General features: G+C 36.9%; 3 protein-coding genes, 1 non-coding gene and 1 pseudogene across 6 annotated transcripts; 4 read left to right on the top strand and 1 right to left on the bottom strand.

Moving 5' to 3' along the window:
- The first annotated feature begins 17921 nt into the window (after positions 1 to 17921).
- Positions 17922 to 26022, top strand: LOC100726756 (granzyme A). Its single transcript, XM_003470250.3, has 5 exons — positions 17922 to 18080; positions 22252 to 22393; positions 23657 to 23798; positions 23974 to 24243; positions 25789 to 26022. Exons 1-5 carry the CDS (start codon positions 18011 to 18013, stop codon positions 25948 to 25950), a joined length of 786 nt encoding a protein of 261 aa, XP_003470298.1. The 5' UTR covers positions 17922 to 18010; the 3' UTR covers positions 25951 to 26022.
- Positions 26023 to 27110: 1088 nt separating this feature from the next.
- Cdc20b (cell division cycle 20B) lies at positions 27111 to 100307 on the bottom strand. Its single transcript, XM_063258146.1, has 12 exons — positions 99884 to 100307; positions 99550 to 99612; positions 81011 to 81239; positions 71472 to 71602; positions 67833 to 67926; positions 60313 to 60429; positions 52111 to 52307; positions 51534 to 51628; positions 49440 to 49665; positions 36978 to 37103; positions 36283 to 36400; positions 27111 to 32565 (listed from the first exon to the last, which is right to left on the bottom strand). The coding sequence occupies exons 1-12, from the start codon at positions 99944 to 99946 to the stop codon at positions 32447 to 32449; spliced, it is 1578 nt and encodes a 525-aa protein (XP_063114216.1). The 5' UTR covers positions 99947 to 100307; the 3' UTR covers positions 27111 to 32446.
- On the top strand, positions 89713 to 93355 carry Gpx8 (glutathione peroxidase 8 (putative)). 3 transcript variants are annotated; one of them, XM_063258144.1, is made up of 3 exons: positions 89737 to 89980; positions 90685 to 90946; positions 92762 to 93355. In XM_063258144.1, exons 1-3 carry the CDS (start codon positions 89930 to 89932, stop codon positions 92923 to 92925), a joined length of 477 nt encoding a protein of 158 aa, XP_063114214.1. In that variant the 5' UTR covers positions 89737 to 89929; the 3' UTR covers positions 92926 to 93355. The 3 variants fall into 3 exon arrangements, with proteins under 3 accessions (XP_063114215.1, XP_063114214.1, XP_003470318.1); XM_003470270.5 differs by having other exon boundaries at positions 89741 to 90133; XM_063258145.1 differs by lacking the exon at positions 90685 to 90946 and having other exon boundaries at positions 89713 to 90133.
- A 1803-nt stretch (positions 100308 to 102110) lies between the features above and the next one.
- On the top strand, positions 102111 to 104263 carry LOC100726205 (1-phosphatidylinositol 4,5-bisphosphate phosphodiesterase delta-4-like; annotated as a pseudogene).
- A 24404-nt stretch (positions 104264 to 128667) lies between these two features.
- On the top strand, positions 128668 to 128804 carry LOC111757001 (small nucleolar RNA SNORA2/SNORA34 family). Its single transcript, XR_002791387.1, has one exon. It is a non-coding gene; the product is annotated as a small nucleolar RNA SNORA2/SNORA34 family (small nucleolar RNA).
- The last annotated feature ends 15375 nt before the right edge of the window (positions 128805 to 144179 follow it).

Genomic DNA, 144179 nt, shown 5'->3' on the forward strand with positions numbered 1-144179 from the left:
TGCCAAACAGTTACAAACAACATAAATCTACACCCAGACATATAATAATTAAGATCTCAGACATACAGCATAAAAACAGAGTGCTAAAAGCTGTTAGAAAAAAGACACAACTCACCTATCAAGGAAAGTCCATTAGAATCAAAGCAAACTTTTCAGCACAAACCCTGAAGTCAAGATGAGCTTAGAATGAGGTATTTCAAGCCTTGAAAGAAAACAACTTTCAGCCCAGACTGTTGTACCCAGAAAAACTTTCATTCAAATTTAATGGAGAAACAAGATACTTCCATGACAAAGAACAACTGAAGAAATTCACGTCCACCAAACCAACCCTAGAAAGAGTATTGAAAGAAATACTAGACAGAGATAAAAATGACCACAATCCCCAGAACAACAACACAAAGAAACCACTAGATAGGACAAGCAACTAAACAAGAGGGGAAAGCAGAAAGCAAACAACTGGGATATAACTCAGCAAAGTCGAGCCAGTACATATCTACCAGTAATATCCATAAATGTAAATGGCCTCGATTCACCTATCAAAAGAAATAGGTTGACCGAATGGATCAAGAAATATGATCCCACAAGATGCTGTATATAAGAAACACATCTGACCCAAAAGGAAACTCGTAGATTAAAAGTCAAAGGATGGAAAACAGTATTCTGTGCAACAGGAACACAGAAAAAAGCAGGGGTAATTATTCTATTTGCAGACAATGTGAACTTCAAATCTAAAATGATTAAAAGAGATAAAGAAGGTAACTACATGCTCGTTAGTGGAAAAATTCAATAGGAAGAACTAATAATTATAAATATATATACACCAAATACAGAAGCACCCAACTATATAAGACAGACACTAATGGACATGAAAAACCAAATACACAAGAATGTAATTATAGCAGGGGACCTTAACAGCCCATTATCACAAAGAGATAGATCAACTCAACAAAGGTAAGCAAATAAAAATAGAACTGAATCATACCTGTGAGCAATTGGACTTAGTAGATGTTTACAGAGTCCACCCAACCACATCAGAATACACATTCTTCTCAGCTGCGCATGGGACATTCTCCAAAACAGACCATATGTTATCCCATAATACATTTTTTTTTTTGTCTTTTTCCTTTTTATCAGTACCGGGGATTGAACTCATAACTGCCTACTTGCAAGGCAGGCGCTTATGCCACTGAGCTAAATCCCCAGCCCCTCAAATACATTCTTAAGTAACTGCAAAGGTGTTGAATTTATGCCATGAGTAATATCTGACCATAGTACACTGAAACTGGAAATTAATTGCCAAAAAAAATTGCAAAACCGACATAAATACATGGAAATTAAATAAGAACCTTTTGAACAACGAGTTGGCTACAAATGAAATTAAAGAAGAATTAAAGCAATACTTAAAATTCAATGAAAATGCAGAACATACTGTAATCTATGGGATGCAATGAAAGTGATCCTAAGAGAAAAATATATAGCAATAAATTATCATATCAAAAGAACCAGAATGAGCATAAACAAACTAATGCTTCATTTCAAGCTTCTAGAAAAAGAAGAGTACATTAAACCCAAAGCTCCTAGAACAGAGGAAGTTGTAAAGATTCGAGCACAAATTGATGCATTTGAAACTAAAAAAAATACAAAGAATTAATGAATCAAAAAGCTGGTTTTTTGAGAGATTAAACAAAATGACAAACCTCTAGCTAACCTTATAAAGAAAAAGAAAGAAATGGGGATGGGGTTCCGCACCTTGGCCCGATTCACTGGTCCCCCAGGAAACCGCAGCCTGGCCCCCAGGCGAGGGAGAGAGTTCTGCCAGGCTCTGACAAGGTTCTTCGGCTCGACCCAACTCACTGGTCCTGGCAGGAAGCCATGGCCTGGCCCTCAGGCGAGGAAGTAAGAGTCTATGCTCTTGTTTTTAATCTATGTCTTTTTTAGATATGCTGAGCAATTATATTTCATTATAATTCACACAGTAAAGACTAAAAGGGGGGAAATTACTACAGATCCCATGGAAATTCAAAAGATCCTAAATACCTACTTTGAAAATCTCTACTCACATAAAGTGGAAAACACAGAGGAAATGAACAGATTTCTAGAAACATATGAACTACCAAAGCTCAACCAAGAAGATATAGCAATTTTGAATAACCCAATATCAGCTGTTGAAATTAAAAATATAATTAAAAACTTACCAACAATGAAAAGCCCAGATCCTAATGAATTCACAGCTGAATTCTACAAGAAATTTAGAGAAGATGTGATGCCAATACTCCTTAAACTGTTCAGTGAAATTGAAAAGGAAGCAATCCTCCCTAAATCATTCCTAGAGGCAAGTATTACTCTCATACCAAAACTAGAGAAATGAACTAATGAACATTGATGCAAAGATTCTCAATAAAATACTGGCAAATAGAATGCAGCAAATCATCAAGAAGATTATACATCATGACCAAGTGGGATGAATTCCAGGAATGCATGGATGGTTTAACATACATGAAACAATAAATGTAATACACCACATCAACAGGGCCAAAAAACAAAAACCACATGATCATCACAATAGATGCAGAAAAAGCTTTTGATAAAGTCCAACACATATTCATGATAAAAACCCTTCAGAAACTCAAAATACAAGGTGTCCAACTCTATCTTATAGAGGCCATGTATGACAAATCAACAGCCAACATTATACTAAATGGACAAAAATTCAAAGCTTTCACTTTAAAATCAGGAACAAGACAAGGATGTCCACTATCACCACTCCTATTCAATATAGTTCTGTAAATACTATCCAGGGCAATGAGACAAGAGAGAGGAATATAAGGAATAATGATAGGAAAGGAAGAGCTAAAATTATCACTATTTGCAGATGACATGATACTATATATAGAAGACACAAAAAACTCCATTAAAAGACTACAAGAGGTAATAAAAATATTCAAGAGTGTAGCTGGATACAAAGTCAATGCTCAAAAATCAATAACATTCCTGTACACAAACAAAAACACACTGAGAGAGAAATTATGGAAATATTGCCCTTCACAATAGCATCTAAAAAAATGAAATGAGAGAGAGAAACACACTGAGAGAGAAATTATGGAAATATTGCCCTTCACAATAGCATCTAAAAAAATGAAATACTTAGGAATCAACCTAAGAATGTAAAAGACCTATATGCTGAAAATTAAGTACACTTAAAAAGGAGATTGAAGAGGATATTAGAAAATGGAAAGGTATTCCTTGCTCTTGGCTAGGAAGAACCAAGATTATGAAAATGGCCATTCTCCTAAAACTGTTATACAGATTTAATACAACCCCAATCAAAATACCATTAACATACCTCACAGATCTAGAGAAAACACTCCTAAAATTCATTTGGAAACAGAAGAAACCTAGAATAGCAAAGTCAATTCTGCACAATAAAGACAAGGCAGGAGGCATCTCAATTCCTGACTTGAAATTATACTACAAAGCCTCTGTGATAAAATTGGCATGGTACTGGCAAAGAAATAGACCTGAGGGTCAGTGGAACAGATTATAAGATTCAGACACAACTACAAAGACTTTCGGCCACCTTATAATGAACAAAGGAGCCAAACATGTTCATTGGAAGAAAGATAGCCTTGGAAAAAATGGCTTTCCACATGCTGAACACTGAAAGTAGACCAATGCCTATCACCATGCACTAAAGTCAAAATGGATCAAAGTACTAAATATTAAAACAGAAACACTAAATCTACTGGAAGACAAGGTAGGTAGACATCTTGGAGACATAGGGATAGGCAGAGAATTCATGAATGAAACATAAACTGCACAGAAAATACTTCAAAGAATGAACACCTGGGATCTCATATTGTTAAAAAGTTTTTGTGCTTCAAAAGAAATCACCAACAAAGTGAAAAGAAAACCCACAGAATGGGAAAAAACTTTAGCCAGCAACACCTCAGACAAAGGACTTATATCCAGAACATATAAAAAATTCAAAAACATCAAGACCCGCAAATTCAAAGTCGCTCTCAAAAAATGGGCATCTGAGATGAACACATAGTTCTCAGATGAAGATCTACAAATGGCAAATAAATACATGAAGAAATGTTCACCATCACTGGTCATTCAGAAATGCAAATTAAAACAGCATTGAGATTTCATCTCACTCCAGAAAGAATGGCTGCCATCAAGAAATCAACTGATAACAAATGCTGGGGAGGCTTCGGGTAGAAAGGAACACTGCTCCACTGTTGGTGGGAGTGTACACTGGAAATGAGTATGGAGAATTTTCAGAAGACTAGGATTGGAAATTCCATTCAATCTAGCTATTCCCCTCCTGGGTATTTTGTCAGAAAAACTGAAAACATCATACCACAGTGATATATGTGCACCCATGTTCATAGCAGCATAATTTTTAATAGCTAAATCATGGAAACAACCAAGAGGCCCATCAACTGCAGAGTGGATGAAAAACATGGGGATGACTCACTTAAAATTTTTTATAATGGAAACTATTCACAAACAACAATATCAACTAGTAGAAAATATGATGGAATCTCTATTTTTGTAAGCTCTATATCAATGGAGGATATATCATTCAGTTTTCCTACCACTGGGACACAATACCTGATACTTAAAACATAAAAGAGGAGAAGTTTAATTTGGCTCGTGCTTTCACAGGATTTTGTCTGTGGTTGGCTGGCTCTCAGGCAAAAACTTCATGAAAGAAGGGTGTGGAGGAGCAGAGTTGCTTAGTTCATGGCAGCTGGGAAGCTGAGCAGAGTAACAGAACTGGGGAGGAACAGGCATGAAACATATATAGCTCCTTCATCTCCAACACAGACATGCGTTACTAATCCTCTAAATAACTCCTAAGCCAATCAAGTTGGTAATTACACATAAACAAGGATTCACTTTAAGGAGGACCATTGTTCAAATGGCATAAAAAGTAGAACAGAGGGGAAGGATTGCAGCTGATTTTTTTCAGAGAGCTTCAGCTAATCTCTTTAGAGACTGCCTGCTCTTCATCTTCACCTAGAGCATAATTTCCTGGCTTTCAGTGCAGATTTTTCAACATCTAGCACCAGCCTTTCTGCTTGCTGGTACAGATTATAGTTTCTAGTGCAGACCCTTAGACCTCCCAGGCAGACCCCTTGCTCTTCCCTTATGGATCCTTCGGCCTCCTGATGCAGGCTAGTATGGGACATTGCTGTGGGCTCCAGGAGATCAGATCCTTCTGATCTCTAGCAGGAGGACAGATCCTTTGGACTCTTCTACATTTCATTCTGTAGGCAGCCAATCTTGAAAATTTCTGAGTCCTGTATTAAATCTGATTCAAACATGTGCAGTCTTTTGAGGAGACATGCCCCAACCCTGCAAGCTCTGGTAAGCACTGACTAATACACATCATCACTCACTTCCTTCCCAGTGGCATCTGGGCTCCCTAATTCCATAGATAGTGTGCCATCTATATACTTATTTCGCTCACGAAACAGTCCATACATTATCCCAGTGGGTCTCACATTTTTTTACTTCTTCCCTCTTTAAGCCTAAATTTCTTCTTCTTTAAAACACACAAAAATGTCTCTTCATGTGGGTGATGAGACAACTCCAGATATTGAAACCTGTTATGTGTAAAGCATTTGACCCTAAAACCACTGTCTTGCTTAAAACATAGGGATAACTTGTCTAAAATGGACTGTACTTTCTTAAAGCAGAAACACAGCTGCAGAAGTGCTTTATCTCCACTGCCTTGAAGGCAAGGTTGCAAGAGCAAAGAATCAGGGAACCCCACTGAGAAGTCTTGACTTGCTCTACCTACAAATCTGTAGAGCTTTAAACCACACAAGTTCTTGGAGCTGAAACAACCTTTATCTATCACTAAGCAGAGTGGACAAGATCATTTTCTAGTTCCAAAACTGTAAATAAAATAGACTCTAACAGAGGACTTTCCAGAGACTTCAAAAGAAGTCTGAACATGTTACCACTGCATACATGCCCCTGAATGTGCTGGCTTGTGTGCCTGGATCACACACTCAGGCCTGCAGCCATTCTGCTCTCAATCCTCACATACACTGGCTCCACTCCCAACCCACCTGCCCTCATACACACATTCACACACTTGTGCGTTTCAACCCCCACGGGTACCCACACTCACCCACTAACACACACACTGAGTGATACAGAGGGAGCTCCTTTACATCCTGCAGATCTCAGCTGAAATGTCAGCTGCTCAGAAGTCTGTCCCAAGTACTCTCTAAAAGAAGTCCTGCCCTCGGATTCTCCACTCCAGCACCCTAATTTTTCCTCTGTGATACTTATGGTGATTTAGTTTCATATGTTTATGAAATTTCTTCCTTACTAGGTTCTATGATCCGTAGTAGCAACATAAAATTTATGTTATTCATCTTTGCTTTTTGTCCTTGGTATCTAGCATTAAATCAGATATCTAAGACAGACAATAAATATTTCTATAACTAATTAAAATAACTTCAACCATTTTATCCAACAGCCCATTCAGTACTATACTAGAAAAAATATAGTAAATTCAAGCACAAATGCATGTAACAATATGTATTATTACACTTTTGGAAAATACTGATATTCTGAGTTACAGAAATTTTTTCAAATGCTGTCACACTTCATTAAATGGTTTCCAAAATATGTATTTAGTAATACCACTAACATCTTATTTAAGTGTTAGAAAGCTGGCTAGCTCTGTATTACAGATATTTTTTCAAAAGGGAAAAAAAAGTCTCTCGATTGAAAACTTTAATATACAATAACAATAAATGACATTTATTTTCTTTAAAGTACCAAGCTCACATACTTCATATTTGAGAAATATCTGAATAGTCATACTTTATCAGAATTACTTCAAGTAAAAATAGTATTCCACATAAACATAGACCAGCTCACAACTCAAACAAGTGCCCTCGCGTTTTTCCTGAAGACAACCCTAGTACTTCAGAGGCCAGCCCAAGTGTTGTATGTATGCTTTGCATACTTCAACTCACATTATGAGAGATAGCTAGTGAGGGGTAAAGATTCTTGAAATCATAAAAATTATCAGCGCTACGCCAGGAACATTCTCGAATGAAAATGGCTTTTTTTTTTTTTTGCAGTGCCTGAATATGAACACAGTGGTAAGTAGTACAAGTTGGTGTGACTGCACTGACTTGTACTAACATACTAGAATTTTAACCATCATTGTTTTTGTACTATCAGCATGAATGTCAGCACATGGGTAAAAGGCAAACATCTTAGTATTATAATAAAAATAGTTTTAACCCCAGAGGTCCCTGAAAGTGTCTCCCGACCACCTATAAGTCCACAAATTGTACTTTGGGAACTCCTGGCTTGCAACAGCTCATTCATATTGAAATAAACTTAAAATTTTTCCCAAGAATATAAAAAAAAGTGGGAAACACAATTTTAATTCCATTTTTAATGGTCAAAACAGTATTGGGAAAGGTCATTAAAACAAAACAAATTAGTAGACTCAAAATTTTTGATTTCAAAGTTTTTACTGTCATAGTAGTGAAGACAGTGTAGTATTGGCATAAAGATAGACATATACATAAAATGTTATCAAACCAAGAGTAAACCTGAACATTTATGGTCAAAAGAGCCAAGGCAATTCCATGGGGGAGGAATTATCTTGACAAATAATGCTGGGACAAATGAATAGTCATATGTAAAAAAATGAAGTTAGATAGCTACCTTCACCATACACAAAAATTAACTCAACACACAAAAAAACTAACTGAAAAAATAGGCTTAAATATAAAAACAAAATAGAATCACATTCTATAGGAAATATAAGGCCTGGGATTTAGTTCAGCGGTATAACCCTGTGCCTGGCAAGCTCTAGGTTGTGAGTTCGATCCCCAATACCAAAATAAATAAATAAGGCAATGTAGGAGTAAATCTTTGCATTCTTTATTTTGTCAGTGATTTCTTAGACAAGATACTAAATGTACAAGTAATAAAGGATTGATGTAACCCCTCACCAAAATTTAAAATTTGTACTCTTTGCCAGGGATAAGCTCAGTAGCCCAGCATCTGCCTGGCAAGTTTGAGATCATAAGTTTGATTCCTGGAACAAAAAAAACAAAACAAAACAAACCAACAGAAAACATTTGGGGATTTAGCTCAGCAAAATAAGCGCCTGCCTTACAAGTGTCCTAAATTCAATCCCCTGTACCAATAAAAAGAAAAGGTAAAGCAAAGCCAGGGGGTTAGCTGAGGGGCTTGAGCGCGTGCTTGGCAAACGTGAAGTCATGAGTTTGATCCCCGTTACAAAAAAAAGAAGAAGAAGATAAAAATTCTACTCTTCAGACAATATCACCAAGAAAGAAGAAAACTCACAGAGTTACAGAAAATATTTGTAAATTATATATGTAACAGGAGACTTGTATCCAGAATATTTAAAAATTTATAAACCAATTCTAGAAGGACAAATAACTCAATTTAAAAGTAGATAGATATTTCACCAAAGATATATGAATGGGAATAAGCACATAAGAAGCTCAACATAATTAGTCATTAGAAAAACACAAATCAAAACCGCAATGAGATGCTATTTAACACCTACTAAATTACCAATTATTAAGAATATACAATATTAATATTGACAATAATTTAGAAAAACTTGCAGTCTTATAGGTGGGGATGTCAAATGATACAGCCACTTTGGAAAATGGTTTAGAAGTTATTCAAAATATTAAACATATAGTTACCATGTAATTACCAAGTTACTCAGTAATTTCACTTTTAGGTATACAGCCAGAGAAAAGAAAACAAAAGTTCACACAAAAACTTGTACAACAATCTTCACAGAAGGATATTAAAATAGCTAAAGAGCAGAAATAAACCAAATATTCATCAATTCACAAGTGCATAACTAAAATGTAACCAAAAAGAGCTTCTTTGTATTTGTGTTATGCCCAAGTTATATAACCAAAGTACCTGTAGCATCCTCATACCGTTATGTTTGCGACATTTTTCTGGGTGACCTTACTGATATGTTAACCATTGCTGCCCTCTGCAAATGACAGATGTTATCTAAAATTGAGTGCTAAAATAAGTTGATAAAGAGTTGTAAATTCCTGCGAGACTTCTCTGTCCTCTGCAAAGGGAAACAAAGGTCTTCCTCATTCCTTAGCAGATCAAGGATTTTTCTCATTTCCTGATCCATGCCCATAACCCCTGACTTTGTAAGTCGTGCATTGTACAAAAAGTCTGGAAAGTTTTGAGGGGGTCATACAGCTTTTGCAAACTCCAACTGCACTGGGTCACTGGGCCCAGGATAAAGTAAATCAGCGCTGCTTATTAAAAACATGTCTTGAGAGGAGGAGCTGGGCAGATCTGGGGTGCCCTCACTGGCCTCTCTGCGTGTCTGGAGGACTCTGGATTTCTGCGCCCAGACTGCTGGAGTTCCCTCAGGCTTCCAGGTGCAGTGAAGGAGAGAGGTGGGTTTAAGGCTTCCACATCAGCCTCCCCATTCCCGGCTTCATTTGGAGACCTGCTGAGCTCCCGATAGGTGGGCTGGCCCACACTACCAGCCTAGCCCAGCCTGTTTAGCTGCCGCGCCTGGCCACAGGTCTGCAGAGGAGGAGCTGGGCAGATCTGGGGTGCCCTCACTGGCCTCTCTGCGTGTCTGGAGGACTCTGGATTTCTGCGCCCAGACTGCTGGAGTTCCCTCAGGCTTCCAGGTGCAGTGAAGGAGAGAGGTGGGTTTAAGGCTTCCACATCAGCCTCCCCATTCCCGGCTTCATTTGGAGACCTGCTGAGCTCCCGATAGGTGGGCTGGCCCACACTACCAGCCTAGCCCAGCCTGTTTAGCTGCCGCGCCTGGCCACAGGTCTGCAGAGGAGGAGCTGGGCAGATCTGGGGTGCCCTCACTGGCCTCTCTGCGTGTCTGGAGGACTGTGGATATCTCTGCAACCAGGGAGGGTCCACAGGTTCCTGAAGCACTGCGGCCTGTGGTGAGTACCCTAACCCGGCTGCGATTGAAGAACTGTGGAGCTTCCAAGGGGCAGGTGGGCGCACAGTGTCCCTGAGGCCCAGCTTGTCTGGAACTGCGGAGTTCTGAGCAGGCAGAGGAGGGCCACTGGTTCTGTAGGCCTAATGGCTTGGAGTAGCGCGGCGCCAGAGTCCCAGTAGCTCCAAACATAGAAGGGGATTTTCAACAGATCCTGAGGAAGCTTTCAAGTAACACTTGAAACACAGAAATATAGGAAAATGACAAAACGAAAGACCAAATTACATCCTCAAACCTCCAGCCCATCTCAAGAAACCCTAGGAGCGATGTATATAGAAGAAAATATATCCCATCCACCTCATATATCGGACACAATAGCCACTGAAATTGACAAGCAACTCCAGGAAGCTTTAAAGAAATTCAAACTCGAAATAATCTCCCAGATAAAAGAAGAAATGATAAAAGAAATGAAAGAGATTCTAAATATATCTAAAGAAAACACAGATAAAAAATTGGAGGAACTAAACAAAAAGATAGAATCCCTAGACGAGCAATATAAGAAACAAACAGAATACATAATGCAGATGCACAGAGATATACAGGAAATAAAAAACTCCACTGAAAGTTGTAAAAACTGCCTTAATGAAAGTGAAGATAGAATTTCAGACCTTGAAGACAGGATTGCAGCTAGTGAACAGGAAAGGAAAGATCTTTTGAAAATAACAAGGAACCAGGAAACAACAATTCAACAACTGCAAGACGATGCAAAGAAAAATAACATAAGAATGATAGGGATTAATGAAAGAGAGGGAGACAACATGAAGGATGTCAGGAGGATATTTAGAGAAGTAATAGCTGAAAATTTCCCAAGCATGAGATCAGAAACTGACATCAGGATCAGTGAAGCATATAGAACTCCAAACAGTCATAACCAAAATAAAACTACACCCAGACATATAATAGTCACCATCCCAGAAATCCAACACAAGAATAGATTATTAAAAACTGTCAGAGAGAAAAGACAAATCACTTATAAAGGAAAACCTATCAGAATCACAGCAGACTTCTCAGCACAAACGATAAAGTCAAGAAGAGCATGGAGTGAAGTATTCCAGATCCTAAAGCAAAATGATTTCCAACCAAGACTGATATATCCTGCAAAACTATCATTCAAAATAGATGGTGCAATACGATACTTCCACGACAAAGAACAGCTGAAGAACTTCACTAACACCAAACCAACCCTGCAAAAAATATTGAAAGACAGTTTAGATACACAAAGGAAAAAACCACTAAGCAAAGCAAATAATTAAACAGAACCGAAAGATAAAGATGCAACAGCAGAGAGATAACATTCCTACAATTAACCAGAATTTAACAGTAATAACCATTAATGTAAATGGTCTCAATGCACCAATCAAAAGAAACAGACTAGCAGAATGGATCAAGAAACTAAATCCAACCATATGCTGTTTACAGGAAACCCATCTAACCCAGAAAGATACTCACAGACTGAAAGTCAAAGGATGGAAAACAATTCTTCATGCAGCAGGAATCCAAAAAAAGGCAGGAGTAGCCATTCTGTTTGCAGACAACGTGAACTTTAAACCAACAATGACCATAAAGGACAAAGGAGGTCACTACATACTCGTAAGGGGAAAACTCCAAGAGGAAGAGATATATCTTAAATATATACGCACCAAACTCCAGAGCACCCAGTTATATAAAACAATTATTAACAGAAATGAAAACTCAAATTATCAGTAACACAATTGTAACAGGAGACCTTAATACACCACTGACACCAAGGGACAGATCAACCAGACAGAAAATGAGCAAAGAAATAACAGAACTGAATCACACCTGTGAACAAATGGGTTTGATAGACATATACAGAATGTTCCACCCAACAACATCAGAATACACATTCTTCTCAGCAGTACATGGATCATTTTCTAAAATAGACCATATATTAGCTCACAGAACATATTTAAGCAAATGCAAAAGAATTGAAATCATCCCTTGCATATTATCGGATCATAGCGCTCTGAAATTAGAAATTAATGACAAAGGATACTGCAAAAATTCCGCAAACACATGGAAACTAAATAACACACTCTTGAGTAATCAGTGGGTCACAGAAGAAATTAAAGAAGAAATTAAACAATACCTAAAAGAAAATGAAAATGCAGATACAACTTACCGGAATATGTGGGATGCAATGAAAGCCGTTCTGAGAGGAAAATTTATTGCACTGAGTTCCCACATCAGGAAAACAGAACGAATACAAGTAAATAACTTGATGCTACACCTCAAACAGCTAGAAAAAGAAGAGCAAGTCAAGCCCAAAGCCAAAAGAAGAGAGGAAATTATAAGAATCAGAGCAGAAATCAATGCAATAGAGACTAAGAAAACAATCCAAAGAATCAACGAATCAAAGAGTTGGTTCTTTGAAAGAATAAATAAAATCGATAAGCCCCTAGCCAACCTTATTAAAAAAAGGAAAGAAAAAGCTCAAATTCATGCAATAAGAAATGAAAAAGGAGAAATCACTACAGACCCAATAGAAATACAGAGGATCATCAACACCTATTTCGAAAACCTCTACTCTCAAAAGTTTGATAACACAGAAGAAATAGACAGATTCTTAGAAGCATATGAAGTACCAAAGCTAGATCAAGAGGATATAGAACTGTTGAATAACCCAATCTCTGCTAATGAAATTGAGAATGTAATTGGGTCCTTGCCCACCAAGAAGAGCCCAGGCCCAGATGGATTCACTGCAGAATTCTACAAGAAATATAAAGAAGACCTAATGCCGACACTCCTCAAACTATTCAATGAAATTGAAAGGGAAGCAATCCTTCCTAAGTCATTCCTGGAAGCAAATATTACTCTAGTACCAAAACCTGAGAAAGACCCAACTATAAAAGAGAACTATAGACCGATCTCCCTAATGAACACAGATGCAAAAATCCTCAATAAAATATTGGCAAATAGGATCCAGCAAATCATCAAGAAGATTATACACCATGACCAGGTGGGATTCATCCCAGGAATGCAAGGATGGTTCAACATACGCAAATCAATAAATGTAATCCACCATATCAATAAAGCCAAAAATAAGAATCACATGATCATCTCTATAGATGCAGAAAAAGCCTTCGATAAGGTCCAACACTTATTCATGATAAGAACTTTACAGAAAATTGGAATAAATGGTCTTTACCTCAATATAATAAAGGCCATTTATGACAAACCAACAGCCAGCATCATACTAAATGGCCAAAAATTGAAAGCCTTTACTTTAAAATCGGGTACAAGACAAGGATGTCCTTTATCACCACTCCTATTTAATATAGTACTGGAAGTACTAGCCAGAGCAATTAGGCAAGAAAGAGAAATAAAAGGGGTAAAGATAGGAAAAGAAGAAGTTAAATTATCATTGTTTGCAGATGACATGATACTCTACATAGAAGACCCCCTAAACTCCATTGAAATACTCTTAGATACAATAAATAAATTCAGTAATGTGGCTGGATACAAAATCAATACTCAGAAATCAATAGCATTCCTATACACGAACAACAAAATTACAGAGAGGGAAATAAGAGAAACTGGACTATTCACATTAGCAAGCAAAAAAATGAAATATTTAGGAATTACTCTTACGAAAGAAGTGAAAGACTTATACAGTGAAAATTATAATACACTGAAAAAGGAAATTGAAGATGATCTCAGAAAATGGAAAGACATCCCTTGCTCATGGATAGGAAGAACAAACATTGTGAAAATGGCCATTCTCCCAAAACTGTTATACAGATTCAATGCAATCCCAATAGAAATACCATCAACATATCTTATACATCTAGAGAAATCACTCCTAAATTTCATCTGGAACCAGAAGAGACCTAGAATCGCAAAGGCAATTCTAAGCAGCAAAGACAAAGCAGGAGGCATCACAATCCCTGACTTGAAGTTATACTACAAAGCAACAGTAGTAAAATCAACATGGTATTGGAATCAAAACAGAGCTGAAGATCAGTGGAATAGATTAGAAGATACAACCACAACTACGAACACACTCAACCACCTTATTTTTGATAAAGGAGCCAAGCAGGTTCACTGGAAGAACGACAGTCTCTTTAATAAATGGTGCTGGAAAAACTGGCTCTCCATTTGCCGAAAACTAAAGCTAGACCCATGTCTATCACCATGTACTAAATTAAAATGTAAATGGGTCAAAGATCTAAATATTAAAACAGAAACACTAAATCTATTGGTAGACAAAATAGGTAGAAACCTTGGAGACATAGGAGTAGGTAAAGAATTCATGAACAGGACTCAAACCGCACAGGAAATAGTTCCCAGAATCAATAACTGGGACTACTTCTTATTAAAAAGTTTCTGCATGTCAAAAGAAATCTCCAGCATAGTGAAAAGAAAACCCACAAACTGGGAAAAGATTTTAGTGAACTCTCTCTCAGACAAGGGCCTCTTGTCTAAAACATACAAAGAATTAAAGAAACTCAGACCTCCGAAATTCAAAGATCCAATCCAAAAATGGGCATTTGAGATGAATATGCAATTCTCAGATGAAGAAATGCAAATGGCAAATAAATACATGAAAAAATGCTCATCATCATTGGTCATTAGAGAAATGCAAATTAAAACCACACTGAGATACCATCTCACTCCTGAAAGAATGGCCAGGATCAAGAAAACCGACAACAAATGCTGGAGAGGCTGTGGGGAAAAAGGAACTCTCCTGCACTGCTGGTGGGAGTGTAGACTGGTACAGCCTCTGTGGAGATCTGTCTGGAGATTTCTCAAAAAGTTGGGACTGGAAATCCCATTTATTCCAGCTATTCCACTTCTAGGCATATTCCCAGAAGAACTGAAAGCATCATACCACAGTGATATATGTGCACCTATGTTTATAGCAGCACAATTTGTAATCGCCAGATCTTGGAAACAACCCAAGTGCCCATCAACTGAGGAATGGATAAAAAAGTTGTGGTATTTCTATACAATGGAGTATTATTCAGCTATAAAGAAGGATCACATTGATATATTTATCAATAAATGGGCACAGCTTGAGACCATACTCATAAGTGAAATAAATCAATCTCGAGTGTGAATACCGAATAGTTTCCCTAATGTAAGTAATGATTCAAATATATAAAAATATGTGGTAATCATGATTCCCCATTAGGTGGCCTTGAAGCCTTATAAAGTTTTCACTCATTAATTAGAAAGGCTTTATTCTGGGCTTCTTGATATGAAAATATTTGAAGCTAGAGTATATGAAGTTTTACCCAAATATTTCAAGGAAAAAGACACTATGGTAACTACTATTAAGTCAGGTTATAAGGTGGTGAAGTACTAGGTTATTGAAACAGTCATGCTGTGACCTCTATTGTTATATTGTTATGCCCTGTTTTATCTCAATCTCCCCCTTATTGTTTCAAAAAAAATTATTTAGTCATTTCTTATGTTTGTCTTAATTAAAGAAAAAATTCAAAAAAATTAGGATATATAAATAGTAACTCTTTTCGATTTCCTATTAACTTGTTTTGAAGTCCTGTAGTACTCCCACGATCTTGTTCTGACTGATTAGACTCTGTTCCATTCTATATGATAGTATCAAGTTTGAAGACATAGGCAACTACTTTGAAGACAATAAGATTCACTAAGATACCCATTCTGGTTTGACTATTGTCTTCTTTGGAAGTCCTGTAATGTTTACAATGCCTAAGTTTTATTGGTCTTGTTCTCTACTATTTTGTCCAACTTTATAATATCTAATAAGATAGACAATTCTTTTTAAGGAAACAAGGGACAACGTTGATAACCATTGTTGATAAACTTGTACTCTGTTCTACACCATGTGCTACGTCTATCCTTGGTATTGACTGACAGCTTTGTTTTGCCATATTTGACTGTATTCTTCCCCCCCCCCAAAGAAAGTAATAAGCACTAAGGAGTAATAAAATCCAAGATGTGTAAATTTTGTTGTAAAAAAGAGAGGGAAAAAAAAAAAAAAGAAAAGGAGCTCTAACGGATATAACAGCAAGTGTGTTTGGGGGTGTTAAATAGCTGACTTTATCAATGTTTTTGGAACATTGAACACAGCTGTTTGCAGTCTCCCTGTTTGAATGTCCACCTTGTGTTCTTTGATACTGTGATTTGAGGAACTATTTTCAAGAAAATAGTGTGTAATCTACTAGCAGGTAATTTCTTACTGTTATGGTTTTTTGTTTTGTTTTGTTTTGTTTTGTTTTGTTTTGTAGTTCTGTATTGCGTGTACCCTTACGCCGCTTTGGTTTGTTTTGTGTTTTTCTCTTTTTCCTCTTAAATAAAAAAAAAAAAAAAAACATGTCTTGCCCCATTTTTGGACTCGAGGTTGGGGGTGGGGGTTCATTTTTGGACTACAAGAATACCCATATAATGGATAATTCTTTGACAATAAAAAGAAATAAAATACTGATAAAAGTTACAATATGTACAAAACTCAAAAACATTTTAAGTGAAAAAAATCAGTCACAAAAAGATTACATATTGTATGATCTCATTTATCTGAAACGTTCCAAATAGGCAAACCTATGGAGAAAAAAAGAAAACTTAGAAGTTGCCTAACTGGAGTGACAGTTAATGTTTACAAGCTCCTGAGGGTTGACTAAAATGTTCTAGAATTAAAAGGTAATGGCTATATTAAACTGTTAGGTTGTGCACTTTTGAATGGGTGAACTTTATGGCATACAAATTATATCTCAAAAGCTATTAAAAGTCAGTGTAAATATAGGAATAGCAGCCTCAGACACATTGAAACAATATTGTCAATGTTTACTTTCAGAATTTTTTGTAGGTGCTGTCAATTAAAATTTGAATTTTTTAAAAGTCTGCACTAAAATTATTCATCAAAACCATAAGCAGAGAATCCCACTGCTATTACTAAAAATGCCAAAACTGTGATGCCCTACTGAGATCTGCATAAAATAGGTCTCAGAACAGTTCCCTTCTAAAGTTATATGGTTTCTTAAAAAGTAACCACTAGTTCTGACAGCATGAGGGTGTTGATTTCTAAACAAGGAACTACAGAGTATGAAATCATCAAGGTGTTAACCATGGGAATAGTTGGTTCAAAACCAGACATCCTGACAAAATGCATGACCATATATATCACAATAAAGACCACATCCTGAACTCAAAAAACAGCTGAAGACATTTCTAATGGAAAGTTTGCTCCATTCTAATTCTCCAGGAACTAAGCTTCATTCTTCTTTTTTAGTGAGATATTCCCCAATACTGGAAAAATTAGTCATGTCTAATTCCCACTTTCCCTCTCAGTTACAGAAGGATACTTGCAGTATGTAGAGTTGTGCCATTAAACAATCAGGGGAAGCACAATAATAGGACTGAAGAGGTCAACAGCCCTGACCCACCAACACGTGTTCCCATACCACCCCAGGTTCCAAGCTCAATGGTGATAAACCATTCTCCACCAAGCAGGGAAGGAAAATAGAGGCAGCAGTTTTCATGCACCTAATTCTCTCCTGATCTCCATTTGCATTTGACTTACTCTTAAATAACCCAAGGAGCTAGCCAGAAAGGAACTTGAATGGTGACCAATTTTAGGATTTTTCTAAAAGCTTTGATATTTAAATCTTCGAAGAGCTACCATTCCTGGGTACCAAAAATATTGCTGCTGATAAAAAAAAGTTTTAACTGAGACATTTACAGTTTCTACTTGTGTACTGTATTCTGCTGGTAACAAAGTCCCCTTGGTCACACCAACCCTGCAGACTTACAATGCTCTCCCTTAACAAATGTAGGAAAACAAATATAAAGCATGCCCACTAGCCTTGAGTGACTACTTACTGCTCTAGTCTGTGTTTCACTCCCTACTGCAAAACTTTGAAATGAGCAAGACAAGCAAGGGGACCACATCCTTTGTACTCTTCTATATAAGGTGAGCAAATTGAGAGCCAAAAATTTACTTTCCTTTTGATTGATCTGCAGACACCAGCCATAATGAGGAGCTCCTATACATTTCTGGCATCTCCTCTCTCGACTGTCATTTTTCTTCTACTAATTCCTGAAGGTAAGACTGATTCTTGTTATTTTCATAATCACTAAGCAAAGTGAAGCCAACTTATAGCGACTGAGAACAGTACATTAATATTCAAAAAGAATTATCTTTACCACTTTCAAAATGTTTAGTAATCTTTTTTCAATTATCTTTCTGAATTCTTTATTTTAAAAGAAAAATCCTTCTTTCTTCTTTGCATTCTCTTTCCAAAAGACAACAGACCCATTAATGCTTATTGCTGCCAGTTTGTAAGTTGAAAATTACTAACATGAACAATGTAAACGTTAGCAAACAGCCAGGCATGATGGAGTGAACTTAGAAACTGCTGTCAGGAGCCTGACGCAGAAGGATAGCAAAGAGTTTAAGTACATCCTCGGCTACATAGTGAATTCACGGCCAGCCTGAACTACATAGCAAGACCTTGTCTCAAAAAATAAAAAATGAGCAAACAAACATACAAAATATTTGTGAATTGAGAAAACAAGTTACCTTTTAGGAAGGAATAGTTGTGCCTTAGCTTGTTTCCACTCACAGACGTTCATAATCTCAGGTTCATTTGCTCCTTTGACCAAACCAAGGGAGGCCTTTTTCTTAATAAAAAGGATTTGTTCAAAACTACCTCCAAAGAGATGAGAGGGGTCTGTTTACTTCAAATCACCACTTTATCATGCGCAGGTGTTAGGGTCTTTTATCACAAGGAAGAGGCACAGGTACAATGAACCAATATACATGTTCAGGCTTGTTCCACCCCTTGCCCAATCCAGACCTTTCCCTTCCCCGCCTAAGGAAATGAAGCTGGACTTTAACCTTCTGGTTACCAACCTCTGCAAATCCCATCCATCTGGGTCGAGGAGAGGTGTGGGTGATGGTTTGTGCTCTAGGTTTGAAGAAGCCTGGAGAAGCTACTTGTCCTAAAGGAAAAAGTACTAACATTTAAAGCTCCCTTTTACACTGCCAGTTACTAGTTCAGTCTTTCTTTCTGCAGAAATGCACAGATAGTGCATAAAAAAATTTTAAGACAAAACTGAATCAAACGCTGGAAATGAATCCAGATTGATTACAATTTTAGTAATGACCGTATTTCTCTAGCCTCTCCTTGGGATATATCCAGACATTGGCACAGTCCTCATATCAACTCTTTGGAAGAGCTATAGTATTTTCTACAGGTACTAAATAGTAACCAATATGTCTGATTTAGTATGACTTCTATCTGTAGAGGTTGAAATCCTATAACATTTGTAATGTTGTCACTGGAAAGGAAATAGTAGCTTCTGAGTGGTTCTAGATACTGTTTGAATAACTTGGTAGGAAGTCAGTATTACAATTGATCTGAAATAAAATCATCTGATAATTATGTAGGTAACCAATGATTTTCCGAGGGTCCATTAGCATTTGCAGATAAAAATGGTATGCAGAGCTTATAGAATAACACGAACGCCAGGAATTTCCAAAGAAGTTCTCTGCTTCATGTTTATAACAGCACAATTTGTAGTAACTAAATCTTGGAAATAACCCAAATGCCTATCAACTGCAGAATAAATAAAAAGATGTGGTATTTTTATACAATGGAGTAATACTGAGCTATAAAGAGGGAAAAACTGCAGACTTTTATAGGTAAATGAATGCAACTTGAAACCATACTCATAAGTAAAATAAATCAGACATGTATAAATGTATAAATATAACATGTATAAATATCATATTATCTCCCTAGTGTAAAAAAAAACAAATGAGTAAGTAAGATCCAAAATGTTCAATAGATATTGTGAAAATCAAAAGTAAAGAACAACTGGGGGGAAAGAGAGGGAAAGGAGAAATAAAGAAGGGAAAAGATTTCACATGTATATATAAGCTAGATAATTATACTACTAATCTGTGTTAGTTCATCCAAAAGAATGGTTTGTGCTTTCCTTGTCGGGTCAGTTTTTCATGCCTATATCTTGTAATCTGAGCAACTACTTTGAATGTAACAATACACAATATATTGTTAATCTCCAATGCTTTTTTGAAATTCTGTGTCATTTTTATTCTTTTTTCATTTTAAAATTTTAAAAAATGCAACAATATAATACCACTGAGATTAAAGATAGAAACTATATCAAAGGATTGGCGGGGGATTTAGCTCAGCAGCATAAGCACCTGCCTGGCAAGTGTGAGATTGTGAGTTCCATCCCGAGTACCACAAAAAAAAAAAAAAAAAGAAAGAAAAAGAAAAAAGAAAAGAAAAGAAATTGAAAAAGAAAAGAAACTGTATCAAAGGGAAGGTATGTTTTGGACATGGTTTGCATAAATTTGACAGTAATTTTACAATATTAAAATTAGAAGTAACTTCTATCCTTTCCATATTGTTAAATAAGCTTATAAATAATGCAAAACTATTAGTTTACACAGCTAGTTTTAATTAATACATCACTTATAAATTTCTGTCATTTAAGAAATTTTGACTATGCACTCAATATAAGTAGGATGTAATTTCTACCAGATTTTTCTATCTCTAGGGCTCTATTTTATATATTTATAAAGTAAATCATCATAGATTTATAATGATGTTAATAAAATACTTACAGCAGAAAAAAAAAAAAAAAAGAAGGAAACACTCTAATTTCCTTTGCACCTAAAACTAAAAAGAAAGTGTAAAGGAAAACAAGGTTACAGAACACTTGGGACTGAAGTGTTGAGTGTATTGGGGCTGGGGATTTAGCTCAGCAGCATAAGCACCTGCCTTGCAAGCAGACGCTCGTGACTTCGATCCCTGGTATTGATAAAAAAGAAAAAAGACAAAAAAAAACCAAAACAACAAAGAGTGAGTGTATTACAGCTCTAATCAGAAATTCTGATTAAATTTAAGTGTTAGGATAAGCAAATACCAAGTTTTAAAACCTCCTCACCCACTCCAACCCCTACCCCAGACACTTCTAAAAGTGGCTGACAGTAGATACAGACTTATTGCCGAAGCTGATATCTGTGCTTAACTAAATAAACATAGAACTCTACAAATGTTCTGTTGAGTTTATGATTTCTGCAGCCCAGAAAGTGCAAAAATGTACCTTTAGAATTATCTGTATATGACTCACCTTAGGAAAAGCTAAAAAATGTCTGACGTTTTTTGGTTTCTATAAATTCCTTGCCTTTTACTTCTAGAGCCTAGAATTTTGCTTTCCCACCTTTGCTGTAGAAACCACAGGCCTGTGGTCCTCCTCTTTCTCTTACTCTCACCCTCACCAATTCTTATGAAAATCTTGTCTCCATCATTGATAACTTATTATGAACTTGGCACTGAATTCACTGTAATTATGTAATAAGAAGCATTATAGTCTACCCAAAAAACCATGAATCTCAGCCTCCTAGCAGGAGAAATATTTTAAGAGAAGCCGAGAGCGTGTGCTATGGAAGGTGGCAAGTTGAGAGCCCATCACCAAGACACAAGGTCCTGTCAACCAGAAACAGTTTGTTTTGAGTTTAGGTCTCACTATTCTCTACCAACATAATGCTGGTTTATCATCAAGGAAACTTTACTAAGGCAGAACCCTCTACTTAGCTCTCCTTTCCCTTATCTTACTGCAAAGGCCTTAGATTAAACCATGTGGTTTGGTCTGGAAAGGAAAGGGAAGCCTTAGGTGTGACAGGTGTTACTCTCTCAAAGTCTCAGGAAGGATAGTGCAATTCAATAATGGAAAGTCTCTGTCACCAAAAGATTCATAGAGGGTCATAGCTAAAAGATGATAATGTCAGTTTGTATGTAGTACTTTTATAAAGTCTTAGGGTAAAAACATATTTCCAGACTTCCAAAATGCCCCTTTACTTTCCCATAGTAATTCTAAACCAGAAGGGTGTTGGCAGAACTCATGGTCATCAACATCTCCTGCAGCAGTTGCTGCTGATGTAGATCAACCTATGGCTCTGTGCCCTTTTCAAGTCCTGAAGCTGAGGTTCAAGGTTTGTGATAGATTTCCAGGCTGATGATCCTAAAACACAAATGGCATTTGGCCTGTTAGTGCAATAGCAGGGACATTTCAGTAGAGACAGGCTTTACAGTCAGATGTCAGCAGGTCTACACAGAGGAAAAGCAAAGGGTAACACTCTCATCTTTACTGTCTCTCCATATCTGACCTTAGAAACACAGTTTTACGAAGGGTTTTGCAGGTAGACTGATATAATTTACCTTTTCCTGATGAACAAACAGATGGCTGTGTAAGAATCATTGGAGGACGTGAAGTGGCTCCTCATTCAAGACCCTACATGGCCCTACTTGAACTTGACAAAGAAATCTGTGCTGGTGCTTTGATTGCAGAAAAATGGGTATTGACTGCAGCCCACTGTGACTGGTAAGTGTTTAAGTCTATTTTTTAAACAGTGTGTAAACATATTAAATATTTTCATATTACCTAAGTCTTTGGGAAATCTTTGGAAACTTGATTTAGACAAAGTGAAGTTAAATCTGTAAGTAATCAGAGCAATGAGGAAGCAGAAACTCCAGGCTCTTTCCCAAGACCATTCAGATACAGGTGTTGGAAATAGATTACCTTCCGCATGGAAAGGTCAACTTTCAGGGCTCCCTTGGGGGTCCGTGCCCAGAGATCAAGCAGAGAAAGTTTGTTTCCAGTGCCTGTATGTTTCTTGTGTCCTGTATGATTCCTTCAGCCATCTCTTACCCTCTATCAACTTTAGTACTTCCTTGAAACGTCTCCCCAGGCCTCTGAACCTGAACTGTCCAATATGACAGCCACATGTGGCTATGCAAATTTCATTAAAATTAAATTGAACTATAAAATTACTTCCTCAGTCACATACTGGCCACATTTCAAGGCCTTAGTAGCCACATATGATGAGTGTTTTTATATTGAACCACATAGATTTATAGAACATTTTATCATCAAATTATGCTCTACTAGAAACAAGAATTCAGATGAGTTATGAACATATATCAACTTCCCTGGTGAAGGCAATCATTATGTCCAGTCAATATATAGCAATAAGATATTTTTAAATTAAAAAATAAAATATGCTGTATTGAAAAGTACAGTTCTAATTTTGTAAGTGAAACTAGCTAGCATCAGCTGTATGATGGGAGAAGTCAATAAAACCATTAGTTTGACACAAAGCTTCAGATACACAACAACCTGCTCTTCCACACCCACCAGCTCCCTTCCACTCTTCCTCCATGAGCTAACACAGCATGAGGCCCTACTCAGAAGCCAAGCTGATGCCAGCACCATGTTCTTAGACTCTAAAATCATGATCCAAAGAAAATTTCTTTTCTTTGTAAAATACTCACTATCTGATATTTTGTTAAATATAAAATGTAAAACAGAGGATCATTTTCCTCTTTAAAGCATACATATTCTTTCAAGCCACAGAGTATCTCCACAAAAATCATATTTACAAATGATGAAGTGAAAATGACCAATTCATAATACACTCAGCTCCTAATCAAGAATAAACCCAGTGGGGCTGGGGATTTAGCTCAGCGGGATAAGCCCCTGCCTGGCAAGCAGGCAGTCGTGAGTTTGATTCCTGGTACCGATAAAAAGGAAAAACACACACACACAAAAGAATAAACCCAGTAAAAAGTGTTGTGTTTATTCCAGGAAAAAAACGGCCCAGGTTATTCTTGGGGCTCACTCAATAACCCAGAAGGAGCCAGAAAAGCAGATAATATCAATTAAGAAGGCATTTTCTCACCCATACTATGATCCGGGCACACATGAAAATGATCTTAAACTTCTTCAGGTATGTATCTTTGAGGTCTAGAGTCATAGAAACTCCTAAAATCTGACAACATGGAACCTCTACCCCTACTGAAACAAACTCATGTGAGTGGGTCCCTGTGGGTTGAACTAGAATTGAAGTTAAAATGTTAATATTTATTTCCTTCTATTAACTTTTTGTGCTTGTCTTCCAACAGCTGAACAAAAAAGCAAAAATTAACAAATATGTGAATATCCTAGAACTGCCTGGAAATGGGAATGATGTAACACCAGGAACTGTATGTCAGGTTGCAGGGTGGGGGGATACTTACAACGGGTCACCTGAGTCTGATATTCTAAGAGAAGTCAACGTCACCGTCATTGATAGAAAAATCTGCAATAATGCAAAGTACTACAATTTTGATCCTGTGATTGGACTCAATATGATTTGTGCCGGAAGCCGCCACGGTGGGAAAGACACATGTGATGTAAGTAAAATGAGGGCCCTCTTACTGGCCTAGATCCAGTAGAAAGCCATTTGTGATTTTGTCAAGGCATTTGCTGGTACAGTGTGTTAGTGACTTGAAGAAGTTTGGTAAAAACGCCAGTCAAATTAATATACTCAGTTTAAGTGAGTCGATAAAGATAAAAGTTCTTTATTAGTCCATGAGTCGATCCACTACATGTTGCTTTCACGTCAAACACCATAGAAGCAGTGTGGTTCTTATTTTTCATATTACCACACACAGATCTAAACTTAAGGATACTGCATATACAAAACTCAGGAGACCTAGAGCCATGCTTCCTCCAGGGAGTTCCGTTTCCTTTCCATCTGAGCGCACCCCAGAAGTTCTCTGCCATGCAACCTGGGCATATTTACAACATCTGTCTTTCTTAAGTCCATCTGAAGAATGTAGGCTAGGCTCTATGCTTTCCTAGACCTGAGCTCAGTCCCCAGAAGACACCTTCTAAACATGACCCTAATAAGGAAGCCTCCATCTTAGGGTCCCCTGAGAAGGGTGGAGGACAGAGCCCTGCTGAAAGACAAGAGTGGAAGAAACGCCTCACATATTTTGAAGTTGTGAATGCTTATAACTTCTCACCTTTTCCAAAGACCCTATAGTATCACCTCAAGCAAGTACAGTATGCATGGTTTGGGAATTACCAGAGATTGACAGATTTCTGTCCTTCACAGGAATTCTATCTTTCTTTCAGGACCCAGCCTAACCAAATCCCAGGCAAAGATGGCATTGTCTTTAGCACTCTCATTTTCTCTTCTTTACTTTCTCTTACCTACTCTTTCCCACATCCTCCATTTAGGTACTCAGGAACCTAGAATTTCTGATTGAGAAACCCACATGCAACATCCTAAAGCCAAGGCCACATCCCAACATACAAATCCTCCTGATACTAGCCACTCTCTACCATCAAAGCTTGACAATCCTTCTCCATTCTCTCAGAGGTCTCAAGTGGCTATTGATAAATTAAGCCCAATGGACTAATTCTACAGATGTAAGACCCTATAATAGGCAGGGGAAATGTGTTTGTTTAAGGAGGTCCCTGAGATATGATTCTTTATCTCATACATTCCTAAAACCAACTTGTCCTTAAAAGGGGTTACTTTGGTTTGTTTCTCCTGGATGATAATTACTTACTGGAAGAACCAATCTGCATTTGACTATTTTATCTCCTGCGTTTTTGAGTTTTTAAGAAACTTGAATTATTGAGATTTTTAAGAAAATGATGAACAGGGAGATTGCCTTTCTGGAAGCAGTGAGCCAATCTAAAAATTAGTACATAATATAAACAATACAAGTTTCATTTCAGTTTTCACTTGTGTATTAAAACCCAGTGAGCCAACTTTAAATACTAAAATATTTCTAAACATTTTGAGTTTTTTTAAGCACTAATCTTTGGCTAAGTCATGGTTGATCTTAGTTTCATATTAAACACTGTATAATTTCTTTCATTTTGCTAATGGTCATTTTTTTGAGAGGATTTCATCTCATGTCCACTCCTCTTCTTTTCCCCAGGGAGATTCTGGAAGCCCTTTGCTGTGTGAAGGTGTTTTCCGAGGGATCACTTCCTTTGGGGCCCCAGGGAAATGTGGAGACCCTAAAAAACCTGGTGTCTATATACTTCTCTCCAAAAAATATATCCACTGGATAAATAAGACTATAAAGAAGAAAATTTAGATAACTGTATTTCATTTCATTTGTTGTCATGTCTTAATCTCATCACAAATAAAAGCAATCTGTATCACTGTACCTCTTTCTGTCCACTAGTAATTATCAGCAGAAGGTAACCTACAAAATAAAGAATCAGATGCCAACTTTGTGAATAATGTAAGGGGGAGATTAGGGAAACAATATCATCAGTATCATCTGTGTGTCAACTGTCATGGGAATTTTCTCCTGAATTTCTCACTTCAGTGTCCCAAGGGGACCCAGCAGGAATGACACTAAGATCAGTTCTTTTTGATAACAAGCACAGTGAAGGGCTCAGCAGTCCCTCAGGAAAAAGACAGTCTGGAGCATTTGGGCAAAAAGCAAGTAAGTATGCCCTTGAAGCCATTGTTATACATCAATAACTGCTCTTTTTACTTATTTCCAATAAGTTGAGTCAATGGGAGAAAAAGAAACATATAACAACTTTCAGTATTTTTCAAAGGCACCAAGTGAGGAATAGAAATTTAAATTCTAGGGGATGTAAATGAAGTGTTTGACCAACCAAGAAAAGGAAACAACAGAAAGTCAGCCTTGTTTCTTAGGAGTCTACATTTAAGTCTTGGATTATCTACCTCATTTCTTGGTTTTCTTTTCCCTTGAGCTTCAGGGAGTCTAACCCACACAGGGGGTACAATGGCTGCCATTACACAGTAGGGAAGAAGTGCTGAATTGTGGAAAGTTTTCTTTGGAAAAAGTCCCATGATGCTTATTCAGTATTTTGCATTTTGTAGGTAGTTACCTTGGTTTCTTTTCTCTTGTTGCTGGGACAAGACACCCAACACCCAAAATGAAGGAAGGAAAGGATTTTTTAGCTCACTGTTTGTGGAGGTTTCAGTCCATAATCAGCTGGCTCCAAAGCAGGGGGCATGGCACTGGGAAAATACTTCAAGGTAACAGCCAGAACAAAAGGGGAAACAAGCCTCTTCTCCTCCTTTATATTGTACACAGGCCAACACTCCACTCCAGGGTGGGTGTAGCTCTCATAAAATCTCTGTGTCCTCCTCTTGCACAGGATGAGGATATTTACAAAGTAAGGATCCTGGCTCCCTGCTGAGTCTCTCAGTTAAACTTCTAAACTTCTCAAGTTGACACAGTATATCAACCATAACAATAGTCATTATCTCAGCAGCTGTTTAAAGTTTTTTTATTTTAAAGTGGATAAAACAAAACAATAAAACTGAACAAAACGAAACATTGAGGACAATATTGGATTTCAAGAATGAGACAAAAGGAAATTCCCCATAGTTGATATATTACACTGTGCTATCCTCCAAATAGATGCTCAGACTGCTGGTTTTAGATCTGCAAAGCCAATCAAACAATACAAGCATTGAGCTGGTTTTCACTTCAGATTCTATCATCTCAGCCCAGCAGCCATTTTAAGATGTGATCATGTGACACACTCAGAAATGGAACGACATGGAGTACTGGATATTACCTAATCATTTTGCTCATTCTCCAGACAAACATTTTCTTATACATCATACCAGCTAATTAAGATGGTCATGTTAAAACTATTAGCTTCCACTGGGTCATGGTAGAGGGTTCAGCTAGCAGGTGTAAGACCCTAGATTCAACCCTTGGCACCACAAAAAAAAAAAAAAAAAAAAAAAAAACTATTAACTTAAAAAAAAAAAAAGAGTGTGCCCTGTAAAATACATGACATTTGAAGTATTTAGGGACCCAAAGATTTCTCAGAAAATAATTCCTAGCATCAAAAACATTTTCTGAGATAAAAATAAGAGAATAACTTCTTGGCAAATTAATACTAATTTGTCAGGGAAGTCTTAATTCCTCTTTTACCATACCTCTTTATCCCACTTTTACCTCTTTATCCCACTTTTACCATAATTTATGAATTTTGAAGAGATAAAGGAGAGCATACACATTGTTTTTTATGTTTAATGATAAAGCAAATCAATCAATCAATATTACTTAGCTGGGACATACATAATAACATTCTCTTTTAAAGGAACAAAACAAAACAATACAATGGAACAAAACAGAGAGAACAATATTGGATTTCAAAAACAACACAGGAGGAAATCCTCCACAGTTGCTGTCTTGTGTATTGTTAATCTCTAAACAGATGTTCAAACTACCAGTCCCAGTCCTGCAGTCAATCAGTCAACATAAGCATTAAGTTGTTTTTGTACATCAGTTGTTATCATCCCAGTCATGTTGCTCCCAATCAGCCGGTTGCCTATGAGGTGGAGTGGGATCTTATCTCCCAGGCAAAATACCAGCTGGCTCATAGGAAGGCTGACCTCTTGGTTTTCTTGCTGGCTCACAGAAAGGGCCCGCTAACTTCTTGGTTCTCTTCCCAGCCCACATTACATAATAACATTTTAAGGAGCACCAAAATATCTAACCTATGCTTCCTTATCACCTCAATGGAATTGTCCAAGGAATAAATAAGCATACTAAGACTAAAGTAATCAATTATTCTCATAGAAATACAAGATTTAGAAAACATCTAGTATTACACATTAGTATCAAATAGCTAGTACAGACAAATGGCAAAACATCAAACCCAAGTAGCATCATTTTTAAATACTTCGTGGAGAGGCTAAGATTTATATAGACGTATAAATAAAGGGAAAAAGGAACAAGAATTCGAGGCTCGAGGAAAATCTCCTCAAAACATGCCAAGGGAGAAAATCAAAACATTTAGCCAAGAATTAATGTATATAATGAGTGTGAATTAGTATTAAACAGATAGAACAATAGACTGAGCAAATTTGAGTAGCCTTAACACAAATGATATTCTTGAAGATGTTGCAACACATCCAAGGTCACATGGTCTGTTTAATGTGGAGCTGTGAAATGAATAGGAGCCTCAACTTCATCTTGGATGAGGACTCCAGAGGCTGACGCCCAGGGGTTTAAGAAATAGATTCTCACTGAGGATTTATGAGCAGGAGACTGAAGGCGTTAACATAGTGCTTTCAGAAGTGTAACCTAGCAGTAGTGCGAAGACTCAAGCAGACTACAGATAAGAGAATTAATTAAAATTTGCAACAGACTGGCCATTATGCATCCAGACATGCCTAGATAAAATAAGGAGTAAATCGAGGAAGTACGGGGTACAGCACTCAGGAAGCATAATGTACAGAATAAGGATGAATCCATTAAGAGGGTGCAGTAGTTCAAATTTGCTCCCAAAGTTCATGTGTTAAAAACTTAATTTCCACTCAATAGTAGTGGAAGATAAAGATTAATCCCCCCAAAAAAATCCATGAGTGGATTAATGTAATTATCATGGAGTAGGTTAGTTATCATGAAAGCAGATTTGTTATTAAAAAAAAAAAGATTCCCTTTCACACTCTTTGACTCTTGTCCTAAAGCCTTCTGCCACATGATGGCATATCACAAAGGCCCCTACCAGATGTCAATATCATGCTTTTTGGACATCTCAGCCTCCAGAATCATGAGCTCTTAAATTTTTGTTTGTATCCTACCCAGTCTCAGCTGTTCCATTATAGAAGCAGAAAATAGACTAAGACAGAGGAGAACAGGAACCTACAGAATAGTTCATTTTAAGAGTAAAGAATAAGCATGCTTATAGAGCATATAGCATATAAGAGGACTTTAGTGAGTGTCTCTGAACTGAATGAGTTGTGTTTTCAACATACTGAGTTTAAGCTAAAGATAGTAAAGGGTCTGAAAAAGGAAATATCCAAAGACAGAAATATGAGGTTAGAAATTAGAAGAATCAAATGGGAAAGAAGTATTTAGAAATCTTTGCTATAGATGTTATTCTGATAAAACCATGAAAATGAATCCTTAGAAATAAAAACAGAGATCAGAACCCCTTCTTCCTGTGAGCAGCTAGTGTGGGCAGAGAGACACAACCAGAGGCACCCAGTGTGCCCACAGGCCACCAGTGGAAACCCTGGCTTCCTTTGGAGAATCAGACAAACATAGCCCTGTGTGCCTGCTACCATCAGGGGAATCACAGTGTAGACACACAGGTTGAGGAAACAAGTAGCCCCACCACCATGCAACCCTGGCATTTGTGAAGCCTCAGGGTAGCTGCTCAGGTCTGGAGGAGCCCACCCTATGTCCTGCTACCTCCAGGGTAACCTGGGTTCAGAGAAACCCAGGTGCCTGTTCCATACCCCTATACCACAAAGGGGCAGCCAACAATGGAAGTGACTGGGACTCCACAACCGGCTTAGTGGGACCAACTCAGGAAAATGTCAAGACAAAGGAATAAAAGGCAATCTCAGAACTCTAGCCCACACAGAACAAGTCTGGGAGATATAGTCATGATAGAAAATGGAAGTTGCACACCTGAAAACTTTAAGAGGATAGCAGTTGAAGAAAAAAAAAAACAACTTCATGAGACTGTAAAAATAATTACATCAGAAATAATGTCAGTTAAAAGAAGAAATCACAAACATAATGAAATATAATTGCTGAGCATATCTAAAAAAGACATAGATTAAAAACAAGAGCATAGAAAAATGTTTGAAACCTTGAATGAACAATATAGAAATGAATTACAGTGCATGAAATAAATTCAAAGACATATCCAGGAAATATAAAAGTCAATTGAAAGCTGACAAAACTGTTTGAAAGAGACTGAAAGTAGACTTTTACACCTTGAAGACAGAATCACAGATCACAATCATGAAAGGAAAGATCTCTTAAAAATAACAAGTAACTAGGAAATAACAATTGAATGGCTTCAAGACAATACAAAGAAAAATAATTTGAGTGATAGGTATCAGCAAAGAGGGTCAACACAAAGATATCAGCAGGGGTAAACACAAATGAAACAAAAGACTATTGACAGAAGTAATAGCAGAAAACTTCCCAAACATGAGAAAGGGATCCGGCATAAGATAAACGAGGCATATAGGACTCTATAGCCATAACCAAAATAAATATACACCCAGACATATAATAATCAAGATCCTAGAAATTCAGCACAAGAACAGAATATTAAAAGCTGTTAGAGAAAAAAATAGATCACCAATAAGGGAAAGCCAGTCAGAATCACTGCAGACTTGTCAACACAAACCATCAAGAAGAGTTTAAGTGTTTCAAATCTGAAAGAAAACAACTTGCAACCTAGATTGATGTACCTTTCAAAATTGGTGGAAAAATAAGATACTTCCATGATAAAGAACAACTGAAGGAATTCATGACCACCAAACCAACCCTAGAGCATGGTGAAAGATATTCTAGAGAGGGATAAAAGATAGCCATGGTGTCAGGAATGGTAGCATAGGAGGACAGCCAAACAAGACAGACAATTGAACAAAAGGGAAAAGTAGAGGGCAAATAGCAAGAGTATAGCATTGCAGAGATGAAATCAATGCATGCCCTTTGTAACTATTAATATAGATGGTCTCAGTTCACCAATTTAAAAAACACAGGGAGAGTAGATCAAGAAACAAGATCCATCAATGTACTGTATAAGAAACATATTTAATTGGAAAGGAAATTCATAGACTAAAAATCAAAAGAGAGAAAACAATTGTTCCACGTGACAGGTCAGAAAAAAGCAAGGGTAACTTGCTCATCAGCTGCAGAATGGATAAGAAAGACATGGTGTTTTCATACAATGGAAAGCTACCCAGGTATAAAGGAGGGTAATCTCAAGGCTCTTGTAGGTAAATGGATGCAGCTGGAGATCATACTCATAGGTCAAATGGGTTGGGCCCATATGGATAAACACCAAATTCTCTCTCTAGCATAGAAAACAGGAGTTAGTGGGCTCCAAAAAGCATAATAGACATTATGAAAGTGGTAGGGAAGGAAATGCCTAAAAAGAGAAAGTGGTAATCACTGTTAATTCTTATTATCCTGCTTTGAATTCTTGTATCATTTTCATCATTTTGTTAGGTTTGGTTTTATTCTGTCTTTCTTTGTTAGATTTTACTGTGTCTGATAGTACTGGCATCTGTTTTGAAGATAATGGGATATATTATCATAACAATTGTTGATTTCCCATTATCTTGTTTTGAAGTCCTGTAATGCTTTCATTCTTTTGTTTTGATTAGTTTTGTTCTGTTTTGTCTTGTTTGATTTTATTGTGTGATGGTATGAACAGCTATTTTGAAGAAAACGAGAGCTATTATGTTAGCCATTGCTGATTTCCTGTTGTCTTGTTTTGATGTCCTCTATTGCTTGCATAGTTTTGTTCTGATTTGCTTTATTCTGATTTTTTTGCTTTGTTTTATTCTCTTTAAAATAAATAAATAATAAAATAAAAAGAGAGCAGAAGGCAGAAGAGGAGGAGGTAGAGGAAAGAGGGAAAAAGAGGAAGTATATAGAAGAAAAGAAGTCAAAGACAATCTTTGGGAAATACACATCTGCAATGAATAAAGTAGCCTGAGAAAACAGGTCAAAGAGCAGTCACTCACATTAGGAAGAGCACTGTATCATGTTCAATACTTAATATCATATAGAAAAGAAAAGCTGATATCATTATCCTCTCTTAGGAATGAAACTAGGAGGAGCTTGGTGACTGGTGGCACTTCCATACACAGGCTGTTCCATCGGCCGCAGCAGAAAACACCCGAGTCTGGTCCGGACTCAAAGCCAAGTGCAGCACTCTGCCTCTGTGGCCTGGAAGAAGAAGGACCATAGTGGGTTTCCACATTCAAGGGCTGTTGCTGAGGAATATAGGCAACTGCAAGTGTGACTCCGTATCCTGTCCCAGAATAAAAGGCTTCCCCCTTCCCAACTACATAAGCCAGGCCTGACTTGTGTATCACTCCCAAGGGCTGACACTGCACGCAGTTTCTCCCCCACTGTTCTTGCCCCATATCAGTATCTGTGGCTTCTAGCAAATGACCATAAATTATGTGCAGCAAAAAACAACAGAAACTGATTCTTTCCCAGTATGGAAATGTGAAAATAGTTAATTCTAAATTTTGTGCTTTACCTCTTGTGTTTTCCAGCAATTGCTGACAATCCATAATTAGTAACTACATACTTACCTGTGCTTCAGTGGTCACCTCCTCTTCTGTGTGTCTGTTTTCTTCTGTGTTTTTCTCATAAGCACACTTGCCATTGAATTTAGAGCCAACCTGGATAATCCAGGACAATCTCAAGAATATTAATTTAACTATCTATTTAAAGACCTTTTGTTCCAATTAAGCCATATTCACAGGTTTTAGACACTTGACATAGATATCTCCAGAAAGGGTGGTTTTTTAACCCACCCTGCCATTCATGACTCATATATTCTGTAAGCTATCAACACATATGGAATACTTTTGTTGGGTACCTGCCACCCATTCCCATCCCTCTCTTCAAAACCATCCGTGAAGGACTCAGGTTCCAAGAAACTACATAACTACATACAGCGATCTACCTTAATGCAGAGGAATTCAAAGCACTCTCCCACAGAGCATGCATAAGTCTCACTTATGAAATTATAGAGATGTTGTCCCTCCTATTATTTTATTAATTATTCCTAAAGAACATTCTGTAACACAATAGCTTTTTGTGAGATTAATAGTTATTAACAATGAATATAGCATTTAATACTCACATTATTTTGGAGCTCTACGTTCATAAAATTGAACATGTTTTTTTATTTCAGGACTTATTTTTAGGAATGCTATATACATTATAAATGTTTTGAAGATGAAACTATAATAGGCAGCATTTTTCAAACTTTTTGGCTACATAGTCCTCTTGACTCAACCATCTCATGGAACTAGTAGTGCACCTTGGAAAATGCCTCACAAAGCCTAATCCAATAATGATTTCAATAATCAAAACGTTAGACCAAAATAGACAAAGATGATCCCACAAAATCAGTCTGGGAATGAGAGGATAGAGGGAGGTGCCAGATAAATTTTTGAATGAGCAGTTATTCAGGGACACAACTAAAATCAAATCAAGTGGATGGTCACCTCCTCACAGGGCCAGTACTGTTTACAATTCAATTTAAAGCAGAAAGTTGAAACATAATCTTGTACTACAAGAGTCTCAGCAGAAGAGTGTGTGTTTAGTACTTCAGTCCTGAAGGAGACATATTTTAGACATGTCAGGACTTTTCCCAAATATAGTAAACAACAGTTTAATACTCTTTTTATCTATCTGTGTGTTGCATGCACACAACACACACACACACACACACACACACACGCACACACACACACACGCACACACACACACACACCACTAAGAGATCAATAAGATATTCCCAAGGGGAACATGGAACTGACCCTAGGTACGTTGGTAAATAAAGTTAGATTCATAGAAACAATGCAATCCTCTTATTTTACAGATAAAGAAAAAGATTTAAGGATATCAAATATCTTGCATAAAATCACACAGCTAATTTAATGGCAGAGCCACAGCTAGAATCTTAGTTCAGTTCTCTAACCACTATACCAAACTTCAACTCCACAGTAAAGAAGAATCTCTCTGAGAACCACTGTCTTATTTTTCTATTTAAAATTTAAATGAAAAACAACTTGATAGTTCTTTTTGAAGGTTAAACATAAAACAGCATGCTAATCCTTTTAAATTATTTTAGCCAGTTTATTTTTAAATCTAATTTTGCTAGTATATCCATGTAATTTGTTCATTTTAACTATCCTAAAATAAATAAAAGAAAGTTAATTTTTTATCAGAAGCAACTCTTTAGAAATAGCAAGTGTGTACACCTAATAAAGTATTTAATTAACAAGTACAATTTTAGCTATTTTTAAGAGCTAACCAAAGGATAATTCTAAGATATTACTTCTTCTGTAAATATTTTTGCTACTTTCTTTTCTCTACTACTGGACACAAAGTTCTCTAATGAGAAATATTAATGTACTTGCAGTCTTAGATTCATAGAGAAAATTGTTATTTAGGACTCTTCTTACTAGAAAGTCAGATATTTGCACTGATTTCTGCCAAGAAGCCCCAACCATGTGGTTCTTTAAATGTACCTTCCTGTGCCTACTTTTAAATTAAGCCCAAGGAAAGGGTCTTTATTACTTCAATAAACATAACAAGCAAAAAAATTACTTCATTTTCTATTATGTTAAAATGAAGCAGAAGGAAGAAGAAAAAGGAATAAAAGGAACAACAGAGATCTCAAACTTTTACCAACGCAAGCTTTGAAAACTTCCTTGACTTTAAAAAAAATGGATAGTTATTTCTATAATTTATTGGGTAAATAGCATTTGAATTAGAAGCAAAGGCTTTCTTGAAGTTCTCTTCTCACACCAGTGATAATCTTAACTTACAAGGTTGTGAGAAATTATCTAGATAATGAGTGATCTTTATCTCAGACAACTGTCCCCTTTTGGGCTTAAGTTCCCCCAATTCCAAGAACACTGAAGGACACAAAAGCTTTGTGTTCTTCATGCAGCTGTCATGCTAAATGAGGCCGCACATTGACACCTTAGGCAGAAACTGATGAAGCCAACTGAAAGGCCAGATCTCACCTGCAAGCTACAAAGTTACCTGTTTTAAAGCTTAAAAATTACAATGGTCTTATAGGTAAGAATGATTATAAATTATCTTTTTTTCCATAGTAAGATAGATGAGACCTCTTTAAAAATTTTCCCCATAGTCATTACTGTTGTTAATGGTGTGAGGTTCAGTAAAGATACGATCATATCTAGGATAGTTTTTTCCCACACTTTCTGACCACAAACCACAGTTGAAACTGTATTTTATACCATAGTCCTGTAGCTAGGCACGTATACACACTATGTACACATAACAAAAATCTCACAAAGTAATGTTTATTTTTCCACTTTTACCATTCAATATATAGTTCTAACAACCACTCCAAATGTAAGGTCCTGAGAAGGCTTAGTTCTCCTTTATCATCATGGGGCTTACTTTCAAAGAAAATTCAAAAAATTTTTGTAGAACTAAACTGAGAGAGAATAGTAATCCAGGTTCAGGGAGAGAATAGAGGTTTAGCAAGCACAAGACTCTCAGTTCAATCACAGTACCAAAAAAAAAAAAAAATATATATCAGTATGCTTTCAAAGAGTAAGCCTCATGACATTCACGTATAATAATGTCTAACCTGTCTCTTTGTTTCCATGCTGCTATATTTTTTTAAAAATAAGATGAATTCAATATGGAACTAGAGCTCAAAAACTGCCAAGATTACTCCCTATATAATCCACACACATACTCAAGGAGGAGACTTCACAATTTCAAGTGATACACGATTATAGTCAAATTCAGAAACACTCATCTAGATACTAACTGAGGTAGAGTGGGGCTAGAGCAGCAGAAATTCTTTCACTTAGGGACTTTTCCATGAATGACAGCTCACTTTACCATAGATAATATGGCATTTTATCCTCCACTTACCCAGAAACACACTGGCCCTGGACAGAGTGGGACAAGACCACAGAGTCACATCATTTTGTGGTGCACCTTGGCCTGTTGCAATCTCCTTTGTCTTAGGTAACCAGATTAAGGAACAAATCTGTAATGATGACCATAAAATATAGAATTTTAGCAATTTCAGATTCATTAGGGATGTATTTAAACTGATTCTAGAAAGTCTAGGCTCTGTTGAACTACTCATCCTTCGGTCACAGCTGGAATGGGTGTTTAGAAGAATTATATTAGTTCTAATAATATTTATCCTAAGATAATAAAGGAAAAAGTATACAAGTAGGTATAGTTGCAATAACTAAATTTATGTAAACTATGGTCATGGGCCAGAAATAGCCAGGCTACTCTTGGGTTTTATATTCAAAGCAGTAGTAAGAAAGAAGACAAATGCAGAAGAAAATTTAAAAAAGGAGACAGAAGAGGAAGAAAAGAATGAAAGAGAGAGAGAAAGGAAGGAAGGAAGGAGGCATGGAAGGAAGGAAAAGATAATTTAATTTTGGACTAACAGATTAAGAGATTTTTACCCAAAAAAAAAAAAGAAACTCATGAGAACTGCAATTTCATAGAGTCAGTAGAGGTAAGGAGCATGTATGGGTAACATGTTCTACCATACATTATTTTTCTAGAATATCAGGACAAAAGTAGACTTTAAAGGACATGTTTACCTGTGAGTTTATGCTTGGAGTCTGAAGGCTCTTCCCACTACTTATATCCAAAATGTGCAGGCATCCATCCTTCATTCCACCTCCAATAGCAAGAACCTCAGACTGCCAGGGACACCAATCTATAGCCTTCAAAGTTTCAAATAATAGCATAGATAGGTCAGCCTTGGAGAAGTAGGCTCATGGAAGTGATACACTCCAATAAGCAGAATTCTCAGAGGTCCCCTACCCTGGAAATTCTCCTACGCCTCCTATCCAAATGCAAGAGCAACTACAGAGATTATTTCTTCAGGGAATAGGAGCTATTTGCACAAAGGAAAGCACCTAATAGAACTCTTCAAATTAGGCCAATAACTGTGAATATTTTTAATACAGAAAAATTACCCATCAACATAGTTGAAATCTACATGCAATGCATTCTCCTCTAGAGCAAAACTTTGCTTCTAAAATAATTCATATATGTCCTTAGAATTTGGTTCTGAAATGCACCTTTTTCTGGTACATTCACCTATGTTCATGGGTTCCAGCTAACTGGTCAGATACAAGAGTGCTACAAGTAATTACTCACAATTAAAGTCTTATGTATTATAATTCGAATATATTTTAGAGAACAAAATTGATTTATAAGTGACAACAGTTAACTTCAAAAATAGGACTTAGTATCTCGCATTTCCACTGAATTAAATAGTAACTATAACATTTAATAACTATAACTTTTAACAAATGTTTCTTTTATATTAACATTTCTTTTCTACTTCTTTTGTATGTATATTTTGACAAATATTTCAGTTATATTTACCTATACTTATCATCTCAATAACCTCATTTTTTGCATATTTGCTTCTATATGTAAAAAATATTTGATGAAGTAGCAGATATTAAGTTTATATTATATTTCTACTGCTTATTATATAAAGTCTGCTGGTATTTAACATACTTTTTATTATCATCATAATCTATCATGCTGTTGTATACTGATTAATTTTATTCTAATATTGGATCCAGCTTTTTTTAAATTTTATTTTGGCATAATTTATGCAGGGTTAGATTTTTTGTTTTGTTTTATTTTGCTTTGCTTTGTTTGTTTCAGAGGAGTGGATTTTTTAAGTGACATATTCCATATGTTTTTTGCTTCCGTCCAATATTTTGAGTAAATTCCAAGGTTCAAATGTGTTGATATAATGTTTTCCTAACAGTTATATCTTTTTACAACACTTAGCATCAAATAAATACAATAATTGCTTCCTGGTTATCTATTAAAAATGAGGAATACTGTAAAAACATTCACATGGAGTTTGTACTCTGATTCTTTTGTGAGTAGGTTTAGGTTTTTGCTCTGCTGTAAAGGTTGCAACAAACTATAATTTCCTAAGACCATCCAACCATATTTATTGGACTTTGCTTATTTCCTCCATCAAGAAATAGAATGTAATCTTTCTCCTTTTGAATCTGGAGGGACTAGCTTGTAGTCAACAGAATGTTAAGTTACTAATGGCTACCTTTCACCTTGCTCTCTGAAGCACTGGGTCACTTACTTATGGAAATCACATTGTAAAAAGGCCTATCCAAGGCCAAGGGATGTGGAGAAGTTCTAAAATTACATGAAGAGGGAAGAATGCTTGGCTGGCCAACAAGTGGTCCAACCCAAGCCCTTTCAGCTTTCATCACTATCTGTAATCTCATGAGAAAACTTTGTGCTAGAACTATTCAGACAGGCCTTTCCCAAGTCCTGATTCAAGGAAGCCATAAAATAATTTTTTACATGATTGTTTAAGCTACTAAGTTTTGGACTAATCTGTTACATAGCAATAGATAATCATGGTTATACTTTATACCAGAAAGATAAGGATTTCTAATAAGGCAAACTACATTAAAAGCAAGAGTTGCCTTTATATGGTGAATGAATATACAGTTTAAGAAACATGGTAAATATAATGTTTTCAGTCAAAATAAAATACTTATATATGAACTAAACCTTCATAGTTACCTGCTTTGTCTTTTTCAAGACAAACCCACACACACCCACACCTTTGACCAAGCTGGAAAGGAAGCTCTGAAACATAAAATCTTGCATTCAATTTCAAAAGGCCCCAAAATTCCAAGTTTGATTTCTTTATATGATGAATTATATTTATTAAAAATCAGTTTCTTAAATCCTTTATTTCCAGCTAGCTCTTACTAGAAACAAGCAGGCAAAATTAAAAGCTACACATGAGAAGACTAATACAGATGTCAGCCTCTGAAGTCTACTTCAGTTACATGAATTTGCTAGTTAATGGTGAATATGAGGAGACACATAGTGACTGTTCTTGTGACTCCTCATGTGTTTACCTGCCTGGAGGCTTGGTCTGCTCTGGTTTCCAGAGGCTCTCAGTGAAGAGGACTTCCATTTAATGATCAATTTATTGTTTTTCAACAAGAATTATCTGGACAATGAAGACATACCCTTTAGACAATGGAGCCATGCATTGGTCCCCAACTAACTTCCTAACCATGGATTCCATGGCCCACTCCAGCCACCTGCCAATCTCATTTGGTTTCCCTTAAGTATGTGAGAGTAGAGGCACCAACTGACCAGTCTGATCCTGGATAAGACTAATGCCTAAAGAGAGAAGGTAATCTTAGAAAGCCCAAGATCCAAGGAGAAATTATTAACCTGGCCAGCAGCATTAGCCCCAAGAAAAGCCTACAACTGTAAACTATAAAAGTAACATAAGATTTTACTTTAAAAGTGACCCCTTCATAGCAGGATAGAGTTGGAAGAGAAACTCAGTGCAGTGCTTGCTGTTTCCCAGAAACAGTTTAATCAGGTACTCTTTTGGGAAGGGATTGTTTATGACTGAGCCACAGAACAATTCCATTTTAGTTTTTCCAGTAGTACCTACCCACAGTGACTGGATAATAGACAGTAAATTGCCATAGATTTGGATATAAGGTAGATACAGACCTCCTAAGAAGTTAAATCTCAAGTTGGGAAGGACACAGGCTTAGCTTCCCATAATGAGAAAGTAGCCTGGTTGAGTCTGGCTTAAAGAACTGGCTGCATCTGAACATGCTGGCATTAAGTCTAACAGTCTGCTTGAAACCCCACTCTGTAACCAACATTCAGCAGAGACCAGTGATCTGAATGTTTTTCCTATCTACCAATATGAACAAGGACCCATCCCAGTTTGGATAGTTGCCACAGTTTATGATATATGGATAGCAGGGCTCTTGGGGCACAGGGACCACACACTCACAGGCCTTAAGCTAGGTGAACAAAATCACAACTTGCTGGAGTCCAAGGGTGTAAATCTTGAAAAGAAACTCTTTTAGAAATACAAAGGAAGTGCTCACTTCAACAGCACATGTGAAAAATACAGAGAAACTTTTTTAGTCTATTTTTTTCTCTCATTTTTCTTCATTTGGTAGGGTGGAATTTTATCTTCTTTTCTGCTTTTAATTTTTTCTTATTTTCTTTCTTCTATTTTTCTTTATTTTTTTATTCTTTTTTGAGTTTGTTCCTTTCAGTTGCTTTATCTTTATACTACCAATTTCCTTTTACTCCTCAATAGAATCTTCTGTTTCACCTTTCTCCTTCACAACTTTGATTAATTTTTCAAATTTTGCTTCTTTCATTCTGCCATTCCCTATCCCCTCCCCCAAAAAGCTTCCAATCCACATTAATATATCCTGAAAAGCTACCTTTAAATTTGATGGAGAAGCAAAGTATTTCCACAACAAAGAACCCTTAAATTCATCACCACCAAACTAACATTCAAAATATTCTTAAGGATATCCTAGAAAAAGACAAGGAAGCTAACAATGACAAAAAGATCTAATAGAATGAACACACCAGGCAGGAGGAGCAGTTAAGAAGAAGAGGGAAAAAGGAAAATAAAGAACAGAAAAAAATGCTATGACAGGAATAAAACAGTACTTTTCAGTAATACTTCTCAGTGTAAATAGCCTCAATTCCTCATTCAAAAGACAATTCGGCAGGATGGATCAAGAAACAAAATCCAATGATATGCTGTATACAAGACACACATTCAGAGCCAGGGATTTAGCTTGGTGGCATAAGTGCCTGCCTAGAAAACATGAGGTTGTGAGTTCAATCCCCAGTAACAAAAAAAGCAAAAGAAAAGAAAAGAAACACATTCAACCCAAGAAGAAATTCATAGACTAAAAATAAAAGGATCGAAAAAATATTCCATATAATAGGAACCCAAAAACACACAGGAGTAGTCACCCTACTTTCAGACAAAATGGACTTCAAACTAAAACTGACCAGAAGAGGCAAAGAAAGTAACTATATATTAGATAAGGAAACATAAATAGATAAAGATAACAATTATAAACATGCATGAACCAAACACCAGCACACCCAACTGGATAAAACAAAAACTACTGGACACAAAAGATTAAAAAAAAAAACACACAATTATAATAGAGGATACCAATATCCCACTGTCACAAGAAAATAGATCAACTAGACACAAAATCAAAAAAGATATAGTAAAGGTGAACCAAGGCTCCACCCAAAAACAATCAAATACACATTCTTCTCAGTAGTACATGGAACTTTGTCTAAAACAGATCACATTCTGGCCAACAAAGTATGCGTGGTCACACAAATGAAAAACAATCAAAATTATCACTTGCATATTATCAAACCAAAGCACAATGAAACTAGAAATCAATGGCAAAAGAAACCACCGAAGTCATTCAAATGCATGGAAATTAAACAATGGATTCTTGAATAGTTGATGAATTACAAAAGAAATCTAAAAAGAAGTTAGATAATTCCTACAATCAAATGATAATACCAGTATAACATACCAGAATTTATCAAACACAATGAAAGCAGTCCTAAGAGGGAAATCTATGGCTATGAATACCCACATCAGAAAAAACGAGCAAGCTCAAATATATAACCTAAGAATGTATATGAAGGTCTGAGAAAAACAAGAGCAATCCAAATCCAAAGCTAGTACAGAAATAAAATTATAAAGATCAGAGCAGAAATTAATGAAATGAGGCTATAAAGATACAAAGAACCAAAGGGTTGGTTCTTTGAAAGAATAAACAAAATAGAGGAAGCCTTAGTCCATTGTACAAAGAAAGAAAGAAAAACAAAAGAAAAGAGGAGGAAGGAAAGAACCAAATCAATGCAGTTAGAAATGAAAAAGGTGAGGGGCTGGGGATTTAGCTCAGTGGCATAAGCGCCTGCCTTACAAGCAGGCAGTCGTGAGTTCGATCCTTGGTAACGATAAAAAGGAAAAAGACAAAAAAAAAAAAAAAGAAAAGAAAAGAAAAAGGTGAAATCACAAGTCACTGCCAAAATCCAGAAAGTCATTGACAACTACTTTGAAAACTTATACTCCAATAAACTGGAGAATTTAGAGAAATGAATAGATCCCTAGATACATATGAATAACCAAAACTGAACCAATAAGATATAAAACCTTAAATAATCCAATAGCAGGCAATAAAATTCAAGAAGTAATTTAACAAAAAAAAAAAAAAAAACCCTGCTAACTAAGAAAAGCTCAGGTCCCAGTGAATTCACTGTTGGATTCTGTAAGAACTTCAGTGAAGATCTAATATCACTGCTCCTCAAATTCTTTAATGAAAGGGAAGTACTCCCAAAGTCATTCCTTGATTTCAAAACCAAACAAGAACTCAAATAAAAAGAAAACTATTGAGCCAATCTCTTGAGTGAAAATAGATGTAAAAATCCTAAACAGGACACTAGAAAATAGAATGCAAAAAATCATCAAAAAGATCATATATCATGACTCAGTAGGCGTCACCTCAGGAATACAAGAATGGTTCAACATACACATATCAATAAATGAACACATCACATAAACAAAGGCAAGGACCAAAATCATGTAATCATCTGAGTAGACACAGAAAAAGTCTTTAACAAAACCCAAACCTATCCAACAAAAACCTGAATAAAGCCATTAATGACAAATCTGTCAATATCAAATTAAATGAGGAAAAACTGAAAGTTTTCCCTCTAAAATCAAGAATAAAACAAAGATTTCTACTGTCACCACTCCTCTCCAATATGGTACTTGAAACATTATCTAGAGAGATGGAGCAAAAGAAAGAAAGAAATATATAGAAAAGAAAAAGTCAAATTATCATTATTTGCAGATGACATGATCCTCTACATAGATGTCCCAAATGTTCCACCAAATAGCCAAATTCAGCAATGTAGTGGAGTACAAATAATACACAAAAATCAGTAGTGCTCCTGTATACCAATACTAATAAACTCACCAAGAAAAAATTGGGATACTACTCACAACAGCATCAAGAAAATACAATTCACAATAGCATCAATACTATTCACAACACTGTCAAGAAAAATTTAATAATTAGCAATTAACCTAATCAATGAAGGGAAAGATCTCTCCAACAAAAACTACAGTACTCTGAAAAAAAGGAAATCAATAAAAAACATCAGAAAATGCAGATAGCCATTTTTCCTAGATAGGCAGAACCAATATTGTCAAAATGGTCATACTTCCAAAACTGATTTTCTTACTTACATTTCTCATTGTTGAGGCCAAAAAACAAAAACCTGGCACTCATAGTTAAAGGAGGAAAGGTTTATTGTAGCTCACAGTTTGTAGAGGCTTCAGTTCACAGTTGGTTGGCTCCAAGGAGGGTGGCAGGGCAAAGGGGCATCACAGAGGAAAAATAGACCATGGCAAAGCAGGGCAGGCAGAAGGCAGCAAGCAAGTTTAAGTGACTGCGGCTTCTTTCTTCTCTTTTTATATTCTAGCTAGGCTATCACGCTTAGGGAAGGTGCCAAACCAATCAGTGGACTGATATAGTAATCATATACCTTTAATCCCAGCACTCTTAATCCTAACATTGCACCATGTATCAAACACACACTCTAGATTTAGTCACCTCTTAGCCCTACCTATAATTATGTGAGGCTCTAGGGAACATCTAGACACAAGCCATAATACTGATACACAGATTTAACTCAAATCAATCAAAATATGAACGGAAGTTCTCAAAAAACTAGAGAAAATAATCCTAAAATTCATATGAAACCAGAAGAAATCTGGAATAGCAAAAATAATTATAGGCAACAAAAAACAAATCTAGAGGGCATCATAATCCTAAATTCCTTTTTTTTTGTTTTGTTTTGTTTTGGTTTTTTGTCTTTTTTGTTTTTATCGGTACCAGGGATCGAACTCACGACTGCCTGCTTACAAGGCAGGCGCTTATGCCACTGAGCTAAATCCCCAGCCCCATAATCCTAAATTTCATTTGCCACATATTAAAAAGCTACAGTGATTTTTTTTAATTCGTAATATTGGCGCAAAAACAGACATGTATATAAGTGGAAAGGAAGAAGAAATGCAGAAACAACCATGGGCACATTTGACAAAGGGGCTGAAACATATACTGGAGCAAAAATTGCTTCTTTAACAAATGGTGCTAGGAAAATTGGCTGTCCAGATGCAGAAGGTTGAATCTAGACCCATATCTCTCACCATGCACTAAACTTAAGTCAAAATGCGTCAAAGATCTAAATGTTCAAACAACAACACTTACTGTACTGACAGATAAACTAAGAAAAATTCTTGAAGAGCTAAGGGCAGGCAAGGACTTTCTGAATAGAACCCCAATTGCACAAGAAATAACATTAAGAATCAACAAATGGTTCCGGGAGAACATGGCGGACAGATAACAGCAACTACCAGAGGCTCTCTGAAAGACTCGGCTCAGAAGCCAGGAATGGTGCGGACTAAGGAGACATAAGCAGGTGGAGATATGCTCTGCTGACTCAGGAACGAACTGGGCTAAGAGAAGCCAACTTAGAATGCAGTCCTGGTGCTAAAACAGGAACAGAAAAGACTCGGTGTGGAGGCTGGAACCGCGCCACTGTAAGCCGCGATTTGGGTTTCCCGTCGCGCGGCGGCTGGCTGCCTCTACAGTGGCTCGGCAAGGAGAGAGACGCGCAGAAGCTCTGAGAACGGCAATCTGCGAACGGCAGGGAGGCGTGCACTGACTTGTGGTGAGGTGAGTGAGAGAAACTGACACTCTACCACAATTTGACTCCAGCAGAGGACTTTCTGGGCCCGAGCAGTCCTGTGGGAGCAGGGCGCGGTGGCGACTCCTGCCACACATCCCCCTCTCGGGCGGGATTGGTGAAAAGTGCCTGGCCTGCCTGACGCTGCCGGCGGACCTGGTAGGCTGTCCCAACCCAGATCCCAGAGCCTGACGATGGCCGGGAGGGGAGACGCGTAGGCTGCCTGGTCCGTAACTCCCTGGTGCGCAGCGGTGAGCGGGAACACCTAGCTGGCGCAATTCGATCAGGCTGTGGCTGACTGGGAGAGAAGCTGGGCCTCTTATATAAGCTTGCATATATAAGGAACAGAGAAGAAGAGGCAGAATGGGAAGAGGCAGCAACAAGAAAGGCTCCTCGGCCCCCAATTCTGAGAAACAGGCAATAGCAGACACCGCACCAATACACATAAGGCACCATATAGAAAGCCTCATAGACCAATTCAGGAATGAAGTTATCAATGACCTGAAGCTAGAAGTATGCAGAATAGTTAGAGAAATGCTAAGTACCACCCAAGAAAAAACAGGTGGTGGAATGGAAGAACAGAAAAAAAGGGGAGAATTGTTTGATGGAGAAAACAGAGAAAGCATAGAATACGTGAAGCAGGTTCAAAGGGACTACCAAGATACTAAGAAGTCTATAGAAGACTGGCATAACAGCTTGAAAGAAACTAAGGACAGACTATCTGAACTGGAGGGCAGACTTGTAATATGGGAGAATGAAATGAAAAACTTCTTAAAAATAACAAAGAAACAAACAGCAATAATACAAAGACAAGAAGATGATAAGAGGATCCATAACTTAAGGATTAAGAACATAAAAGAAGAAGTAGGGACACAAACAAGTGAACTACAAAAGCTATTCACAGAAATAATCCAGGAGAATTTTCCTAATTTAGCAAAGGGTAAAGATACTCAGATGTATGAGGCATACAGGACCCCAGCTACCTACAACCCAAACAGAGAAACACCCAGGCATATAATAATAAAAATTCCAGAAATTCAATACAAAAACAGAATATTAAAAGCTGTAAGAGACAAGAAACAGACCACTTACAAGGGAACACCCATCAGAATTACAGCAGATTTCTCTGCACAAACCATCAAATCACGAAGAGCGTGGGGGGAAATAATTCAAGCATTGAAAGATAATAATCTCCAGCCAAGATTGAGATATCCTACACAACTGTCCCTGGAAATTGATGGAAAAACAAGGTGCTTCCAGGATAAAGAGGAACTGGGGAAATTTGCAACCACCAATTCAACTCTACAGAGAGTATTGCAGGATATTCTAAAAAAAGAAAAATACAAAGAATCCAGAAATAATGGCAGAGAGGCCACAGCGAATGGAGCAGAGAACAAAATGAAGAAGACAAACTGACAGCTACTGACAGAAAAAGAGCTTAACAGAAATGAGGCAGAGAAGATTGGATGATAGGAACAGCTATTTTGGAGAAAAATGACATCTTAATAGGTAATACTGATTTAGTATCATCTTGTTTTGAAGTCTCATCTAGCTTTTGTCCTTCTGTCTCCAATGGTCTAAATAGGCTGTATCTTATTGGATTTTATTATGTATGATAGTATAAGCAAAAACCTTTTAAAGACAAGGAGATTATACAGAAACCATTGTTCATTTTCTGTTAGTCGATTCTAAATACTCTGTAATGCTGTCATTCTCTTGAATGGTTTTACATTGTTTTGATATACTTAATGCTACAGTATACGAAGTTGTACTCAAGGATTTCAAAGAAAGAAACAATATGGTAACTACTTTTAGGTTAGGATTATCTGGTGGTGAAACACTATTCTGCTTAAATGGTTATGCTTTGATCTGCGCTGTTTCGTTGTTATGCCCTCTTTTATCTCAATCTCCACTCCATTATTTACTTTTTTATCTTTATCCTTTTAATTAAAGAAAAAAAATAGCAGGATATATTATAGTAACCCACTTTGACTTTTCATTACCTTGATTTAAAGCCCTGTATTACTCTCACCATCTGGTTTTTAACTGATGTTCCCCTATTCTGTTTTGCTAGATAGTATCAGGTTCGAAAGTTTAGGCATCAGCTGTGAAGATAATGAGATTCATTATGACGCCCATTCTTGTTGACTTTTATCTACTTTTGAAGACCTACAATGTCTCCAATGTTTTGGTTTTGTCGGTTTTATTCTTTATTGTTTTGTTCAATTGTATTATAACTAATGATATAGGCAATTCTATTAGAGATAGCAGGAGGCATTATGGTAACCATTGTTGATCACCTTGTATTATGTTTTTACATTATCTATAATGTCCACCCTTTTGACTTGACCGATTCTGTTCTGTTATGTCACATTTGGTTTTACTCTCTTCCAAAAAAGTAATAAGAACCGTGGGAGCAATGAAACCCAAAATGTGTAATAGTCATGGTACAAAAGAGAGGAAAAGAAAGTGCTCCAAACTATATAACTGCATGTATATTTAAGTGTATAAGATAGAAAATGATATCACAGAGTTTTATTGGATCAATGAACAGAACTGTTTGCAGTATCATTGATGGAATGTCCACTTTACAAGCTTTAATTTTGTGACTTGAACAATTATTTCTAAGATGACAATATGTAATCCATTAACTAGTGATTTCCTACTGTTCATTTTTTTTCTGTAAATCTGTATAACTTGTACCCTTTCCCTGCTTTTTTTTTCTTTTCTCCTTAAATAAAATTTAAAAAAAAAAAAAAAAAAAAGAATCAACAAATGGGGGCTGGGGAATTTAGCTCAGTGGCATAAGCACCTGCCTTGCAAGCAGGCAGTCATGAGTTCAATCCCCGGTACCAATAAAAAGGAAAAAGACCAAAAAAAAAAAAAAAAAGAATCAACAAATGGGGTCACAAAAAATTAAAACAACCAACAGAATGAAGAATCAACCTACAGAATGAAAGACAAAATTGTCAGTTACTTCAAATGGAAGACTAATACCTACAATGTATGAAGAAGTCAAAAAAATTAGAACTCCTAAAAATAAAAGACCCAGTCAAGAAATGGGCAACTTCTCCTCAGAAGAAGAAAGTATAAAGGGCTAATAAATACATGGAAAAAATGTTTAATATCTCTGGTCACTAGAGAAATGAAAATTAAAACAGTACTGAGATTCTCTCTTACTCCAGAAAGAATGGCTAACATCAAGAAATTAAATAATAACAAATACTGGTAAAACTGTAGGAAAAACTGTGAACCTTATACATTGTTGGTAGGAATATTAACTAGCACAACCATATGTAAATGAGTATAGAGATTCCTTCACAAAACAAGAACTAGAAATTCCATTTGACCCAGCTACTACTCTTCAAGATATTTCCCAAAAAAAAATTGAAGGCATCATATTACAGTGATAACATGCATACCTATGTTTATAGCAGCACAATTTATAATAGCTAAATCATGGAAGTGGCCTCTGTCCATCAACAGATGAACAGATAAAAAAATGTGGTATTTATACACAAGCTATTACTACTTCATAAAGGATAATAAACTTGAGTCATTTGTAGGAGAATGGATATACCTTGAGGAAATACCATTATGTAAAATAAATTAGACACACTAGCTTAAGTATTGCATTGGTTTTTTATATCACAGCACCTCCCCCAAAAAATATAAATGTAGAGCAAATTACAGTGGTCCCTCAGCTCACACACTTAATTCTTTCCACAATTCTGGTAGCAAATAGAATTGGAAGAGATCCAAATCAAATTCCATGGTTAGGTGTAATGTTGACCTTATGGGTAAATTTGTGGACAGAATTTAGTTTTTGAACCAAGGTGCCACTGTAAAAATATACATAATAGCAAATAGGGGATAGATTTTTCACAAATAAGAGAGGGATCAAGAGACAGAGGGAGGTGGCAGGAAGAGAGAAGCAGATCTTATAAAGTATTAAAATGTATTTATGTACATGTACCAACTCCCCACTCTGAATGTAATCAGTATTATTGCAAATATGTACTAATAAAAAATGAAAGTTGAAGAAAAGAAACACAGTAACAATAATACATTTAAAAATATAACTACCTTTTTTGGTTTGGGTTTTTCATCTGCTTTATTTTGTTAACAAACAGAATATTTTAAGTCATTCCTAATAGGAATTTGGGCTTACCATGATTCTCAATGTATCATAAATATTAAAAAACTATTGAGCTACTGGATCAGTACCTACAACAAAAAATCTGATACATGAGGTATAAAAATAGCACTGTCTCTCAGGAGAGTGATGATAAAATCTAAAACAAGTTTTTAAGAAAGAAAAATCTCAAAATATTGATCTAAAGGTTTTCCTTTTAGGTATGAAGGATCCACAGTGATCTTTGAGAAAAGGGAACCTGGAAAGCTATTGGATTTCTTACCTTAACAGCTGTAAGGTGAGATATGACTTTTAGTGGCTGGCCCTGTGCATGGGTTCCTGGATCATGGGGCCATAATGTCAGCAGACCATCACTGCAACCAGTGGAGAACAGCCTACCATCTGGTGACCACTTCAAAGCACACACAGCTTTCCTGTGACAAAGTGTTCCAACTTGATGCTGGGCTGCACGAACATCGTGATGATAAACGCGGCCCAGTCTTGACCCACTACATGCAAGTAAAGATGCAGGTTTACATGACAACAAAATAATATTAATAAGCCCTATTGCTACATAAGCATTGACAACATAGAGGAAAGTATAGTTCAAAGGAAAACTACTGAAGGACACAAATACAGGTAGAAATTCTTTAGGTTAATAAAAATGGATTATTCTACCTTTGGATTCATTTCATAAATGAAATTGACTTGTCTAGCAGAATTTCAAATCTGGAATTGAAAAGTATTCTTTGACAGACATCTCTAATAACCATAACAAGATATAGACAATCACGGAAAAGATAAATTTAGAAAACTACCAGATTGTCTCAGATAGTAATTTATGTACTGGACCTAGGAAATGTTCCTTTTTTTGGAATGTTTCATTTTATCTCAATAAAATGGTCTTAGTGTACATTTATAGTAAATATTAGACAGAAATTTATTATCTCCTTTTTTAGCAGGTATGTTCCTATTAAGTTATAGATCCATTCTTAGTTTTGTCAATGTTGCTAACATGTAAAAGGAATTTAAAACTACCATTGAAAATTGCAATAGGATTCAAAAAATCAATAGATAAGGAGTCTATTCACTCTCAGTAATTTAAATACAAAAAATGATAAAGATCCTACCACTTCTTCAAAGATAATTAACTCTTTGAGGAATAATTTTATGTTCTCTAAGGAATAACTTTCTTAAAAAATTTATAAATTTTCTTGAAATCTAGTATCCTTTTTAGGCCTTGCACAATACTGAATAGCACTCTAACATATGGGACCTAGAACCAGAGTACCTGGGTTCAAATCCTGACTCGGTCCCTTATTAACCATGTGACTTCAGTCTAGTGTCTCAGTTTACTCATCTGAGAAAATAATGGAGATAAACCACATTCAAGTGTTATCGCAGGTATTAAATAAAGATTGTGCACATAAATATATAGCATAGTTCCTGGCACAAAGCAGTCCAAAATAGCTGATATCATTACAAGAAAGGATTTGTTCATGTTCTTCATGGATAATGAAAATAATCTCTAACAATGCTGACTGTAAAAAAGAAGCTGGGTACAGAATTGACTACAAGAACCAAGTGATTGAGTTTGCCCTATAAACACAAGTATTAAAATTTCCAATTTACAGCTGAGCTACTTGAAGAACTTGTAAAAGGCTGTGCTATCTATCTAACCGAAAACTATCTTAGGAAATACAATACAGATATAAATGACTCATTAAAAGCAATAAGTATTTAAATAAATTAGGTAGGGTAGTAAAAAGTCATTTAGCTTTTCTTGTTAAAAAGCAGTAAAATTATACCAGTAATTTTCAAAGTTATACATTACTAGCATCACTTAGAAAATTAGAAATACAAATTACCGTATCAGCCTCCCTAAGACCTAGCACATCGGGAAGTCCTGAAGCAGCCTTAAAGAAATATGGATATATTTTTAAGGACCATTGAGTATGGTAATCTATGTGGTTCCTTCCAATTCTGATTTTGGTAAGTCTTTACATTGTAAAACTGGCCAGAAAGCTTAACATATTCTACAGTATTGACAACAATAGTGATAAACATTTTGTTTCATTAAAATATCCCTTTACCTGGTACATAGAAACCTTTTGCTTGCAGGAAATTTTGCATTTCATCTGAACAACTTAGAATCCCATGTGGAAGACCCATAACAGCCAAGGCACAAGTGGCCACCAGGACCCATACATCACCAGAAGACATCCATAGTTGAGAGGGCAGAATCATATCTAATAAAAATCCAAATTCCTATTTTGTTTCATTTTGCTATTGGTCTTAAATATTGCAGTTCTGTTCACTCAGTACCATAATCATTTGGTGATACAAACACAGTTGGCTCAAATAAGATGTTTCTTACCTGCTAAGGATGTAGTGATTCCAGCTCAGTGACCCAACTACTGACAAGTGACCCTGCATACTTCTCAGCCGTTTTTTAGCCACCACATCCCATAACTGAAAAAATGAACAAGCAGGGTGATACAGATTTGCATTTTCATAATCCACTATCTTCTCAAAGGTCTGACAGCTGATTATTTTTGAAGTAGCCAATCTATCATCAGCTAAGAGAAAACGCAAAACCTTTAACATTAACCAGCAGTTCCCAAGTCTGACTGCATATTAGGATCACCTGGGGAATTTATAAAACACTGTGGATGCTGGCAATTCTGATTTCATTGGTGTAATAGAAACAGGAATGCCGGTTCTACCAATTAAGCTTTTATTTTAAAGCTTCCTGGATGCATTCAGCATACAATTAAGGACCAAGAATCATCATCAAACTTCTAGATCCTTGTAAACTGTGAGAACTTCAAGCTTGAAAACCCACTTAAAGTTAACAACAAACATACAGGTTGAGTATTTCTCATCTGAAATGCCAATTTTAGTTATCTAGTAATTACACAGGGAATATTCTGAGAAAATAAATTGTCTAGTACTTGTACTTCTCCCTCGCTGGTGCCAATTGCCAAGCATGTTCCCTTTTTTATCCAGGACACAGAAGACACATAATTACAAGTGAGACTTAAGTCTATCTTTTCAACTCCATTGTGGTTTTCCCCATTCCAGATGTATACAGCAGATCCAAGGGCAACAGCAACAAGATTTTGAAAACTCCAGTCTAGAATATTCAGATCTGTAAGAACAGCACTTTAAATTAGGACAACCATATAGCCATACAAAAACATTTTCAAATAAACAACTTATTGATAGGTAAGAGAAAAAAAGTCAATCTCTTGCCTGCGGTCATTTGGAAAATAGAATCATCAACCCAAGCTGATCATTAAAAGTTTAAAAATAAAAACTAGAATAGAATAGAAGGAGCTTGCAAACTCACTGTAAAATAAGCAATAATGTTTTTCATCTTTTTCTTTTTTATCGGTACCGAGGATTGAACTCACGACCACACACTTGCAAGGCAGGTGCTTATGCCGCTGAGTTAAATCCCCAGCCCAAAATAAGCAATAATGTTTATCATTTATGCTCAAAATACACTTATTTAGAGGTATCAAAAAGCCTGACAGATTCACCTGCCATTATTAGGATACATGAACTTTATCTAACAAATGATTAAAAAATGAAAGTATATAATTACAATGGAAACATCCTATCTATATGCAAATGCCACCATCACTTAGGTTTTGTTGTTGTTTTGCTTCAAAGAAGAAAAAAGCACATAAAAATCAAAAGCAATAAAACAAAAAAAATCCAAATGACAACATCAACAATAGTGATACAGAATTTCAAAACAAAATGCTAGGGGTTTTTTTGTTTTTGTTTCTGTGTGGTTTTTTTTGTTTGTTTGTTTTTGTTTTTGTACTACAGATTGAACTCACAATCTTGTACTTGCCACACAGGTACTTGTGTCACTGAGCTAAATCCTTGGGCCTAAGATGATAAGAATTATATTGCATATTGTTATCTTCAAAATAGCTGCTCAGGTTACCAGATACAGGCATGCAAAGTTGATCAAACAATATGATTTCCCTTTGAGTAGTTTCTTTCTATTTTACTATTTCTATTGTAACTTTTGGACCTTATTTACTTTCAGTTTCTTACACCAATGAGACAATATAGTAATTACACATGCAAATTTGATTTATTTCACTTATGAGTATGGTTTCTAGTTGCATCCATTTATCTATTTGATACTTCTTTATAGCTGGGTAGTACTCTATTGTATAAAAAAATACCACATCTTTTTTTAATGGATTCCCCAGTTGATGGGCATTTAGGTTGTTTCCAAGATCTGACTATTACAAATTGTGCAACTACAAACATTGGTGCACTTACATCGCTGTGGTACAATGTTTTCAATTCTTCTGGGAAAATATCCAGAGGGGAATATCTGGATCAAATTGAACCTGTAATCCTAGTTTTTTTTTAGGAATTTCCACACTGATTTTTCCCAGTGGTTTTTACCAATCTGTACTCCCACCAACAATATAAAAGTGTTCTTTTTTTCCCACAGCCCCTCCAGAATTTGTTATATGTTGATTTCTGGATGTTAGTCATTCTTTCTGGAGTGAGATAATATCTCTGTGTTGTTTTAATTTGTTCTCAAATGGCCAATGATGTTGAACATTTTTTCATGTATTTATTTGTCATTTGAATTTCTCCATCTAAGAATTGTGTGTTCATCTCAGGTGTACGTTTCTTAATTTGGAGGGTCTGATCCTTTTCAATTCTTTATATGTTCTAGATAGAAGTCCTTTGTCAGAGTCAGCTTGTAAAAATATTTTCTCAATCTGAGAGGTTTTTTTCACTCTGTTGGTGATTTTTTTTTTTTTCTTTTTTGGTACCTGGGATCAAACTCAAACTCATGACCTCATGCTTGCCAGGCAGGTGCTTAAGCCACTGAGCTAAATCCCTGGCCCACTCTGTTGATGATTTCTTTGGATGTGCAAAAACTTTTTAATAAGATGAGGTCCCATTTGTGCCACCATCACTTGCAACCAAAAAATATTATCTCGTTTAGAAAAAATGGTGTCTCATTTATGTTACCTAAAAGATAACAATTTTATTTATTTTGTCATAATAGGAACTCTGACTGCTAAGAGAAATCATGTTTGTATGGTCATTTATTAAAATTCACCTATCTTATTTCTTATGACAGAAAGTCCTATTCCAATTCACATATACCAGTATAAGGCTATGACATACACCAATTCCTTTATAGTTACTTAAACCCCTAAAATGCATCCCTCTCACTAATAACAACAACAAACTTTGAACAAAATATAAAAAGCAAACACCTGAAGATCCTAGAACATATGTAAAAGGAGGTAAACTAAGTCAGTGCAGCAAAACAAGGAGAAGCAATCTGTCTAGGAGTGAATTCCCTATTTTTTTTCCTCTTAGATTTGCCCTGAAGAGATGCTAGTCATTGAGTGCAACCTACAGCCAAGACTCTAGTAGAGAGCCAAACCATCTTTCTAGTCAGAAGAACCATGGAAAGAAGGCTGGGGTGGCCAGACTTTGAGGGAAGAGATCCAAAGAGAGATGCTCTCTAAGCACGAGAACGCGAGTTCACACGTTTCAGCCCACCCCTCAATCAGGGAAGTGCAGGGAAAACTCAAAGTAGCCTAGAAAAATCTTTGAGAAGTGAACTGAGATTTGAAACATCCTACAAGTCTCAATCTAGAGTCAGACCCAAACATAGGAAAGACAGACCCAAACCAGCATAGGCTACACTTAAGGAATTGATCAGTGATTAGAAAAACAATACACAGATAGCAAGCCAGAATTAAAATGTGAGCCTATCTAGAAAAAAAGCATCAACTCCATAGAGCCCATAGTGAATACAACGTAACATGTATAATTTCCAGGATACATTCAAAATTAGTAGATATATACATTGGAAAACATAATCAATAGTTCATAATTCTAAGATTATGTAAGAATTACCAGACCAAGATATTAAAGCAGGTATCAATTCTCCATGAGACAAAGAAAAACACACTTGAATTGATAAAAAGATAGAAACCTCAGGAAAAAAATATAAAAATAAAATTTCCATATACAGAAAATATAAACCATAAAACAAAACATGAAAATAGAAGCAGAAGCTATAAAAATCATTAAAATTTTTTTAAGTAAAAATAGAACATCTAAAAAGTTCTCAATAGCAAATGATAGACAAATGAGCCAGTGAACTAGAATACATATCAACAGAAATTATCCAATCAGAACATAGAGAAAAAGTAAAAAAAAAAAAAAAAAAATGAATACAGTCCCCAAGTACACACAGAATAACACCCAAAGAGCTTACATAAGTCTAATTGAAGTAGGCCTTTAAAGCAAGAAAAACAAGGCTTCATGTGACTATGGGGTTCTCACCAGAAAACATGAAGATAAGAAGTCAGTGGAACAACATTTGAAAAGTGCTGGGAAGGAATATCTTCCAAACTCAATTCCATGTCCAACAAAAATATCATGATTGGGAAGTAGAAAAATCTAGGCAAAGTCTTGGCCAATGGTCCTGATCAGCAAGAAATGGAAAAGGAAAACTCTTCAGGCTAATGGGAAATTATGTAAGAGAGACGAATCTTCAACATGAAATAAAACACTAAAATTAGTAAATGGCTGAATAAATATAAAGGACCATCCCTTTCCTCCTAAGAAATTTAAAATGCTTTTTAAACTTTACTTTTTAAAGTAAAAGCCATAACAATGGTGGGGTTTTTGAGGCAAAGTGCTTAACAAATACAGTAAACTAAAAAATCATGAATTTGAAGAGAACTATATGAGTATAAGACTTTTATATGTCCCTTGTGTAAAAAGAACAACAGTGATTAAGTACACTTAAGAAAATTTAGAAATCTCCAACATAGTGAAAAGAAAACCCACAAACTAAGAAAAAATCTTAGTGAACTGTCCCTCAGACAAAGGACTTCTGTCTAAAACATATAAAGAATTAAAAAAAATCAGACCACCTAAATTCAAAGACCCAATCCAAAAATGGGCATCTGAGATGAATAAACAATTGTCAGATGAAGAAATACAAATGGCAAATAAATACATGAAAAAATGTTCATCATCAGTTGTCATTAGAGAAATGCAAATTAAAACCACACTGAGATATCATCTCACTCCTGAAAGAATGGCCAAGATCAAGAAAACCACCAATGACAAATGCTGCAGAGGCTGTGGGGAAAAAGGAACTCTCCTGCACTGCTGGTGAGAGTGTAGACTGGTGCAACCATTGTGGAGGTCAGTCTGGAGATTTCTCAGAAAGCTGGGATTGTAAGCCCCATCTGACCCAGCTATTCCACTCCTAGGAGTATTCCCAGAAGAACTGAAAGCATCATACCACAGTGATATATGTGCACCCATGTTTATAGCAGTGCAATTTGTAATAGCCAGATCTTGGAAACAACGTAAGTGTCCATCAACTGAGGAATGGATAAAAAAGTTGTGGTATTTTTATACAATGGAGTACTACTCAGCTATAAAGAATGATCACATTGAGGTATTTATAAATAAATGGATGCAGCTTGAGACCATACTCATAAGTGAGATAAATCAAACTCACATGTATAAATACCAAATAGTTTCCCTAGCATAAGAAATGATAAGAATATATAAAAGTATGTGGTAGTCATGATTCCCAATCATATTGGTTTGAAGCCAAATAATGTTTTCACTCATTAATTGGAATGGTTTTAATCTGGGTTGTTCGATTTTATTGTCATGATAGTATGAATAGCAATTTTGAAGAAAACAAGACATCATAATAGCTAGTGCTGATTTAATATCATCTTGTCTTGAAGTTCCATCAAGCTGTTGTTCGTCGATTTCCATGGGTTTTAACATGTTGTATCTTATTATATTTTACTATATGTGATAGTATAAACAAAAATTTTTATAGGCAAAGAGATAATATAGAAACCATTGTTTGTTTTCTGTTAGCTGGTTCTAAATACCCTGTAATTTTTACATTCTCTTGAATGGCTTCACACTGTCTTATATGTTTGATGCAATAGTATAGAAGTTATACTCAAATAATTCAAGGAAAGAGACACTATGGTGACTACTATTATGTCAGGTTATCTGGTGGTGAAACACAATGATGCTTAAATTGTTCGGTTCTGACCTGTGTTGTTTTGTTACTATGTCCTCTTTTATCTCAATCTCCCATTTTTTAAATTAATTTATTTTTTCTTATTTTTTAATTAAGGGAAAACTAAATTTAAAAATAGCAAGATATATTACAGTAACTTTTTTGTTTTCCTATTAAACTGATTTTCCTATTAAACTGAACCCCAGTATTGCTCTCCCCAGATTGTTCTGTCTGATTTTACTATATTCTGTTTTGCTTGATAGTATCAAGTTTGAAAATATAGGCAACCACTTTGAAGGCAATAAGATTTACTATGATGCCCATTATGGTTTGACTATTATCTTCTTTTGAAGTCCTGTAAGGTCTCCAGTGTAGGTTTTATTGGTCTTGTTCTGTACTGTTTTGTTCAACTCTATTATACCTGATGATATAGGCAACTCTTTTCAAGATAGCAAGAGGCATAATGGTAATCATTTTTGATCACCTGGTATTCTATTTTTGCATCATATACTATGTCCATCCTTCTGTTCTAACTGACTCTGTTTTGTTTTGTCATATTTGGTTTTATTCTCTTCACAAAAAAATAAGAACTATGGGAGTAATAAAACCCAAAAAGTGTAATTGTTATTGTAAAAAAGAGAGGAAAAGAAAGTGCTCTAAAGGATATAACTGCATGTATATTTAAGTGTGTAGGACAAAAAACCTTATTACTGAGGTTTTGTTGGATCATTGAATAGAACTGTCTGCAATCTCACTGTATGAATGTCCACTTTGTATGCTTTAATTTTGTAATTTGGACAACTGTTTCTAAGATGACAATTATGTAATCTATTAAGTAGTGATTTCTTACTGTATATTTTTTTCTTGAAATTCTGTACTGTACTATTTGTACCCTTTTACTGCTTTTGGTTTTTTTCTCTTTTTTCTCTTTAAATAAAAAAAGAAAATTTAGATTACATTATAATATCTACACCAACAAATAAAAACACAATACAAAAAATAGCTAAAAACAATAAATCAGTTAAAATAAAAATAGAAAAGATGTCTAAGGAATAAGCCTTAGACCCACCAACAAAAAGATTAGAAAAATAAAGTGAATATAAAATGGGAAGGTTTACATGTCAATTGAAAAACACAAGAGAATGGTATATCAAAGAGGAAGAATTGGTCACCTTTCTCAAGTGTGGATGACAGTGAGGTATATGAGATCTAAAAAGTAACTGATGCACTTTACAATGAAGGGTTCTTTGGTGATATTTGCATTAGTTTCAAAGGAATGGTGAGATAATCTAACTACAGTGGGCTCAAAACAATGAAGGGAAGGTGGTGCATGCCTGTAATCCCAAGTACTCCGAGACTGAGGCAGGAGGATCACCATGAGTCAGAGGCCAGCCTGGGCTACATAATGATTTCAAAGCCAACTGGGACCACATAGCAAGACTGTCTCAAAAAACAAACAGAAAAAAGGTAATGTGGGAAGAGAAATGAGAAACTGAGCATAAACATTTTTGACATTTTGCTAACAAAGGAAGGGAAAAGGAGAGCTATGTCTTGAACGAAAAGCAGGAACAAAAGTTGTTTCTTTTCAATAAAAGTGTTATGATTTTTAACATTTCTTGAAAATTTATCCTCCTTATTTGGCTGTGACAATAAATTCTTTTGGAAAAGGAGCTTGAAGAGTAGGCAGGTAGCCTGGTGTGTTGGCACACTCCTGGAATCCCAGCACTCGGGAGACGAGGCAGGAGTGTCACCATGAGTTCAAGGTCATCCTGGGCTACAGAGCAAGGTTAAGGCCAGACTGAACTACACAGTGAGACTCTGTTTCAGAAAAACAAAAATAAAAATAGTAGGAAGGAAGAGAACTACTCCTCCCATTGATTTTACTTCTTTTGCTCATTCCTTTCTGTAGATGCTTCCTTTTCTTACGTTCTTCTCTCCCTCACCCAGAGAAGCCAGATAAGCTCGCACTTGCCTTTAACCACAATCATCCAGACTATACTCTAGTTCATCCTATCTTTTAACTTTCAGCTTTGTTTCTAATGATCTCCTGAACTTCTCCACGTCTGATAGCTTCCTCTAATGTAAAAATTCCAAGAATAGTCTTCCCTCACCAAATCACTTCCCAACCAACCTATCTTCCCAGTGATACCAACTTTCTACTGCCTCAAAACATGTAATATAATTTTTAAAAGTCATCTGATAATCTTAAATTCATCCCTTTGACATATATATTTACTCATAGAAGAGAAATGTGCCCCTAATCTTTGATAGTTCTTCTCTACTTACAGCATTCTACATAATTTTTTGCTATGAATTTTCTTTTGGTAAGATCTCTTAGTCGACAACTCTCAAATAAACCTAAATTTGTACATGTGACTTTGAAATTATCTATTATCTGCCTATCTATATATGAGCTTTCAATATATCTTCTCATTGTCCATAATTATCAATTATCAACATCCTGCCTTTGATTATGCCGCTAACAGAACCAGAAATGCTCTCCATTATTCCTCCTCACTTACAGATTCCACTTATCCTACCCTGTAAATCCTTCAAGACTCAGCTTGTTTTTAAATACCTTGACAAAGTCTTTGTGGACAATTCCAGAGCTCACTGAGCTTCTTATATTCCTTGCAGTTTATGATACCACATAATTCATTATTTAGGTTCTACATTGGCACGTTGGTATCTGTTTCATGTGAGTTAGTCCTGTTGTCTTAACTACATGGATTACAAGCCAGGTACATAACAAGCAGACTCACTATACTGTAGTTGTTTAATTGATTAGATTTACCCATGTTAAAAAATATGGTGAGAACCATGAGTACAATTCATTCTAATATAGTAAAACAAAAATGTATTTATAAACAACAATTCTCATGTCCCATCACCAACAACATCCATTCCTGAATGTGAAATTTGTGCAAGGAAAAGCCAGTTAATTTAACGTTTGTTGCATGGCACAGCCTTTGGACAGGAGACACAAGGGTTATTGGTTCTAACATAATCAAATTTCAAGTTTAGTTCATAACAGTGGATGCACTTTGTCCTTTCAACTTATCAATTCAAAATAACTTACAGTAGTCATTTCGAAGCCCAGTAAGATGAATCTTCACCTCTGGTTGCCATATGGGATAATTCACATCTCTGAGCTTTTTAAGGTGGAAAGATTTATCTCTGACTCCATCTCTGCAGCCTACAAGAAACAAACAGTTTTACATATCTCTTTGATTCAGAAAATACAGTATTTATCTTAAGAGCACTACAAGATCTTAGAGTGGGAAACAAAGTCATTATAAAACCACAGTACCAACAATAAGGAAGGAAAGGTAGTAAAGAGAACGTCCATATTAAACAACAATATTAAAAATTATGCAGTGGCAGTTTCTGATTAAAAATACATGAGGGTTAGTCCTAAAGGTAAATGACAGGCCTTACGGGGAACAAAGAGCTATTACATTATGCTTTGAATATTTATTCAGTCATTTGAGATTCTAAAATCAAAATGAGGTTTTACATCTCTATATGTGCATCACATGTATACATAATTTACAGCTTTTAGGCTTATTCTGAGTCTTTGTCAACAAATAGCTGTTGGTTTGTTGATTCTAGCTTTTTCTCTCATTATTAGCATATGAAAGGACACCAAGTGACTACTTCTGGTTAATCTGAGATCATATCTTTTGTTTTTAAGTTTTCACCAAAAGGCTCCACTAAGTCCAACCACAAGCCACTGCCTTTTCATCTCCAACCTCAACCACTCAGCTTATGATCAAACTGATAATGATAATATTAGCAGAAAACAAAGCAATTTAGGTGACAGTGGTCTCGGTTACCAAATGGTTTCTGATAAAAGCATGAAGAGTGTCACACAATGAAGAAACTAAGAAACCACATTATTACTCATAAATTCCTACCTTAGTGTTAGCAATGAATATCTGCCATTGTGAACAGAACCAAAAGCTTACTAGAAATATTTAGGCCTGCTAATAAAATATGAAAGTTTTTTTAAAGACAATATCCAAGGAATCAAAAAACAGTCTTCCTAGAATTAACTAAAATTGAAGATACGTAAGTGTAATATAAAAAAGTCAGTTTCCTTCTTCTATATTAGCAATGAACAAGTAAACTTTGAATTTTTAAAAATCCCTTTTATAATTGTACTCAAAATCTAAAATACTTGGGTATAAATCTCAAAAATACTTATAAGATATATATGAAAACACTAAATACTCTGAAGAAAAAAATCAAAGAAGATCTAAATACATGGACAGATATTTCCATGTACAAAGATAGAAAATGCTCAATTATTGGGGTATCAGTTCTTTCCAATTTGAGATGTAGATTCAACACATTCCCAATCAAAAGCCTAGCAAACTATTTTATGAACATCGACAAACTAATTCAAAAGGTTATATTGAGATGTGCAGACCCAAAATAAGCAGCCCAATATTGAAACAGAAAAACAAAAGGAAATCATTGTCACTATCCAACTTCAAGACTCACTGTACAGCTACACTAATCATGACATTACAGTATTGGCAAGAGATTAAACAAATAGATCAATGGAACACAACAGAGAACCTACAAGCAGACCCACACAGATACAGTCAACTGATTATTGACAAAGGGGCAAAATCAATATAGCAGATAAAAAATAATTCCCCAACAATGGTGCCAGGATAACTAGGCATCCACACGTAAAAAAATTAATATAGGTATAGATCCTACTACTTTACAAAAATTAACTCAAACTGGATCATAGACATAAACTATCAATCTTCTAGAAGATAACACAGACAAAAACCTGCATGAATGGAATTTAGCTATAAATTTTTAGATACAACACCAGAGTCACAATCCATGAAAAACATACTTGATAAACTCAACCTCACTAAATTAAAAACATCTGCTCTGTAAAGGTACTGTCAAGAGAATGAAAAGACAAGCCACAGAGCAGAGAAAAATATTTACAAAGGACAAATTTGACAAAGGGCTGTTGTCTGAACTATACAAAGAAACCCTTAAGGTCTTAAAGCTTAACAATAAGAAAATGAACAGTCACATCTTAAAATGGTGAAAGATCTGGACAATTCACCAAAGAATAATGATAGAATAAGAAGCATATAAAAAGATACCAAATAGGGTATGTCGTTAGAGAATTGCAAGGTGAAACAAGATAGCACTACACTTGTATCACAATGGCCCAAACCCCAACATTGACAACAAATACTGCAAAGATATGGAGCACTGAAACGTTCATTCTTTGCCACTGGAATGCAAAAGGGCAGTCACTCTGGAACACACCTTGCCACTTCCTTAGAAAACTAAATATACTCTTGTCATACAATCTAGCAACTGTGTTCTTTGCTTTTTATTTAGATGAATTGAAACCAGATGTCTACACAAAAATCTGGAACATGAGCCAAGCATGGTGGCACATACCTATAATTCCAACACTCTAGAAGGCCGAAGCAGGAGGATTCCAAGTTTGAACCCAGCCTCAGCAATTTAGCAATTTAGTGAAAGTCTGTCTCAAAATAAAGGCACTTAGGATGTCATTCAGTGAAAAGGCCCTGGGTTCAATTCCCAGTACTGAAAAGAAAAAAAAAAATGTTCAGTGTTTGTAATAGGTTTATTCACAATAGCTTTTTATTCTAAGACTTGGAAGAAACCAAGATGACCTTCAGGAAGTGAATGAATAAAATCTGGTACCATAAGATATATACAAAGTGTGATTGAAAAATACAGTAAATGCTTACACTTTTTAAATGTATTACAATAAAAGATACACTGCACCCTCAAAAGTCCCCTGATTTAAAACACATCTATCCCACTTCTTGCCAGCCATTTTCTGAAGCAGTTCTTAACACCTTTTTTTTTTTTTTGTACCAAGGATCAAACTCACAACCATGTGCTTACAAGGCAAGCGCTTATGCCACTGAGCTAAATCCCCAACCTAAAAGTCCTCTTTCATAAGTGTCTTTAGTTATATTGTCATGGCTGCCTCACATCCTATATTGATTCAAAATATTTACCTTTCATTGTCATTTTGACTTTGGAAAGAATCAAAAGTCACATGGTGCTGAGTTTTGTGAATTAGATGGATAAAGACGTACCACATTTCAAGCCTATTTTTCCACTGGCTGGCAGTTAGAAACAGAACTCACCATATTTCTTTTTATCATACGTCATAAGACAATAATGAAAGAGGGTTTCTTTTTTTTTTTTTTAAGGAGAAAAGAAAAGAAAGAAAAAAAAACAGTGAAGGGGTACAAGTTATACAGATTTACAGAAGAAAAAAATGCACAGTAGGAAATCACTAGTTAATGGATTACATATTGCCATCTTAGAAATAATTGTTCAAGTCACAAAATTAAAGCTTGTAGAGTGGACATTCCAACAATGATACTGCAAACAGTTCTGTTCAATGATCCAATAAAACTCTGTGATATCATTTTCTATCTTATACATTTAAATATACATGCAGTTATATAGTTTAGAGCACTTTCTTTTCCTCTCTTTTGTACAGTGACTATTGCACATTTTGGGTTTCATCGCTCCCACGGTTCTTATTGCTTTTTTGGAAGAGAGTAAAACCAAATGTGACATAACAGAACAGAATCGGTCAAGTCAAAAGGGTGGACATAATAGATAATATAAAAACATAATACAAGGTGATCAACAATGGTTACCATAATGCCTCCCGCTATTTCTAATAGAATTGCCTATATCATTAGTTGTAATACAATTGAACAAAATCGTAAAGAATAAAACCGACAAAACCGAAACATTGGAGATATTGTAGGTCTTCAAAAGTAGATAAAAGTCAATGAGAATGGGTGTTATAATGAATCTCATTATCTTCTCAGCTGATGCCTAAACTTTCGAACCTGATACTATCCAGCAAAACAGAATAGAGGAACCTCAGTCAAAAGCAAGATGGTGAGAGTAATACAGGGCTTCAAATCGAGATAATAGAAAGTCAAAGTGGGTTACTATATTATATCCTGCTATATTTTTCCCTTTAATTAAATGGATAAAAATAAAAAAGTAAATAATGGAGTGGAGATTGAGAAAAAAGAGGGCATAACAGCGAAACAGGGCAGATCAAAACATAACCATTTAAGCAGAATAGTGTTTCACCACCAGATATTTCCAACCCAAAAGTAGTTACCATATTGACTCCCTCCCTGAAGTCCTTGAGTACAACTTCATATACTGTAGCATTAAGTATATCAAAACAATGTAAAACCATTTAAGAGAATGACAGCATTATAGAGTATTTAGAATCGACTAACAGAAAATGAACAATGGTCTCTGTATAATCTCCTTGTCTTTAAAAGGTTTTTGCTTATACTATCATACATAACAAAATCCAATAAGATACAACCTGTTTAGACCATTGGAGACAGAAGAACAAAAGCTAGATGAGACTTCAAAACAAGATGGTACTAAATCAGCATTACCTATTAAGATGTCATTTTCTCCAAAATAGCTGTTCCTGTCATCTAATCTTCTCTGTCTCATTTCTGTTGAGCTCTTTTTCTGTCAGTAGCTGTCAGTTTGTCTTCTTCATTTTGTTCTCTGCTCCATTCGTTGTGGCCTCCCCGCCACTATTTCTGGGTTCTTTGTATTTTTCTTTTTTTAGAATATCCTGCAATACTTTCTGTAGGGTTGAATTGGTGGTTACAAATTCCCCCAGTTCCTCTTTATCCTGGAAGCACCTCATTTTTCCATCAATTTCCAGGGACAGTTGTGTAGGATATCTCAATCTTGGCTGGAGATTATTATCTTTCAAAGCTTGAATTATTTCCCCCCATGCTCTTCGTGATTTGATGGTTTGTGCAGAGAAATCTGCTGTAATTCTGATGGGTGTTCCCTTGTAAGTGATCTGTTTCTTGTCTCTTACAGCTTTTAATATTCTGTTCTTGTATTGAATTTCTGGAATTTTTATTATTATATGCCTGGGTGTTTCTCTGTTAGGGTTGTAGGTAGCTGGGGTCCTGTATGCCTCATACATCTGAGTATCTTTACTTTTTGCTAAATTAGGAAAATTCTCCTGGATTATTTCTGTGAGTAGCTTTTGTAGTTCACTTGTTTGTGTCCCTACTTCTTCTTTTATGTTCTTAATCCTTAAGTTATGGCTCCTCTTATCATCTTCTTGTCTTTGTATTATTGCTGTTTGTTTCTTTGTTATTTTTAAGAAGTTTTTCATTTCATTCTCCCATATTTCAAGTCTGCCCTCCAGTTCAGATAGTCTGTCCTTAGTTTCTTTCAAGCTGTTATGCCAGTCTTGGATAGACTTCTTAATTTCTTGATAGTCCCTTTGAACCTGCTTCACATACTCAATGCTTTCTCTGTTTTCTCCATCAAGCAATTCTCCCCTCTTTTTCTGTTCTTCCATTCCACCATCTGTTTTTTCCTGGGTGGTGCTTAGCATTTCTCTAACTATTCTGCATACTTCTAGCTTCAGGTCATTGATAACTTCATTCCTGAATTGGTCTATGAGGCTCTCTATATGGCGCTTAATGTATATTGGTGCGGTGTCCACTATTGCCTGTTTCTCAGGATTGGGGGCCGAGGAGCCTTTTTTGTTGCTTCCCTTCCCCATATTTTCTGTTCCTTATAAAATGCAAGCTTACATAGGAGGCCCGGCTTCCCTGCCTGTCAGCCGCAGCCTGACCAAATTGCACTGGCTAGTTGTTCCCGCCCACCACTGCGCACCAGGGAGTTGCGGAGGAGGCAGCCTACGCGGGAGTCAGTCGCTCCTCCGGGCCACCATCAGGCTCTGGGATCTGGGTTAGGCCAGCCTAGGGAGTCCGCCAGCAGCGTCACTCAGGCCAGGCACTTTTCACCAATCCTGTCCGAGAGGGGAATGTGTGGCTGGAGTTGCCACCGCGCCCTGCTCTTACAGGACTGCCTGAGCCCAGAAAGTCCTCCGCTGGAGTCAAACTGTGGTAGGGGGTCAGTTTCTCACTCACCTCGCCACCAGTCAGTTTTCGTGTACGCCTCCTTGTCTGTCCTGTTTTCGACTCCGTTCGCAGACTCCCGTTCCCAGAGCTCTGCACGTCTCTCCTTGCCGAGCCGCTGTGGAGGCAGCCAGCCGCCGGGCGGCAGGAAACCCAAATCGCGGTTTCCAATGGCGCGGGGTCAAGCCTCTACACCAAGTCTTTTCTGTTCCTATTTTAGCGCCAGGACTGTATTCTAAGTTGGTTTCTCTCAGCCCAGTTCGTTCCTGAGTCAGCAGAGCATATCTCTACTGGTTCGTGTCTCCTTAGTCCACATCATTCCTGGCCTCTGAGCCGAGCCTTTCAGAGAGCCTCCGGTAGTTGCTGTTGTCTGTCCGCCATGTTCTCCCAGAGTCCTGAAAGAGGGTTTCTAAAACTGCTTCACAAAGTGGCAATAATGAAAGGACAGAGTACTTGATACAGGTGGGAGTTCTCCTAGAGGGATTAATGCCAATGTGTTGTTTACTGTAATAATTGTTTTAATTATTGATCATGCCACATACTGATATTCAGCACTGAACATAATGAACTTTCAACACATGAAAAAGCACAAAGGAAACTGAAAAGTATATTAGTAAGTGAAATAAGCCAATCTGAAAAGGTTAACTATTGAATGATTCCAACTATATAACATCATGAAAAAGAAAACGTATGAATATAAAACAAAGGCTACCAAGGGAAAGAAAAAAATGAATATACAAAGCATGTAAGATTTTTAGGACAGTGAAACTATTCTGTCTGATATTGTGATACTGAATGCATATCATTATTCATTTGTAAAAATGTATAAAATATAAAAAATCTATCAAAAAAACTAATAAACTCATATAATGATTTAATATCTTCAAAACTCTGAGTACTACTAGAATTTATGGACAAATTTTCAATCAAGTAAAAAATCAGAAAAATATTTTCAGAAATACTGGTTCTAACATCAGAGAAGTCCCAGGATGACAAAGGTACAACTAGACCAGCCTGTTTAGCAGGCTTGCAGGGAGGTCACCAAGGAAAAGAGGGAGCTGAAGAGAAAGTGCATGAAAAATGTTATTATTAGCTGTGGAAAAAATTAGCATAATTAGAGGAAATATTAATAGTTTAATGAACATGTTGTACAAGACAGTTATCCTAGAAAGGAAGAACACTTACAGTGACTACTCGGCTCAGTATAAAATTAGTTGTATAGTAATGTTATATAAACACTATGAATTTTTGTTTTGTAAAGTATGTTATAAGCATGTCCAGAGATTGAAGAAAAAATGAAGCAGAAGGAAAACTAAGTTCTTATATACTAAACTAAATCATGGCGATGTCCAAAATTTTAAGAAATAGCAGTTTACCAATATTATATAGAGAACAGATATAATATCAGGGGAGTAACTGGAAGAGCTAAAAGTGGTCGCCTCTAGAAAACAGGACTTAGAGATAGAGCTAGTTAGGACTGAGGATTATGAAACTTGTCCAAAACTCAGTATCATGTTTATTTTATTTAAGAATATAAATATTAACACAGTTTAAAGGAAGGAAGAAATGAAGGGGTCAGGGAAGAAGGGTAGGAAAGAAGGACAAATGGAAAGCTTTTGCCCCCTACCTTTCCAAACACATTGGGATTCCTGGCAAAGCTGCATTTTCCCATTAATTTGCTGGATCACTTTCTGGGCTGAAAACAGCTGGTTTAGGCATTTCTGAAAATAAATACATATAAAGTGTGGGAGACAACCCAGTGACTCCCTTTGAATCCAAAACAATTATTGTGACTTTGATGATTTGGAGTCTCATTTCCTTATACTGATATGTAAAAAAGTATAAAGTATTTCCTTCTCTCTATAGCCCCCTTAAAACAATTCCACTGCTACCCTAATTGGATTATATAAATTGATCCTTCTGCATATCTTTATTTCTGCAGTTTACAGAGATGCCAATCTTGCACCTGGCTAGCCAGCTCAAATTACTCATTTAATTCCCGCCGTCCTGACTATCACTCATCCCTGAGCCACCCACCTTCTTCACAAGATAATAAATGCTGGTAGAGGCCTAGAATCAAGGCCTTTGTCCACAGGTCCTCACAAGGATTGGATTTAGGACCCCTTGGCTGCTCTTAATTTGGAATATGCTTTTGTGCCTTTACTCTCCATGTGGATGGCATGGGTGATGGTAGATTGAAATTAACCTGCTGGGATTCCAATAACATCTCAATAGGATTATAAATATAAATCCTATTTTGGACTGTGAGGAAGACTAGAGAGAGGATTACAATACTTATAATTCCCTCAACAATTCCATTTAGCAGGTATTGTTTAGCCAGGCTAAAATCCTATTACCCTTCTAATCTAAAATTCTATTTAGTCTATAACCAACCACAGGCCATGGACAACATCACTTGCCAGAAATGAGGACAAGTCACATAAATTTCAAATAACTTGCCTCAATTTCCACAGGCACAAAAATACAATTGCTATCTCAGTTGAGCCAGTAGATAAAATGCACTCCTGACATTCTGTCATCAACTGTGATTGAGACCAGTTGGAAAAATCAATAATGAAGAGAGAGAAAAGTTCTCACTGGAATTTTCCAAAAGCACTAATGTATAGGTGAGGCAGAAAAGATGTTTTTTCATTCAGTCATTCAAAACAATATACGATATTTAATCTTATGTGTACGGCAATCACTGGATCTCCCAAGTTTACACAGATGTCTCTTTGACAGCACTGATTTAGTATTTTGGTTTCTCCCTCAACATTATATCACATTATAAACACTGCTTGTCAATGAATCATGGTTTTTATGTATTTAAAACAGAAAAAATAACTATAAAGCAAATTTATCCAGTCTCAGCACTTTGGAGCAGATAATTCATTGTCAAGAGAGCTGTCCTGAGCACTGCAGAATACTTGGCAAATCCCTGAATTTACCTACTAGCTGCCCGACTGACTGTGAAAACCAAAAACTTTCTCAGACATTGCCAGATGTACTTTGGGACACAAAATCACCCTCAGTTGAAAACCACTGGTATAAAATTACATTTTTTAAATTGCCTGCTGATCAGTAATTCAATTTTACTCTTTACAGGTTCACTTCTGCAGAGTGCTAAAGAATCCCACAAAGCTGGACAAAGCACTGTCCAGTTATGTGCCTTACTCTATATACCCAGGAATGTTCTTTTCTGAATGAGATACACTTATTCCTTTAGATAGCAGCTCAGCACAAAGCCCTCACTGTGAAAACACTCTCCACATGATCGGTGAGGGCCAATAAAGACTACAATGCTTTATGTAAAAGTATTCCATCTCTTTCAATGCTACTTGATGTCTAGCCATGGTAACAGTTTCCATTATGCCTTGCCAGAGTTATTCGGTGCTACTTGGATAATGTTCTATCTGTATAACAATTTCTCTAACAGGTATCTTGCAATCCCACAGACAGAGCCACCAACCTTACTGCTACCAGTTACCAAAGAAGGTAAGGGAAAGGAAAAAGGAAGTCTTGAGGGTCAGGGCAGTAAATCTCCAGTCAACAGTGGAAGATGGAAAGGACAGTGGTGTTAATAATCTAGTGCAAGGATGAGGCAAACTGCACCCATAATTATCTCAGTAGAATTCCCTATTGATCCTCTAACCCTAAATCCACACACAACAATGAGGCCTTAACAAAAGACTTGTTCTAATACATTTGTTTCCAATTTTGTAGGTGTTCAATAATTTGAATTTACTCTCCTAATATCTTATTTTTCCTGTAGAATGTTACATATGGCAAACCCAGATGGAGACACACACTAAAAAATAATAATTTAGCTTAAATTGAGAAATTACAACTTTTCTAGTTAAAAGGTTTTAAATGAAACATTGATTCCTTCAGACACTCTTCATTAAATTTGGTAAACCTGAAAACATACTATTGGTATGATGTGCCCACAGTACTTAGACTGTGTTTCTAAGGTCTTAAAATGATGAGATACCGAAAAGAATAAATTAACTTGAACAGACCCAAGCCTCTCTCTGTGAGTCAATGCCATTTGTAGACTGGCAGGAGAGAGAACAGGACCACATCAGGAAGCAAGCCCAGTCTGGAAGCCAGCACCATGCCCAGGCCACTACCAGACTGAGAACAGCTAGACTCCAGCCCCTTCCAGCACTCAGGCTGGCAAACAAGAAACCAATCCTCCCACAGCTGTAAGCTTATCTAAGAAACACAGGCTATGATGATAGCTATTAGATGCAATTAGAAATGCAATTGGATGTTTATGGTGCTTTGGTGTTTCACCAACATTGCAGGTCTAGGGTCAGTGGTCTGATCATAGATTCAGAGGATAGCAGTATGCAGTGTGGCATCTAGGGAGGATCTCTTTCTGAGGGTTGTAGCCATTGTTGATTTCCTATGGTCTTGTTTTGCTGTCGCATATCATTTCCACTGTTTTGTTGGATTGGGTCTTATTCTCTTTAGTTTTGTTTATGTTAAATACGATGGCAGGAGCAGCTATTTCAAAAATAGCAAGATATATTATGGTAACAATTTTGGATTATTATTGGCTTGTTTTGAAATTCTTTATCACATTGATTGTCTGTTTTTATGGTTTCTATTCTATTCTGTTCTGTTTGGTTTTTACTATGTCCAAAGTTATCTGCAGCTATTTTTAAGACATCAAAGAGCATTATGGTAACTATTGCTGATTTCATGTTTTAAGTCCTGTATCTCTTACACTCGTTTGTTTTGATTGGTTTATTCTGTTTTATCCTCTTTAAACTAAAAAAAGAATGAATCAAGAGACAGACAACAACAAAGAATTATGGAAAATATCCAAAAGACCACTTTCTAAATGAACAATTGAATTTATTCTGAGGTCCTAAAGGGTGGACCTAGTCACCATATGAGTTGGAAATGACTGTAAAAAGAGAGCTCTTGGCTGAGAGTAAGCAAACCAGAGTGTGTATAATTTTGTTGTTCTTTTTTATCTTGACTTCTTTAATGATTATTCTCATTTTTACTTTTTGAATGGTCCTAATAACATTTTCTTATGTACTTGAGGAATTTTTTTTTAATTTTTTTATTTTTGAAGTACTTCTATTTATATCCTTTGCTTGCTTGGTTGCTTGTTTTATTTTTGCTCTATTTTGATGTTTTGGTCAGGAATCCATCACTTCCATCATTAGCTAAGAAACTCTTGCCTAATATTTGGAACTCAGGTGTCCGAGGTTCTCAAAATATAGCATCTTCAGTCTTTTTCTTTGCCTACCTGGCCTTTGGAGGCAACATTTTCCTTCCCACCTCTCTCCAGTGCATGAGATGCCTTGCAAAATTGCAGGGAAGAGTTATTTGATTCAGAGCTGCCTTTGACAGGAGTCTTCAGTGGTTCTTTGTGAGATCCTACAACAGAAACATTTAGCTTTGAATTTGGATTTTAAAACCAGATAATCACTTGGATTAGAGGTCTAGTCGTAGCATCTTCAAGAGTAGAACAGAACAAGTTGGCCCAAGTTCTTGTGTCAAATCCCAGGAAGAGAGTGGAAGGGAGGGAAAGAAATGGAGTCTTATCTAAAACGCTGTGTTTATAATTGAACACTCATGAGAAACTGCCTCAGTGGCCTCTCTGACAGGGAGGAAATTCCAGGATAAAGCTCTGATCCTACCTATAGCCACAACAGAGAAAATGCTTTTACTTCTTCATGCCAAAAACAGATTTGCATATTTGGAGAATGGACAGAAAGATCAGTTTAAAATGATGGTGCAGGTGTGGAGCTTCCAACAAGTAGGCAGGCGCAGGCTATCCCCGGAGCCCAGCCTATTTGGGACTCCTGCACCTCACCATCGGTGTGTAGAGGAAGGGCTGGGTGGATCTGGGGCGCCTGCATCCGCCTCCCCATGTGTCTGGAGGACTGTGGATATCTCAGCAAGCAGGGGAGCATCGCAGGTTCCAGAGGCCCTGCGGCCTGTGGTAAGTGCTCAGCGCACTCTGCCCAAAGCCCAGATTGTTCGGGACCCTCCAGGCTTCCAGGTGCAGTGAAGTGGATAAGTGGGTTTGAGGCATCTACATCCCCCTCCCCATCCCAGCTGCACTTGGAGAACTGTGGAGCTTCCAACAAGTAGGTGGGCGCACGTTATCCCAGGAGCCCAGCCTATTTGGGACTCCTGCACCTCACCATCGGTGTGTAGAGGAAGGGCTGGGCGGATCTGGGGCGCCTGAATCCGCCTTCCCGTGTGTCTGGAGGACTGTAGATATCTCAGCAAGCAGGGGAGCATAGCAGGTTCCAGAGGCTCCGTGGCCTGTGGTAAGTGCTCAATGCACTCTGCCCAAAGCCCAGACTATTTGGGACCCTCCAGGCTTTGGGGTGCAGTGAAGTGGATAAGTGGGTTTGAGGCATCTACATCCGCCTCCCCATCCCAGCTGCACTAGGAGAACTTTGGAGCTTCCAAAAGCAGGTGGGCGCACAGTGTCACTGAGGCCCAGCTTATCTGGAATTACGGAGTTCTAAACAGGCAGAAGAGGGCAATTGGTTCTACAGGCCCAGTGGCTTGGGGTAACGGGGTGCCAGAGTCTCAGGAGCTGCGAACATAGAAGGGGATTTCCAACAGACCCTGAGGAAGCTTTCAAATACCACTTGAAACACAGAAATATAGGAAAATGACAAAATGAAAGCCCAAATTACAACCTCAAACCTCCAGCCCATCTCAAGAAACCCTAGGAGCAAGGTATATAGAAGAAAATATATGCCATTCACCTCAAATATTGGACACAATAGCTACTGAAATTAACAAGCAACTCCAGGAAGCTTTAAAGAAATTCAAACTCGAAATAATCTCCCAGGTAAAAGAAGAAATGATAAAAGAAATGAAAAAGATTCTGAATATATCTAAAGAAAACACAGTTAAAAAATTGGAGGAACTAAACAAAAAGATAGAATCCCTAGATGAGCAGTATAAGAAACAACAGAATACATAATGCAGATGCACAGAGATATACAGGGAATAAAAAACTCCACTGAAAGTTGTACAAACCACCTCAATGAAAGTGAAGATAGAATTTCAGACCTTGAAGACAGGATTGCAGCTAGTGAACAGGAAAGGAAAGATCTTTTTAAAATAACAAGGAATCAGGAAACAACAATTCAACAACTGCAAGATGATGTAAAGAAAAATAACATAAGAATGATAGGGATTAATGAAAAAGAAGGAGACAACATAAAGGATGTCAAGAGGATATTTAGAGAAGTAATAGCTGAAAATTTCCCAAGCATGAGATCAGAAACCGACATCAGGATCAGTGAAGCATACAGAACTCCAAATAGTCATAATCAAAATAAAACTACACCCAGACATATAATAATCACCATCCCAGATATCCAACACAAGAATAGATTATTAAAAGCTGTCAGAGAGAAAAGACAGATCACTTATAAAGGAAAACCTATCAGAATCACAGCAGACTTCTCAGTACAAACAATAAAGTCAAGAAGACCATGGAGTGAAGTATTCCAGATCCTAAAGCAAAATGATTTCCAACCTAGACTGATGTATCCTGCAAAACTATCATTCAAAATTGATGGTGAAATATGATACTTCCATGACAAAGAACAGCTGAAGAACTTCATGAACACCAAACCAACCCTGCAAAAAATATTTAAAGACAGTTTAGATACACAAAGGAAAAAACCACTAAGCAAAGCAGATAGTTAAACAGAACAGAAAGATAAAGATGCAAGAGCAGAGAGATAACATGTCAACAATAAACCAGCATTTAACAGTAATAACCATTAATATAAATGGTCTCAATGCACCAATCAAAAAAAAAAAAAAAAACAGACTCACAGAATGGATCAAGAAACAAAATCCAACCATATACTGTTTACAGGAAACCCATCTAACCCAGAAGGATACTCACAGACTGAAAGTCAAAGGATGGAAAACAATACTTCATGCAGCAAGAATCCAAAAAAAAGCAGGAGTAGCCATTCTGTTTGCAGACAATGTGAACTTTAAACCAACAATGACAATAAAGGACAAAGAAGGTCACTAAATACTCATTAGGGGAAAACTCCAAGAGGAAGAACTATCTATAACTATCTATAACTATCTTAAATATATATGCACCAAACTCTAGAGCACCCAGTTATAAAAGACAACTATTAACAAAAATGAAAACTCAAATTATCAGTAACACAATTGTAACAGGAGACCTTAATACGCCATTGACACCAAGGGACAGATCAACCAGACAGAAAATGAGCAAAGAAATAACAGAACTGAATCACACCTGTGAACAAATGGATTTGATAGACATATACAGAATGTTCCACCCAACAACATCGGAATACACATTCTTCTTAGCAGTACATGGATCATTCTCTAAAATAGACCATATATTAGCTCACAGAACATATTTCAACAAGTGCAAAAGAGTTGAAATCATCCCTTGCATGTTATCGGATCATAGCGCTCTGAACTTAGAAATTAATGATAAAAGATACTGCAAAAATCCTGCAAACACATGGAAACTGAATAACACACTCTTGAGTAATCAGTGGGTCACAGAAGAAATTAAAGAAGAAATTAAACAATACCTAAAAGAAAATGAAAATGCAGATACAACTTACCAGAATTTGTGGGATGCAATGAAAGCCGTCCTCAGAGGAAAATTTATTGCACTGAGTTCTCACATCAGGAAAACAGAACGAATACAAATAAATAACTTGATGCTACACCTCAAACAGCTAGAAAAAGAAGAGCAAGTCAAACCCAAAGCCAAAAGAACAGAGGAAATTATAAAAATCAGAGCAGAAATCAATGCAACAGAGACTAACAATCCAAAGAATCAACGAATCAAAGAGTTGGTTCTTTGAAAGAATAAATAAAATCTATAAGCTGCTAGCCAACCTTATTTAAAAAAAGGGAAGAAAAAGCTCAAATTCATGCAATAAGAAATGAAAAAGGTGAAATCACTACAGACCCAATAGAAATACAGAAGATCATCAACACCTATTTTGAAAACCTCTACTCTCAAAGGTTTGATAACACAGAAGAAATAGACAGATTCTTAGAAACATATAAAGTACCAAAGCTACATCAAGAGGATGTAAAACTGTTGAATAACCCAATCTCTGTTAATGAAATTGAAAATGTAATTAAGTCCTTACTACAAAGAAGAGCCCAGGCCCAGATGGATTCACTGCAGAATTCTACAAGAAATACAAAGAAGACCTAATGCCGACACTCCTCAAACTATTCAATGAAATTGAAAGGGCAGCAATCCTTCCAAAGTCATTCCTGGAAGCAAATATTACTCTAATACCGAAACCTGAGAAAGACCCAACTAAAAAAGAGAACTATAGACCAATCTCCCTAATGAACACAGATGCAAAAATCCTCAATAAAATATTGGCAAATAGGATGCAGCAAATCATCAAGAAGATTATACACCATTCCTGGGATTCATCCCAGGAATGCAAGGATGGCTCAACATACATAAATCAATAAATGTAATCCACCATATCAATAAAGCCAAAAGTAAGAATCACATGATCATTTCTATACATGCAGAAAAAGCCTTCGATAAGGTCCAACATTCATTCATGATAAGAACTTTACAGAAAATTGGAATAGATGGTCTTTACCTCAATATAATAAAGGCCATTTATGACAAACCAACAGCCAGCATCATACTAAATGGCCAAAAATTGAAAGCCTTTACTTTAAAATCAGGCACAAGACAAAGATATCCTTTATCACCACTCCTATTTAATATAGTACTGGAACTACTAGCCAGAGCAATTAGACAAGAGAGAGAAATAAAAGGGGTAAAGATAGGAAAAAAAGAAGTTAAATTATCATTGTTTGCAGATGACATGATACTCTACATAGAAGAACCCCTAAACTCCATTGAAAGACTCTTAGATACAATAAATAAATTCAGTAATGTAGCTGGATACAAAATCAATACTCAGGAATCAATAGCATTCCTATACACGAACAACAAAATCACAGAGAGGGAAATAAGAGAAACCACACTCTTCACATTAGCAAGCAAAAAAATGAAATATTTAGGAATTACTCTTATGATAGAAGTGAAAAACCTATACAAGGAAAATTATAATACCCTGAAAAAAGAAATTGAAGATGATCTCAGAAAATGGAAAGACATCCCTTGCTCATGGATAGGAAGAACAAACATTGTGAAAATGGCCATTATCCCAAAACTGTTATACAGATTCAATGCAATCCCAATAGAAATACCATCAACATACCTTATACATCTAGAGAAATCACTCCTAAAATTCATCTGGAACCAGAAGAGACCTAGAATAGCAAAGGCAATTCTAAGCAGCAAAGGCAAGGCAGGAGGCATCACAATCCCTGACTTGAAGTTATACTACAAAGCAACAGTAGTAAAATCAACATGGTATTGGAATCAAAACAGAGCCGAAGATCAATGGAATAGATTAGAAGATACAACCACAACTACAAACACACTCAACCACCTTATCTTTGATAAAGGAGCCAAGCAGGTTCACTGGAAGAACGACAGTCTCTTTAATAAATGGTGCTGGAAAAACTGGCTCTCCATTTGCCGAAAACTAAAGCTAGACCCGTGTCTATCACCATGTACTAAATTAAAATCTAAATGGGTCAAAGATCTGAATATTAAAACAGAAACACTAAATCTATTGGAAGACAAATTGGGTAGAAACCTTGAAGACATAGGAGTAGGTAGAGAATTCATGAACAGGACTCAAACCGCACGGGAAATAATTCCCAGAATGAATAACTGGGACCACTTCTTATTAAAAAGTTTTTGTATGTCAAAAGAAATCTCCAGCATAGTGAAAAGAAAACCCACAAACTGGGAAAAGATTTTAGTGAACTCTCTCTCAGACAAGGGACTCTTGTCTAAAACATATAAAGAATTAAAAAAACTCAGACCCCCAAAATTCAAAGATCCAATCCAAAAATGGGCATCTGAGATGAATACGCACTTCTCAGATGAAGAAATACAAATGGCAAATAAATTATTGAAAAAATGTTCATCATCATTGGTCATTAGAGAAATGCAAATTAAAACCACACTGAGATACCATCTCACTCCTGAAAGAATGGCCAGGATCAAGAAAACCAACAACAACAAATGCTGGAGAGGCTGTAGGGAAAAAGGAACTCTCCTACACTGTTGTGGGAGTGTAGACTGGTACAACCTTTGTGGAGGTCAGTCTGGAGATTTCTCAAAAAGCTGGGATTGGAAGTCCGATTTATTCCAGCTATTCCACTTCTAGGCATATTCCCAGAAGAACTGAAAGCATCATACCACAGTGATATATGTGCACCTATGTTTATAGCAGCACAATTTGTAATCGCCAGATCTTGGAAACAACCCAAGTGTCCATCAACTGAGGAATGGATAAAAAAGTTGTGGTATTTCTATACAATGGAGTATTATTCAGCTATAAAGAAGGATCACATTGAGATATTTATCAATAAATGGGCACAGCTTGAGACCATACTCATAAGTGAAATAAATCAATCTCGCATGTGTGAATACCAAATAGTTTCCCTAATGTAAGTAATGATTCAAATATATAAAAATATGTGGTAATCATGATTCCCCATTATGTGGCCTTGAAGCCTTATAAAGTTTTCACTTATTAATTAGAAAGGCTTTTTTCTGGGCTTCTTGATATGGAAATATTTGGAGCTATAGTATATGAAGTTTTATTCAAATATTTCAAGGAAAAAGACAGACACTATGGTAACTACTATTAAGTCGGGTTATTTGGTGGTGAAGCACTAGGTTGCTGAAACAGTCATGCTTTGACCTGTATTGTTATATTGTTATTTCCTCTTTTATCTCAATCTCTCCCTTATTCGCTAAAAAAATTATTTAGTTATTTTTTATGTTTGTTTTAATTAAGGGGAAAAATTTTAAAAATTAGCAGGATATATAATAGTAACTATTTTTGATTTCCTATTAACTTGTTTTGAAGTCCTGTAATACTCCCATGATCTTGTTTTGACTGATTAGACTCTGTTCCATTCTGTATGATAGTATCAAGTTTGAGGGTATAGGCAACTACTTTGAAGGCAATAAGATTAACTAAGATGCCCATTCTGGTTTGACTATTGTCTCCTTTGGAAGTCCGGTAATGTTTATAATGCTTAAGTTTTATTGGTCTTGTTCTCTACTGGTTTGTTCAACTTTATAATACCTAATGAGATAGACAATTCTTTTTAAGGAAACAAGAGACATTATGGAAATCATTGTTGATAACCTTGTACTCTGTTTTTACGTCATGTGCTATGTCTATCCTTGGTTTTGACTGACAGCTTTGTTTTGCCATATTTGACTTTATTCTCTCCCCCCCCCCAAAAAAAGTAATAAGAACTAAGGAGTAATAAAACCCAAAATGTGTAAATTTTGCTGTAAAAAAGAGAAGGAAAAAAAGTGCTCTAAAAGATACAACAGCAAGTGTGTTTAAGGGTATTAAATAGCTGACCATATTAATGTTTTTGGTTGGATCATTGAACACAACTGTTTGCAGTCTCACTGTTTGAATGTCCACTTTGTATGCTTTGATACTGTGACTTGAGCAACTATCTCTAAGATGATAATATGTAATCTATTAACTGGTGATTTCTTACTGTTTTGTTTTGTTTTTTGTAGTTCTGTATTACTTGTACCCTTATATCGCTTTGTTTTGTTTTGTTTTTTCTCTTTTTCCTTTTAAATAAAATTTAAAAAAAAAAATGATGGTGCAAAGAGTAGCTGGTTTGCCCAAGCTATGATCATCCTGTCAGGAAATCACAGTGGGATGCTTGCTAGCCATTAATATCACTATGTGATGCTAAACATATCACTTTGCCTCTCACCCTTCCTCTTGTGGAAAGATGTTATAAAGTTAGCTTGAGATAGCATCAGTGGAGTGCTTTCTAAGCTAAAACAAAAGCCAGTATTATTTGCATCAATATTTTTTCATTTTCTCTTCTCGTGATTGAGAGATCACTCTACTATATTGGACTTCCAACTGTCCTGGAAATCTTTCAAGTCATCATCTAAAACTAAGCATCTGCCATCTCATGTGTTCATCAGAGGAATCAAGGCATCTTGGCCATCTGTATTTGCCATGACAAATCATCTCCGCTGTCCCTAGTATCTGGCCCAAGTCCTGGGATTCAAAACTCTATGAGAAATACATTCCGTTAAGGAGAAAGGGTGATGAAAGCATGAAATGTTCCCCAAAATTATAGGATTTGCTCTAGTCTTGAAAATTAACATGGTTGCTTTACATTTACAGAAAAGTATATAGCAGAAAAGGTCAGCTCTCAGAACCTCAAGTGAGACAGAAATATGTCAATGCATTTCTGACAATCAATCCATTTATAAATGAAGAGGTCAGCGCTAGGCATAATGGTGCATCCCTGTAATCTCAGCCTCACAAGAAGTTCAGGCAGGAGTATCTCAAGTTCAACACCGGCCTCAGAAATTCAGCAAAAGCTCTCCCAAAATAAAATATTCTGAAGGGCTTAGAATACTGCTCAATGACAGGGTGCTTGCCTATTGTGTGAAGTTCTGAGTTCAACCCTCCAGTATCACAAAATAAAACAAAAAACAAACTGGTCAGTCCCACCATGCTAAAAAAGTAGCGGCCTCTCATGTTTTGTGCACAGAGCATGACTGCAAATGAATATAGATGTCCCCTTTGGAATGGAAGGATCTTCAGTGTTCACAGTTACGAAACAGGAAGAAAGAAATCCTACTGGTAAAAGTCTGAGAAACCAGCATATCTGGTTAACACCTAGTACTAAGTAGGACATAAAATGGATTTTCTTGCAAAATCAATTTGACTGATAATCTATCTCTTGGAATTTTGAGTTTCTTACACAATGCGTTACTATTTAAAAAATCAATAATTTGGGGCCAGAAAGAAAAAGAAGGCCCCTAGCTTTAGCCAGATATCCTCCCCAATTACAATGAGATACAAAAGATGGTTATCAACAGTCATCTTTCTTACAATCCTGTATCTCCTGTAGCTTCGGTCAGCTAATGTCAATATTGAAACTTGTTATTACATGAGAAATAATTTCATTGATTTGAAAAGATTTGAGCTCCCTTACAATCTGCAGAACTACAATACTGCAAGAAGAGTTGGCACTATTTGTAATATTTGTCTAAATAAACATTGATTAAAGTATTATGGTATATTGCCTAGGATTTTAGAAGGGCAGGACAGGAATTAAATTAATAGATGATAGGCAGCAAATTTTGCTTCTGAAGGCTGTGTCCAAATGACGGTTACATACCTCAGGAAGAGCGTGTGTTTTAGGACTCTGATAAGTGAGTCATGAATCTTGTCTATCACAGTGGGCTTCGGGTGCCCATTCTGCTTCCCTCATCCACGTCCCAGAAAGCATGATGGCAGAGTCTCTGCCAATCACAGCAGCAGCTTTAGTCAGTCATCACAGGCCACCAACTGATCAGATCATGCTGAAGTGAGGCAAAGGCCCAACTCCAAACAATACGCTCCTGTGCCTCACTTCATTTTCTGTCCATAAATGCTGCCTGCCCATCTTGCTGGGGGTACACCCAGAACCTCTTCTGGTTCTGAGGACTGCCAATGTGCAAACAGTTTTTTGCTCATCTAAACTATTACAACTTTCTGTTTACTATACACCTTTTGGTTTTGTCTCATTAGCATCTTATAAGCAGTTAACTAAATATGATGCTAGAGAGTTCTACAAGACAAAGATTGTCTCAGGAATGTATCCTTTTTAATATTGCAAAATTGGGCTCACCTAGAGTCAAGGTGCCTTGCTCAGGTATTATCTTCAGCACTGTTCCCACGGATTGTGAGATGTCGGTGACTGAATACTCATCCCCAAAGGAATAGGTTTCCAAATCCTTGCTTTGACTCTGCTGCCATCTTGTGGTAAGTGGGCTACTGGCTATAGGCACTTCAGCTGACAGCCTCTTCACAATGTTCTCTTTGAAGTTAGAGTACGGGGTGGTAACTGAATCAAATACCTATTAAACAACAAAGAGAATTGTAATTTACAGTGGCTTCGGTGATACAAATATAAAAATTCCTTAAAAGAGAATTGTATGGGCTAATACAACACAAAATACGGATACATGAGATTTTTAATTTTTATGGCCTAAGAAAACATTATAATATTTTTTAAACATCATTACACACTTTGAGCCTTTGCTGAAGTCTTAGGATGTACCAAAAGAGTTTAAAGGGTAATTATATTTAAATTCAAAATGTAACATGAAATAACACCATATTATGAAATTTAGATTTTTTATATCAATTCCCTTTTATAAATTTTTAGTTGATTCTAACTAATTTGAAACATTGTGAGAGTAAGCAAAGAACTCTGTGGCCCACAGTCAGGTGATCTTGTAATACTAGTCAAGTGGCCCTTACCTTGGAGCCACCAGATACAAAGACACATTTAATTCATACACACACACACAAAAAAAAAAAATCACCTTGATAGAGGGAGGAGACACTTGCTCAAAGTTTTCCTTGGTATTCTAGAATTTAAATATACAAATTTTTAAAGATCAAAAACAAAATAATCTGAGTTTTTAAAGGAAAAATAAAGAATAAATTTATGACATGTCAGCTAAGAAAAATGATCAAGAAATTTCACACCAACAATCACATTGCCTTTGCCTGTCTGTGTTCTTTGGCTCACCACTGTCACTCTGTCCATCTGAAATATTTCCCTCTTAGGAGCTCTTCCCCAGTTCTCTACCAGGGTAACCTCTAGCCCACCTTCAAAGCTGAATTCAACAACACTGCTGCCATCTTGTGGAAACACTGGAAAGTGTCTCAGAAATTCCCTTCATCCTTATTCCAAACTGGTTTGGCAGCCTGTAGTAGGCCAACTAGTATTCCCAATGACATCTAGGTCCTAATTCTTGGAACCTATGCATACCAAAAGACCAAGGTAAAGGGGCTTTTCAAGTGTGGTTAAGTCAAGAATTAACCTGCATTAAACTGAAGAGACTCTTCTGGATTTTCTTGGTGACCACTCGCATCTTGTAAAAGAAAGGCAGAGAAAGATTTGACCACAGGAGGGAAGGTAGCAATATGATCCCAGAGTAGAGCTGGAGTGCTAATGTCCATAGGTCAGGAAGTGCTATCAGTCATCAGGATCTGGAAGCAACAAGGCATGGATTCTCCCCAAGAGCCTCTGGAAGAAGCGAGACTACTGACAGCGTGGCTTGGGCCCAAAGGAATTGATCTCAGACCTAAAAGAATAAATGTGTGTTTCAAGTCACCAAGTTTATGACTTGAGTAATTTTTGTGACTTGAAAAATTTATTGCAGCAACCATACTGCAATACATAGAACCAATGCACAGCCTGTCTTGGACTTCACCGCTCATTGTGTGAAGAGCATCACAACAGTATATTAATAATAACATTTATTGAGAACCTAATGTGCCAAGCAATGGGCTATATGAATTAAATATTTATAAATTTCATCATAATCCTATGAGGCAGGTCCTATTATTATTCCTGTTCTATAGAACTAGAAAATAAATCTTAATAGCGTTTAAAAACCTGAGCACGGATTCAGGTTCAGGCCACTGAACAATAGATGCACAGACGTCATTGCTGTAAAGTGCACCATTTGGAATATGTAGTGAATCACCTTCATAACCAGTAGAACAACGCTGTCAAGACTTGAGCTCTAACAAATCACTTGAGTCCCTGTACTTTCAGCATCTATGCTCACCATCCACTTTTCTGCTTATTTTTATTTCTCTCCTCCTATGTCACACACTCTTAAAGACCAAGGACTTTGTCTTTCATCTTGCTTTCCTCAGGGAACAGTACGTTTGTTGGCCTCTAGAACTCCAAAATGAATAAATGAATTAAAGAAAAAGACACAAGGGCCTTAAAATGAATCCAGAGGCAAGGAAATAAGCTTTCTTTCTTCTCTATGAAGAACAATTTTCATGTTGGACAAGATAAGAGAAACATTCCCACAGAAACTGGAGAGTGACAAAAGTAAAGCGATAAAAGTGTGCCTGAGGGTTTTAAATTAAGTCTAAGTTTCTAGGATAAGTGACACCCAAGAGTACTAACAACAGTTCCAGAGCTGATGCTGATACTTGTCAATGATCTATGGGGAAAAATGACAAATAAAAACAGCCTCCATAGACAAATTGTTTCCATGATTTCCAAATGAGGGAAGATAACTAGAAATAAATTTGTTGCCAGCATCCTAGATGAAACAAATCTTCTCCAATCTTTGTTAGCCTGAGGTTTTCTTCCTGGCTTTGCTTACTTTACTCAGCTTGTTATCAATGGCCTAAGTGGAAATTTATCTATTAAAGTTACTGATTATTTTAAATTGAAAAAGTTAAATTATTAATGAATTCAAAATAAAGTCTGAAACAAAGATCAAAAGCAAGAAAATTAAATTCAAGATTTTTTTCATTGTAGAAGTAAAAAAAGAATTGACATGTAGTTAGACAACCACCACTAGGAGTCAAAAATATGAAACTACCTTTTTTAAAAAAGCAATACAGCTTTACGTCTAATTAAGTGATAAAACAGTGTCCAGAAGAGCAGAAAGCAAAATCCCATTGTTTCAAGTCATAACACATCAGAGAACTGGCTCCAGGTTCAGAAATGTTCTTTAAGAAGGGAGACAGGTGAGCCGGGATTCAAAGCCCAGGTTCAGCTGGAAGAAAGAGATTGCAATGACAGGGATCAAGGTAAGCACTGTTAGAGAGTAACACCCCAACATATGTAACAGTCCCCCTCAAGTGGCATGAGAGAACTCAGAGTCTTAGGAGGAAGAAGACTTGAAAGGAACTCACTTCAAACTTTTAACGGGATGTAATTTATGAAAAAAAAAAAACTTACTTAGTTTGACTGCATATGACAAAACCAGCTCCAATAATAGAGAAGACAAATTTTTATGCAATACAAAGAACTTTCAAAGAGAGTACAATTTCTATTAACACTTTGAAATTCTCAGTCAATCCTTCCACTTGGAACATATATGTATGCTTTGTAATGGTACACATAAATGTTTTTAATAGTTATATATTTTAATATAAATTTTAAATATTTTAAATTTTCAGTATTGATATAAAGTTTTGCCTCACAAAATATTAATTTGTGTGAAATAAATTAATATATTTAAATAAGAATGTTAACTAAGTAACAAATGATATGCAAAAATCACAGAGGTGACATGCAAATGACTACAAGATTAAGAAACTGCTATTTCATCTTCAATGTTTTTAAACTTTTGTTCCCAGGTCTATCTCCTGCTGAGGAAATGCCTGTCGCATAGTTTTAAATGACTCAAGAATTTATTAATGGAGAGGAAGAGGAAGATAAGAAAAATAAGACAAAGAAGGGAAAAGGGATGAATGACTTGATACTTCAAGCACATCAGTTCAGGTTGTTTACTTAAAGAATTCACATCATATTGACACTATATTGGGAGGAATTTGGAGCACCAGAGCCAAAAAGTAAATAGAAAGGAACTTGGAGAGGTTAAAAATAAGGTCAGGAAGTCACAAAATGAAACAACTGAGAAAAGACAAATAAATATATCTAGTAATAAATAATGTGACATACAAATATTCAGTGGGTGGAGAAAACCTGGACATTCCAGAAAAGACATGCTGGTGATGCCAGAATCTTCCAAGAATCTCACAACAAAAGTAATAAAATGTTCCTGTGCCCGCTCAGGCATGTCCCCACCACCTTTCCTTACCCCTGACCACCACAGTAGCCCATTATAGCAGTGCTCTGTCCATAAGATGCTGCAAATTTAGTCTTTCTCTCTCCCTCTCTCTATCTCTCCCTCTCTCCCCTATCTGTGCTACAAATTGAACCAAGGGGCTCACGCACGCTAGTCGAGCACTGACTTACTGAGTTATGCCCCAGCTTACCTTATTCTTGGCCCCCAAATGCCTTCACATCCCAGGGGGCAGTACAACCCAACCCCAAAACGCTACACCCTACAGACAATGATAATGCACTGCATATTTCTACAAGCTAAATGGAAGAATTTTAAATGTTTTCATTGAAAACAAAAAAGAAAATTTCGAGGAGATAGACATGTTTACCCTGATCTAAACACTGCACAATGTAAATATGGGTCAAAACATCACGAATATCTTATAAATTTGTACAATTTTTCTCTTTCAGTGTATCAGTTTCAAAGACTTAGCCAACCTGGCAAGATCGTTTTCAGGCAGGCATTATCTATTACATTCCATTGCCAGTGCCTGTCATTGGTGGCTCCACAGCCGCATAAGCATCCATTCCCTTCCTCCCATCGCATGGGCAAAGGCTGCTTCACTCAGCCTGTCTTCTCTTATCTTGACTTCTTGCTCTGCAGACTTCCTGTGATGCTTTCCAGATAACTTCCATACACAAGAACAAGCTCTTTTTGTTGCTGTCCACTCTCTCCTCTCTTTGGACTCATAAGTGATTTCTTATGAAACAAAATATCTCAGATGAGTAAAACCTCTTCGCGGAAGCACTGTTACAACAATCTTGCCTCATGTTTTTTTCTATAATAAACAGATTTTAATTATTACAGAAGTATAGTTTTTTTGTTGGTTTTGTTTTGTTTTGTTTTGGTACCAGGGATCAAACTTACAACCTCATGCTTGCCAGGCAGGCGCTTATGCCATTGAGCTAAATCCCCAGCCCCTACAGATGTATAGTTTAATGAAAATGAAATAATTTGGATTATGCAATTGCAAGTCTTAAACTGTGTTCTTGGTTATTCCATTCACTAGTTCTTGGCTCCTTCCCATTTCAAACTTCCCGTTTCAAAGAATTGTTGAGAAGGAAATAATATACATTAAAGGAAATCACATGCACCATAAACTTCATAAACAAAGTCATTTTCATGAAAAATGCAATGTTGAGCTAAAAGAACTTGCTGCTTTATAATTCTTCCCTTCTCCTATGTGTTCTCATATCTTCAAAATTGATTTTAAATGTGTAGGAGACTTTTTTATCCTTTTTAATGCCTGAGTTGATTAACTGAGTCAACTGCTTTATCTCATTGTTGATGCCATATCTTCCCCTTCATTTGGCCTTCAACTCATCAGTCTCTTCCTCCCCTTCAGATAGCTTTCCATCATTTACTGAGTGATAGTGATTGTTCTAGCATACTGCCACTACAAAAAGAAATATGTAATTGCTACATATCTGTGGTCTGAGACAGAACATGGAAGCAATGACAGATCACCAGAAGCTGAGAATTAATGAAATCAAAGAGACCCAGAGGAAGAAACAAAGGGGCCAAATCCGTGTTCTCTACACTGTTCAGAGTAGGGGTTCTCTAACATACTGTGTTGAATGTTTCGTTAATAAGGAAAGTTAGGTGGCATGTTTTCATTGTTTGAGCTCTTAAGGTTCAGGATCATTAACACATGGTTTCTCATTTCATCCTTGACAAGTGATGCATGTTAAAGCTTTCAAACTAGTGCTTACATATAGTGAATCTTCTGATCAAAAACCAACCTGAGCTGCAGTCCTGCATACTTGTTTACCTGACATGTTAGCTTATACAACAATCCCTTGGACATTTGTATAGCATAATTTTGGCCTTCTCAAGCTCATTCAGCTCCAGATCACTTGATAAGAGTTTCTGTATTTATAATACAATGGGTTAGAAACTATCATGTTTTCATCAAAATAAGAGCACGCCATGCTCTATCTGAGGGTCAGTCAGCTTTCCCAGAGATAATCACTGTGTCTTCCCATCCTGTAGCCCAATTATAATGGGATGGGTTTACATGGATCGAACTACAGCAAGTGTGTTGTAACCTAGTTCTAACCAATGCGCCTCCTTCCTGTTCTGTAGGTGCCATTTCAATAAAGATTAAAATTCCATTTCCAGTAAAGACTTAAGTTTCAGCTCCTTGTAAATCCCCCACCCCTCCCCATTCTTTTTAGGTTAAGTCTCCATTTCCCGTAAAAGCTTTAAGTCTCAGTTTCTTGTAATACCGCCCCACTCCCTTCAGCCTATCTGTAATAAAATGTACTGTCCTTAAGAAACGTTTAACTATAAGGAAGTTACAGGAGATACCAAAAAGCCCAGATGCTATCAAACTGGGTCAAAGTTCGCAACATGCCTATGGTTTTCAGCTTTAAAACCCAACCCTTTTTGCTGTAAGGCGCGCATATTGGCTCCCGGAGACTGCGTCACCAGGCCTGGCCTAAAATAAAGCCTTTGCTTCCTAAATTCTAATTTCTTGCTTCCTTGGATTTTATTCCGGGGTCTGAGCTATCACAAGTGTTCTATGAATTAACTTTTAAAATGCAAGTTCCTGGACTACTGCTTGGGTAGCCTGAGGAGTTAGCTAAAATATCTAGTGTAGGAAACATGAAAATATCTAGTGTAGGAAACATGCCAAACAATAAAAAAAAAAAAAATTGCATTCGTTTTCTTATTGACACCAAGCACATTTATTAGCAAAGAAGAAAGTTATCAAATATATTCATATCCTTCCTTAAGAAATTAAAAATAAAAGACAATAAAACCAAACACAAATAGAAGAAAACATAAAGATCAGAAAATACCATCCCTTATCAAAATGCCAACATCATTTAAAAATTGCATTCTAAAGGTTCTCACTCTTATGCATATGAGTCATGAGGGGAGAATCCTATAAAATGTAGATTCTGACTCAGGAAATCGGGGGTGAGCCCTGAGATGCTTCGTTTTTAACAAGGTGATGGTCATACTGCAGGCCAGAGTGTGTTAGTAACAGAGTAATATTGGTATAAAGCATAAACATAGGGACTTTCACTATTTAAGCAACTCAGCCAAAATACGCACAAATAAAATTATCACAGTTGTGTCCATTTTGGGTACATTTTTGTTCTTTATAAGAAGTTATATTTAAAAAGAAATATTTTCTGCATAATCATTTTTTCTATTGTGTCCATTCTTATCAGATCATGAGAGAGGAATAAAGTGGCTTCTTTTGGAAGTTTCATGGAAAGATTTAATCCTAAACTGTTGGCTTTGCTCGATTTATCCCAGACACACACACACACACACACACACACACACACACACACACACACGACAAAAGTGGGGATGTGAGGAAGAGTATGGCAGCTTCTTGAGCTCATCCCCTTTAAAGCTCTCACAAGCCCACAGTGGTGAGAATGGCAGTCTGGTAAATTTGTTCTAGAAACCCATCATGATGTCAAAGCTCAGGCCCATTAGTTTAGAACTTCCTGTATCTTAGATAGACTAGATTCTGAGATAACTAATGGAACCATGGATTTTAGGACATGCAGCCCTCAGTTGTCTCCCCATCTCTACACTTAAGATTCATTACCTTTAGTGATATCAGTTAGACCCCTCTAGCAGGCAACAGCCAGAAGAAAAATTAGACATGATAAAACAGTAGGTTGATGAACTCAAGTAGAAATGAGCTTGGAATGTTTTGTTTTGTTCTATTTTGTTTTATCTTGCTTTTTGTGGTACTGGAAACTGAATCTAGGGCTTTCGCACTGAGCAACATCTCCAGCCCTTTTTATTTTTTGAGACAGGGTTTCAATAAATTGCCCAGGCTAGTCTCAAACTTGTGATCTTGCTATCTCAGTTTTGCAGAGTGCTGGGATCACAGGAATGTGCCACCACGCCCAGCAATGATCAGGCTGTTTTAAAAGTGCAGGGAACACAGAAACATTGCAGTTCAAAGGAAAATGATTGCTTCAGGGAACTTCTCAAGTGTGTGTGTGGTGGAAGGAGTGTAGGTATGCTATAAAGTGCTTTTTTTTCTTTTTTTTTGTCTTTTTTCCTTTTTATCAGTACCAGGGATTGAACTCACGACTGCCTGCCTGCTTACAAGGCAGGCGCTTATGCCGCTGAGCTAAATCCCCAGCCCCTATAAAAGTGCATTTCTTGAGGGAATGGTAATCAAAACTTCAGAAACGCTGAACTATATTTTATGATAGAATAAGAGATTTTAACGTCATCTGTGTTTTCAATCTATTTAATTTTACTGAATTCACAGGCTTTTGATTGCCCTGGCTAGATGAGGGCAGAGTAAACAATCTTTTGAGATATTTCATTGTTTTCCATTCTAAATTCCCTGAGGTGATGCAGTATGTTTAATCCATAGAGATAATATTAAAGTTGCCTCGGGCCAGACATCCAAATTTTTTTTTTTTTAAATCGGTACAGGGGACTCAACTCATGACCGCCTGCTTGCAAGGGAGGTGCTAATGCCGCTGAGCTAAATCCCATCCCCTAGACATCCTATTAATTGCACTTAATCTACTTTTAACATTCCTGAATGCTGCACCCAGCCCTCCACATCCAACCAGTTGTTTAGGAAGCACACAGATGCTTAAAGGTCAGTGAGGACTTCAGTTTCCAAATTACAAGAGCGCCATCTTTTGGTGAAATATTTTCTTTGTAGGGAAAGTGTCAAGACCTAGCAAAAACGCACTAGTTTTTCTGGCAAAAAAAAAAAAAAAAAAAATGCAATTACATCACAAATACTTTGAAATTCAATAGAGTCCCTCCCTTCTTTGGATTTTCACTCACCACCACCGAAAGGTGTCTTCTATTTTTTAGCAATGCAAGAAGCCAGTCGTCTTTCCCAGTTTTCTATTAAGCAAAAGAGGTTTCAAGTTTCAGCTCCTCCTAGAATTCCAGCCTGCTGACTCCCTTTAGAACCATCCAAAATGGAGCCTCTCTCCGTTCATCCATTAAAATGTTCCGGGCCCAAAGCAAAGGTATTTGCAGTTTTGCTGTCTATGGTTCTGTGCACTATGATGCTATTTCTTCTACAACTGAAATTCCTCAGACCTAAAATCAACAGCTTTTATGCCTTTGAAGTGAAGGATGCCAAAGGAAGAGTCGTTTCTCTGGAAAAGTTTAAAGGCAAAGTAAGTGAAATCTTCTGTTTTTACTTCCATGGTTCCTCCACGTTTCTGCTTTGTGTCTTGCTATACTCAGTTTTTGCCGTTAAGTGGTTGTAGTTAGGATGCTGTCTTTAAAGTAATTTCATTAGTACATCAGTTTAATTACCAGAATTATGAGAGTTTATAGACTCCTAATGGATGAAATGATTGTCTTATTTTTCTCAAAAATGCTTTACTTTTGTGTTAATACTTTTAGTTGTCTACAAAATACAGGCAGTAATATGGAGATGACAGCATTTGTTAATAAAAGTATTATTTCTGTTTTAAAGCACTTTAATCATAATAATATTTATTTTAAAAACTTTCATGAGTACCTAATGCTTTTTTAATGGCAGTAATATTTCAGTCTTCTGGTTATGATTTTCAATAAATTGAATATGTTAAAAATATGAAGTAATCAACTATCAGGTTATATTCTTGCAGAACTGTTTTAAGATTTTATCTACTCGAAGGTTTTTTTTTTTTTTAATCGTTTGCTTCAGCTTCCGGCTGATCTTTTTCTTTTTTTCCGTGAGGTTACACTAGTTGTAAACGTGGCTAGTGACTGCCAGCTCACCGAGAAAAACTACTTAGCGATGAAGGAACTCCACAAGCAGTTTGGACCATTCCATTTCAGCGTCTTGGCTTTTCCCTGCAATCAGTTTGGCGAATCGGAGCCCCGTTCGAGCCAGGAAGTAGAATCTTTTGTAAGGCAAAACTACGGAGTAACATTCCCCATCTTCCACAAGATTAAGATTCTAGGATCTGAAGCAGAACCTGCCTTTAAATTTCTTATTGGTAAATATTAACCTTGCCTTACCAATATAATCTTACTTTTCATTTAAAATATAAAATACCATGACCATATTTTCCTATTTCATTTGAAATGTTTTATTGAGAAATTTTCTTAAAACTATCCAAAAACCAGACTCTCATCCTTCATAACTTTTTAGAAGTTATGATTCCTGAAATTAATGTTTCAACTTCTTAGGTGGCAAAAGTATTCAGTTCACTGTATTTTATACCTTATGACCTCTTCCTGAAAACTTTACATGAATTGTGGCCCTGGCTATTTTCACAAAATATCACAGTTCTCCTTTGTATTATCTAGCACTGGGGAAATACCCCTCGTTATTAAAGCTGTGCATTTCATGAATATTATATTGAACTCATTAGCTGAACAGTACTTGTGTTTAACTTTATGCTTTCTTAGCTGAGAAAGTTTCTTCAAGGATTAACATCTCAGGTTTTTGCTAAAATTCAAAACAACATAACTTGATTTTTTTCAGAAGGCAAGAAAGTCTTTTTAATTGCTAACCACAGAAATCTATTCAAAGACTGTCCAAGCATAAGATTAGCATAAATTAGCATGGTATAGTGACTGTAAGGGTTGGGCCTCAAATACTTTTGCTCTGTGGCTTCAGGCAAGTGAGTTAACTTCTCTGTTTCTGTTTCCTCTCTTATAAAATGAAACTACAAATGTACCCACCTCCTGGAATTTTGGGAAGGATTAAGCATACTAATTGGAAAAGTAAAATATTTACATACTGTTTATGTCCCAAACAGTAAAGGACATTCATTCACTCAGCTAATGTTTTCATCTAATTTATTTTGAGGACATATTCAGTCCTATTTTCTCTATAAATAGAGTTTTGGTAAGACTATGCCTCAGACATATTAAACTCCAATCCAACAAATGAGATACTCTGTAATATTTTATATAAGCATGTAGTTCGAATCCTCTAAAAACATTTAATTTCTAGAGAAAGTTGACATAATGCCTAACACCATGAGTAGTAGAGTGACGTCTTCATTCCTTTTATATCTGGAATACACTTGAGGCAAGAAAAGCCAGAGTCCATGCCCTTGAACTAATCATGCCTCAGTTACAGCAGCCAAATACTTGGGGCACCATAGAACACAAGGTATTCCTGTCACTAAAAAAGCTTGTAAATCCCTGCTTATTCTGGGTAATAAAAAGGGTAACAATGTAACCTACAGTGTTTTACTGAATTTAGGTGGGAAGGGTAACAGACCCCAGGGGTCAAGAGCACAGATCTAGAAAAGGAAAGCATTGCTATCAACCCAACCTCTGCAACTTATTGGCACAGGATCTTGAGTCTATGTCCATCTTTCTTGTCTATAAAGTGAGGATAATATTATATAAAGATTTATCAAAAGGGTATCACAGTTTCTCAAATACAATGATTATTTAAAATTCCTTGCCATTTTCAGCTATGTAATGTTAAAAACACTAATATATTTAATATGAAAAATAAGCCACACATTCCCATTGCTAGGGACCTTTAGAACGTTTTGTCTCCAAATATGTTAAGAAACAAAATTGAGTTGATGACAAAGTAAATATCTTTAGAGCAACAAACTTTGTTGTTGTTTTGTTTCATTTTGTGATGCTAGATAAGTAATCAATGAAGTTATCAAGTACAGTATATCAAAATTTATTCAAAACCTGAGTTGTGCTTTGGATATATTGTTTTGTATCTGATATTATGACAATCCTAGAACCTATTCTAAAGTTATCACTTAAGCAGATACTAATGCAAATTAAAAATTTTGACAAAAAACAAAACTGTATTTGTGAATCTGTTTTAGATTCTTCAAAGAGGGAACCGAGGTGGAATTTTTGGAAGTACCTGGTCAATCCCGAGGGTCAAGTGGTGAAGTACTGGAGGCCAGAGGAGCCAGTTGAGGCCATCAAGCCTGACATCGTAGAACTCATCAGACAAATCATCGTCAAAAAGAAAGAGGATCTCTGAATATGCCACTGAGCCACATTAATGCAATATAACAGAGAAACACTGCCAGAGAATCTGGTGTCACTTTAAATATTTTGACAAACTAGGCACTGAAGATTTTTTTTTTTTTTAATGTTTTCTTGCTAGCTGGTGATAGCGCATGTCCCCAGGACATGTTACCCAAAGCAAAATAAGAGTAGCAAAAAATCAAAATGAAATATATTCAATACTTCATCTGACAACATTGAGAAATTCAAAATATACAGGTGTCAATGTGTTTCAATATCCTATTGTTCAACTTGACATTTTCTAGGGTTGCATTTTATGGAAATGCCTATATGGTATACCACTGGATTCAAGAACAGTCTATGTGACTAAAATTTTTAGAGTAACTGTAATGACTATGTTGATATAAATAAAACTCAAAATAAACGATAAAAGATGTAAAATATTGAGAGAGTTGAATCCTTATATGTGTTTCATATTGTTTTTTTTAAAGTACAGCTTTGTAGTGTGTTTAACTATATCTTGCCAAATAGTCATTTATAAATTACACTATAATAATATTTGAAGAAATCTTCATATTCAATACTTTCTCCCTCTTGTGTTGTAAGAGCAAGTCAGATTCCATAAATACAATGCTAATATATTCAGACTGAACTAGTCATTTGGAAAGAATTCAGTGCTGTATCATTCCAATAGCTAAAACAGAAAAAATAACTCCAGTCAAAACTCTAATGTAAAAAAAAGGAAGGGTTTGACTGTAATCACAAAATGTCCTAAAATGTAGACCTTAAGAGACACAATATACATTTTCTCCTGAAGTTGTGACTTTGTTTATTTATTGTATAAACACTAATGAAACAACCTATCAACTTGGTGAAGATTGTTATCCCATGAAATATTCATTCTATAAAAGAACTAAATATGAAGACTGGGGTAAGTGTGTGTGTGTATGAATAGTTATAAAATCTGGCTATCAAGGAAGAAGACCCAATTTAAATAGCCTGTAGCTTAACTCCATAATTTTTACCTAATAGATGAAAGTGAAAATATTTTGGCAGTGGATTCAGTAATGGTATCACCATACATATAGTTCATGTAAATGTCTGGACTAAAGTTCATAAAGGAACAAAAAACATTTCCTAGAGTGCCTCCTGCTTCAAAGTCTGTATACAACCACCAAGCCATGAATGTGTTTCATGAGGCACTTGGGGGAGGCAGAGGCACAGCACCCATTGGCAGTGAGGGACAAGAATTGACAGGTATAGCTGCAAGAATATCAGATTAGTGTGTAAGCAAACCTGCTCCTATCTCAGCTGCAGGATTTTGGTAAGTTACTTAACTACTTAACATTATTCTCCTTAGTAAGTTAAGTGGGACTGAAATGAAACGAAGAGCCTCTTCCACCTCTAAAAGTATACTTAACAGGAAAGAGAACCAATCTGTATAATCGGTGAAGACATTGGCAATTTGAATTCTGAGTCTCTAGACAAAATTTTGATTAGGGTGAGTCTTAAGTGTTGTCTCTCCAGTACTCTTGCATGTTCCTATGGTTTCCATTAGCCCCCCTAACAGTTACAGTACGGGAGGGATGTTTTCCTGTGCTGCGTTAAATGCATGCGCATCACCCAGGAGACACCAATGGATGGTAACAGCTGTGTGGGGATGACCTTGACTGTCCCAATAAATGTGATTTGATGCCCTCCATGCCTTAAGTCATTAGTTCTCTCCAAAGCCAGAGAATGGGTTTCTTATACAGGGCACAATCAAAATACATAGCGAATGTTTAATTTTTTTTTTTTTTTTTTTGGTACTGGGGATTGAACTTATGACTGCATGCTTGCAAGGCAGGCGCTTATGCCACTGAGCTAAACCCCCAGCCCTGAATGTTTAAATTTAAAAAAAAACATTACAGTAAAAGACACAGCAACACTCATCCCTTTTAAAATACTCATTTGAATGTATTTATCCCATCATTCTTGCCTCCTCCTGAAGTTGTTCTGGAAGTCTTTTATGTCTTTATTAGATGTGATCAAAAATGGTGAGTGCTGCCGAGTGCCATCCAATGGAAAGGCAGGCTCTTCAAAAGACTGCAGTGTTCTCATCTACCTTACCAGATTTGGGGCTGTGTGATTTCTGGCTCTTGCTCAAAGTCAAAATGATCATGAAAAGTGTTTGGGTTCAAGAAATCGAGGCAGGCATAACAGCACAACTAAAGGCACGCATAAAGATTTCCAGAACTGACTGCTTCCAAAAGTGGGAGGAAGGAGGTAAGGGTATTTGAAGTGAGGGGGAGTGTCATGGTTTATGTTTGTGTCCCCCAGGCCTCATGAGTTTGCATTGTGTATTTGTGATTGGTTCATTGTCTAGTGCTTGGATTGATGGTGTCAGTGCTCCACCCACAAAGGGGTGGAGCCAGGATGTGCTGTAATGGCAGGAAGAAGGTGTGTCTTGCTCTTTGCCGGTTCCTCTTTGCTGTTTGCAGCGGCCAGGGCCAGCCATGCCCGCCTGCCTGGGAGCTGACTGAGTGTGGACTGAAACCTCCAAAAACTATAAGAAATAAACCTTTCCTTTCCCAACTTGGGCATCAGGTATTTTGTCTCAGTGAGGAGCATAAAGTAACTAAGACGGGGAGTTCATGGCAGTGTCTGTTACTGCGATAAATGTCTTTAAAATACAAACATATTTTTTGATCCCATAGTATCTCCCAACCTGACATTTTATTACAACCTACAGTCGCTGCAACAACCAGTCTTCCCTTAGCCTCTGAGAATATAGAGCAAGTCCATGGAGCTTTGCAGGTCTGTCCTATGTATTTCCGAGGGAAATAAAATTCATGCATCCATCCAGAGTTCTCTACCAATTAGTGTTAGGAAGTGTTGGACGAGTAGAGCCATTTGCTGATATGCTGCCACCCATGACTCAAAATGTCTCACATAAACACTGCTGGACAAATATACTGAGAAAAACTGCATGTTTCCTGAATTGACAGTCTTTCTTCAATCTTGGCATCAAAAAGTCAAGAACACAGGCTGCTACAGGATGCCTCAAATAAGGAGTGTAACAAAAATATCGGACATTATATAAAAGAGTACTTTGTCTTTATGACAAGGAAAAGGACAAAATAAAATGTATTTTAACTAAGAAATCATTCATTGACTGGAAGTTTGTTTTGGCATGTTTTAATTGGAGGATGGAGAAAATATTTCATTAATGAACTCCTAATTATCATCCCATGACAAATGTAACAATAAAGGTGTTGGGGAATATAGTAAATATTAATTTGCCTGAAATCATTTTATTTCTACACACTTAATAATCTTGTATATGGGTACATATGCATTTCTTAATAATTCTATGATAAACACTAGCATATATAATGGTAGCTGGTAAATGTTCCCAGCACCCTTTGAAAATTGTGACTTACAGCACTTGCTAAGTTTGCCTGGTGTGAATGCCGATTTTTCAAGCCACCAATGGTTGAAAAACTAGCTTGCACAGTTTTTGAAAACTTAGGTTCTTGAAAAACAGCATAAGCTGCTTCCATCACACCGAAATTCCTAAAAACTTGACTTGGTCCAGCATCATAAGGAACTCAAAAGAGAAAAATCTACAGCAAAACATAATATATATATTTTTTTTATTGCAACTACACTATTGTGACAGATTATATAAAAATGTAGAAGCATACACAGTTTCTAAATATAAGAAGTTGCTAATCCTCTACTGCTTAATCACACTAAAATCTATTAACCTAACTGGACCGTCTTCAGATACTCTCTAACCTAACTGGACCGTCTTCAGATACTCTCAAGTATGAAAATCTTCCAATAAAAACAAAGAAGGAAATGAGGAAGATAGGAGACAAAGGTAGTCCAAGAAGAAAACCAAAACCTATATTTCTCTATTTTCTTGTGAAATAGTAACTGTTTCAAAAGACTATTTTGTGTGAGCAATAGTATTGAATGTTCCTATGCAAAATATTTTTATTTGTGGTTCTCCTTTGGGGAAAAAATGACATGTTTGGGGGGCTGGTAAGGGGACAGTATATTTGGTCCTCAGGTTGCTGTCATCCTTCCTATGGAATAAGAATATCCTACTAGCTGTTATGCATAGAAACCAATCCTTCACATCCTTTTCTCTCTTCCCATCCCAGAATCCAAACTATTGAGGCTGGACTTTGCTGAGTGATGTATAACATGCTCTCTTCTGAGGGAATAAAGAGCAGCATGGAGTAAGGAATTAGAGAGCCATGCAGAGGGCAGGAATGGGAAGGAGTTAGGTTTCCAGCCCAGCACTCAACATGGCGGCTGCCAAGGGAAAAAACAAAGGAAAGAAAAGCTTCTCAAGTAGCAGAGCCTCTCTGCTCCTCTTTCAGTCCCTTTTCCTCTACAGTCCCTTGTCTTGGCGATGAATTTCCCTATTACTCCTTAAGGACAGATTTTCTTCTTAAGTTTATATCCTCATTTTCCTCCTTACCTATTTCCTATTTCATTCCTTCTTTCTCATCTCTATAATATGGAAGTATATATTCAGCTTATTGAGAATAAATATTTTATGTCTTGCTCTTTAGTTTAAAAAAATTAAAACACAGAGGACAAGTCTTCTGAATTGTTTTATTTTTATTGTCAGGATGATATTTATAGTAGATAACGTTAAAATTTAACTTTTAAAAAAGGATAAAAACAATATTTACATAGAAGAGATTCTTCAAAACAAGGATTGTAAAAATAGAATAATACTGGACAGCAACAAAAAGATGAGACTTGGGGACTGGGGATTTAGCTCAGTGGCATAAGCGCCTGCCTTGCAAGCAGACAGTCGTGAGTTTGATCCCTGGTACCGATGATAAAAAGAAAAATGAGAATTGAAAGAAATAAAATCTATGAAAATCAAGTTATGAGTTTAGCTTATGTTCTAGAAATACATTTACATTTAAATAAGCATAAAAATTATTTTAATAATAATTTATATAAACACATTATATTATCCAACACATTACAGAATGTTATATTTTTCTCATATTTCAGCGCTTAACTAATAAGACCAAACTACCAAGTTCCAATAACTTGCTGTAAATAGCCACAAGAGAACATCATACGTCTGGGACCCAACATGTATCGGATTCCAATCCTTGGTCAAAATAGCTTTTAAGGAAATGAGAAAAAAATTACATAATACTTTCATAGCTAGCTCTTTCCTCCTCACAAACCTAATTTTATGCCCTTTTCCAAATATTATGAGTCTGTGACTTTACAGAAAATGGAATAAAGAAACCAACCTATCCCCACTCAAAAACATCCCTAATGTTCTTGATAATTTTTTTTCCTTTTTCCTTTTTTATTGATACCAGGAATCGAACTCACGACTCCCTGCTTGCAAGGCAGGTGCTTTTGCCGCTGAGCTAAATCTCCAGCCCCCGTTCTTGATATTTTAATTGAGAATGTTTTAACTGATAGATCCACCTAGAAAACTACGTCAGTTTTTCCTACATGATAAACAATCATAGACCCTCTACCACCATATTAAGAAACTGATGTAATTAAAGTATTTCTTTCAACACGATAAAGTTGTGCATTATATTATAATTAACTCAATTATAGCAATAACAACTATTATGGTAAATAGTGCCCTGCTTCATTGCAAAATACCTACATGCACACAGATTACATTCTGATGTTCGTTGTATATGCAATAAGATAGCAGTTGTATGTTAGCTGCTAATAATATATATTCAACCAGCTAACAATACACTGCCAGCCCATCACACACAGGTATCCAGAAGCATGTGGGAGGATAGTAGCTATTGATTTGACCCAAAGCAGCCCCCAAGGAATACTCTGCCTACCTGATTCAGATCATTGCTGCTTTTCATGGCCCATGAGTCATAGAAGCTAAATTTGTAATAGGATACACAGTAGCAAGAAGTTAGTCATTGCATTCTAAAAGTTCAGCTATGTATTCAATTTAGAGTGTCAGCATTTGAATACAGAAAAAATTATCTGGGAGGGAAAATCTATACAAGTATTGATGAGTTCAAAAGTAAAATCTAAGAGTAAAAAATTAAAGCTGCACTATATAGCCTACAAAGAAATATGATAAATGTTCATAACGATAAACTTAAAACATACAAGGGCTGCTTATGTGGGGGAATTTTTATTTTTAAAATTTTTACATTGATTACAAGAGAAACAAGATTTTTGGGTTGGGCCTTTCCAAGGCAGAAGTCTGGATCAAGGTTTAAATTGCCAAGAGCCCTGGCTTATGTCACTCCTTCACACTGTCCACAAGATGTCACCATTTCCACTTCATTGGGTAGCACGCTTCTGATTGCAACAGAGAGGAGTGCAACTAGCAACTGCTAAAATGAAAAATCTTAACAGCCAGCTAGCAATGCACTGCCTATCTGTCACATCCAAGTTTCACCTTTTGCTTTTAAGGTAAAAACTAGAAAGCATCGTTCTGATACAGATGATTACCATTATTTGTCAGCGATCTTCAGCTTTTTTAATTTTTCTAGGATTAGATTCTGTACTTATTTTCAGAACAGCCTATACTTTTCCAAATGCCTTCTTTAGCAAGCATTAATTTGCCCAAAATCAAAATAAAGACAGAGAGCAAGAGCAAGTCTTGGACACTCACCTTGGGGGAACTTCGACTTCTCTGTTGCTTCATGTTGTGGGCAAGCACCCGCATAATATTCTCCTTTGGAAACACAGATAACACGTTGAGAATGAAATTATTTAATAAAATGGTAATATCAGGTTCCGATTTTTCTAGATTCTGAGCTTTTCAAACCACATTCCTTTTTTTTAAGCAACCCGGCACCTCCACAATATAACTAAAGTACACAACTCAAAATTAAAATCAGGATGTGGAGTTTGGGCCACTTCATGACGCCAAACAGATATTTAAATGGTGCCTTTGGAAAGACGCCGCAAGAGATAACTGGGAGACAGAGAAGGGCATTACACACCCACAGCATCTCTTCTTCGGTCCGGATCCTCCGCCGGGCGGTGCGCTCCAGTTTCCACTCCATCTCTGCCTGGCGTAGTTGTACCTGGAGCGTAGCTTCTCCTCCGACCTTTTCAGGTTTTCACTCCAGGGCTCAGTCAGATTTAACATCCAATCGTTAAACCCCTAGAATCTCCTCCCCCAGGACCATCATACTTCACCACCTACCTCTACTTTCTCCGAGTCTTTCGCCCCATCAGGAGGACTGGTCCCGGGGGTACCCTTTAAAAAGCCGGCTCGGCGGCCCCCAGAGCGGGAATCCCCCTCCCGGCTTCTCATTGGTCAGCGCCCAGGTGACGTCAAGCCCAGGAGGGATTCCCCCTGCAGGCGCGGCCCCGCCTCCCCTCCGCCCGGTCCCACCTCCGACCCCGCCCCGCGCCGGCCTTGGCGCGCGCCAAGCGCCAAACTTTGCCGCGGGCGGTGGCGGGCCTGGACCCGGCGCTGAGGGCAAACGGGACCGCAGGAGGCCAGGGGTGGCGGGCAAAGAAGCGGGTTTTGGCCGTTCCGTCTCCGTTTTTAGAAACAACAATGCGTCATCCCAACGGCTGCCTTCCAAGCTCCCTCCGCCCTTTGAGGTCGCCAAGTGCAGTGGCTGCCGGCTGCCGTCCCCCGCTAGCGATCGCGGTGCGAGCCGGGCGTGGAGCTCGGACCGGCTCCCGGGGCTCCCGCAGCGCTTCGCCGTCCCAGAGGCTGCGCAGGGCGGCGAGACACCTGTGCGATGAGCTGTGCGAATCCACAGTGATGTTCATTCAGTAGATTTCCCTCTGCTCTGTCCGCTAGGAAGTGGCCAGGTTCTCTCCCGGGAGCTCTGAGCTCCCTTCCTAGACGGGCTCACGGTGGGCGAGAGGCCGGAGGACAGGGAGGACCTCGTGCAGGAGCCAGGCAAGAAGCTGCGCAGACACGCCGCTCCACGATAAAGCAGGAGAGGGCGGTGCGGGGCAGAGGTGGTGCACAAGGAGCCAGATGGGCAGTGCAGCCGTCGCTGCTCTCTAAGCCTCGGAGGCGAGCCGTGGTGGCCCCGCCGAGGGTTACTGCCCGGAAAGCCCGAGTCTGGCACGCCATTCCCTCTTCCCTAACCCCTCTCACCCTACTTCGTAGCATAGGCTGAATTTTGCTCTAAGGCACTATGTGACTTTGTGCCTTTTTCTGAGGAAAGGTTCACAGCCATCAGATATTCAAAAGGGTCAATGAGTAAAAAGGTAAAAAATTAAAACTCACTCCAATGCTTTTCTTGATAGTGAAAGCAAGAAAAATGACATCAAAATTAACGCCCCAATCTTAGACCAGATCCCTCTGTAAAAGGTTAAGGAACATGATAAGGTTAGGGAAAATGATTCACAGAGTAATTTAATCTTTGAGATTTATCAAAACGTTTGATAGTCAACTCGAATAAAATTTGTTTCAACCACAAGGATTCTACTTTTCTTGCAGTGTATTCAAAGAAATACTCATTCCAAGTTCCCCCAGCAAATCCTTTCAGCCAACATTGCCTAAATAAAGTAAGCTATTATTGGATGAGTCAGATGCAGTTAATTAATAATGTTTTACAAATGCCAACTAAAATTAGCAATACACTGGAAATATGAAATTTTTATCTTTTCTATTTTAAATAAACTTTACATTTACCCATTTTGTACAAATAGTTCAAATGAGTTTGTAAATCAATTTAAAATGGGATTTTTAGAATTGAAGGTCTTAAAGTACAAGTAATTAATTATTCACATAGAATGCAGATACCTGTAATACTTATAAATTGCATTTTGGCCACTAATGTCACTGCATATCTATACACAGTCTCTAAATACCTTTTTTTCAGTGTAAAAGTGTAAAGTGTTACTGTAATATCTTTTAAAAAGTTATCGTTCAGCGGCACCAGCATGCCCTCTCTCCCTCCCTCAAGAGAGTGGGGGCGAGCGGGGCTGCCCTCTGAGAGCGGGGCTGCTGAGCCACAGCCGCGAAGAGCCTCAAGTCCCACCTGAGGAGGCACATGTGCTGGCCCAGAGTCCACCGCTGTCACCACCGGCAGCATGCAGACAGCTGATTGAAATATGACTGATTGATGAAAGCTGCAGAGACAGGGGATGTGGAAAAGTGTCTTCCATCCTTGCTAAGAAAAGAGTCAACTGAGGCAAACTAGATGTGGAAGGCAGATCTGCGTGACTATGGCACTAGCTAGTGGAACATGGATGATGGCATCTGTGATATAAGACCAGCTGAACACTGATCAGGACCTGCTGCAGATGTAAGAAGGCATGCTGATGTGCAAGGTGAGGTCCAAAAGCTGGAAGAAGCAATGATACTTCAGACTTCAGAATGACAGCATGACAGTCTGACATGCACAGCAGGCCGAGGGCAGTGTAAAGCCCAGCTTCTCTCAGTCTTTAATGGAACAGTGTAGAGGGGCCATGATTCTGAGCTGCTGAGCAGTCAGCAGAGTAGTTCCCACTGGAGCAAGGCTTCATGGCTGTCTTCCATGGTCAGCGCTCCAACCCTGACCTGGTGGCTAACAGTATTGAGGAAGCCCAAACCTGGATGCAAGGACTCCAGCTGTTCGTGGACCTTGTTATCCTCATGAACTAACAGGAATGGCTAGACCAATAGCTGAATGACTGGTTCCAGCTTGGAGACAAAAACCAGGATGGTTGGATGCATTTTACAGAAATTTAGTAGCTGCTACAACCAATGAATATGGAGATGAACCAAAAATATGCTTTTCATCTTTTCCAGACAACAGACATCTTCCAGACTGGGATTCTAGGAGCAGAGGAATTTGTACACTTCTATAAGTCACTAACTAAGCATAAAGAGGTACAGAAACTGAAAACTTTTTGGCTGATGGCAAGAAGTTGACTTTTCCTGGAATTTGTGGATTCCCTTCAGGGACAGCAGAATGGAAAAGATTATGTTCCTGACCATGCTCTGGAAGTCATTAACCATATGAGCCTTCAGACCGTGGCAAACTGCGACACATGCTAAGCATGGATGGCTTCCTCAGCTACCTCTGCTCAAAGGATAAAGACATCTTCAATTCACTTGCCTCTCTGTCTACCAGGACATGACTCAGTGTCTGACTCACTACTTCATTAACTCCTCTCACAACACCTATTTAGTGAGGCACCAGCTGTGTGGCCAGAGCAGTGTCGAGGGACATTGATGGGCCCTGAAGTGGGGGTGCTGCTGCATGGAGGTGGATATTTGGAATGGACTTAATAGGGAACCCATTATTTACCATGGACACACCCTGACCTTCCTCATCCCATTCAAAGATGTGGCTGCAGTAACACAGACTACTCCCTTATCCTGTCCCTGAAGAACCACTGCAGCTGGGAGTAGCAACAGACTCTGGCCCAGCACCTGACTGAGATCCTTGGGGAGCAGCTGCTGAGTGCCCCTTGGAGGGGCTGCTGCCCACACAGCTGCCCTTGCCAGAAGTTGTGAAGTGCCCGCTGTTTTGTCCACCTATCTGTTGTCAGACTATGACCCAGGATCCTACTCCCTATCCTGGGTGGCTTCTCTTGCCTTTGCAGAAACTCAAGCCCATCTTGTGTCCAGTCCTCTTCCCTAGTCTACTTGAAGTCTGTCCCATTCCACAGCTTCTCGAACTTGAAGAGTACTACTACTTCTATGAGACATCATCCTTCTCTGAAAGCAAGGCCAGGAATCTTATCAAGGAGGCTGGCAATGAGTTTGTGCAGCACAATATCTGGCAGTTGAGCCAATGGTCTGAGGACAGACTTGTTTAATTACAATCCTCAGGAGCTCTAGATGCAGGTTGTCAGATGGCGGCTATGAATATGCAGACTGCAGTTCTTGAAATGGATATCTGTAATGGGTTCTTTCGCCAAAATGGTGTCTGTGGCTACATGCTAAAGCCAGATTTCCTGCGTGATGCCCAGATTTCCTTCTACCCCAAAAGGCCCATCAGTCCTTTTAAACCTCAGATCCTAATAGTCCAGGTGATCAGTGGTCAGCAACTCCTCAGGGTGAACAACACCAAAGAGAAGTCCATGGTGGATCCACTGGTGAAAGTGGAGGTCTTTGGTATCCCTGCAGACAATAGCCTGGCAAGAGACCAGTGATGTGGAGAACAATGGCTTTAATCCATACTGGGGACTCTGTCCTTCCAGATCCTGGTGCCTGAACTTGCTATGCTGTGTTTGGTGGTAAAGGATTATGACTGGAAATCCCAAAATGACTTCATTGGCAGTTTACTGTGCCATGGACCTGCATGCAACAAGGTTACCACCACATATACCTACTCTCTAAGGATGGCACCGGCCTTTATCCAGCTTCCATCTTTGGGCATATCTCCATCTGGGAAGAGCTGGAGACTGAATCCTGAGATTTCTAAATACTCATGCACAATCGTGATCCTGGAAATGAATGTCTCTCCTGTAAGATCAACAACTACTATATCCCAGGTGGGGGACTGGGAGTCATTAGCTCCTGGGATGGAAGTCCCTGGGCAGCAGCAGAAAGTTCTCCCTATGTCCCAGGCCATGGCTTTGCTGATGTGGCCAGGAAAATTTGATATTGGAGCCCATGAAGCTGCAATGGGTGCAGTGGAAGGGGTAATGAGCCTGCTGGTGCAACTCCATGTCCTGATGGCTCTTGAAAAACAGGGGACAGCCTCAGAAAGAACACAGCACAGGAACTGCTCCATGGGTCTGCCTCTGGTGGTGCTGAAGACCCTTACGAACCTCAGCAGAGAACACACAGCCAGACTCTGGGCAGAAGAAAGTGTCAGGAGTGGCACGGTGAATCTTGAAGAAGCTCTTCAGGGCCTGTGGTTGGGCAAACTCCTGTCTACATATAGGACATGGCAGGAGCCATCTGCTGGACTCTTGCCCTGCAGAGGATCGTGGAGGGTAAGGTTGTTGGTGGGAAGCTCTATGGAGCACGGAATGCTAGGGAGCCCCTGCTCAGGCTCTATATGGGTCTCAGTGCTCTGGTGCAGAGACAGAAGCTCTGTTCACAGCACTCACAGAAGTATACCTCCACCACCTTTACCAGGATACCTGCAAGCAGAGGATGGACAGAAAGGCAGAGAATCAGATGAAAAGGACTGTAGGAGCTAGTTACTAGTAGTAATGCAGATGAATCTTTTTGTAATCAAGAAGTATAGAGGACTTCAAATCTGGCTCCACACTAGACTGTGTAAGCCCATAGGTCATCGATGGTGTGCAGCTGGTATTAGGGCTTCTAGTGTCTAGCAAAATATCTAGCACAGATAGGTGTTTAATGAACAATCATTAATAAAATCCAGGAAGCATTATAAAAGGCATATTTTGCTGAAATAAAAATTAGAAACTTCCTGCTGGGTGTGATGGCACATGCCTATAATCCCAGCACTCAAGAAGCCTGACTACATAGCAAGACCGTTATCTCAAAAAATAAAAAACACTTCCAAAAGAGGACTGTGATAAACTAGTAAGAATATCTGCAACACAGAATATAGCTGGGTGTAGTGACACATGCTTGTATGCCAGTATGTTGGAAGGCTGAGGCAAGAACATCATAATTTCAAGCCTAGCCTGGGCAACTTTGTAAGACTTTGTCTCAAAATAAAAAATAATAAAGTGCTAGGAATGTGGCTTAGTGTTGAGACCCTAGATTCATCCCCTGGAAGGAGAGGGGAGGAAAAAAGTGAAAGCATCATTTTCAAATTCTGAAAAAAAAGGTTTTCAAAGACACAGGAGTTAATAATGGTGAACATCCTTCTGAAGAGTCATGTCTGTAATCACTGCTAATGTTATAGTAGCAACCAGTAGCCAGGCATGGTGGTACGTGGTTTAAATCCTAGCACTTGGAAGGCTGAGACAAGAGGATGGCCTCGAGTTCAAGGCCAGCATGGACTACACAGTGAGTTAAAGGCCAATCTGAACTACATAGTGAGACCTTGTCTCAAAATACTAAAATGAACAAACAAACAAAATAACAACCACCACCAAATGATAAAAACAATGAGCAAGATCCTGATCTTGCTGTCTTTTGGTCCTGCACCTGGCCTATAAGTAGACAGACCTGAGATTCCACAAAGTTAAAGCCATCATGTGAGTGGTAGAGCAATGCCTGATTCTAGCCCAGGTTTGTCTTGCTTTTATTTTACTAGCTACCTTTCTCTATTTTTTAACTTAAAAAAGTTCTATGCAGTAGTTCAAATGATACAGAAGTATTCACCACCACCCTCATATCAACAGTCTGGTCTTTATCACTGAAGGCTTCTATCTCGAGTCTCTTCTTTTTTTCTCTCTTTTTTTTTTTTTTGAACTCTGTAATTATGTTGTCCAGATGGCCCTGAGCTCCTGGGCTCAAACAATCCTCCTGCTTCAACCTCCTGAGTAGCTTGGATTATGTGCGAGTATCACTGCACTTGTCTTCTCTTAGGTCTTTTTTGGGGGGGGGGGTGATGTTGGCTTGAGCCAGTTTAGTACATCAAGGTAGCTACAATAGTGCAATTAAGACACTCCCAAGAAAGGACTTCCAGAACTGCTTCAGAAAGTGGCAAGGGCTGGCGACATAGCTCAGCAGCACAGTACTGCCTGACAAACATGAGGTCCTGAGTTCCAATCCCAGTGTAAGACAAAGGGATAGCCTTCTATCTCCTGCTTTGGGGTAGTCTTCTAGGTGTGGGTTCTTCACAACTCTATGATTTTTATGGAGCCACATTTGAACCCATAAACACTGTTAATGTGAGTCCTAGACTGAAAACTACCCAGCCCTGTCTTGCCTTCATGAGCTATGGATGACTCACTAACTTCCGAGGCTATCTCATCTGTGAAATCAAAGTAAGTGACCTCTAGGTTACAGGAACTGGATGAGGGGCTCTGTCGTGCCCTGTGTACCCGTACACATGCAAACAATTGCCACCACGCCCTGGTTCCCAACAGCTCCTCCTATCAGAAGACAGGTGAGCTCGATGTGTGCCTTGGACACTGAGAACAGAATGCTGTGGAGCACTGAGAAGAGCTTTTATCACTGCGACTTTTATCACTTGCACTTGCCACTTATGCCACTGAGCTATATCCTTGGCCCCTGTGATCATTATCTTAAAGGGCAGAGTTGGGCATGTGCTTGATTTTTCAAAACTTGTAACATGTATATAGGTAAGGTCAGAAATTTGGAATACTTATCCAAATTAGAATGTATCAGTGTTACTTGACACAACCACTTAGAAACACATGTAGAGAAACTGTACTTGTAGAGAAATTTCTACTTGCAATTCCCGTTGCACTGCAAAAAAACAACAAAAAATCCCACTACAAACTTCATACTTTGTTTGGTCCAAACATCCTAGGTGAAAAACAACTGATAGGAATATGAAAATTTTCACATGCTTACTACCTGGATTCATTAATTGTTTACTTACTACTCTATTTCCTTTCTATTTGCTATAAAGTTATCTGGGGGATGTCCTGCATTTCTTCAAATAGAACTAACCTATCCCTTAGAGAGCTGCTAATAAACAAGTATGACTTCAGAAAAATAAAGTTATCGTTCATTTAAATACTTACTAAATTTGGTATAAAATGATGAAAATAGGTAAATCACCATTTGGCAAATATCACAATAACTGCTGTATTAAAAAATCATGAATACTAAAATTATTGTGCATACAATGAGGATATTTGCCCCTGGAGATTAAATAGAAAAAAGAAAAACAACTTTTCACTGAACAAACCTGGCAGACACCACTTTAACCCAAAGTGATCAAGATCATCACCGTTCATGAGACATTGTAGCAATGAGTGCCTCCTGATTTAATACACTGAGAGGACACAACTTCATTTCTGTGGTATTCTTGCAAAAATGTATAATATCAATTACATGAGAGAATGCTAGGCAAACTCAAATCGAAGGACCTTCTACAAAATAAATGGCTAATACTCTTCAAATAGCATCAGGGTCACGGAAAAAAAGACTAAAATACTATCGCAGACTAGGAGAAACAAAGAAAACAAGCCAACTAAATGTTATGTTCTGGACTAAATCCATGACCAAGAAAAAGCACACTGGCTGAGTAATTGCAAAAGTTTGAACAGTAACTGTCAACTAGTTAATAGATTAGCACTGCCTGTAATGATTTCCTAATTATAATCACAGCACTATGGTTACAAAATGTTAACATTTGGAGAAACTGGAGGAAGAGCACACTGGGACTTTTGATTTGCAGTATTTTTTTGTCTATAATTAATCAAAATGAAAAACTTAAATGTAACATTGTATAGGCATAATAAAAACACTATGGTACAACTGTTCAGGGGAAATGGAAATATTCTGTAAACATTTTATCTTAATTTTAGTTTAGGAAAGTTGTCTAATTCAAATGCTCATGTGCATCTAATTTCCTTCAAAATGTTCCCTCTTTGAGAATAAGATTTTGCAAGAGGATAGACGTGTGATGACATAGGCTCCAGGGAAGCCTTCACACAGGCCAATTCACAGGATTTAAGGGTGAGGTGACAGGTGACTGGATAAGACGTGATGATGCAGTAAGAATGGGACAGAAAACTGTGCAAATGTTTTTCTTGACTCAGATTTGTCATTAACCTGGCGTGGTGGCGCATGCCTCTTATCTGAGCAGTAGGGAGGTTAAGGCAGAAAGATTGCCACCAGTTGAAGACCAGCCTGGGCTACACGGTGAGTCCAAGGCCAGCCTGTACTACATAGCAAAACCTTGTCTCAAAAGCAAACAATTGAATTTGTCATTACTCTGAGAGTCTGAGCGTATCCCTGCCGATGGGAAGCAAAAGGAAATCAAAGCTTCCCCAACACAGATTTTTTTCTCTAACTACTGTGTGTAATTACACTTTCATTCCAAGTAATATTAAATATCTTAGATACACGGAAGGTACAAAGTGAACTCCCCACCCTCCCTCTCTCCCAACACTTCCTCGCCCGTTAAGGCTATTGTTTTGCACCTTGTTTTCTCTACTTCACTGGATTCGTTTGTTTTCCCAGAAATCTGAACCAGAGACTTCCCCCAACGCCAACTCCCACTCCAACGACCAACTCGCGCGCCCCGCCGACCGCCTGGTCCTTCCCGCCCGCCGCCAGGTGGTTCCCGCAGGCCCCACTCCCGCGCACGCGCACGCACGCACGCCCCGACTCGCGCGCCTGCTCCCGCGCCTGCTCCCGCGCGCGCCTAACCGGACAAAGGGGCGGTTGGCGCTGGCCTCAACGGTCGAGGCGGCGCGTGCCCCACCGGGCGGGGCTGCGCTTCGGTTGGCTCAGTCCTCAGGCCCAGGTCCGTGCTGGGAGCGCGGAGGAAGCCGGCGTTCAGGTGGTCTCCACAGAGGGGCGCAATGCAGAGAGGAAGGAAGTTCTTGCGCCCCACCCGGGCTAAGCAACTCTGAGGTGGTGGGCTCCCCAGTATGCTCACCACAGAGCGGAGGAACGAGTGAACGAACCCTTATGATCAGGCTATCAGTAAATGAAGACCCCAAAATTTTAATTTGCGAAGGTTGTAACAGTCAATACCTCAATCAGAAGAGTAGTCTTTTAAAAACAATTTTTATTAATATATCTGCAATACATAGTATATTCATCGTGGGGTATTGGTACACATACAGATTGCATCTTGAGCCTTTTTAAAATAGAAAAGGTGCCTACCTTCACCTCTGGCTTTGTCTTTTTTATTTTTTAATGTTTAGGCATATTTTTTCTCCTACTGCCTAACATCTGATACAGTCTATGATTTAACATTTGTTTCTTCATACCACAAGGAAGATGGATAATCAAGTTTGCCCAGCTTTTAAAATAGCGATAGCGAATCTACATATTTATCTCAAAGTGCCAACACTCCAATTAATCCTGAAAACTGAGGTTTTAGTTTAGAAAAAATGACAACACGCCATAGGTTCACCGCCAGTTTTAAAACACCAAAATAAAGATCACCTCCAACCACTTAATTCCTTTAATACATTTTTCTCTGGTACTTTTCTCTGTTAAGATCGTTCCACACAATTGTAAGACAATAAAGGAGAATATCAAAACAAATTACTATAGCTCTGTGTTAATATCAAAGATGAGATCAAGCAAATGAAAGTTGTATCCTTCTTAAAAGCTAATTCTTGAATGCTACAGACTGAAAATCTGTACTTCATTACCTACTGTACCAGCACTTTAAATGAAACAATCCAAAATGGAAGAATTTTTCCTAGTCCCATTCTACAAAAATCATGTTTCTTTTCTATATATTCTTTTGCCAATACCACTATGTTCCTGATGAAACAGAATCAATGTCAGCCTTCTTTAAATGTAGGCCTAAATACAGCCATCCGGATAGTCTTTCTCTTCAGCAGTGTTAATTACTTTGGTCCTCTTGAGCAATAGCAATAACCTAACAACTCAGCCTCCAGTCTATTTCTCCTCCAGCCCATTCATTGAACATATTACACCCGGAAAATGTCATGCACTTAAGAAACAGTAAAGATCCACTGATAATGTTATAAGAAGCAGTAAGCAAAAAAAAAAAAAGAAGCAGTAAGCACTATCTTGGACTGGTCAGATTTCTCCCCTGTCCAAAGTCCCTTCCTTGCACATAGAATTTCTAGTTCACATACAGGCCTCTATAACTGAGTTTCTCTGGGCCTTTCTGGAATCATCTCCCACAGTACCACCAATGCCTTCTACTCCTGAAGGAGTGGATATCTAGCATCTTCCTGTCTTCAGATCAGCTGAGGCAATCACACATTTGGACTTTCTTCTATAATCTCTTATCACAAATTTAAATCTTCAAGTCTTAGCGACCTTTTCCAAAACTCCCTTCGGCGGTCATGCTAGTTATAACTTCTTCCTTTTCTCTGTGTCCTTACAGCATATTATTTGTACCTCTAGTCTGCTCAAATCCAGATTTTTGCATGTGTATGCTGCCCACCATATTGTAAGGTCCAAGAATACAAAAATCTTATATTTTCCTGTTATATACTCTCTGCAGAGATTGATTTAGAACTTTACACACATTAAACTTTGCACTTGATGCTCAATAATTTATTTACTAAATCAATTTGTAGATGAGATTTGGACTTTTCTGAATGCATGAAACTAGGATAATTGAGTTGCAAAAGAAAGATCCTAACATGATTACAATTCAAATATAACAAATTCGGGGGCTGGGGATTTAGCTCAGTGGCATAAGCGCCTGCCTTGCAAGCAGGCAGTTGTGAGTTCAATCCCCAGTACTGATAAAAAGGAAAAAGACAAAAAAAAAAAATATATACATACACATATGTATATATAACAAATTCAAGTGTTAAAAATTTATGAGTTAAAAACACAGTAGAAAACAGAGGTTCTTGGAGAAAGCTGGTTTCCAGGGTAGCCAGTTGCTAAATGTGTAATTCAAAATATGCTATTTTATCCCTTTAAGTCTCTCTCAGCTTCCTCAATTGTACAATGAGGTAATTATTATATACTATACAGGTTTATGAAAAAGATCGAGAGGGGATATAAAACCCCAAAAGCAAAACATTTCTTTGGGAATGATGTAATGACCAGCTTAAAAAGAATATTTGGATAACGAATATATTTTATAAAGCATCCAGAAGACAGTATCCTCTAAGAAAACTCTAAATTCCCAACCCAGGTTTTGTTTTGTTTGTACCAGGGATCAAACTCAGGACTTCACTCTTGCCAGGCAGGTACTTACACCACTAAGCTAAATCCCTGGGCCTCCCCAACCCAGTTTTTTAATTAGAAATATACTAAATCATAAGAAATCCATATGGCTAATTTAGCTAGATGGTTATATCACCAGAGAGTACACATTTACATGTGTTCCAATTTGGTACTCACCAACATCCTTGTCACATATGCCTTAAGGTGAAGTCTAAGAAGACTTACACTGTGGAAGTGCCCCTATCTAAATAGCAACTTGTTTCCAGTTGTAAATGATTTGGATTCTGGCTTACCCACCAGAGTTGAACTTGGTTACTATATCAGTACTCCCACTCCATAAATAATATGACTGGAGAATAGTTGTGGACAAGTAGACATAAATGAAAATGATAAAAAGAACAGTGGAGTTCTGGTCCAGGCCAGACACTCTTGCTCTGCCATTAACTTACAGTGTAATTTTGGTCTCATTGCTCATTTCCAACAGTCTACTTAGTTACTCATAAAATGATGAGAGTAAACAGAAGTAGTTCTTACATGTTTTCAATATCTGTAACATTACAGTTCATAAATTACCAACCAGAGTAACCTCTACATGATGTACCCCACTAGGAAGCTCTGTCTGACTAGAAAACTCTGTCAGCCTTATAACATGTCTGATCATGGTACCTTTAAAACTGAAATAAGAGCAACCAACACATGAGAAGTTAGGTTTCCAGAGCTTAACATGCAGAAAAGCAGAACACCATCAAGAGGCAATTTGAAGCTTGAGGCCATAAAAATTAATGTTTCTTTTTATAAAGCCAGAGGGTGAAGAGTCGAAGAGACACTTTAAATAAACCCATACAAAAGGTGACCAATTTAAAAATCCATACTTGCCTTTCATATATTATCTGGAGAACTAGTTAATATCTCATTTTTTCAAATTTTCCAGACACTAATGCCACTTTGGATGCAAACTTTTGGGTCTGGAGATTGATCACATCTCATATATAATCTAATTAGTCTTTTGCTGTTTCATGAGTTGCTAGCAAAAGTCCCAAGATTCCTGAGACAGAAACAAAAGACTTTGTTCCAACATAGCAAGCCACATGAGTGTCATATTTATACCCAATATAATTATACTCATATTGGGAATGCCCAATGAATGTCTGTCTTCACTGTAGGTTGTATTAGAAAACAGACTTAGCTCAAGAAGTCCACTTAGTTTTACAGTAAGCAAAAGCAAGCTTGCTCTTCATCTCAGATTACCTCAAGCTTGAGGACAACTTGGTGCCATCAGTTCTGAGAAAATGGTCCAGATAACAGAATCATTTGTAGTATATCCAATAAGGCACGCAGGAATGAGAGACCCTGGAGGGGTATCTTCCAAAGAAGATGTTTGATTTCTGTCCTTGTGAATTTTCTTCTAATTTTGTAGAATTTTATTATCTCTTTTAAACTCAGGATGATGTAAAATATGCGCCCTCTTTGTCCCTTTGCTCCTTTGCAGCAAAAGGTTGTGAAACAAACACAAGCTTTGGAGCCATAGGACCTTCTGGAATTCTAGCTTTTCTATCTACTTGACAAAGTCATTTAATATTCTCTTCTAGAACCTAGACTTCCTCATCTGTAAAACAGTAATATCTACCTTACATGATGCTATGAAGATCAAATGAAAAGGAAAGTGAGGGAAAGCTTTGTAAAATATAGTCAAAAAACTGGAAACTACAAAAACACACCTCCAACTGATGAATAAACAAATGACCACAAAATGGACCTATCAGTATAAAGAAATCAACTACTGATACCAGGAACATCATGGATATATCTCAATCCAATATGCTAACTGAAAGAAACCAGATTCAAAAGGCTATATACACCATATGAGTCAACTTATAGAATATTCTGGAATGGACAAAACTGTAGGTTGGAAAATACATTAGTGCTTGCCAGGAAGAGCTGACTATCAAGAGGCACTGGGGAAATGTTTGTGGTGATGAAACTGTTCTGTCTCTTGATTATGAGGTGTCACAGGACAGAATTTCAAAAAATTTTGCTAAAAAGAGTGAATGTTACTCTATATAAATGTTCAACATCATTGGTCATTCGAGAGATGCAAGTTAAAACAATACTAAGATTGTAACTCACTCCAGAAAGAATGGCTATCATTAAGAAATCAATTGATAGAAAATTTTGGAGGGGCTGTGGAAAAAAGGAATCTTTTTTTACTTTTTGGGGTTGTGCAAACTGGTATGAACACTGTGGAAATCAGTGTGGAGATTCCTCAAAACACTAAGACTAGGCTGGGTGTTGTGGTGCATGCCTGTAATCAATCCCAGCACTGATGATGTTGAGGCAGGAGGATTGGTGAGAGTTTGAGGAAAGCTTGGGCTACAAAGTGAGTCAAGTCCAGCCTGAACTGCTTAGTGAAACCCTGTCTCAAAAAGGGGAAAAAAATTACTAGGACTAGAGGCCCCATTAGATCCAGCTATTGCCTTTATTGGTATCTTCCCAAAAGAATTAAAAGCCTCACAGAAATATAAACACATCCATTTTATAGTGGCACAACTTGTAATGGCTAAATCTTGGAAACAGCCTAAATGTCCAACAACCAATGCATGAATAAAGAAGATATAGTTCTTTTGCACAGTGGAGTATTACTCAACCATAAAGAAAACCTTCAGACATTTCTAGGTAAATAGATGCACCTTGAGAACGTATTCTTAAGGGAAATAAATTGAACACACATGTAAACACACATATTGTTTCTCTGGCATGAGAAACCAAAAGTGTTTTAGGACCGAAATGTATAATACAGTGAAATAGGAAGAAAATGTTCAAATGGGGAGGAGAACTACAGAGGGGAGAGGGGAGAAGGAAGGAAAGGAAAAGAAAAACATGAGAAAGGAAGGAAAGAGTAGAAACAAGGTTTTTGTAAGTAAGGGGAAGATGGGTTGAAGGGAGAGTAAGGAAACAGGAAAAAAGAAAAGGAATTGAGGTGAGTCACGTACAGGTACAAAGAAAGCCCTTATGATGAAAGTGATCATTATGTATATTTTAAATGTACCAGTAAAGTTAATTAATCAAAGAATTGTGTGGTTTCTCTTATATGAAAAACCCAAACTATAAATAAATAACAAAATAAAATATAGATAAAAGGAAATAAGGAGATAAATATTTCTCAAATGGGAAGGGGATCAAGGGATGAAGGGAGGGAAAGAGAGGGAAAGGGAAAAGAAGAAAAAAAGGAAGATGGGTTGTGTACGTGTCTCAACTCCACACGAGGAGCATAAACATTATGTACCACAAACACATACTAATTAAATTAAAATCAAGGAGCACATTGCACTGTTGCTCTAGGAGCCAATGCATTGCAAGGCTTTCTAGTGTGCTTTTTCCTTCACTACAAAAGAATTCTACAAGACTGCAAGATTCTGTTTGTTCTGGGTACTAATCAATAGTACAAACATCATGAAATGAATACAAATTGATAAATGACTAAATACTTTCTGGAAATACTAAAATTTGCATCACACTAATCTTTTTTCTAAAATACACAAACTCTATCTTCCATTTTTAAAAATAAACAAAAATTAAAATTAAGAACCATTATACTTAGCAGGGTACAAGTGACTCCCACCAAATTGTTTTCTTGAACAAGAAAGAAAGAATAACAAAAACAATATTATCTATGTATTATACATCAAAATTTAATATATGAGTAAAATGCCTTATTTCCAAAATTAATTTTATATGATCATTTAAGTCTTACACATCTCTGTATACTGATTTTCATTTCAGCACCAAAGACTAGTGAATGAGGCACATAGGTCAAAATTAGAGCTGAATTGCTAAAAGACTGCACTAACTTTACCTTTGATGGTTGTTTTGAGCTGTTACTTGTTTTGACCTGTTTTGACCCATGTCCTGAACTATCCTGGAAAGACTTAAGAGACACATTTATGGAGCACCACACAATCACACAGAACCATTCCTGCACGCGAGTACATCAGTGAGATGATTTTCCTCCATGGTTTGAAGACACTATTCTCTTTGTAATCATTTACTTTACTTTATCCATATTATACATGTAATCCATATCAACACAAATTTCAAGGGAGAAGTTTTAGTTCAATATACTGTGATAGTTCTTACACAACTAATAGGGAAAAACTGCTTTAGATTTTACATAGAAACAATTCTAAAATATTTTAAGCAATAGTTTCAGCCATGTCATCCCACTATAACTTTTAGAATTCTCAATACAGTTGACATGGGCTGAGGGGTTAGGTCAGCAGCATAAGTACATATCTGGCAAATGCAAAGTTATAATTTTGATCCCTGGTAGCAAAAAAAAAAAAAAGATATGGCTGGTTTTCTTTTACTACTTTATTATTTTATTATTATTTTGAAGGTAGTGAAATACAACAGAACAAGACAGAACATAGCCAGTTGAGACAGTGCAGTGAAATTGGTACAGAACGTTACAACAGGTTACCAGGATAACAGTAATAGGTGCCATAGCATATCTCATTATCTTCACAATAGTTGTTCTTCCAATTAAGTATAGCAAAATCAAACCAAATACAGAACATTATAGAACTTATCAAAACAGAATATTGAATAGAGCAATACAGTTAATCAGAACAAAGCAAGTGATAACAATACTTGCCTTCAAAGAGATGGTGGAAAGAAATCCCCCCTATTTGCCATATTGCATATGGTCAACCTCCCAAGAGATGCTCAGACCTCTGGCTCGGATTTGCTAATAGGGGGTGGGTAGAATTCTCAGCCTGTGCACTGGTAGGCTCATGGCTGCTTACCAGGGAGGCGAGCTGGTTGCTTGGTTTCCCAGTGCCCTAGGTTTCGACATGGTGTGGATCTCAGGAGAGGCTGGGTGGTTCTTTCTTTGGGGTGGCGACCACTTGCCCGTGCCACGGCTGCTTACCAGGGAGATGGGTTGCTTGGTTCCACAGTGGCCTAAGTTCCAACATGGCATGGATCTCGGGAGATGTTGGGTGGTTCTCCTCTTGGGGCAGCCGCTCCTTGCCTGCGCCATGGCTGCTTACCAAGGAGGCAGGCTGGTTGCTTGTTTTCCCAGTGCCTTAATTTGAAACATGGCTGGCTGATATACTTTGTTTTGTCTTTACCTACTCCTTGCTCATTTGATTTATTGCAAGCTATAAAACAGCTTAGAGACCCCAGATGAGAACCAGTCATTAACTAGCCCACAAAATATAAATCCACTTAAGAATTGAGTTTAACAAGTAGACATAGTTTTAATACTTTCCTGCACAGTTACCTACAATTCATTATATTCTACAATTTCCTTCAACTTGAAAATGTTAACATGTGATGCCCTGACAGTAAACCTCACATTTAAGAACCATAGTTTATAATAGATATTCACAGTTGCTGTGGTTTGGATCAAATAAATCCTGCAAAAAGCTCATATGATTAAAGGTGAGGCTTATGGAAAGTGATTAGAACATAGAGCTGCTAACCTTATCAATAGGTTAATCTATCAATGAACTCACAGCTGAACATACTGTTAGGAGATGGAGACTGGTTAGAGAATGTAGGTCACTGGGCTTAACCTACAAGGGTGTGCTCTTGTCCCGGCCCCTTCCTATCTCTGGTTCTTTCCAACCCCCTCTGCTTCCTAGAAGCAGTCAGGTGAACAGCTATCCTCCGAGGTGCTCCTCTGACATTGTTCTTCCCTGCCGCAGCCACTCACCAACGGGGCCAGCGAACCATAGACTGAAACCTCTAAACCTGTGAGCTAAAATAAATTCTTCCTTCTTTAAATTGCCAGGTACTTTGTCATAGCAACAACAAGAAAAAAACAGCTAATACAATAATATCTAGAGAAATGTGAAAGTATTTACCTAAAAGTCATGTCAGAAAAGAAATCTTAAACAAGGAGGGAAATATGAGGAGAATAAAGTCAAGTCGAATTCCAGGGCATTCCCTCTTCATTCCTTCCCAAGTAGTAACAAAAACATTTGTTCTCCTAAGATTTTTTTCTGGAACCTAACTGTTTCCATGACCATACTGTAGAGGTAAGCCCCATTTCTCTTCATTGGCAACCTTTTCCTCTCCAGTGGATCATTTCAATAAGCATTTAAATATGTTCAAATCTTTTACTGCTGTTCTAAGGTATCCTCAAAGCTAAGCTTGCCAAAAGACTTTTCAAGATGTAGTCTCAATTTCCTAACCCTAGCTCCCTCCTCAATCTATTCACCATCTCTTTGCCATTGCTCTAACCAACAGGTCTCACTTTTTATCCTACTCACAAATAAGTGATACCTGAAATTATTCACCACTCTTTCCTGCCTGAATGTTTTTCCATGTTTTCACCTACAGTACACATTCCTATGGCAAAAATACTACCACTGTAGCTGATTCCAAGCTACCAGTGTGGATGACATCACTAAACACAGAGTTGGGAAGGGCAGGGAAGAGTGGATGGGCTCATGGATTAGCACAGACCCACTCCAGCTCACCCCTTAAGGGTTTCTAGCACTGTGTGCTCTACAAGAAATCTTATATTATCTAGGTGTCAGCCATGCCTAACTCAGACAAGTTTCACCAAGTACCTGAAATTTATATCCAAAGTGAACTAATGACCTTTCTCCCAAATTCTGGCCTTCTCCCAATATTCACTGCTTCCATGAATGTGCCCTAATCCATCTGGTTTATCCAAAGCTGCATTTTAGAGGTCATCCCTGACATCTCTCTCTTCATTGTCTATTCCATCATCAAGCAAGGTAAAACCAAGTTTTACCTCCTAAATTTTACTTAAATCCATTTAGTTGATCTTTATACATCCTTAGTATGAGATACCATAAATTGTTTTATAGTTGGGTAAAGGTGTTAAATATTTTAAAAAGTAAAATAATTTGGAACAAAAATCATTAAAATCCTATGATTAATTTGATGGTCTTTTCGTAGCTGGATGCATTTCCACTGAAAACATACAGAGTTTGGAGTCTTAATCTATATCAGTCCCTTTCAGACATCCTCTTGAAAAAGCCCTAAGAGAGGGAGGGAGGAAAATGCAAAGGGAAAGAGAAAATAAAAAGAATTAAGAGGTTTTTTGTGCATGTGCCAACTCTCCATGATGAATGCAATCCTTCTGTACTACAAACATGTACTAGTAAAAAAAAATTTTTAAAGAAAAAACATCAGTTTGAGGGGTCTTAATTCACAATACCAGTAAATGAGCAGAGCAGATCTATCACCTATGTCCTGACAGGTGAGAGAAACAAACAAGGAAAAAAAGCAAAAGATTTCCAAAGAAAGAAATAACAAATTCCTAGGATTTGGAGCCCAAAGGCCCAAGGCTATGGAGAACAGAAGAGAGAACCACCACTCTTAGACACATTTCAAGGGTCTGATCATCTTGCTTTAGACAAATCTGTCCATATCACAAAACTGTAAAAAAGATGCTGCTAGATGTTAAAACCAACCAGTGCTAACAGCAGCCACAGCTGCCAGACTGTTTAACCATCTTACTCCGTTCTTCTCTAATCAATATTTTACAATAAACTACAGGTGATCTCTTTTAAGAGTAGACCAGTAAGACCATGCCACCACCACCCCCCCACACACACACACCCCGCCCACTTAAAGGCCTTCTGTGGATTCCTAAAGCCATAATGTTTTAGTAGAGTAGTATGCTTAGTATGTATGTGGGCCTGGATGATCACCAACACAGTTTAAAAAATAAAAGCCAGAATCTTCACAAGACTCAAAAATCCCTATTATGATCTGGCCCCTGCCTATCTCTCCATTACCAGCCTAACCTGGGACCACATTTCTTGCATTCAATCTGCAATTACCTTACCTTACCTTTCCTTGAAGCGGCCTTTGCTTGGGATCTTTGCACATTTTGTTCTTCTTATTACACCTCTTTCATGACCTAGTTAATTTATGCTTTTATTTCAAATCTCAATTCAAGCATCACTTCTCCTCTCAACTTTTCAGACCATTCCAGTTCCCCAATCATTCTCTCTCATGTCAGTCACATTTTTTCCTGCTTAACGTTTAGTATGATTCACCCCATACTAAATGATATTGTGAGACTTAGGATTCAACCATAGTAGATCTTAGGCATGTCACTTTTCTCGGCCTTATTTTTCTCATATTGTGAAATTGTTTGAATAAAAGTCTTTTCTGTATATTGCTGTGCTTTTTATGATTCCACTAAAGGCTATTCCAGAAAGTAGTATAAAGTCAGATTATTAATTCAAATAACTCTTCTACTATTTGCTACCAGTGATAATCTTAGGCAATTATTTAATCTGTTTCAACTTCCTTGTAAAAGAAACAACAATAGAAGAATCTTATTTGAAAACTTTTAGTGAACATGTAGTACAGTGAGGACATATGGCGTGTCCTCAAAACACTGTGAATGCTGCTTCCAATATAATTCCAATGCCCTACAGCCTAAGTGCCTAATAGAAATAAAATTCTAGGCACATACATAATTTTAAACTTGTAGCAGCCAGTTTAAGAAAAAGTAAACAAGGGAAATTAAATACATTGTATTTTATGTATTATCATTTCTACATGTAATCACTATGAAAGTGTTGAGGTTTTGTGTTGTTTTTGTATTAGTTCTTTAAAATCTTATGTGCATCCCTCAACACTCGCAGCATATCTCAATTGCTACCGTCTTGCACTTTCAGGGATCTGGAGCTACACGCGGCTAGTAATAAGCAATGCAGCCCTACTAGCTGTCTCCCTTCTGCTTCCTCAACCAATTGTTCATCCTTTGGGCAGTGTTTCAGGTAATACAAGTGAATAATTATTTGGCACCACTATGTATTTGATGTAATAGGAAATTTCCTCCTGAGATTGGTTTAAAAAAATCAAGAGAGACTGTTCAATCTCTAGAGATATATAAAAATCCAATATGGTTATCTGGTGTGATACTCCAAAGAAAAATTAGAATCAAATGCACTGCATATCTAATAAATTTTTTTCAATGCCCCACTTCAAAAGTTAAAGGCTCACAGTGGCTAGCGATTTAGCTCAGCAGCATAAGCACCTGCCTGGCGAGTGCTAGGTTGAGAGTTCAAAACCTAGTACCAAAAAAAAAAAAAAAAGTTAAAGGCTCACAGATTGGTGTTCTACATTGAACGCAGCCAGGCTAAAGAATTAGTATAGACATTGTCTTGACAACAAATTAAACAAAAATACTGTCATTATTACATTAAGACACTTGTCTGAATATTTATCCTCCAATAAGATGCATTTGCAGTACATTTAAATGAATTCTTTCCTGAAGGTGGTGCTATGGACGCAGAAACTGTTCATTAGCTTATTTAGAAATTATAAGACTATTTTACTAGGTTTTTAAAATGTAATATCCCTGTCAATAAATTTGATGCTTTTGATAATTGCTATCATTTTGGCTTGTTCTTCTTTTTGAAATAAAACATACTACCTATAGCAACCGTACCCCCTAACCTTTTGGATTTTGTGGTGTTTGCCTTTTCAGTGTTGGGGATCTATCTAACCCAGAGCCTTTTACATGCTAAACATAAGCTCCACTACTAAGCTATATCCCTAAAACACCGGTAACTTTTGAGTGAATTTTTATATTAACATATTATTTTCTTTTTTAAAAATCTAATAGCCACAATTTGAGTGTTAAATATATCCAGACACCGATTAAACACTTTACTACTTTATAGTAATTTCATACTTCAGGGTGGGATAAAGAAAGGAACTATTAAGAGATGATCCCCAGAGTTCCAAATTAGTTGATTTAGCAAGACAAATTAAGAGTTTATAAACTTTCTTCTCTGCTTTTTTTTCTGGAACAACATATATGGATATAATGTTTTTATCAATTGGAGAGTAAACAAAGCCTTTTTTGTTACTATAACTGGAAAGGAAAGGAGGGAGGAAAAAGGAAGATCAAATCAAGCACATTTTTTTGTTCTCACTTAAACAATTGATTGCAACCCTAGAATCAGTTGTAGTTTAAAAAAGCACAAGTCAAGACATTTTGTTTTCAATTGTAGGAAAAGTCATGATTCAAATAACCTGAGTTTGCAGTTAACTTACTGCTCAAATGGCTAAAATTTTGTAAATCACTTGAAATTTGAGACCATAATCTGACATAAATAAGGTGTGTGTTATGAGTACTACTGTTGTTAGCTTTTCTATATTCTTCAACTTTGAGTCCTAGATATTTAGGTGTGAGACGTGTGAGAGAGAGAGAGAGAGACAGACAGACAGACAGACAGAGACAGAGACAGAGAGACAGAGAGACAGAGAGTGACAGAGAGAGAGAGAGAGAGAGAGAGAGAGAGAGAGAGAGAGAGAGAAACCAGAAAACTTGAATTTTATTGTATTTGGGAAAACTTGCTCCTCGCCTGCACCACAAGATTATCAGCTCATCATACTTAAATGAAACACTTCCAACTATGCTTATCCAGTAAGTAAATATACCTGTGCAAATACAGAAGCATTTAGTAAACATTTCATGTACTTTAAATCAGCAACTGGGTTATGATTTCAACACAATCATGTTTACATTGCAGTAATATTATACACGAGAACCTAGAATAAATCAGCGAGGGAAAGTTGTTAAATTCTTCTCCAATAAAAAAGGAAATAAACACAAGCATACTAAAAAAAAAAATACACTCATATGGTTGGCAATTTCTTTACAAGTTTATAGAGGTAAAATGACCCCCAGTCAGAACTAAACTATTCCTGCCTGCTCTTCCTTTGACACGTCTTAATTATACTAAACTTCAGTTTAAAAACGTCTATCATTCAAACAGCACACTCTACAGAGCAAGCAGACAGAAAAAGAATAAGAATTCCTCTAGGGAGCTTTCAGGCCAGAAGAAAAGAGACATTTAATAAAACTATTCTGAGACCATGAGAGTGATACAATGAAAATACAAGGTGCTATGGAATATTCTTTTATAAATAAATGTAAATTTAAACACTTAAGATTAATTTCAGTTCCTATTTCTCAATGATTTATTTGTCCTCTTCCAAATCCTCAAGTTTCAATATTTATACAACTCAAAACTGTACCTTTACAAAGGCCCAAAAGGCTAAATTCTTGTACAAGTGTTTGACTTCCTTTAGTTTACTAACATTTTACTCACTTTTGAAAAAACTGTGGAAAAATTTAATGATGTCCTGCACATTTGATGATAAACACTAAATTATCCCACATTTATATAATAAAATGAAGTTATTAAAATATTTCAGAGGGGCTGAGGACATAGCTTAATGGTGGAAGTTGGGCTTAGCATGTGAAAGCCCTGGGGTCCATCCCAGAACCAAAAAAAAAAAAAAAGAGGCAGAAATAAAAACTGGGATAGAATCATAAGTACTGTTATTAGAAGAAACATACAAACCTCTGAAAGTCTCCTTCAACATGATCAAGAATATGAGGGCTTAATGTTTACTCTGCTTGCAGTTGTTGATTATGAAACAATAAAATGCTTTATTTTGTAATAGAATTCTTAAAGCAAATTTTAGAATCTTGTTTATAAATATAAGAAGTTTCATAATCTAAAGAAAAATATAAGCTGTATATATGAGGGTTTTTATATTTTTAGGGCTTTTAAGTTAATTGTAGGGTAAGCAAAATTACATGCTAAATACTAAGCTAATCATCACAAAAACTAGAGCCTACCTTATGCTTTATATAGAACAGTCTCTCCCGTAATGATGCAGCTGGAGATTTGTCAGTTTTTTTGTGTGTGTTTTTGTTTATTTTTTGGTTTTGGATGGCAAAAGGTCTTTTGGTTTTTAAGCTTTTTGCTTTTAACAGAGAAATTTCCTTGGCTAGGTCAGGAATACTATATGGTATTTTGATACCTGTATATATTGTACAATATTCAAGGCAGGGTAAACTTATCTACTGCTCAAACACTTATAAGAAAACAGGATTTTGAATGTCTTCACATTTTAAGCACCATTTAAGGACATTGTAGTAAAACTTAGATAAAGGCAAGAATTAAATATCAGTAAACCCTGAGTATTATGGCACAGAAGAGGGGTAAAAGAACATATCCAAGGAGAGTTTTGAGTGCCAAAAACAAGCTGCTAAAAATGTTACTGAAGCAAAAAAAGAATGCAAATTCCCCAAGTACTTGTATTATCAAATGAGAAAATATATGTAAGAGTACTTTAAAATTCTAGAGCCTTCAAATAATAGCTAACATTTATTAAACTGTATTTTTGAGCACTGTATGTGGGCTCATTACCATTATTGAGTTATGTGTAAGGCCTATACATCTGCCTGTAATGAAAAGGATATCTATTGTCCAGATAGGAAACTGAGGCACAGAGAGTTTAAATAACAGGTTGAACATCTCAAGATCCACATGGTTATTATCAGATTAAAATCCAAGAGGTATTCTTTAGGGAACCCTTAACCACCCTAATACATTTTTATTAGATGTTGGTAAGTTTTCATGCTTTCTTCAAAGCTTTATTTTTCATTAAATAGCTTTACAGAGGTGCAATTCACCCAGCATAAAATTCATTCTTTCAAAGCGTATGATTTAGCTGTGCATAGTAGCACATGCCTGTAACCCTAGCCCTTGGGAAGCTGAGGCAGGAGGATCACAATGAGTTTAAGGCCAGCCTGGGCTACATAAGCAAGCTCAAGTCCAGCCTGTACTACATAGTAAGATCCTGTCTCAAAAAATAAATTAAAAAGTGTGTTATTTTTAATACATTCGCAGTTTTGCAATAACCAACGTAGTCAATTCCAGAATATTTTGATCACCCCAAAGTGAAACATTTTACTTATTAGCAGCCATTCTCTGTCTACCTTTCCCCAGCCTAAAACAACCACTGACTTATTTTCTGTCTCTGTATTATGGAACATTTCCCATAAACAGAATCATGTAACATATGGTCTTTTGTGACAGGCCTCTTTAATTTGGCCTAATATTCATTTGTGTATTGGCATAATATGTCCAAGATGCATCTATAGCATGTGTTTCATTCCTCTTTTATTATTGAATAATATTCTAATGTATGGTTATACATATATATAATTACTACTTTAATTTCATTGCCTGTTATTAGATTATTCAAGGTTTTTATATCATCTTGGTTCAGTTTGGTCATTCAAATGTATCTAGGGATCTAGCCATTTCTTCTGAGTTTTCCAAATTATTGGCAGACAAGTTTTTGAAGTAGTTACTGATAATCTGAATTTTGATAGCATCCCTTGTGATCTCACCTTTTTCATCCTAATTGCTTTCATTCGAGCTTTTTCCTTTTTTAGTGAAACTAACTAAAGGTTTACTTATTTTGTTTATTCTTTCAAAGAACCAGTTCTTTGATTCATTGATTCTTTGTATTGGTTTTTTAGTCTCAGTTCCACTAATTTCTGCTCTGGTTATTTATAATTTCTCTTCCTGTGCTACCTTTGAATTTTTGTTTATTTCTTTGTTACTTTGTTTTTCTGGGATCCTAGGTGCATTATTAGGTTATTTACTTGGGCTTTCTTCATTTTTCTGATGTGGGCATTCATAGCTATAAACTTCCCTCTTAAGCCTACTATCATTGTGTCTCATAAATTCTGATATGTTGTACTGGCATTATCATTTTTTTTTAATCGGTACCGGGGATCAAACTCATGACCGCCTGCTTACAAGTCAGGTGCTTATGCCGCTGAGCTAAATCCCCAGCCCTGACATTATCATTTGGCTTCTAGGAACTACTTAACTTTGTCTTTCTTTTTTTTTTTCTGTGACCTATTGAATATTCAGGAGTGTGTGGTTTATTTTCTGTGCATTTACATTTGTCATTGGTTTCTAGTTTCATTTGGTATGATCTGATAATGTACTAGGTATAATTTTGATTCTGTTGCATTTAGTTAACTATAGTTTATTGGTTAGTTTGTGGTCTGTTTTGCAGAAAGTTCCATGTGCTGCTGAGATGAATATGTATTCTGTTGATATTGGATGGAATACTCTATAGGTATCTATTAAGTTCATTTTTTGAATGTTTGGTTCAACTCACATTTCTTTATCGATTTATTTGCCTAGTTAATTTATTTGTGACAGTGAAATATTGATGTTCCCTCCATAATCATGCTGAGGTTCATCTGATTTTTATGTCTATTAGTTTTTGGTTTATGGGTTTTCATTGAGTTTCATTGAGTTGTTTCCCCAACCAATGCTGTGTCTCTTCTGATCAGTTGTGGAGTCCACTTTTTCTGAAAATAGATTAGGTACTTTTCCTAGTTTTCAGGTAGTTGTTTCATGGAATATTGTATTCCATCCATTGAGTTTTAGTCTACAAATTTCTTTTTGGGTTAAATGTGTTTTTTGCATAAAGCATTTTTTGGATTTTTTTTTCTTGACCCATCCTGCCAATCTGTATGTTGTTTAGAGAATTGAAATCATTCAAATTGAGAATTAATACTAAAAGATACTGGCTTATTCCTGTCATGGCAATATTTTCTTGTTGCTAATTCTTCAGTGTAACTTTTTACTCTTCCTGATGTATTCTTTAGATTAATTGTATGTATTTAGGATATACTTGGGAATATTTGGAGCATTGGTTTGGTGGTCACGAATTTCTTTAGGTTCTCTATGTCATAGAAATACCTTATTTTCAAGTCCAACACTCATTCATGATAAGAACCTTACAGAAAATTGGAATAGATAATCTTTACCTCAACATGATAAAAATCATCTATGACAAACCAACAGCCAGCATCATATTAAATGGTCAAAAACTAAAAACTTTTACCCAAAAATCAGGAATAAAACAAGGATATATATTATCACCACTCCTGTTCAATAAAGTGCTGGAAATACTAGCCAGAGCAATTACACAAGAAATAAAAGGAGTAAGGATAGGAAAAGAAGTAGTTAAACTGTCATTATTTGCAGATGACATGATACTCTACACAGAACACCCCAAAACTCCATCGAAAGACTTGTAGGTATAATAACTAAATTCAGTAATGTAGCTGGATACAAAGTCAACACTCAAAAATCAATAACATTCCTATACACACACAAACTCACTGAGAGATAAATAAGAGAAGACACATCCTTCATAATAACATCAAAAAATTATATACTTAGGAATCAACCTAACAAAAGAAGTAAAAAAATCTATTCAAGGAAAATTATAATACCCCGAAAAAGAGGGTCAGAAGAACAAATATTGGGGAAATGGCCATTCTCCCCAAATTTTTATACAGATTTAATGCAATTCCAATCAAAATATTACTAGCATACCTCACAGATGAGAAATCATTCCTAAAGTTAATCCAGAACCAGAAAAGACCTAGAATAGCAAAGGCAATTCTGGGCAACAAAAGCAAGTCAAGAGGCATCACAATCCCTGACTTGAAGTTATACTACAAAGCTACTGTAATAAAGTCAGCTTGGTGCTGGAATAAAACCCGACCTGAAGATCAATGGAATAGATTAGAAAATACAACTACAACTGCAAACACGCTCAATCACCTTATTTTTGACAAAGGGGCCAAACACATTGGAAGAAAGATTGTTTAACAAGTGGTGCTGGAAAAATTGACTCCCCATATGCTGCAAACTAAAACTAGACCCATGTCTATCACCATGTAATAAAGTCAAAATGGATCAAAAATCCAAATATTAAAAGAGAAACACTAATCTGCTGGAAGACAAAGTAGGTAGAAATATTGAAGACATAGTGGTAGGCAGAGAATTCATGAGCAAAAATCAAACCACACGGGAAATACTTCCCAGAATCAATAACTGGGATCTCATATTAAAAAGTTTTTGCATGTCAAAATAAATCTCCAACAGAATAAAAAAGAAACCCATAAATTCTGAAAAAATCTTAACTGTCCCTCAGACAAAGAACTTCTGTCTAGAACATATAAAGAATTTTTTTAAAAATCAGAACCCTGAAATTCAAAGACCCAATCAAAAAATGTGCATCTGAGATGAATACAAATTTCTCAGATGAAGAAATACAAAGGGCAAATATAAATACATGAAAAAATGTTCAGCATCATTGGTCATTAGAGAAATGCAAATTAAAACAACACTGAGGGAAGCAAGAGGCATTATGGTAACCATTGTTGATAACCTTGTACTCTGTTTTTACATCATGTGCTGTATCTATCCTTGGTTTTTTTTTTTATCCTTGGTTTTGACTGACAGCTTTGTTTTGCCATATTTGACTTTATTCTCTTCCAAAAAAAAAGTAATAAGAACTATGGAGTAATAAAACCCAAAATGTGTAAATTTTGCTGTAAAAAAGGGAAAAAAAGTGTTCTAAAGGATACAACTGCAAGTGTGTTTAGGGGTGTTAAATAGATGACCATATTAATGTTTTTGGTTGGATCATTGAACACAACTGTTGGCAGTCTCACTGTTTGAATGTCCACTTTGTATGCTTTGATCCTGTGACTTGAGCAACTATCTCTAAGATGATAATGTGTAATCTACCAACTGGTGATTTCTTATTTTTTTTTTGTAGTTCTGTATTACTTGTAACCTTACACTGTTTTGTTTTGTTTTGTTTTTTCTCTTTTTCCTTTTAAATAAAAAAAAACACTGAGATTCCATATCCAGAAAGAATGGCCAGGATCAAGAAAACTACCAACAAATGCTGGAGAGGCTGTGGGGAAAAAGGAACACTTCTGCACTTTTTGTGGGAGTGTAGACTTGTGTAACCACTGTGGAGGTCAGTCTGGAGTTTCCTCAAAAAGCTGGCATATTTGACCCAACTATTCCACTTCTGGACATACTCCCAGAAGAACTGAAAACATCAAATCACAGTGATATATGCACACCCATGTTTATAGCAGCACAATTTGTAATAGCCAGATCTTGGAAACAACCTAATTGCCCATCAGTTGAAAAATGAATAAAAAAAGATGTGATACTTACAATGGAGTACTACTCAGCTATAGTGATCACACTGAGATTTTTATAAGTAAATGGATGCAACTTGAGACCATATTCATAAATGAAATAAACTGCCATGTATAAATATCATATTATCTCCCTAGTGTAAGAAATGGTAAGAGTACATAAGCTACAAAATTCTCAATAAATACTGTTGAAGTGTAAGAATCTGTTCAAAGGGGGGAAAAATATCTCAGGAAAGGAGGGGGGAAAAAAAGGAAAGGAACTGGCCCTGAATCAAGGCTGGCAGCTTCCTGACGCTGTTGGTTTCAAGCAGGAGCCTCAAGAGATATCTTTCTATGGTCTGTTGGCCATTTCAGAACTTGGGCAGTGAAATGGTCAATTCGTTAGAAACAACTTGAAGCAACCCTTCCCCAACCCCATGAGCAGCTGTGAGCGTGCCAGGCTGCAGTGGCCCAGGACAGGAGCCACTGGAGTTTCCTGGGACCCACGCCATGCTGGGACCTGGAGTGCGGGAAACCAAGCAAGCCCCCCCACACCGCACCTGTTATGTTTTGTTGAACTTCAATATACATGAAAGTATGGACAAGTATTTTGAAGAGAATGAGAAACTCTATGACGGCTATTAGTCACTTCCCTATTGTCTGGTTTTGAAGACCTAAAACGCCTTCCTCATTCTGTTCGGATCAGTTTTATACTATGTTGTTTTGTATGAATTCTCTAAGAATTTTCTGTATGACATGGACAACTATTTGGAAGAAAACAAGAGACAATATGATACATAGTGAAGACCTCAGGTCTTCTAGCTTTGAAATTTATATCTCCTACATTGCTTTCTTATGTCCTATTTTGTTGTTTTGCTGTGTTTAATTTTACCTCAAAGTAAAAAAAAAAAAAAAGGAAGGGAAAAGAAAAAAAATATCTAAATTGTCATAAACACACTTATGATGGCTAAGATAATTGTGCTACAAATTCTATTAGTTCTTGGAACAAAACACAACATTCATAGGATGGGATCAATTTTGCACATTTGTGTCTGGTGATCTGAGGAACTCTTTTGAAGATCACTATGTAAAATAACCTTAGTTATGTTCCTCCACCTTGTTTGGAAGGCCTAAATTATTGTTTGGGGCTCTTTGCTATTGTTATTTGTCTTTTTTGTTTCTTGTTTTTACAGTAATTGTTTTTGTTTTGTTTTTCTCTCTAATGAAGAAAGGTTAGATGTACATCTAGAGTCTTATACATGCCTAGAACTGCCCCTAGACAGTTTATGAGAATTGATTATATTATACATGACAAAATGAACAGCTACCTTGAAGAAAAAGAGACATTATGGTATCCATTGCAGATTCCATATTGCCATGCAAATCCAGTAATGCTTTTATTCTTTGTTCAGAGTGGTTTTAGTCTGTTTTGTATTATTTAACTTCAACATACATGATGGGCAGCTATTTTGAAGAGAGCAAAGACATTACAATAGCCATTGTTGATTTTTCTATTGTCTGGCTCTGAAGGCCTCTAATGCCTTCATTACTCTGTTCTGTTTTATACTATTTTGTTTTGTATGAATTCATTTTATAATGGATGCAACTTGAGACCATATTCATAAATGAAATAAACTGCCATGTATAAATACCATATTGTCTTCCTAATGTAAGAAATGGTAAGAGTACATAAGCTACAAAATTCTCAATAAATACTGTTGAAGTGTAAGAATCTGTTCAAAGAGGGGAAAAATATCTCAGGGGAAAGGAGGGGATGAATAGATGTAGACAACTATTTAGACATTAGACATGTAGACAACTATGTAGACATGAATAGATGTAGACAACTATGTACACATGAATAGATGTAGACAACTATTTAGAAGAAAATAAGAGACTCTATGATAGCCACTGTTTTATTTCCTGTTGTCTTGCTTTGAAATCTGTGTCACTTACATTGTTTTCTTCTGATCTTTTTTGTTCTGTTATTTTTTTTTACCCTCTTTGAATAGATAAATAAAAGAAATACCTTATTTCCTATCAATTTTTAAAGACAATTTTGCAGGATATATCAATTTGGGTTAGAAGTTGTTTTATTTTAGGGCTTGAAATACTTTAAAATCATCTGGCCTTCACCATTTGTGTTGAGAAGTCTGATGTAACTCAAATGAGGTTATTTATAAGTGATTTTTGTTTATCTCTAACAGCTTTTAAGATTCTGTCTTTTTGTTGCACTCTTGGGAGTTTGACTACAATGTGTTAGGGAAAGTTTCTTTTCTGATCTTGGCTATTTGGAGTTCTCTATATGTTAGATTCTTTCCCTGTACTTAGAAATTTTTCTGCTATTATTTCTGTAAATAGGTGTTTTATGCTATCTGTGCTATCTTCTAATTCTTCACTAATTCCAATTAATCTTAGAGCATTCTCCTGTTCATCATCTAGCAGTCCTTGGATCATATTTTCTGTTCTTCTGTTGTTTTTAAGATATCTCTTAATAACTTCTCATCAACACCAACCCTATCTTCTGCTGCTAACACTCTGTCCTCACATTGGTCACTACTGCCACCATACTTTCAATAGAATTTTTAAACTCCTGAATTTTTGTTTGTTCTCTTTTTATGGACTCTTAAGTCTTCGCTAAACTTGTCATTCATGCTGTGTATTGTTTTATTTAGTTCAGCTAGCTTTTTATTCATGTCCTCTGTACACTCACTGATCATGTTATTTATGTCTATTATCTCTTCAGTTATATATTCAATGAGCTTAATAGGTATCTTATTGATCTGTTTTCTTATCTCCTTTGTTATTCTCTTAAATAATTCTGCTGTGTGGCTTTTAATTTCTTTCTCAATACCTCATGGGTCAGCTTTGAGACAATTGGAAGTTTCTGAAGACATTTTGTAGCCTTATTTTTTCAAGTTTCTATATTTTGTTCTCTGTGCTGCAGTTTGCAGATCAATTGTAGTATAATGACTTTGTTGGTAGCATGGTGACCTCTTTAGTTGCCTGCTAGTTAGGTGTCTGCTTTTCAGTGACACACATTTCGCCCAGCTAATTGTCAGCTTTGCCTCTGTCTCCAGATCCAACCACTTCTGTTTATTTGGGAAAGGAGGCTACAGGTATTTGACCCAGCAGCAATTTCTCTAGTAATAGACTACAGTATTATGAATGACACAAGGGCTGTCTAGATATTATCACACAAAATCATTAATAGCCATAACTATGTTGCCTTGGAAATTAATAGCATCAAACAAACAAAATTAATAGCATCAAATACAAACTGTAGGCAGTGGAGCAGGTGTTTAAGCAGTTTTCTGTACTTAAAGCCAAAACTTTTACATCAGCCACCTCTGCAAGCCACACTTTATAGGTCTTGATTCTCAAAGCTCAGATGCAAGTTCCTCCAATACAAGAGGGTAAAGGTCCCTCTGGTTCTTGGGGGACACAAGTCCATCTGTTCCACAGGGGCACAGGCCCATCTGCAACAATGATCATGTTTGGAAGATGAAACTAGAGTACATTGCTAATCACTTTCTCAATTTTTTAGTACTGTATTAACACCACTGTTATAATGGAGAAACATTATTAAATAAAACTACTTACAAAACAAAATCTTTAATCAGAGGAAAGTCTGTAAATATATCTAAGTGAAATGAAAAGGCTTGGAGGAGGCTACCAAAGCTGAAAGGATGGCCTTTGGCCTGGCCTCAGTCTGCTAAAAATGTCACCAATAAGTATAACTCACTTAATAGAATAAGCACATTTTTGTTTATATAACAAAAACTGGTTAACATTTTTTACATTTTGACAGTGTTACATCAATATGCACTTAGTTTTAATTTGTCACTCTGATTTGATCTAGTAGTTCTCATTTGTTGATGACTTTGCAATAATGAAAATTTTCCTTCTGGTATACATGTATTAAATTTTTTGTGCTTTACATAGCTGGCTTTAGCATGTTTTAAATTCTTTGTTTAGAAGATAAAACAATGCTTGTATAAATAATTTCCTACACTAAACTCAGATACAAAGGATATTTGCCTATTACAGCAGTTAGATGTTCAAAAAATTTTATATAGCCATATAACATTGAAAAATTTATGTACAACTGTATAAAGATTTTTAAATTCATACCACATTTAAATTCATAAATTGGACTAGGTGTTATGGCTTATGTTAGATGGCTCCCCCCAAGTCTCATGCAATCATGGACATGGCTGAATCTAGTATTTGTTATTGATTCATTGTCTAGTGCTTGGATTGGTGATACACCTGCTCAGGGGTGGAGCCAGGATAGAGTGTAAAGGTAGAAAGAAAATCTCTTTCTCTTTTGCTGTTCGTGCTTGCAGTTTGCCATGTCCATGAATCACTGCCCCTCAGCCATGTCATTTTGCCTTGGAGCCAATTGAGTATGGGCTGATACCTCCAACCTGTAAGAAATAAACCTTCCCTTCCCTAACTTTGGACATCAGGTATTTTGTCTCAACAACAAGAGAAAAGTAACTAAGACACTAGGTGATACACAACCTATAATCCCAGCTACTCAAAAGGCTGAGGCAGGAGAATCACAAATTTAACACCAGCCTCATCAATTTAGTGAGTCTCTGTTTCAAATTTTAAAAGGGGAGGAGGAGATTGGAAATGTATCTCGGTGATAGAGTATTCCAGGATTCAATCCCCAGTCCTGGGAGAAAAAATTTCAAGTCAGTTTAACATGGTCCATTTCCTCAGCCTTACTCTTTCTGGCACACTCCCTTCTTCCCACTCCTTCCCCTTAGCAGAGCTCTCCATTCCTGGTATACACACATTATGGCTAAGACACTTGTTGTGGAGTGTTTACTTAAAAGAATAAGCATCAGAAAATTCTAAATTGAAATGTAAACACATCTTGATTTCAATCCGGAAACAAGGAACCTAGTTCCTTTAACTAGTAACACCTGTAAGTTCTGTTTTTGAGGTTGGATTTGTAGTTTACATTTACTTTGTGCAATACTGGTCTTCATCTTATGTTCCAAGTAACATTTTATTTTACTTTTCAGTTTTGCTTGTTGGTAATTTCGTGATACAGATAAACCTAGTTGTAATTTCTCCTCTCTAGTCTAATGCATGTATAAAATTCATTAAAGACAAGGGAAATATATACTACAGAGCAAAACTAAGAAACAAATGAGAGGGATATTTTTCTTAAAAGTATTAAAATTTATGAGGAGATACTAAGAAAGCTCAGTAAAGTAGGCACAGAGCTAAGAATCAATTATAAAGGCAGCACATCTTGTGCTGACAGAACACGTAATAGTACTTAAATCACTTTGTTTCGTCGTCTTTTGTCATGGTTACTTTTCTGGTTGCTGATACAAAATACCTGACATTCACAAGTTAAAGGAGGAAAGGTTTATTTGGACTCACAGTTTATAGAAGTTTCAGTTAATAGTTATTTGGCTCCAAGGCAGAGCAGCACGGCAGAGAGGCATCACAGAGGAGAATCAGTTCATGGTATGGCAAGCAGAAGGCAGCAAAGCAGCAACAGGCCTGCCTTCCTCTCTCTCTTGATATTCCACTCAGGCTATAATAATATTTTTGGTGCACCTGCACCCATTATCCACACACAAACACAATGGGCATTATTCTGTTTACATGTAAGCAAAAGAAAGGATATATGCCTCTTTAGATTAAGAAATAATACTAAGCCTTACAGAAAAAGATCATTTTTAAAAATTTTTACTTAAAGAAACACTAAACAAAACAGAAAATAGGCAGAAATAACACATACGTTCAGAGAAAAAAATAAACAATAAGAAATCACTAGTTAATGTTTACATATTGTCGTTTTACAAATAGTTGTTCAAGATACAAAAATGGAACATACAAAGTGGAAATTCAAACAGACTGCTCAACTTCTCAGTCCTGTTCAACTGTTCAACAAAAACTTAGTAACATGGTTGTCAATTCTGTACACTTAAACATGCATGCAGTTATCCATATCTTCATTTATGTTTAGATTAAACAAAAGAAAGATCATTTTTACTGCTTTCTTTGCTAACTTGTAAAGGAAAGAGAGAGAGAGAGGGAGGGGAAAGGGAGACAGGGAGAGAGGGAGAGAGAAAATGGGAATGAGAATGAGATTATATATATTATGGAAGATAAAAGACAAACTTTCCATGCAGCAGAACTTCAGGTAATTTGTGGCAATGGTCTGCTCTAAAGGAGAGAAAGTAGAACTCCTTACCTCTAAACACAGACTGTACAAAGGGATGTTCCTCCAGAGCACAGTAATGAAAGGGGGAGAGAGTATCATTAAGGTGAAGTCTGAGAAACCTGTATCAGTAATATAATCAAGATCAACACTGATAGTCGTGCATCATGCTGATAAGAATATAATCAATGTATTGTGATGTGATCTTTTTCTAAAAGCTACAAAACCTCAACTTAATTATGAGAAAACTTTAAACAAATTTCAGTAGAAGAGCATCCTACATTATACCTGAACAGTGCTCTTCAAAGCTGTCAAGGATATAAAAAACAAGAAAAAAACATTAGACAATGCCACAGCCAAAATAAATCAAAGGCAAACAACTGAATGTAATATTGAACATTGGGTGTGATCCCAGAATTTTTAGAAAGATGTCAGATAAAAATAGAGAAAATATAAAGCATAGACTTTAGTTAATAATAATGCATTAATATTGGTTCAATAACTAGATCACACTAATATATACTTACACTAGTACACCACAAATATAATGTAATAATGTAGGCAAATGTGAGCAAAAAGATTTGCATAACTTTGTGTCTCTTCAATTTTTCTGTAAGTCTAAAACTGCTGTAAAAAATAAAATCTGTTTTAAAAATATAATAAGTCAAGCCAAATTATATCAACACATCATAATCTAAATGTCTATCATCTCTTCAAGTCATTCATGTTTACAAGTAATACCAAAATTAAGTAAAAGAAAATTAAGAACAACAAAAGAGAACTATGTTAGGTTAACTGTGTAAATCAAATGCAAGGTATTTACTAAGCACATAAATGATTAGCTTTTTAAAAGCATTTTCAGGAGATTTAATACTGTGTCTGGAGATGCCTCAGCAGTGAGAATGAAATCATGTCCATGGTTTTACTTCTCCTTTTCTTCATGATTTTTATTTCTTTTCCTTGCCTCATTAAACTGGCTATAACTTCTAGGACACTCTTGTCTAGAAATGATAAGACAGCATATCCTTTAACCATTAAATATAACATTTCAAATAGGATTTTCATTGATTCCCTTTATCAGAATGAGAAAATTACCTTCTGTTTATCCTTTGCTAAGAATTTTAATGAGGAAGGCCGAGGATATATCTCAGTGGCACAAAAGCCTGTCTGGAAAGAGCAAGGTCCTGAGTTTGATTCCCAGCAACATAGAAAGGTATATCAATACCTGTACAGTATTTGGATGTTTCACCTGAAGCTTTTCAATATCAACTCTAAGGAGACTGTGGCAATTTGAAGATACAGATTTTAATTCCTAGATTAGCAAACTCTAAAAAAGTAATACTAGGATATAGCTAAAAGGACAAGAAAGGAATTAAAATGGTATACTAAAAAAAAGTTATTAAAACAAAAAATGTAGATAAAATAGAGGAACCAAAAATAAACAAAAATCTGATGGCAAAATGGTAGACCTAAATCTACCAATGACAATAATCACATTAAATATAAATGATCTTAACACTACAACTAAAAGGCCAAGATTGGTAGACTTCAAGAAAAAAAAAAGAAGTACACATTCTCTCGGAGGGAAGTATTATAAACAGAAAGATAAACTAAAAATAAACAAGTGGAAAGAATATGTGATGCACAAAATATGCATAAAAATGTGAGGCAGCTATATTAATAGGCAAAACAGACTTCAAGGATATTACTACATGTAGAAAACAGAGATATTTCAAACTGAATAAAGCATCAGTACTTTTAAAATAAATACAAGAGTTACAATGTACCAGGACGAACAAAGATGGCAGATGGATAACAGCTGGCTACAGAGGCTCCCTGAGATAGTCAACTTAGAATTCAACATAATACAGAGTGGGGAGCCCTAAACAGAGGAAAATGAATTCTCTCATCCCAAGAAGAAATTAAGGTGAGAAGAACCAATCAAACATACAGTCCTGTGCTATTATTGGAACAGCGAAAGGTTCAGTGTTCCCACCGCAGTGGGTGACTTCTCGATCATCCAAGGTCCCATTGCGATTTGCCGAGGTCCCGCTGTCACTTGCCAAGCCATCCGAGGTCCCGCCATTTCGACTCACTGGCAGCGCAGCTACATTGAGTTTAGGGGTTGGCAAGCCAAATGAGAGCTGAGTTGGTGGGTGCCTACATTGACCTGTGGTGAGTGACAGGAGTGGAGTCATCCCATAAATAGGGGGTCTCCAGAGGACAACATTCTGAAACTGAGCAGGACTGGCAAGTACAAGGGGCAGCAGTGACTTCAGTCAGTTGTTCCCTTCCCAAACAGGATTGGTGGAGTGAGTTAGGCCTGGGTCACACAACCTGGCTGAGACCCAATAGGTTATCCAAAATCAAGTCCCTACAGCGGTGGCACACACTATCCACACTAACCCAGTGAAACCTCAGAAGTTTGGCTGACCTGGAGAGGAGGCAGCACAAAGTAATATAGTGCAGGCCACAGCAGCTTGACTGACCCAGAGGGGAGGGACCAGTACATGCCGTCCCGTCTGCAACTCACTAGCACAGTCAGTGGGAAGGGTCATCTAGCCAGCGCACTTCAGAAGAATTGTAACCAACAAGGAAAGGAACTGGAACCTCCTGGAAGAAGCAAAAAAGATGGGAAGAGGAAGCAACAGCAAAAAGTCCCCAGTTCCCAACCCTGAGAACATTGACCCAGGACAGGCAAATACAAAGGAGAATGAGAACAACAAACATGCAATATCAGAAACGGCACCAGTGGACATAAAGAGATTATTTAGGACCTCATAGACGAGTTCAAAAGTGAAATATTTAGCCAAGTAAATAAAAGATATAAGAAGATTAATAAAAGAGATACTAAGTACCCCTCAAACAGACACAGATGGAAGAAGGGAGGAACTCAAACACAGAAGAGAACCATTTGATAAAGAATATATAAAAAAATATGGAATACATGAAGCAGATTCAAAGAGACTACCACAAAATTAAAAACTCTATGGAAAGACAGCAAGTCAGCTTGAAAGAAACTAAGGATAGATTAACCAAACTGGAGGACAGTTTTGCAATGTGGGAGTATGAAAGGGAAAACTTTTTAAAAATAACAGGGAAACAAGCAGTAACAATACAAGGCTAGAAGATGACAAGAGGATCTATAACTTGAGAAAAAAGAATGTGAATGAAGAAGCAGGGGTACAAACAGAGGAACTACAAAGGTTATTCACAGAAATAATTAAGGAAAACTTCCCAAACATAGGAAAAGGAAATGATATTCTGATATATGAGGCATACAGAACTCCAGCCACCTACAACCAAAACATAGCTACATCCTGGCATATAATAACCAAGGTCCCAGAAACTCAATGTAAGAACAGAATATTAAAAGCTGTTAGAGACAAGAAACAGATAACCTATAAAGGAAGGCCCATCAGAATAATGGCAGACTTCTCAACACAAACCATCAAGTCAAGAAGAGCCTGGAGTGAAATATTCCAAATATTCCAAGCCCTGAAAGAAAATAACCTCCATCCCAGATTGATACACCCTGATAAACTGTCTCTAGAAATTAATGGAGAAACAAGATGCTTCCAAGACAAAGAGGAACTTGGGAAATTCGCAACCACCAATCTAACTCTACAGAGAATACTGCAGGGCATTCTAGAGAGAGAGAGAAAAATACTAGGATCCCAGGAACAGTGGCAGAGAGGCCTCAATAAATGGAGCAGAAAACAGAATGAAGAAGATAAGCAGACAACTGATGGCAAAAAAAAGATCATAACAGAAATGAGGCAGAGAAGATTTTATTCAAAATTGATATGATTGATAGTACCAAGTCTGAGAGTAGAGGCAACTACACTGAAGATGACAAGACTCTACGATACGCATTCTGGTTTGACAAGATTCTACAATACGCATGCTGGTTTTTGAAGTTCTATACTATATACAAAGTTGTGTTTTTATTAATACTGTTATGTACTGATATATTCAATTATACTATGTCTGATGATATAGCCAATTCTATTGGAGATAAGAGACAACACAGGAACCATGGTAGAACTCTTTGTACAATGGTCTTATATGTTTGTTTTTGTTTCATGTGTTTATAAGAATATGTTTTGCTTTGTCTTGCTTTGTTTTGTTTCTCCTTCTAATATAGAAAGGATAGAAATACATGTTAAGACTCATGCATGTGTAGAATCTACACACATTTTATGAAAACTGATCTTATGACACATGATAAAATGCACAGATACTTTGAAGAAAAAGAGACACTAAAATACCCAGTGCTGATCCTGGAGTGTCATAATGTGACACCCAGCAATAGTATTATTCTTTGTTCAGAGGGATATTAGCCTGCTTGGGCTTATTCAATCTCAACATAATTGAAAATATGGATAACTGCATGTATGTTTAAGTGTATAGGATAACCATATTTCTAAGTTTTTGTTCGATAGTTAAACAAAACTGTTTGCAATCTCATTGTTTGAATCCCCACTTTATATGCTCCACTTTGTATCTTGAATAACTATTTGTAAGAAGACAATCTGTAATCATAAGCTACTGATTTCTTACTGTTTATCTTTTTCTTTGAAATTATGTATTGTTAGGGGCTGGGGATTTAGCTCAGCGGCATAAGCGCCTGCCTTGCAAGCAGGCAGTCACGAGTTCGACCCCTGGTACCAATAAAAAGGAAAAAGACCAAAAAAAATATTTGATGACAATAAAAACAAAAATAAAGATATAATAGCAACCACTGTAATCTAATTAACCTTTAGATTACCCAGTAAATTCAAAATGCACATTCCTTTCAATGTCATGTGGTTTATTTAGGCCACACAATAAGTCATTAAGCACCTCAGTGGCTTTCAAAAGATCAAAATCTTACAGGTATGTTATCTAACCACAACAGAATTAAATGCTGATGCCACCACAGTTAAAGAAGAATCTCTTCAGGAGAGGCACACACTCTTGGCACTGGTTTCAAACCTCCCATGGTGATACTAATGACAAAGGAAGACCAGTGATTTAGAGCTATGGTAGCAATTAACAAGAGAAAACAGCTAAAAGTGAGGAAAATGGCTGTGTCTGGTGAACAAGTGGGGATGAGAAATAAGAGGCAGATAACTGTTTTTCACATGTTATCTTTTAACCATGTATGTTAGTCAATTTTCTGTTACTATAAAAACAGCCAAGATAATAATCTAAGAAAAAGAAGATGTACTTGGCTCATAGTTTTAAAGGTTTTCAGCCCATGATCGGTTAACCTTATTGCTTTGGGGTCTGTAGGGGAGCATGTGGTGAACAAGCCCTCATCTCATGGCTGGGAGTGAAAAAGAGACAGAGAGAGAGGACGGTCTCCCAGAATCCCCTTTCAGGGTATATGTTAGTGACCTAAAATCTCCCAGGATGCCTGACCTCTTGAAATTTTCTATGACTTCCCAGTGGGCCTTGGGAGGACATTCCATATCTATAGTATAGTACCATGTTTGTGTGTCATTTTGGTAAATGTTTAAATACCGAAAATATTCCTCAGAGGTGTACTCCATGAGCTTTCTTATGTAAGTGGATTCTTCATTATTCTTCTATTATTCTTCTGTATTCTTAGTCTCTATATTCATCAAGAACAATAAAAATACCAAAAAGAAAAGAACAAAATAAGTATTTGAAACAACAGTGACTTAGAATTCTCCCCCAAATTAATGTCAGATACTAAACCACACATTTGGGAAGCTCAGAGAACACCAAGCAGGATAAACCTGCAAAACTACATCTAGTGCAATTGGTAATGGTGGCTTACACTGCTAATCCTAGCACTCAGGGGGCTGAGGCAGGAGATTGCCAGGAGTTCAAGGCCAGCCTGGGTTACACAGGGAGTTCAAGGCCTGAACTACATGGAGAGATGCTATCTCCAAAACAATGACCAAAAAAAAAAAAAAAAACCCTCATATCTAGGCACATCATTTTCAAACCATTAAAATCAAAGATAAAGAAACCTGAAAATAGGAAAAACACCTTGCTTAAAGAGAAGCAAAGATAAGAGAATCTTTCCTCGGAAACAAGAAAACAGTGAGATAAAGTGTTCAGGGAAAAAATTAGCCTAAAATTCTATATCCTGAAAAATAATTCTTCAAAAAATGAAAGAGAAAAGAAAATCTTATCTATCAAACAAGTGGAATTTAAGAGAATTTATTGTCAGGATAGCTTCCTTACAAGAAATGCTACAAGAATTTCTTTAGAGAAGGATAATTATACAGGTCAGAAACTTCATCTATGTAAACTAAGGAAGAGCATCAGAGAAGAATAGGTGACATAAACACTATTATTTTTCTTAATTGATCTAATAGCAATAGTTTATTGAAAACAGTAATGGCAACAATGCATTAATTTTCTGTGTGTCTGTGTGCATTTGTGTGTGCTTATTAATAAAATCAGTTGACATTAATTCATTAAGGGATAGGAGGAGTAATTAGTATAATTTTGTTATTGTAATACACTCCTGGTATACTTAAACTAGCATAGTTTTTTTTGTTTTTTTTTGGTCAGGTGGGTTTGGATTAGTTGTAAATTGCAAATTTTAGGGAAAACACATAAAAATTTTAAATATGATCAATATACTAAGAATTGATTGGAATGAAATAATCATCTAAAATGATCAGTTACGACCACAAAAGACGGAGAAAAAGTAAAAGACAAAAACAGGAATAAAGAATAATGGCAACAAACAGAAACAGTAAAAAAAAAAGTAGCTATTAATCCAGTTACATCAATAATCACCTTAAATGGCAACAGTCTAAATATACTAGTTAAAAGACCGAGATTGTCAGAGTGTACAGAAAAACAAATTCCACCATTCTGGGAGGCTGAGATAGGAAGATCTCAACTTTGATTCCAGCCCAGCCTGAGCAACTTAGCAACTATAAGACCCTGTCTCAAAATGAAAACTAAAAATAAGGCTGTGGATGTAGCTCAGTGTAAATTCCCAGTGCCAAAAAAAGACTCAGCTATATATTGTGTATAAGAAGTCCATCCATACCAAGATTGAAGGCCTAGAAGATCCCTGGAAAGTCACTGGTATGAGTCTGCACTGAAAGGCTAAAGAAGCTGGAGTCTGAGGTCCACAGGCACTGACAACAAAAGATGCACTTGATCAAGTAGAATGACATTTTCAAATGTATATCAACACAAATGTGGATCTTTCCCTTTTTTCTGCCCAACGTATTGGTCACTGCAGCCCATTAATCAGAGTGGCTCTTCTTCCATCAGTCCACTGGCCTGCATATAAATTATTCCTGGAAATACCCCACAGACACATATAAAAGAATGCTTTACTAATCTAGGTATTTCCTAATCTATTCAAGTTGACATGTCATCAACTTATCATAATAAATGGTCACATATACATAAATTAAAAGTGAAAGGCTGGAGAAAGTCAGACCATACTAACATAACAAAAATTAAGTCAACTAATGTTCAAGAAACGTGCCAAGAATACACAATGGGAGAAAAGAAAGTCTGTTCAATAACTGGTTCTCAGAAAATTGGATATACAAATGGAAAAGAATGAAATTGGACCTCTGTTTTATATCATTCATAAATGTTAATTTAAAATGTATGCAAGACAGGTATCTGGGCATGCTAGTACACACATGTAATTCCAGCACTTGGGAGGCTAAAGCAGGAGAATTACCATGAGTTCAAGGCCAGCCTAAAATATATAGTGAATTCAAGGTCATCCTGAACAATATAACAAGATGCTGTCTCAAAAAAGAAGAAGAAAAACAAGATCAGAGGTGAGACCTGAAAACCATTAACAGTCAGCACACACACACACACACACACACACACACAGAAAATGTGAAGAAAAAAAGGCAACAGAATGCCTATAAAGACTCTCAAGGCCAGCGTAGTGGCACACATTTGTAATCCCAGTACTTGGGAAACTGAAGCAGAAGGATTGCTGCAAATTCAAGGTAGCCTGAACTGCATAGTGAAACTCCATCTCAACCCCCGTCCCCCACCCCAAAAAAAAGACTCCAGAGCTGAGTATGGTGGCTCACGTCTGTAATCCCAGCATTTGAGAGGCTGAGGCAGAAGAATCCTTTGAGAGTTCAAGACCAGCCTGGGCTACAAAGTGAGTTTATGGCCAGCCTGAACTGCAGAGTGAGACCCTGTCTCAGAAAGATTCGCAACACCCCAAAGCAGATCCAAGGAGCACCAAAGAAAAGGAAATCACTCACCAGATAGATGAACTGTCCAAAACGATCCAAAATGAAGACAAAAACTTTATAATCTCAGAAATGACATAAACAGGGAGTGGTACTTCAAACAAATGATCAGTTAAGGAAAAGGAAAATAAAAAAAAATTACACAAGCTAACCAAAACCACTCAAAACATGAATGACAAGTTTACCAAAGAAAGAGTCCACAAAAAGATGGCAAACAGGGCTGGGGATTTAGCTCAGCAGCATAAGCACCTGCCTTGCAAGCAGGCAGTCATGAGTTCGATCCCTGGTACTGATAAAAAGGAAAAAGACCAAAAAAAAAGAAAAAAAAAAAAAGATGGCAAACAGACACAAAGAATTCTATTGACTTTATGAACAGTAGATGCACCTAGTATGAGAAGACAGTGTTAGACACAAGGACAGATTGTAAGGACAGATATGCAATATCTGTAAAACAAGAGCAAAGAAGATCAATCCAACAACTACTAGATGATAAAAATATTAATTGGATTAGAAAAAAATTTAGAGGGGAGATACATAGAACAAAAATATTTTCACAGAAATCATTCCAGAAAACTTTCTAAATAGGAAAGAACTCAACATTTGGAACAGCAAGGCTATAGAAATGAAAGAAGAAACTCCCCTAACGCATTGCAGTCAAAATCCTGAAAGTCCAAAACAAGAACAGAATCTTAAAAGCAAAAAAATCACTTATAAAGGCATGCCTAGTAACAGTAGAAGAGCTAAGAATGAAGTGTTTCAAGCCCCCCAAAAAAGAACTTTCAATGCAGAATATATCCTGCAAAATTATCTTTCAAAATTGATGTAGAAATAAGGACATTCCATGACAAAGAACACCTTAAATAAAATACATGACTATCAAACCAGCACTCCAAAATATTTTCAAGCATATCCTACACAGAGATAATGAAGCCAATAATGCCAAGAAGTCTGATGTAATGAATGTATCAGGCAGAGTGAGCAGTTAAATAAAAAGGGAAAAATAAAGGGACAGAAAAATAATAAATGATAAGTCAATATTTTGGGGTAATAATTTTCAATGTAGATGGCCTCAAATTCTCAATTAAAATCACACATTGGCATAATGGGTCAAAAACAAACAAACTCCCAATGGTTTGCAGTATATAAAACATACATGTAACCCAAAGAGAAATTCATAGACTAAAAGGGATCCTGGTGGACATGGAGGCACGTGCCTATAATGCCAGCACTCAAGAGGCTGAGGCTGGAAGATGGCAGCAGGTTCACATCCGGGTTACATAGTGAGTTCAAGGCCAGTCTGAACTACATAGTGAGATCCTGTCTCAACAAAGAAAAAGAAAATCAAAGGATGAATAACTACTCCATGCAACAATGAAAGCCTGAA

Source organism: Cavia porcellus, unplaced genomic scaffold, assembly GCF_034190915.1.
Source record: "Cavia porcellus strain 051 isolate PalLab524CR breed Dunkin Hartley unplaced genomic scaffold, mCavPor4.1 scaffold_11, whole genome shotgun sequence".
NCBI classification, from domain to species: domain Eukaryota; kingdom Metazoa; phylum Chordata; class Mammalia; order Rodentia; family Caviidae; genus Cavia; species Cavia porcellus.

What these genes read in the sequence shown, in the direction of transcription:
- LOC100726756 (XM_003470250.3), top strand. Translation starts at nt 18,011, where the DNA reads ATGAGGAGCTCCTATACATTTCTGGCATCTCCTCTCTCGACTGTCATT. An exon ending in ATGATCTTAAACTTCTTCAG is followed by an intron (nt 23,799 to 23,973) that starts GTATGTATCTTT and finishes GTCTTCCAACAG; the next exon opens with CTGAACAAAAAAGCAAAAAT. An exon ending in GTGGGAAAGACACATGTGAT is followed by an intron (nt 24,244 to 25,788) that starts GTAAGTAAAATG and finishes TCTTTTCCCCAG; the next exon opens with GGAGATTCTGGAAGCCCTTT.
- Gpx8 (XM_003470270.5), top strand. Translation starts at nt 89,930, where the DNA reads ATGGAGCCTCTCTCCGTTCATCCATTAAAATGTTCCGGGCCCAAAGCA. An exon ending in TGGAAAAGTTTAAAGGCAAA is followed by an intron (nt 90,134 to 90,684) that starts GTAAGTGAAATC and finishes TTTTTCCGTGAG; the next exon opens with GTTACACTAGTTGTAAACGT. An exon ending in TGCCTTTAAATTTCTTATTG is followed by an intron (nt 90,947 to 92,761) that starts GTAAATATTAAC and finishes AATCTGTTTTAG; the next exon opens with ATTCTTCAAAGAGGGAACCG.
- Cdc20b (XM_063258146.1), bottom strand. Translation starts at nt 99,946, where the DNA reads ATGGAGTGGAAACTGGAGCGCACCGCCCGGCGGAGGATCCGGACCGAA. An exon ending in ATGTTGCCTCCAAAGGCCAG is followed by an intron (nt 67,927 to 71,471) that starts GTAGGCAAAGAA and finishes ATTTATTTTCAG; the next exon opens with AAATGCCTAAACCAGCTGTT. An exon ending in CTCCAAGCATAAACTCACAG is followed by an intron (nt 36,401 to 36,977) that starts GTAAACATGTCC and finishes TCATCATTACAG; the next exon opens with ATTTGTTCCTTAATCTGGTT.